The sequence below is a fragment of the Lingula anatina genome, chromosome 7 (assembly GCF_051362555.1).
Source record: "Lingula anatina isolate TDL-2025a chromosome 7, LinAna3.0, whole genome shotgun sequence".
Lineage (NCBI taxonomy): Eukaryota > Metazoa > Brachiopoda > Lingulata > Lingulida > Lingulidae > Lingula > Lingula anatina.
Window position 1 is genome coordinate 23,130,802 of NC_141773.1, and position 102,148 is coordinate 23,232,949.

Consider the following 102,148-nt stretch of genomic DNA (forward strand, 5'->3'; position numbering starts at 1 on the left):
TCTTAACACACACATATCACATATTATTTTAAAAAATAATAAAATTAATGCCACACATGTGCCAACATTTTTATATCGGAAATGTTCAGCTTTGCTCTCGTCAGTTTTCTGAGGTATTACCTTTTATTGAGGCTAGTAGATTTTTACATCGTAATGCCATGGTATTTTAATTTATTTGCCTAGTTAAATTGTCTGGTTATTATCGCTGTATTATCTCTTCCATAATTTTTTGCCAAACGGCTAGCAGAATATTTCCCCATCTTGCAACTTTTGCCTGGTTTGCGCTGCTTCCAACCACCTCCCCCCCTCCCCCCTCTCCCCACATCCTGTACCCACTCCCGAAATTTGAAACCCCCAGGGTCCAGGCCGTATGTTCACTCTCGTGTCCCTGGTTCTCCCCACCGGTCACTGCTGGTCATTGTGTCCACTGCGTTGGCCGTTTGTCCACTGTGAGCGAGGCTACACATATTTATTTATAAACAAACTGGTGAAACACACGGTCCAGGGCCTGGTATCATAACAACAGCACGGGAAAACATGGATACCGGACGGGGTCTGCTTGATAGACCCAAACAGGGCTGAATTGGTATACAACAATGGGCCAAGTCATGTATAATCAATGGCGCAGGGAATATGCCGCGTAGGGCTGTATGCAAACGAAGGGATATTTACAAAGCCATTGGAGCGACACAATAAGACCTCAAAGAAGGAGTTCAAAGCTACCGTTACCCAGCCCTGTCAATACACCTTCGATTTTCCCCAGTCGTGCTGGTCCATTTGCTTTGTAGTACATAGTCGCTTACTAATTGACTTCATTGGGTAAAGAAAGCACTACTAGCAGTGGGACTGATTGTTTTTTATTCGTGGCTGACATCGGGATGATTTGCGAGCATTAAAACAAGGTAAGAGAGATTAATTTAACGCATTGAGCATCTTTTTTAAAGGGACGCTGTATGTTATGTATAGGCCCCTATAGGAGACGTGGACCTTGCGGACTTGTTGCATAGAAGTACCTACAGTTAGCGGTGTGTATGTAAAGCAACGGCAGAGCCAGCCTGGGAGGTAGAGTAACACTACGTCTGGACATGGGGGCCGATAGGGTCCAATAACTCACCCCAGGCTACTGATACTACCCAATACAATCTAGACTGAAAGTTAATGCCCAATCGACACGTTAATTGTCAGGTTTGCATGGGACTTCTTAAAGTGTTACCACTGTGACATTTAGATGGAAGTGCTTGAAAGCATAGTTTTATTAAGGTAATTAATTAGCTAGCGACATAATTAGGAGGTGGCAGTCGATGTATATGGTAAAACTGAACTGCATGCTGTCACTGGTAGTAAGACAGATACAAAAACAATGGTTAATCGGTCGGCAGGAGTGCAGGTACTACTCAAGTCTTATTGACAAACTTCTTGTATCAGGCCCGTAGCCAGGGGGTTCGAAAGAACCCCCTTTTTTGCCGGGAAACGGTCCCTCTGAATAAAATTTCATCTAGGTACACGAAGGTTTCATAGTAACATTTCCACGTTTTCAGAAATAGAACCCCCCTTTTGAAATTGCTGGCTACGGGCCTGTGTATACTGGTCAGTCTTATTTCAACTATGACAATCATTAGATACACAGGGTCTCTGGGGTGTGTCTCTTTCCACCGTTTTGCTACAGTAAAGACTCCGTAATCTGGCTAACCCTCATTATCTGAGTAAGATAAGGATAGGAAGACTTAACCTGACTCACACAGGTTTGTTACTTTTGTTTGGAAATAAGGAGTGGACAGTCTAACCAGGAGATATGCTCCTCTCACCCCCCCTCCTCTTGCTCACCCTCCCACCTGCCCTCCTGCCCACCCCATGTCCCATGCACTGGCCATGCCCTAGGTAGAGCCTCGTTTAATGATTTCTAGGTACGTTAATGATTTGATATGCACAGTGGCCGGGATTGATTTTCTATGGAGGCTGCTCCCTGTCCCCTGTTTCATAAAATGGGCTAGGTGAGTGTGGGATGAGGAGAAATCTTCTGTTGTTTGTTAACTGAAATATTGTGTGAGCTTGGTGAATCATATTGAGAGACATGATGCAATGCATTAATATTAGATACTTCATTAATAAAGAAAGTTTAATAAAAGAATTATGCTGTGTTCAGTAATGATTGGAATTATTTTTTCGATACAAATGAGACAATGATGTGGAAAATATCTTAGTGTTTTTCTTGTGTAGTTAATGTTAGAAACAATTTCCTTTTGCCTCCTGGTATTTTTCTGGTGTTGAAAACTTGAAAGACGTAATGTACTCAAACAATTTAAATAGCCCTGGATTTTACGTCATTGTTTTAGTTGTGATTACCAAACTAGTCCCATTTGTTAAGTATCAAACTTCGTGCTTGGCTTCCATTGCAGATATCACCCTTAGAAAAGAACACAAACATAGTAAAATTATTTTCTCAATGATTTTAGACTAAATTGCGATCATAATGTAACTACTTAGATCCTGTTACTCAATATTTAGTAGATTTGCCAGTGGTAATAAATATGCCTGTAACAAACTGTCCTTATTACGACTAAGCTGTCTTACGGCTGTTTTGATTGGCCGATTAGTCGTCACAGAGATTATGCCATATCTGTCCTGCACACAGATTGGTCAGGTCTGGCAATGGCTGGTCAATCCTCGTGCCCTAAAGTCAGGATGAGGCTTAATATTGTAACAAAGCAATAGTCAAGGCTCCTGTAATGCCACAAGAATTTGAAAGATGGATTTGATATTAGGCTTGTTTGTATCTATCCATTTAGTGGATTTCCTTTCCACTGTAATAATTAGGGCTCTGGATCTGAGTAAGGTCAATGCACTTTCAGGTGATATATATATATTTGATCAGGATTTGGTTAGAACATGTCTTAATTTCTTACAGAAGCAGGGATGCAATATTGATAATATAACAGTTTTTTCTCGGTGCCATTCTCATCCTAAAATCAAAAGCGAAATTTAAAAATTGGTGCAGGAAAGAAAAAATGTTTCTGGCATAAAGTGTCAAACGTATGTTCAGTTGGACATTAAGGGAAATGCCCTGGACATTGAATGACCAGTCCAATTTATTAGATTATATAACCATTCTGTTTAACTGTTCTTAGGGATTGTGTTCACCATTGCTCTCTATAGATAAGTCCAGGATTGTTTACAGTGAAAATTGATTGTGGTATTACCCAAGCTGTTTGTACCATAATCTCCATTCTTGCTAAATAGAACTGTTTGATTGGAAAGTGTTACAACCAAATACAAAATATTATGGCAACAATGAAAGTGTTTTGAGGGATTTAGAGTACGGTACTTTTCAGTGCAGATCTTTGTGTGCAAACTACAAATCTTGGCAACTCATTTATTGCTTGACATTGCTCCATCCCAACGTGTTATTTTAATGACGGTTTTTAAGAGGGTACTTGGTGTTAATCGGTTGGATGTGATTGCTAACATTTTGGACACTTAGTTTGCACGAAACATATGATGTAAAATAATAAGATTTAAAGTTAGTCGACATATATTTAGTCAAATGAAGCAACAATAAGGAATAAAGAATTTGATTAGAATCTAAATATTGAAACAAAAGTAAACAGTATTGGTCTAAAGTGCACTACTTTTTTCGGCTTTTTTTTCTTTTTTAATCTTTTTTTGTAAATATTTTTAAGCATAGTGAGAAATTAAGAAATGTCAATAAAGGTAAAGTGCATTTTCAAAAACGTAGCATTACAGGGAGCAAAATGTCCTATTAAAATTAAATTTAAATGGCCGATATGAAACCCATGTAATGGAAATAACATCAGGTACGTGAGCAAAATGTCCTATTAAAATTAAATTTAAATGACCAATGTGGGACCAATGTAATGGGAATAACGTCAGGTATAGTGTGTTGTATTTTTGTAATATTGTTGAATGATAATTTAACTGTTGTCTTTCTGCTTTCAAATCGTCAGCAGACAGTTTAGATTTAATTACAAAGCAGGGGGGCCAAATATCAAACCAGTGAAAGAAGACAGTGTATTATTTTTTGTGCCCAATTTGAAGTCTGAATCATGTGTCGTCTTTGGGCCACAAAAGTAGTTGCGTAAGCTTGTCCAAACACTGCCACCTGATCGCAGACTCGGAGAGAGACGTGAACAACAACTTTGCTATAGTTAGTGTATTTCAAGTTTGGTTATTTATCTAACATTGCCAACTTTTGCACAGGGTAACCTGTTACCTAGTGCTTTACTGTTCTGCCAAAGACGCTGCATCAGCAGCCCGCGTAAGACGTGTTTTGACAAAAAATACTTCCCTGGGGAGTGAAAAGCCTAGCAAGCGTGCCATAGAAACACAGTGGGAAGGCGGTCAATGGACCAATAATGGAGGAAGGGTCCCTTATTTGATAAATAAATAACGCAGGTAAATCACTGTCTTTTCATATTCAGCAGCTGGTGTTATGCCTCCAAATACAAGAGAGTTCCTTTTAATTGGTGAACTAACCCCACACCTGAGGGTAGCCGATTTGGGGGGAGGAGGAAGATAATTATCTGATTAAGATCTTTATTGATTGTTATCAGATTTTAATTTGTTTGTTGGTGGTTTGTTTTTTTCTGTGAAAGGCAGGCTGTGCAAAGCTGATTTAGAATGGCTAAATCGTGTACATATTTGTTTGATTTTGAATGTAAAACAGTTATAAAAAGTTAGAAAAATGTACATAAATTATAATATTTTATTGTTTTTTAAATATGGCATTTTTTACCATTTCCAATTAATGTCCTTTGTTTCGGAATGTTTAGATGAAAAAGTGTGTTTTGACATATGTATTGCCAATAACATAAAACTAAAACTGTAAGACTAGAAAAATGAATTTATCCAGGGATAAATTTTGTAATTAATAGATACAGCAATCTCAGTATTTAAACGTCTTTTCTTTATCATTCCAATTGAATTATTATATCTTTTAAGTAATATCTCATTATCCTCAACGTAATTGATAAAATCAGGTAGCTTACATGGCGTCTTATTCCCGGCCCCACTCCCTCTGACCACGAGACGCAAACACAACCGTTATTTACCTAGTAAACTTTGTTCTTGCTATTTTGATAATATATTCATGGCAGGTAATGTTAGTCATATGGTCTGAACTTTCCTGTAGTGTCTACCGTTATGACTTTGACATGGCTGACCTAGGTGAAATAGGCTGATAGTACGTGTTAATCACTTCGCAGCATGTCCAATTAAACCAGCTAATACAGGTGTGCGACTTTTTACTGAAGATTTTACCGTTAAGTGGATTACATTATATTACAGTTGAAAGAACTTGGATTTTTTTGCAGACGTTTCAAGGTAGGTTGATGGTGTTGGTGATGGGATGATCAAGTCTACGATCAGCTTCTATACACTAAGCAGTTTAAGGACCATATTCATATTAATACTTGGTAATGAGGGTTAATGCTTTATCATTGCTATCTCCTAAATTAAATGGATTTGCTGATGAATTAGGATATATAAGACTTCATTATGTCAGCTTGTTTGCACATGTAATTTTGAAGCTAAAATAGGACTCAGGCCCGTAGCCAGCAATTTCAAAAGGGGGGTTCTTTTTCTGAAAAAGTGGACCTTTTCCCATGAAAACTTCATGTACCTAGATCAAATTTTACCCAGAGTGGACCTTTTCCCAGCAAAAGGGGCGGTTCTTTCGAACCCCCCGAACCCCCCCTGGCTACGGGCCTGGTCCGACTGAAGATTTGACCAAACGAAGTTGGTTGATGAGATTCTGACTGTTCTTCTGCATGTGTTGTAACATTGCACTCCAACTATGTACAGAAATGTCTGGGTGAGTTTCAGCAGTAGTTTGCAAATATTTAACTATATATGTGATTATTTTAATAAGTAAGATGGGGTACATGTGCACATTTACAGTTACAAATGTATATGCTTTCTGAGATCAGCGTGGTTTACAAATGAATGATTTTAGATACTTTTAAGGATTTCATGCATTTACTCTGGATAAATTAGCCATTATAGGTGGGGTTGAATTGGATAAACAGTTCACCAAATTCTTATGATAAACAATGTAAGGAGTTACTAATTGTGATGCTGCAACACTCTTCTAATCAATGTGTTTTCATATATAAGCCTTCTTACCAAGTGCTTTCAATTACATTTGATTATCTAAAAATACAGGAGTTCAGCAAACAACAGCATGCTTGATTACAGACATTAGTTTCCTTGAAAACATGGAGCATGGAGTGACGTTTAGGTTATAAAAATAATATGAATGAATATTAACGGAGTAAGCCAGGAAATGAAGCCTGTGTAAAATCTATACAGTCTACAGTGGCCACAATAGAAACATGTTGCTGGGTTTTCAACAGTGATCACAAGCACCTGATTTATAATAACTAAATGAAGCCTTGATGTAGGTATCTTACAATGGTGGAGTATCGATATACATTCACCACCAAGCTGCCATTTTCCTAAGTCTGCTTAAGTGCATTATTGAAGAGACTTTTAGAAAACTTGCAGTTGATATTCAATTTTGTATTGAAGAGTGATGTAGGAGAAAATTGCTCCTTTGATTCCACACTGCACTCGGCTGGCTGCAATACTAGAAGTTTTGATTGAATTGCACAGGAGAGAACAATACACCTGGCAGTGTGTTGACAAACTCTAAACGACCTTCTATTATGAATGCATTCACCAGTTGAACGTAACCGCCATGTTTGATTTCACTCATGCTTTTGTTTTGTTGAGTTTTGTTTCTCATTGGAAGCGGTCCTAAAGTTGCTTGCAATTACGTACCTTTGTAGGGGATTATTTTGGTGAAGCGATGCATTCGGGGCTTTCGCACTGGGGTCACTAGGGCTTACTATTATATTTTATTTTAAAGGCTGTTTTCAAAATACAGTTGCTGTTAGGGCTTTGGGGTAACCAGACTGAATAGCTAGTGTTTGGTATTGTTTTACAGTAAACTTTAATAATCCACAACAGGTGTTGTTCACACTGCACAAAAAGCAAAACATGTGGTGTAAAAATGACAAAAGGCAGGTAAAAGGTTTTTCAAATTTGTAAGTCTAAAAGATCCTGGTGGTGAAATTTGAGCTTTTTAAAAAGCAGTTGAATTGGTGTCTGCTGCCCCCTTTTTGGTGGAGTGTTAAGTCGATATTTTGAAAACTACAGATTTTAATTTAGTTTTTACCACATACTGAACATAGGGTTACAATATTGTCTGAAGAAAAAAACATGTGCCTTTTCAATAAACTTTGAAGAGATCTTTATCTTAATTTTGATATTGTTGATGTAGGATTGGCACTTAGGATTAAATTGTATGATATTGATAAACAGCTATACCCAAGTTAATTTGGGTGTCATATCATCAAATTGAGAAATAAAAAAATCTCTCTAGAAAATTACGACCATTTTCAAGAAAATCCGGGTGGCCTTCATTAAAAGGGGCAGTTTTCAATCATCCATTTAAAGTTTAAATTAAATTATTCATTTCTCTTTATGAATATATACCCCTTAATCCTTAGGCAAATTCTGTCAAAAAAGTCTTTAAATGTATTTTAAAATTTAGAACTTTGAAACTCAATATAATGATAGAGAACTACAGGACAAAAAACCTTAAAAACTACCTAAGAATTTCATTAGTACTTCCAAAATTTTCAGGTGCCAGCTTTAAACCCAAAATGCATACAAATGAGTGCTCCAGTCTGCTGTGTGTAAACCCTCCTCTTGTGCCCCAGGTTTCAGTTCTGGTGCTCCAGTATGCTCTGTGTAAACCTTCCTATTGTACCACAATGTGGATGTACAGATCTCCATTACATCCAGTGTCTGCATTAGGAGAGAGCACCTTCAACACACCTGTGGGGAGTGGGTCAATATTTTCACGGGATATTTAGTTAACACGGCCATCAAACATACATGAGGTTTAGGGACAGGAGTCAGGAAATATTGACTCACATATAATGGTTGAGTGAGGCTTTGGCTTAGAGGATCGACTTATACTGATTTAGGAAAAATGCATTACTGGTACAGTAGAATTAGAAGTGAATTGCAGTGAAATGAAAATTAAAAGAAGCTGACATTAAAGAGTGCTTTTTTGTGGATGATTGGTATGTGCAATTACTTTAGAAATGGTGAAAAATTGATTAAAAGTTTGGTTTAATTTTTTCTGAGCATTTACAGTCTTTTACAAAATAAAAGTTGAGGATAAATTTTTTCATGTTATGGTTTAGAGGATAATAACTAGAATTCATTTTGGTAATGTATTACTTCTTATCCTCATTTTAAAATGGTCTAAGATATTCCATCACTGCAATAGAGAAGTTATATTGTTAGTCTAAGTGCAGTTATCATGTATTATCTGTAATGGAGTACATTGTAATCATTTCTGGTAATTTTTTTTCACGCTAACAGGAAAAAATCTTTTGTAAATATGCATAAATGTATCATAGGATATCAAATATTCATCATTGAATGGATGTATCGATTTATAAAACTGGCATGATGGATATGTTGTTTGATGAAGTTCATTTTCATTTCCTGTGTCAGTAGGAAAATAACATAATTTGTCAGCATCAGAACTTTAAAGTCATTGTCATTTCCTCGCTAACATGAGATGTGTTCACTTCAAGACAAGCTTAGACCCGAAGCCTTCCCGATGTTTTCTCTGTTAAACTTTTTTTGAAAGACTGGAACAGTATGGCTTCCTCTTATTCTAATCTTATGATGTACTTGTAAATTATAAGTCTGTTTTTTAGTTGACATTACTTCTGATATGAATGGCAAATACCTGTATATATCTATTGAGTACAGACACATAAAAGATAATTCTTTTCATACTCATTTTTTAGCTTTGGATTCTCTTGCGTCACTTCAGACTTTGGTAGGTCAACAGAAGTTATAGGGGCCTACTTGTACTAGTTCTGGAGAAAGGGAACAGAGTGATCTAATATTTGCCATGAAATATAAGACCTGGATTTATTGATTTGTGAAATAAAAGGGAATAATGGGTGGACATGTTATGCTACACCATTTTTCAGCTAAGTAGGATTGACAGTCAGAAGTGGATATTGTTTAGCTGGCTCAGACGATGTTGAAAACTGCCTGAGATATCAAATATTTCAAGTTTGTGTCTGGATGACTGTTCTTATACTTTCTCTGTTATTGAAGAAGTGGGACTTATTTCTGCGTGATTTCTTTGGTAAAGACAAGGTAACTGCACTCTCTCCTTCTCTCTCTCTCAACCATTTTCTCTCTCATAGACACTCTAGATCTCTCTCTCTCACTCTTTTTGATGTTAAGTTCAGGAAAACCGGTGTAATACCTTGTATGTACCCAGTGCTTTACTGTTGTTTGCATGCAGTTTAAAACCGTCTCAAATAGCTCTAACCAGATCACAATCCAAATTTAGTCTCATAAATCCTTACTGTTCACCAACAGTACCTCCAAATACCTTTCAAATCAAACCAGATCATTGAGTGATAAAACCTTTTTTGAAATTTAAATCAGGCAAAAAATTCAGATATTCTTGTACTTATGAATGTTCAGTATGTACTAGGAAAATACCCCTCAAAATTTTTATAATCAGTTTTCATTTACCCTGGCCACATTCTACATGGTGGCTTATCCTCAGCCTCAGTTTCAGAGATTAAAACAACCCTTCCCTCTCAGCATACAATGTACCTCTTCTGTTTCCGCTTGCTGATTGTGAAAGTTATTTCTATTACTCTTATGAATTCAAGGTGATCCATTTGATATTTCTAAATAAGTAACCTGTGTGAACATACGGTGCCCCAACATCTCTGGAGTTTTTTTTTTTTGTGTCAGTGGGCAATCTTTATGGGATGTGGCAACATCATTAAATCACCAAGCTATTTCAGTTTATCTCATACAGTTGGTGATCTCCTTGTGTTTGTAGTGCTAACACTGTGACCTCTCCCCTTTAAACATTACGTAATTTTAGCAGGTGTTAAATACAAACGGTTCTATCTTATCTGTAAACAGTAGCTTGAGCAGCAAAGTGCAATACAGATGCTTTTGGTGCTGTCTTAGAACTTGAATAGTTTGTGATCTGTTATTCATGAAAGAGGGGAATGCTAACAGTAAGTATAAGTGGCTCATCACTGTAGGTAAAAAGAACTTCGATTGTTTCAGTTCTGTATATCTATTTGTATGATATTATATAAGTTGCACATGAATTGAATTTTATTTTATCAATATATTTCGAATTTTGGTATGCTGATAAAAGACAAAAAAAAAAAAAAAAAAAAAAAGAATGTGAAAAAATGTGCATTCCAATGTAATCAGTTCAATCGGTTGCAGTAAAGTATGTCTCTCTTTGCTTTCCTTTCACAGCTCTTTCATCTCAGTCTTTCACATAACCATTAATAACAGTAAAAAGTGATAGGTAACAGAAATTCTCATCTTATTGATAAAGATTTAATTATGTTCAATGGCATAGTTCCATTTACCAGTATCAACAAAATCTTGACCTGCCTTATCTCGAGTTGAGACCCATGTTTGAGTTGACCAAGTTTAACGAGTTTTACGAACAAACAAGCACCTGCCCCTATACACTGTACAGCTTAGGAAGACATCAACATATGTAGGCACTGAGGATGTTTAGTTGTAGAGTTTGGATTAGAATACTTCAGGATGTGAGTTTGGTGACACCAGTGAACATACAATTTATTCAACAACTGATTTTTGCAAAGAAAGGCAAGCATATTTTAAAGTTCTAAATGTATAAAGTGGGTAGTGTAAATCAACTTGGTTATCTTATAAATCTGCTGTTTGGTTCAAGTTGGATTGCTTCATGAGTGCAGTCTCAATCATTTAAAGTTTGTCTATTTTTTTGTGTTTGTATCTTCTAATAGCAATATTTGAGTGGAAGCATGTCATTCAATCTTTTTTTTTATTTCTAGGTGTGTGGCTACAGAGTGGATATAGATCTGTTACATACCTGGTAAGTTGTTTGTAACATTTATTTCTGAGTTTGAATGGTTAAAAAATTAGAAACCCTCATGGTATTTGTCAGCAGAATAATTTGATGTTTTGTAGGTTTATAGAGGGTGGAAATAGGAATTTTGTGTGTGGAAATCCTCAGATTAAGTTTTTAACATTCACAAAGAACTTCAATTCAGAATAAACCTCTAGTCATTTAAAACATGAATTGGTTTAAATCAATAGCCAGTACAATCCTTATATGAAACTGGTACAATTACTACATTTACTATTGATCATTTCTAAAATAATAGATAAAGATAATATTTGATAATGAATAACATGAAATAAAATGAATAGATTAAACAAAGTGAATAAACAAATCAATACAATTTTTTCATGAAGAAGAAAAGAGCCTAGTATATATGACATGGGTAGTGACTGATGAATGTGGAAACATTAGGATATGTTACAAAAAAAAATTCTAATTCAAGTTTACCCTTTGTCTGGGCATAAAATTGTATTATTAAATACCCTTCTGATTTTGTAATGTAATTGTATTAAGTAAAAGTAAATCTAAAAAAAAAAAAACTTCTAATTTTAAATATCTCATATTTAAGACAGGAATGTCATGCAGAGGAAGAGCTTCCTGTAAAAAAGTGGAGATTCGCCCTGCTAAACGGAACTTAGTTTGCAATATTTAGTCCCTGATTTTCATTGTTTTGCAGGAATAGGCTTGGTCCAGGCCACTTGTAGACTGAGGCATGCCTAATTACTGCACTTTTATTTCCTCTGGTTTGTTTTAGAAAACAATCTCTTTTTGTTTCTTAATTGCTGGCTGACACACAGCACATTCTTTGTCTTTTTAAGTTTCCTTGTTGACAAAATGGAGTGACGTTTTTCAAATCTAAAGGACCATTATTAACTATGTTCACATAATCCTTTTTCTTGACTTTTATTTACATGTAAAAGCATGTGTATAAGACATCACTGTTCACACATAAAAGATGTATTTAGAAGCGAGGATGTAGAAGAACTGAAACCTTCTTTAACAACCTTTTGTATATATCGGTGGCTCTGTGGAATATTTTGAAGTCATTCAAAGTTTAATTTAGGTAAAGTGTCATTAAAAAGAAAACTTAGAACTCCCAAAAGAGCTGAAATTTATTCTCTCTAGGGTGTACTTTGGTAAGAACTTGAAACTAATTGAATTTTGTTTGGATTCTAAAGGTGAAATTATGTGAAAACAAAACTCGGTACTGTAGTATATTTGGTCGAGTTTGAAATGGTTAGTGAAAAATATCATGGTGTTCCTTAAAAATAATGATGATAGATAAGAAATTTGCAGGAAAAAAGAAGCTTCTCTCACAAAGGAAATTTGTTTGTCTTTTCTTTAAACAGAAAAGAAATAAAGGGTCTATTGAATAGGAACATGATATTCTTGGTTATTTTTCATTGCTAAATGTTTGAATTGGTGGAAAAAAAGTTGCCAATATTTTCTCTGTAAAGCTGAAAACTTAGCGCAATTTTTTCCCTTTTAAAAGCATTTTGTTTAGCCAAAATTAACCAAACTGAGACGGATCAATTTTTCAGCAGAGCCACCATGTTTATCCCTGGTTATATTTCATTACCTGTCAAAACATAGTAATATACAGTATCTTCTCTAAAATGTTGAGGATGTAAACAAGTATTTTAAAAGCACCTTGTTTAACCCTAACTTACTTAAGTGAGACCAATGGTTTCCATGTGAGGTAAATAGTTTGAGAGTGAAAGAACATGGCAGCCTACATGCTCTCTAACTAGGGGATTGGATCTTTCATCAGTGGTGTAAAAGTAGCCAGACTGTAAGCTTGGGTGGTGGGTAAAACACAGCATTGGTTACAGGGCAGAGGAAGCTGTGCATGGAAGCTGTGCAGGAGGTTTGGAACACGGGGTCAGACGACTGCTATTGCAAAGGGGTGGGTTTCTTTCTTTTCCTTTTTTTTTGAAAAAAAAAAATGGAGTTCTTGTGCAAAATATTGGCGTTCTTAGAACTCAGATCATTTTTTCATTCAGAGTAAATTTTTTTTCTGACCAAAAAGGATGGTTTGTTTGAACACATCCCTTCACAGAATGCCCCTCTCCAAGCTTGGACGCCATAGTGGAAAAATTACTTTACTGCTTGTTTTAAGGGAACTCTAGAGATAATTTCGTTATTGTTAAAAGGTTTCAAATGAAGATCACCAATATGCAAGACTGCAGTGCTTTTCTTATTGCAAAATTAATTTGTGATGTTTTAAATTATAAAAAGAGGTCTTATAATTATAAAAGGAAAACACCACTTCTTAGAGATATGCGTAAAATCCCAAATGGTCAAGAGAGTGAACCAGAGGACATTGTGACACAGACGTACAATTTACAACTGTTCAACAATTCTCACATTGTTCCCTAAAAATCTACAAATATTGGTTTAAGTTCTAATAAAACGCATGTTAAAATGTCGTGGAAAGGCTGCTGAAAGGAGGGGTTGAAGTTGTGTATTTTTTAGATCCCCAGACAGTGAAGGGGTTTAATTTAGAAAGTAATTCAATATAACTGGCTCCACAAAGAGGATCTAGTTATGTTTATTTGGAAAATCCATACTTGAAGGAGAAAGGTACTTGTTATGGAAAAGAGAAGGGGGGGGGGGGGGCACACAAAAATCTTTGCACAATGTAAATGGATCAATTTACAAGCTAGGCACCTGCCCTCAGTGACGTTAAAACAACAAAAAATTCACTGAATGACAAAAGTCAATATGTGATTGCATGTAGAAGAAATACAGTTTTTTTTTTGTGGTTAACACTGTTAGATATAACTTCACTGCATGAACCCGCCCTAGTTAAAACTACCAATAATGGTAATTCACATTCTGCCAAATTAGAGCACGAAGGACATTGAAAGTGTACACTGTCTACACTATAATATGGCATAAAATTTATCTAAGAAAAAACTGCCATTTTTGTGTTAGTTGGGGCATTGAAAAGTTTCTTTGTCCGTAATTAGATATAGTTAACCAGTAATGTATATGTACTGTATACATATGGAAAAAAGAATTAGAACAACAGTACAGCGCCCCTCCCCCTCAGCCTCTGCCCACCATCCCCAACCACCCCCCCCCCCCTGACCCTGTATTTCCCCCCCCCCCCCCCCCCCCCCCACAGCTATGCAGGTAATGTACAGAGTAACATAACAGAGATAACATTAATGAAGTTGTCAAATTTCTAAAAGACTACAAAGGATTCCTGCTGGTCAGTTCATATTCTGGTGGTCACAGCAGCTGACCAGGGATGTCCAGTTGTGTCCAGATGATTGACCACAACACTCTCTGACCATTGCAGACCACGTGGAATTGATATCAACTTGAAAAGCAAAGCTATCTCAGAAAGCCGTGGTATTTTTTCCCTTCCATTTGAAGTTCATAGCCTTTGACCATTCACACTTTTTCTTCGCTCTGAATGTAATTGGTTGGATGGACAAAGGTGTGAAGTGAGAAGTGCATTAGTTTAAGTATTAATTCCATAAAAGAGGAATTAAGCCCTGGAAGTTTGGGTACAGAATTTTTTTAGATGTAAGAAAAAAAGAATGGATTGAGAAAGACTCACAGACTAAAAAAAAAAAAAATCAATTAAAATGTTTAGCAGGTGCAATTGAATTGCTAATTTGAGGTAAAATATAAAATTAAATTGTACAATAAGTATTTCTAAATAATAAATTTTTCACATGTTCAGAAAAGTGCACATAAATATGCACTCAGTTGCATTCACACATGCAGTTTACCATATGTAGATACTGGAAGATGATAGTCTTAATATAGATTTAATTTTTGGCATGATTTTATTCCGAAGAAGATCTAACCCTGACAGCTGAATGCCCCATCTTAATTAAACCCACATTTCTCAAAGGTGAAAATTCTAGCACCTTTCTTTAATCTTGATTTGAAAGACTTGCTTGAAGACATTATTTTGTATGATGAACAAATTTGAGTCTAGTGTATGCTGCTTTTATGGACGCAGTAAAAATTTTTCTCCAGAAAAAAAAGCCAAATAATATAGAAGAAATGTGGTCATTAACTTGAATATGAAAATGAAAAACAAAAATGTAGAAAGTGAAAATAGAACTAAATCTTACTTCCGTGATTTGGGGGACAGAGGCTTATGTTTGTACACTGATGAGTATGACTTTCATGATTTGAAAAGATTTTATTTCCTTCTCAGTTAAAGATAAGAGAAGTTATCTTGGAAGTTTAAATTCTGCTTGTTCAATTTTTCTTATTACTATAATCCGACTTGCAAATAAAAAAAAAAAGGTTAAGCAGGAGAAATCATACATGTAAACTTTTTTTTGAAAAAACAAAAATTCTAAACTGCACATTTCAGAGTTTTATGGCAATAAGCTTCCCAAATTGAATCAGCCTAAACACCTGCACCCCCTTCTATAGCAATGCACTAGTCCAGGAACACCCCAACTAAAAATCACTTGCTGAAATTCTGATTGATCTTCACAGTCAGCGGCTGGGGACAGACCAGGGACGGCCATTGAGAAGGTGTTTTGATCAGACATTCTGGACCCATGGTTTATCCATTAACATGGCAGCAATTTAGAGACACTATCATGTGGAAAGTTTGCTTTTAAATCAGCTGCCTCAGTCGAAAGTTTCAGAGTGCAGAAAAATTGGTGGAAAAATTGAAATTAATTGGGCAGCCCAAAGTGTGCAGTTAGTTGTGAAAATTGCCGAATGATGATAAATAGCTTGGGGAGGGTTTTGATTAGTCTGGTCAAAGATGAGTTGATGAAGTATGGGGTCTGGGATGGTGAAATGAAGCTTTGGGACCAAAACTGGGAAGGGATTCAATTTAGCAAGTGTTAAGAATTAGCACTGAACCATACTATTTGGTGTACCAGTCGGATATCTGTGTGCAGAAGTAGTCAGTTTGGCCAGCAACTTTGCCAACTACTGTAGGCTCTGGTACAAATGCACTGGTTCTGAAGTTTTACGTTTCTTGTTGTTTCAGAGTCATTCAGGAGTGGACATCACTGGTCATCCCAGCTGGCAGTCAGTTTATGTCCAGTATTGGTGAGTTGTGACTACTGTTATTACTATTGTTACTGCTGCTGTCTGTTGTATATGTTCACTGAAATTGCTTTCTTTTCATGGATCCATGATTAAAGAATCCTAAGACTTTCTACAGAATTTGAAAAAAATTGGATAAAGAAGATCAGCAACTTTTTATACAAAAATAGAATGCAAAAGATCAGCAAAGTATAAACTACTGAAAAAATAGAAAATACAGGTTTAGAAGCGAAGATATTTCAGGTAAAAAAAAATCAGTAAGACCATAATCCCTAGAGCACACTGTAGGTATATACAATTTAGTACTTGCATTAGCTGAAGAGTACTTAGTAAAGTGGCATGGGAAAGAGGAAGAGGAAAAAGTGACTAAATCCCAGGATTATTAAGATGGATTATTACAGCTTTTCAGTTAAGATGCCTTTTCGGGGTTGTACCTGAGATGATCCTCCCACCATGAAAAAAAATCACCCTAAATCCTGGTAAATCCATAGAAGATGGCATCTACAGTTTTTTCATCCTTCATCCTTCTTCTGTAAATAGCTTAGCTGAAAGCAAAATTCGCTCACATTAAAAAAATTATTTTGCACATTAAGATATTTTAGACTTGGAGAGACATTTTGGAGGGCAGTTAATTATGTAGGGGAAGAGTTTGCAAGTAAAAATATGTATGTAGTTGTAGTTTCTGTCAAAGGAAAGGAGAAAAGGAAGCTTCGGTGGTTTTTACTGTGTGCCAAAATGAATCAAATTAGTTGAAACTGGAATAATAAAAATTGTATAAGGTAGTGTTTTTTGTTTTAAAAAAAGATATGGTTCACAAATATTGAACAGATGATTGGATATTCTACTAATTATGCCAAACAGATTTTTGTATCAGAAATGATAGACAAGTTGGAAAGTTCAAGGTATTTTTTTCCAAACATGTGTTTCTACTGAAGGTAATTGCTCCCGGGCTTTAGATTCTGTATGAGGAAATTAAAACAAATTTTCCAGTCTGATGGCTTAGGACACAGTATGGAGTGAATCTGGAAGAATTCAGTGTTTATTGATAGACCATGCTTGGAACTGATTTGTGGTGGTGGATGGAGAGTGTGTGTATGTGTGTGTGTGTGTGGGGGGGGGGGGGGGGGGGGGGAGGCGGAGGGGAGGCGGGGGGAGGGGGGCTGACTAGCTGTAAAGTCAAGTGTACTAACAACAGGAATCTGATATTGAATATGAAAAACTGTTGACATTTTTTTGGTTCAAATAGCTGAAAGAATTTGTGTTGTCTATGGATGCAGTGAGACTGATGAAAGTTTATCTTGAATTCCAATACATTGCACATGGCAGTGAAATACAAGAGGAGCACTATTTGGGCTATATCTTAAATGACGTGAAACAGTTTGCAAAAATGTCAATATTTTTTACCAGTTTTTTTTTATCTCGCCTTTTTTTACCATTTTTTCTCATCTTTTTAAGAAAAAAAAACAGTAATTTATCATGTTAAATAACTTTAGCCATATATAAGCATTTTGACATATTAAATATATTTCGCTGAGCCAAAGTTTAATTTGAAATAGTGAAAACTTAGCAGAGTATATAAAAATGGTAGTGGAGTTGGGTAACTGGTAGTGAAAGAACCTGGACCTAAGCTAAGGAACCTCTCTAATGTTTTTAGATAGGAAAAGAAAGATATTAGAATACCCTGATGTTTGCATTCCTGTGTTAAGTGTTTATTTTCATGTCAGTGGGTCTCCCTATAGTACTGGGAGTTCAAGTTAGAGCAGGTACATGTACATGGTTAAATCACTTCTCTGACCTCACTTGTAGCCAACATGGACTTCTGTTTTTAGTGTGTTCACTGTCAGTAATAGTATTTAACACATTTGTACTCAAGAGGTACTGTACGTGTTGTACATTCTTATGCCAAGTAGGTTATTTCAGTGTGACACTAGAGAAATCTTTAGTGCTAGTTACAAATGACACTTTCTCTACACAGATTTAACTGTTGTTGAAACAAAAAACAGTAAATGATAGATTTTTAGTGGATACAATGAATATAAATATGATCTATTAAACTTTATTACTGCAATTGATATAAATAGATAAGATATCATCACAAATGATATGAAGTAGATAAAATGTTTGTCAACAGAATCAGTAGATGAGGTAGCATGAGCATACATGTTAATAAAGTCGTCTTATAAAGCAAACAGATCTCCCCTGCTCTATCTCAGGACTTGGGTTTTACCAACAGAAATCTCAGAAGCTGATCCCAACAGGACATTACTGATTATTGCATCACAATTAGGAGGCGATTAAGCTGTTTGATTGACACCACCATTGTTGATTAAATGAAGTCAAACACCTGAGGATGATTAAGCCCAGTGCTGCATGCAAAGGTTCTCAAACAAACCTGGTGTGCCATGTTTAGATCTAAAAAAGATTAAATAAGAAATGGAAGGACATTTAAGATTTTTCGCTCAAAATGCACAATCCATTCCTGTAACTATTAGAGATAATAAGATTTCGCCCTGTGTTAAGTCAGAAGTGTCTAAATACACCCAACCTTGGAGCGAGCTTAGATCAAGGTTGATCCAGTTATTCTGTGTGAACTCTCCTAATTTTGACTGGCCATTTCTCTGGGAACTGCTCTCTGGAAATTACAGCTGGTTACATCACAGCGGTGGCTGCTGAGATAATCCAGTTTTGATTGACACCTTAGCTGAAGATAATTAAATTAGCTCTGGTGGATTAAGAGAGGTCATGTGGTCTGTGGGGTTCTAGGTGCAGACTGGATTCTGGAAGGAAATATTACTGAGAAAACATTTGTTGGTATTTGAAAATATCCAGGAGAGAATACAGGAGAGCAGAGGATTGCAGAGTTTAGGCTGTAGTTCAAATTGATTGTAAGTGCAGCTTAGATTTTAGTAGACACATGAGCACATACGCATGCACTTTTTTATGTTTTAGATATATTTCATATTTTTAAGATACTCGTTTTTGTTTTCACAGTGTTTTTCCATTGAATTATTTTGGCTTTATTTCTCAAAATTCCTTTTCCACTTCACACTTTCATATAATGAACACCAGAGCAAATTGTCTTTTTTATCACAAAGAGAAGTAGATGAATTTAAAGTTCACTTTTACCTTGTAAACGTATTGATCGACTTAATTTTTTGCAAATTTTTTAAAATTATACAATGTATCTGTCATCAAGCTGTATACTGTATATAGTCTCCCCTGGACAGGAAGTTGGTTAATACTGACCGCTATGACCAGGTGGACAGACAGAGAGAAGGGTGGACTGATGATAGATACTGCCAGGAAGATATGGCAGAAATTAGTCCAATTAGTCTGTAGATGGTAGGTTGAATGGTTGAAGAACTCTAAGTGACATTTTCAAGATGTGTCAGCTAAGGAAGTCATATAGTAAAGTCCACTTCTGCAGAAAAATGACCCTTTGAAATTACTGGCTACAGGTCTGAACCATCTGATACAAAATAGAAAACTAAAATCAGGAATAACCTGCAGCCATCATTAAGGAAGTTATGGAATCTCTGATATCAACAGTGCCGGTGTCTTAATTAGAGCTGAGGCAGGCCTCCACCTGTTTAATTGAATTAGTTAGAGGTGGTGAGTGTTGTCTGCTTCAGGTGGGCAGTTTGGAATGGGAAAAGCGGGGGATATTTTTTTCCTCTTAAGAATAGTAATAATAAAATTTGAAAAAGAGAAAAAGAATCATTGTTTGGAAAATTTCTTTAAAAAGTGATGGACTGTGTGCACTGTGCAACCAAAAGAATACAGTTTTGTTGGTAAATGTATGAAAAATATGAAACTGTTGCAGATGTGAACTTGAAGGAAAAAAGCATTAAAAATCCTTGCGAAATTATATTAACTTACAAACCATGGAATTTTGATAACTTGTTTTAATTGCAAATTATATGACATTGTCTCACAATACACAATTTTTTTTTTTTTTTTTATATCCAACCTGGATATGCAAGAATACATCTCCATTCTTTTGTTTATTATTTGTGTTTTAACACCAGTTCTGGTCTGTTACCTTCTTGTCACCCATTTTAACCTAGAAAGATTCATGTCCCATGGTTCCTGGCAATGGCAATAACAAAGTACAAACTTTCAAGACTTGTTTTCAGCAAAGATGCCAAACTAGAAGATTTGTGAGAGAATGTGGTGATTAATTTAGATTCTTCCATACAAATTTAACACTTGAATCTACATAGATTTCGTATGATACAGAAAAGGTTTCAGATGAAATGCATATTTTTGTATAGCAGGATGTGGATGAAGAAACTTCATGGATTCTGAGCATTTGCATTAAATCTTGTGGCAGAATCAAACAAATTACCATTTTGAATAAAATCCATTCGATTTTCATTAAACCCACCAAGTTAAATTAATGAAGTGTGTAATCAAGATTATAGATTAAAGTTTTATCAAACAAGTACACGTTTAATCGGAATTAAGATTTTCCTTCAGATCTTACATATTAGCCATCAAAACAAGAACATAAAGCAGAGTACCTCAAGGTGACAGGATCATTTGTCAAATCTTTCCTCTCAGACGGCAGTGTTAGGGTCCATTGCTTCTACCCTGGTCTCTGGGGGTATATCACCAAGATTCTGTCTAGAAGGAGAAGACAGAACAAGACTGGGTTTATAAGGACGCAATGAAAAGATATTTTGAAAAGAAGAAAAAAAAAGGACAGTGGGACTTAAGAGTGGAATTATGTAAAAGTGCAAAAAAAAAAAAAAAAAAAAAAAAAAAAAAAATATATATATATATATATATATATATATATATATATATATATATATATATATATATATATATAAAATAATAATAATTATAATAAAAGTAAAATAATAATAATAATAAATAAATACAAAAAATAAAAAGAATAATCCTTTGTTATTTTTAGGATAAGTTGAAACTGTTTAGTGAAAGAAAGAATGGTATATTTGCAGGAGAAATTGTTTTAAAGTTTTTTTTACATTGCTGTACTTAAAACTGCTTAAACAAGGTTTAAAAGCAAAAAGGTAGATTTGGTAACACTTAAACTGTCAAACAAGGAAAATCTATTGTAATATTATTTGACAATAGAACCTAAGTTTTCAACAAAGAAAAGACCCAAGTATATTGTGTAATATTTAACGTGTTCAACAAATTACCATTATTGAGATGAGGAGCACTGCAAGCATCCTAATAGGATCCATTACTTTGAGAGGAAAAATAGACGGGGGTAATTTTGATCATTGAAAAAGCGCAGCAGGTAAATTCAAATTTAACTCAGCCCCTTGAGAAAGAAAAGTCTTTTCATTGAACTCCCTAGGTGCACCCTTTGGTGTCCTATGTTGCTGATAATTTCCCTGTCCTTTGGGGGCAATGAAAGAAAAACGGTCCTCTGCTACTAATCAACACAAATTGGTATAAATTGGTTGTCAACAGAGCCACTGGACACGATGATTGCTCTGTATGCTGTCACAGGGTGAATTATGGCACTAGACTTTACTATCTAAGTGGGGATTAAGTGGACCAAAGTGGGAGTAATAATAGCTTGGACAACAGATGGGCTTGTCTTGAGTAATTGGTTTTGATTGAGCTATGGTCAATACATAACATGGGTGATAGCATCCCCCTCCCCCTTTCTGGAGTCTGTCTCTCTCTCTCTCTCTCTCTCTGTTATTTGCTTCCTTTATTTCTTTCGCGCATTTAAATTTTTCAGTTATTATATATATATATATAGAGAGAGAGAGTTGAACAATTGAATATTTAATCAAATATTTTTTGTTTGGTTATGGAAATGTGTGTAGTCTCCGTTGATAAAATTGTTTTGAATTCTTGGCACTCGGCACATGGTCAGTAGAGAACAAGATCGACCTGATTTATCAGATGTTTAGATATATATAGTATGTCCATTTAATGCCCAGTGTGCCCCCCTCCTGCCCTGTCCTGTCCTGGAGGGAGGTTCTCACCTGACATTACTTAATGGACAGGTCATTAAGTCACTGACTGACCAACCACACTAACTGCCCTGGGGTCACTACTGGGATTTATGACATTGTATTAGCAGGGAGAGGGTAGGACAGGGGGGAGTTTGATAAAAACAGCAAAGTTTTTTTCCATTTGTTATGTTTCAATGGTTTAGTATTTACTCTTATGTTAACAGATTTTTTTAAAGAAAATATAAATTAGATGTTTTTAACCTGTATTTTTTACTTTTCATAAATTATCCTTTGGAATTTCTTTTTTTTTTATTATAAATGATCAAACTTCTGCACTGAATACTGAGTTATGATAGAAATCATCTACATTTGAAATGAAGTTTTTTTTCGTTGATGATTAAAAAGTCAAACAGTGGTGTTTATGTCTTAGATAGCCCCTGTGCTATTCTAGTTGTAGACAGCTATCACCCCTTCACAACAGGACTGATGTTAACTGGGCCTTGTAGTGATGTAACTGACTCACTAATGGGTTGTTCCTATTGTCATTATTGTTGATGTTATGATGTGATAACAATGTGGAATAATGTTATTGTTATATACTGTATGGAGAGTTGACAGCGATACATGTACAGTGAATGGATTGCAAGGAAGATTTGTTGAATTGTGAATATGGCTATAAGCAGCATGCAGTGGAAGTGGAGATATTGTACCTGAAGGAAACAGTATTATTATGCTGACAATTCCACTGTTATTTTCAACAATATTGAACCAAGGGATGTTAATTCATGTACTTGAAGAAAATGTAAGTAGTGCTTACTAGAAAACAACAAAAAGAAATGTTCTTAAATCTACTGTCTTGGGAGCTAATAGCATGCATATATGTTTTTTCTTGTCAGACAATCGTAATGATGGTGTCACGATGATCACGCATGTACATGTACAGCTTTAAGAGTTCAATCAGAGACCCAGATTAATATGAAGCACTGTTTACATGCCCATCATATTAACAACCCCTCAGACATTATTGACATCCGACCAAGAATGTCACTCCCAGAGCTAAATCCCTGGTTGAGGTGGCACACACCGCGGTGGTCTGCCATCTTGTTCCATGTCCCTCCTGGCCACTATGAGTCCTGTCAGTGTATGTGTGAGTCTGGTCACTCTTTTCCCTGTGGCCTTCCCATCCTATTGTCTGTGAGTGTCTGTACCAGTCAGCAAAGCCTTGCCACTGAATATACATCCCCTCTAGAGTAGGCACTGAGGAAGTTTAATTAGCATTGTATTAATGATCACATTGCTAATAGGCTGTTTTGTTATCATGAAGATAATTTCTTTACCTTCACTTTTGTGAGTTGTAATTGAATCCCCAATCCCATTGTGAGTTAATGAAGACAATATTAAGAAGAGGTATTGGTTTGGAGTATTGATGAATTGTGTTGCGCGGGGTTGAAAAGCTGAAAGCGTTGGCAGATTAGCTGTTGCTTTTCTCTCTTTCTGCCTCGATGAATAATATTTGACTTATTACTGATGTCAGGGAGTATGTTATTGATTCTCTGTTAACTCTCTGCATCTACAAGTATATCTCTTTTTACCTGTACTTGTGCCTGTCAGCATGCTGACTTCTTACATATCAGTAAAAATGTGTTTGCATGTGCATGTTCATGCGTGCAATAGGCATTCTTGTGCACGATCACTCTTTTATTTGCGTGTGTGATGCACGTGTTGGAACGAGTGATAAAGTCATGAGCACGTAGTGTATTGGTGACCAATAACACCTTTACAGATCTTTACAAGTGGTCAGTGAAGAGATTTGACCTGTGGTTAGTGGATATTGATGTCCAATGTTCACCCACTTCAGGTTCCTGTGTCCTGTTCCTCCCTCAGATGACTTAATAGCCATTGACGGGCATTGATTTCCTGATTGCCTTTGCAGACAAAGTGCTACACTTTGTGTCACACGTCCTGTGCCTTTTGTTTTTATTAATATAATGACCGCGTCGTAAATGTAGCACATTGCTGAGCTGGCTTTTATCAATTTGCTCTAATTTGTTTCTTTAAACTAGACTATTTTTAGTTGTGCACATTAAGAAATATACTGGAATCAAACTTTAAAGTGAATTTTAAGTTAAAAAATAAATAAATATTAATCTATGTTTGTACTAGAAAAATAGTCAATGCTAAATAGTAGACTTAAAAATCATATAATAAAAATAGTTACAGGAGTATGTGACTGAACATATCCCTGCCTGTAACTGTGTGTAACACAACATTGTATTACATTGTGAAACAATATAACATTGTATAACAAGGAGTCACAATGAGTCGTAATGAAGTGAGATTATCAGCTTATTGTATTGAGTTCTAGTAATAGCAGGATTGATTGCAGCAGAATTGGGATATGTACCAGTGGGAAATAGATTGTTCTGCTCCGTGGGAATTGATTTAAGACTTTCTGTACAACAGTGATGAATACTTCATGAATGGACTGGCAGTTGTAGTATCTGTGTTTGCATGTTTGTAATAAGTGTTACACATTGCTAGGAAAGATGTTCTTGTCAATGTAGATTATTGCTTTTATTTCTTCTTCAAATATGATACACCAGAATGAGGAAAGGTATACATATTGCATATAATAAAAAATTAAATAATAAATATTGATATGTGTGAAAATCCTGATAATACTTTGTATTTATATAACCTTTAGCAACTGACTTAAACATATATTTGATATTAATTATGTATTCCTGTATAATGGCAGTAACTTGTTGACTCTGACTTTGACTCTGTAGCAACTTTATTTGACCAAAGTGCCACAGCCTCTGTCTGTTACACTTTAGTTCAGTTTTACTCAGCTAAGTATAACTACAGTGCCTCACTCCATTAAACATTATAATTAATCTCATCCTCATCAGGGGCAGTATTGATTGTTCATATACCCACAGTTATGGACAAGAAATATTTCCTGATTAAGTCCTGCACTTGGCTGTTATCCATGTTACAGGGCCCAAGTATCAGGCAGTTTGTCCCAGGAACATGGATGAGTCTGAAATTTCATTAACTTTCCTGTTTTACCTGCTTCATTGATTTGACATTAAAGCCCTGAAAGATGAAGATCAATTCCTGTTGCATGGCGTAAGGTAAATTATGTCTGTTTACACTGCCAGGGGCTCCAGTTTCACACCAATATATGAATTAATAAGGGTTATTTTGCAAGTCATCCACTGTAAAATTAATAGTGAAAATTATTCTTTAAATTTATTCGTAAGACTGCCTCTTTGTCTCGAAAAATTAATCACCAAATCTAAGGACTTCAAAGTTTTTTGTGTAATGAATTGAAAATGGGCAAGGAATAGAAGTGATATAGAAAATGAAAAGAGACAGCGCATTTTTTTTTAAATCTTCAGTAACTTGTGAGAAGTGATACATCTTCAGTTTAACAAGGTAATTAATCATACATTATTGCAATTGGAACAGCAAAAAATATACAATAATTATTTGTTTGAGGAGATAATAGTTATTCCCTGTTCCCTGCCAGAACCTCCTGACTGAGTGAAATAGAGCTGAAATGCAGAAAAGAAGAATATTGATTATTTTTCACAAGGAAATTGACACAGCTGAGATTATGTAGATTTCCACAGGTGAAAACAATGCAGCGGCTTTAACAATCCATATGTATTGGAAACATGCTACTACCTATGGGCCCTTATAATGGATAACAAATAAGTTGTGGTAATTATACATTTTCCTGACCTAAACTGTTCATGTTGTATGCAGGAAAGGAGGATTGCAGACTCAAAAGAACATCAAACAGCCAGTTGAAAAGGTGAAAACAAAATGGAGACTGAAGCCGTCTGTCAGTTTTTTAAAGGGGACCCAATCAGACGGATATGGATTAGAGGGCAGATGAGTTTTTGATATTTGATTACGCGCGGAGAGTCATTGTGGACGTAACTTTGAGTTATTGTAGGTAGAGAATTGACTGAAACTAATGAAGCAAGCATCGTGGATTATGACGGCTGACATGCAGTCATGGAACTTCATGTAAGAAAACCATTAGCATGGGCAGGAAAAGATGAAGCCTGAAGTCTGCTTCTTACATTTGTGAATGATTTTAGGAATAAATCAGGCAGGTGAATTACTTCATTTTACTTGGGTGATCATTATCAAGTAGATTGAACCTTGGCAGCTATGAGTGAATACAACTATTTTAAATGAATATATTGGATAGACTGATTATCTAGATAGACTGTTATTATACGTACATACTCTGTACAATAGGCAGATTCTGAGAAATGAAGAATAATTTTAGTCACTCTGGAAAATTACTACAAGCTATTTGGGCAAAGATTTTGTCATGAACTGAGCTATATATAGGATGAGGTTATTGTGGTAAATAGCATAGTTTGTGGTTTAATGTCAGACCTGTAAAACAAACAGCCTCATCAGTTTGATAAGATGTTGCAATTTGGTCATTACTAGCTTTCTTATTGAATCTTCTTATTCAATCGCCGTGATTCTTATACATGAAAAGTGTCCATTAGGAGGAAGGAACCAAGAGATAAAAGTTGACATCAGATATTAAATATGTGACAGCATTTACAAACTGATTTATTTAGCAATAGCCAGAAACTGTGGCATGATGTTACAATTAAGCACGGCAATATCTAATAATAGTTCGTGTGACATTATAAAAGATTCTGGCTCACAAAATTAAAAAATATATATTACATATAAATAGACACCTTAATGGAAAAACAACAAGATCATCAATCGATAGCCACAGTTTAATAAAGGAGGAGGTGACAGGAAGAAGGGGAATGAGACGGTGTGTGTGTGAGTCGAGGAGAACCTGTGCGAGCTGAGGACGTGATCCAACGTTGCCATAATGGCCTCACTTAAGCTTATGATGGATGTTTACACAATGCTGTTCTGTCGTTCACACGCCAGAAGCTGGTAAGGTGTCATTTTTAGTGATTAGACATCTGCTAACTGATCACAATGCTGCTCATATCTTTTAATATTTACAATGGATCTGTTTTGGCATAATGGATATCTGCTGCATCTATAATGGCAAGATAATGGTAGCTGATGCTTTAGGGGAATATCTGGGATAAGCGCTTGCTGATGGATTTTTTGTTTCTGGTGACAATGACAATTCTGGATGTAACGGATGGATTTAATGTCAGATAATGTGTGCTTGATGTCACCAAGTGGGTGCTAGACTGGAGAATATATGACAGTCCAGGTTCTTTCTGTTGGATCTAGAGTGATTTTCAAGGTGATAAAAGCTACATTGTCAGGTGGCTGGTGTTGTTGATGTTGTTTTATCGAATTCTAGGCAATTTGTCTGGGTAGTTTATTATAAAATGGCAAGCTGTCTGCACCAGCACTTACATATACTGGTATAGTACATGTATGTTTTTTGTCAATTATTCTAAATGTAGGTAATATGTCCCAGCATGGTGATGCTGTTATTTCATATCCAGGTAATGTAGCCTAAACAGGTTGAAATCAATATAATATAATATAGGTACGGGTATAAGATATGATATGGTTTCTGTGTTTTGACACAGAATATCAGTACATCATTAAGTGGAATGATTGTATACAATTTTTTAGGCAAATAGTCCTTTATTGAGTTAAAAGAGAATCTGTGCTCTAATTGCAAGTGAATAAATCTGATGAACAATATGTGAAATAAAGCTGGCAGGTAAAATTTATGTAACATACTATAGTGGGCTTAACAGTGCATATGTGATATAAATTTATGATGTGGTGTAAGCTTTTTGTACTTCCTAAATTCTAATATAAGAAACTGCAGTGCATGTTCTCCAGGAAATCAGCCTCGGATATATTTTTAGATTTATCCTGATTGATCTGAGGATTTACAGCTCTACATAGACATGGCTTACGTCTTATAGTTGACATGGAGTCAATGTGATAGATTTACCAGAGATTACCACAGAATGCCTAATTGAGCACTTAATTGGTTTAAGAATATTTTATATACCATGCTGATTTTTTTACAGTTTCGTTAGTATAAGCATTTAGTTGAATTAAACCTAGTAAGTAAGGCTGCATTTATGTTGGCCAAATTTTGCTTTATCACATTAAATGTTGAAACAAGCTCATTTTACAAAGTGATTATATTGTACTCGATACCCTTGATCTAGAAGCAATTTGAACCAGAAGAACAGGCAGCAATGATATATTGTTCCTATGCCCTAATGAAATGAAAAGGATGCTCTGAGATCTAATTAGGTGATGGCTTTATAACTGTCTTCATCAGATAGCACTGGTATTAAATTAATAGCAACAATAATTTCTATTCATCATTGGCATTAAGGCTGAATTCTGTTGTGTCAGTGATAATACTGTGATATGAATATTTCACAGCTCTGTTTGATTTTATATTCTCTTTGTTTTTCATTTCAGAAAATTACAATTGTTGAAAGAAGACACAGTGACTTATTCTACAGGTAAGAGAAAATCTGTATTTCCTGCAAAACTGGGAGTGCAAATGATCTCAAATTAGATAGACATTGTTTGTTATGTACAGTCCTTGGATTATTTGTTTAGCATTGCTGTATGCTGTGCATGACAAACAAATGACAGCAGATAATTGAAAAATAACCTTACAAAGTAAAAGTTTGTTACCCTCAATTTCACCTTATAGTTATGCCAGTTTATACCATCAAATACCTAAACTGACACATGTATAACAGTGTTGTTTTACAAGATTTTTTTCTAGACCCCTCGTTCTGGCCAAACAATTAGGCTTCTTTGCTGAGGTCTCCCCCCCCCACCTCCCCTGCCATCAAAGCTACCCCTGCATTAATTAATCAATATCAAAAACTGAGGTAATATTAACAGTGTTGGCTTCCATCACTTGGGAACAATAGTATGCCAGGCGCGATAAGTGAATCTTACCTGCGACCTTCATAAAGCTATGGCAGAGGAGTTCAGCTTGTCATGCAATGCTGTAATTGAGGGTCTTCTCCCCAGGGGGAGCTGTAGTTAGGGCGATGTGAACTATTGGATTTTTGTGTGCGGCAAGAAGATGATGTTGTTGTGTCAGTCTGGAAGAATATGCAGTTGATTATGTGATATGATTTTTTATATGATTGTGTTTTATGGATACAGGTTGATTGACTGTCAGTTGTCTTCAGAAAATAAAATTGTCAGTCCTCTGTTATCAAATTAATTCATTAGAAGTCCAGCAAAAGTTGAATAGCATTTTACATGCACCAGGTATGAAACCAATGTTTGGCAAATTATTTTTATTACCTGGGATGCAAGTATGAATCAGTTATCATGATAATAATATAAGTGTCTCAAAAGTGAAGTATTTGTGTATTTCACTCTTTATTTGGCACGTGGCAGTGAGATGAATACTGCAGTTTAAGACTGTTAGCATTTGAATCGGCAAACCATAGGCGACAGTTAGTATGCTTATCAGCAGAACAAATGGGAATTAATGGTGTTTTTATGGGCAAATTACCATTTGTGTGTAAAGTGAAGTGTCCAATTTGATTCCAGGTCTGAAATATAAACACATGCTTGTATAATTTCCCCACTTGTCACCAGACTTGGTTGTCATGGCAGAAAGACATACAAATGCAGTATTTGGGATTATATCGTCTCAGTTTGAACATTCTGTAGCCAATAGTGTTCTGTGAGTACAAACAGGTTTGGACAGCCTAATAGTAAAGAAATAGCCTCAAATTGTACCTTTCATTTTGGTTTTTATTTATGGTTGGGATATGATATGGTATTGTTAACTGTTGTAATAACCATAATATAACCTGAAAAGTTGCATTATGGCTTCAGGGTATAATTTTGTGCAGATGTTTTTTTTTAAATAAGGATATCTCTGTTGCCTCAAGTGGTTTTAGATTAGGGAAATTATAGAAGTAATGGGAAAAAATGAGCCTCACATCTTTTATTGACAGCTGACTTACTGAACTTTGCCTTTTTATGTAGAATTTGTTTTTATGATGTATTTTTATGAGACCAGTTTAAGTGGCTTTGAAAAGCAAAGTTGAAACATAGATGCCAAAGAGGACAGCCAAGTATATAATCAAAATATTATTTATTTATTTATTTTTACCAGTCATTTTATACCCACATTGTTTTAACTGCTTTCCAAGTGCTCTGTTATGGCATTAATTTTTAATCTTTAATTTCTTCATTCTTTTTCTCTCTCTCATATCCACAACATAGTAACTCGTCCACCCAGACCCAGTAGACAAACCCAGCTCATTGATCTGCTCCATAAACTCAATACACAAAGTCTGTAACTTTGCCTTAAGTGACTACCATTGATCCACTGACCTCCGACAAAGGCGGGGTCGCTAGTGTGGGGGGTGGGGGACGGAGGGATGTGGGCCGTGACATTGTTCTTGGACACTTATTTCTTTAAGGTTCTCAACATTGAAAGAATATTGCGATAAACAGTCTAATAGGTTAGTTGATAGAGTCTGATTCTTGTTATTATGAAAGGGATTGCCTTTATAGATTTGGCCCTCCTGTATTAATTTATATGATAGTTCTTGACTGTAGATTGTGCTATGACACATATTGGCATGTTCAAAAGGCATTGGTGATACTGAAAGAGTGTGTTAGTCTGGTGATATATGTCTGTGAGTATACCATTCATAGCCCATTGGTCAATTAGTGACTTTTGAATTATGTAGCTTTGGAACCAAAGGTTTCTCCTGTTACTTAGTGAAGAATAAAAGGCATCTTTTTTGGTCATGGTCAGGGTTTGCTGTCATAATTCATTTGTGATTTAAAAGTATACTAATTTGAAAGAAAAATTTGAAAATGATACCAATATTTCTAATATTTCTGTCTTAAAAAGTTTTAATTTGACTTGGATATATTTGTCTTCTTTAAATCTAAGTGAAATAAGTTGCCATTGGCTTGTAAAGAACTAAACCAAATTTAGGATGGAAACTTGTAAATGAAGCCCAAATTTATCCATGTGATGAAAATAAATACAGTAAAATCAGACAGGGATTTTTCAAGACTGTCTGACTTCTTTAGACCCACATTCTTCCTGCTCTTGTGTTCAGACTATTTCACTATTCTTTTCCGTCTCCTGTTGCACATATAATGATGTTCCTGTATAAAAGCACCCCGTGTGCTCTGACCTGTCTCTGTGCGTTTCATTATGCATGGGTAATAGTAATGACCTGATGAATGCGGGGTACCAGAGAAAGCAGATGCAAGCCACGCGGGTCGTCGTTTCTGGACAGCCACCGTTGCAAGATTTGCCATTTAAATTTTAAATGCCCAGATAGAAACTGTTTTCTTGTTACTTATACATGAAAAGGGCTTACTTGGGTGATTCGAAAAAAAAAAAATAAAAAATACAGCAGTGGCTGTTTGCCAAGAAAATTTAAATGCCCAAGTAAAAATAGCAACCAAATTATTTATACATGGATAGGGCTGTCCCAGGTGAGTTTTAAAGTTTGTCATTTATGTGTAAGATGCCCAGGTGGAAAGGAAGCTGGTAAAAAATAGTCTTAAATATCTGTGAGCTATCCCATTGTTAACCTTTGTCTGAATTTTCATCTATTTTCATGAGATATTTTCATTTCACAAGCAAGAACCTTTACTCTAGTTTTGCTAAAGTGTCTGTATTTTCAGGCACAGAAATAAATAAATTATGAATAGTTATTCAGTAAATAAATGAAAACCCTGCTGTGGGAAATAAAAATGGTTATCAGAGGCATCCCAGCTAGTTCTCCCATCATGATGAATTCACAGCAATCATTGGTCACAGAGTTGGCCAGCTTATAATTAACTTTTACCTTATTAATGGAATAGCAGTATATAACAGTATGTATGATAGACTTAGATACAGCTCCTGTTATTAAAACTACTTTGGTATGTGTGAAATTGGTGGAGACTGATATTATTATTAATACAGATACAGGGCACCAGGAGTGTTATTGCCATGCCCCATTACTGCATGGTATCAACCCTTCTTCATAGTTATATTTGTTATCCATGTTTGTGTTGTAATGATTTATTTGATACTGCTGAACTATGGATAAATATGGCATGCCATATCAGCTAGTGGTGGTAGGGACATATAAGCTGACAGAGCTTATCGCACACCAAATCTGAATTTATTTCACCCCAGTTATCGCACATTGGGGGAAATGGCATGAATGGAGAGATTAATTCACAGTTGTTGAACAGTCAATTCTGTGGCTTTGTGAATTAATTTTGGCATCGTATCTATTATCAGTCATCTGAAATATCAGGACCCTTCTTTCCTTCTTCCGGTCCACAATGTGTTGTGCTGGAACCTATAACAGACAAGAAAAACATTTATTCGGATGAGTAAAGCATGTGGGATGTGATTGTCCACTGCGTGCTAATAGTAATTAGTTTGTAGATTCCATAAAGAGGGGATGCTTGGTGACAGTAGGCTGTGGTATTGACATAATCAGAGACAAAACCTCAGTAAAAACTTTGTTGCTTTCGTTTGATACAAAGTAAACACCTGTCTTTTGAGCACAGTCAGGACGAGGGACATCCCTCTTTGTCATTGCTACTTGGTGTGACATTTTTGTACATTTTGGTATTTGATGTTAAAGTGTCACATTTGGGTGGTCTTAGATGTTTTATAAAGGAAGAAGCAAAGTGAATATAAAATGGTTTGATATTAATAGACATTTATTATCAGTAGGTGTAATGGTATGATATATTTTTGTAACTTCCTCTTCTGAGTTTGTCTTACCAGGCTGCATTTTTCAGCAACATTTCAACATCAACGTAAATTATGAAAGAAATAGACCTTTCATTATAAAAAAGCTATGTCATATAGATTTTAAAAGTTAAAAACCTCTATGTAAGGTTATTAAAGACAATTACAATTTGACACAAAACACCTAGAAACATTGACATTGATCCATTTCCCCTCCCCCTCTCCCTTAGATCTCTATGGGACCTGTTGTGCCTCATTTCTGTGGTGTGGGGACTGTCTTTACCCCCTGATTCTCAGATGCATACTAATGATAACAGGCTGCCTTTGCTGAGTATAGTGGGGACGAGTGAGTGAACGAGCAGCAAGCAGTAGTAATTCACCGCCTGACGCGTCCTTGTAAATAGGTTGACAGGTAGATCAGGGAAGGTCACTTTAAGCTGTGTGGTTTCTACAACAGGTGAGTTTTAATGGCAGGATTCTGTCGACTTTGGGTAAAATCACCCGAAATGTGCATTTTAGGTAATGATGGATGTTTGTGATGTTGTCCATATTGTCGGAATGTCCACTGGGTAATGCAAGGTGAACGACCATCAGTTGTTGACATTCCGAGCTGTACTATAGTCCTAAGGCTAAAAAAATCAATGGCTGATTTCAGTCAAGTTAAATAGATGCACAGACAATATATATTGATTCTTATTACTGCAAACTTATGGTTAGATGATGACACTTAGAATAATTGTCAATTGAAATACAGGGATGTTTGATAAAGTTAAATAGATACACTGACAATATGTATTGATTCCCATTATTGTCAACTGTTGTTGAATGATGGTAAGATGATGACATTTGAAATAATTGTCAGTTGAAAGGCAGGGAAGTTTTAATTGAAAAGACAAATATTATATTCATAATTGGTATATTGCAATTACTTATAAAATGCTATGAGGTTGGATTTGAATTGGATAACTGCTGTAAACAGTGCTTTCAAAAACAATTACATTTAGAATGGCTAGATTCACTCCATTGTAGTATAGAAGATAGTATTGTTGTGTGATAAGATATATTACTGATCCCAAACTGAGCCAGGCACATTGCATGATGATGCCAATTAAAGAAACAAATTAACAATAGAGACAATTGAGGACGCCGCTTGAGAAGAATGTTTTTCACATAATTAGATAGACATTACAAAAAAAAGAAAATGTTTGGACGCTTTTCAATGAAAGACACTTCTATGCTTCTATTAACCAACTTATTTACAAAATAAGTCAGTTCAAATTAAAAGGTTGTGGCTCGTTTACTGAGGTAAAAAAATGTTCAAAATAATCAGGTACAGAAATCTTCAAGTTAGCAATTTAAAATAGCAAGTTCTGTTGTAACTCCACATAAAGCAATATGAAACCAAGAGAACCTGGGAGAAGAGAGAAACCATACACCTGTATAGGTCATATCTAGTCAGTGATTTTCAACTAACAGTAGAATGGATGTTTACAAAATAACACATTGTGTGGGTTCTTTCATCAAATACATTGTAGTGGTAGAGCTAAGCGGCCTGCAAACTTTGATACCGGAGCCGAGGCATTGACTGTATTAGTTTCAATATGACACAAGGAGGATTGTGCACCTTTTCAGCGTGGTTGAGAACTTAGCCATTTTTTTCTTGAAGTGTCTTGCATGTTTTTGAGTTAAAATGTCATATAAAATACAGGTGCATCGAGTTTTATTCGTACATAACTGAGCAGAGATGTTATGGTCTGTATTAATTCTCTTTATCAGATTTATATGGGAAATATGAAAATAGAATTTATGCCTGCTATTTGAGTTTGTAGTCATAAGAAAAAATACAACAAAGAGGGATTTGGGGTCTTTTGTCTAAGTTGATGAAGGTTACTGGTTACCAGCTGCCCTAGAAGACTCGCTGAGCAACAATTAAGTACCGACATGTTAAGACAAAGAAGTGTCATTGTCATAAAACATCTCTTAAAAGTCATGGAGGGAATTAAAGTTGAATTTGAATACAGTCAAAGTCACCTCGTATACGGCACCAAATTGTTTTAAGTTTAGACCAAACAGCTTCATGCCAGTTTTATGACCATATTTTTACCATGGTATTGTACCATAAAACAAAGAGGAATTAAATTCTCCATGCCGTAACTGTCTTTTCTCCAAGGGAGGGACGTGGAGTTGTTTGCCCAGCGTTTAACCCCTACTTGACAACACTTGTCCCTGTTCATGTTAATTGGTCTTATCAGCTGATTGGCCACGGTGAAGTGCCGTAATGGCGCAATCACTGGTAGTATACTGGAGGCAAAAACAAACAGTGTGTCACGCCAGAGAGGCTCGGGTCTAATCCAGCTTTATGATAGAATAGGTATATGGCATAAATTTGAAGATTTCATAGCAACCTATCTGAAACATACATTGAAGAATAGGATGACTAAGTATGATTAATACGCAAGAATATCTTGTATATAATAAACAACTTTACTTATAAAAGCATATACATATTTATATTAAAAGAAGTATGCAAAATATTTATGAGAAGCTTAAAATATTAGTTTTAGCTAATTTTGATCTAAAATCATGTAGAAAAGAAAATATATGGATAAACCTGTGGGTGATTTCCATGGAGTTTGAATCAAATACCTGTAAAATATTATCATAAATATTGCTTATTATAATATGTGCACAAAGAAGAGATGAAACCATCTTTCCATTGTTTTGTCTGTCTTTATCAGTGCCATAGGTAAGCTAGGGGAGGGTAATGTCAACCTTACTAGCTATATCCTTCTAGCTTTATCTCAGGAAGATGTTTACTTCCATGAATTTAATGGACCAATGATATTAGAGCAGCCATTGAAGTTCCTCGGCACACGTATTGCCGATAAGTCGCTTTGATAGCGTGACCTATCTACACACATTTAGGTAAAGACACAGAGGTTGTAGTAATAGTGTTACACGTACAAGACAAAGGTTGCGACTTTTTTGTTGGTGTTGACACTTTTATTTGGATATTTGTACTGAGGAAGCGTTTTTTTCAAAAGAAATGAATTGACTTATAGGAAAGTAGTAGGGGCTGATTTCTTTTTTAAGGAGATTCAGTTAAAGAGAAGCTACAGACTTGTTCAGGTGAGCAGAAAGGTGTTCTAATATTGGGTTAGGGGTATTGGATTGACTTAGATTGCTTGATTTGCATATATGTGAATGTACACTGTATGGAAAGCTACTTTTAATGCCCAGAATATAAAGAAATGATTGGAGCTAAAGGTGGGATTTGTGACACAGAAATTATTGCTTGATAAACATATAGAGGTGAATGTTACAAACAATGTATGAGTATATAACTTATGTCAATGAGGTGAATGCTATTTATACTTCATACAGTAGTGTAAAAAGGGTGCCTGTGCCATTTGATTGCTTTGTTTTTCTGTAATTTGTCTATAATGCCTTTTCACCCGCTAGATAAAAAGATTAATCTAAAAAGCAATAGCAAGTGTGCTCTCCAATGTGTTTCCTTATCTTTCCCATTTCGACTATTTTTAGATATGTCATCTGATTCATAAGTATACATAACTGAATCACACACTCATTGCTCAATTTTTTTATTCAGTTTCCTTATTGGTGTCAAAAACTTTATAACACTGTACAAATACCTGTTTCACTTGTGACACGTGATAAAAAAGTGGGTCTTACTCATTGTATTCCTAACAGCTGGTCGACACCTCTACCTATCTTGTTGAAAAACAAACAGAAACATGGAGATAGCACAAGGGAATTATCAGCCAAGAGTCAAGTACATAGGGTAAAACCTGATTACATGAAGCTACTTCACCCTCCTTGAAGGATAACAGTGTGTTTTGCCCTTGTTTCTGCTCTGTCTTATAGTTTTATAAAATCTGGGCTTAGATTAGCATATGTATGGGAGATATATGATAACAGCTATAAATTAATTGATTTTCAATTTAGAAATGATAAACCATAAAAAAGAAACTTTTTGTTAGATATTTTGACTTAATTCGGCATAAATAAAACAGTAATAAAACTATTTAACTAGACCAAAAATATACCCGTGCTCACTCTTTTAATTTCACTTCCTAGGATCTCTAAGCCTTGTAGCTCAGTGCCATTAATGCAGAAATTAATCAAAAGGTATAAAGATAAAAGCAAAGGCACTTCAAACTATGGACTGCTAAATAAATAGCATTGTTTTTTCCTTTATCTTAAAAATCTAAAATCAATTTCCCGTTAATGCACAGTTAAGGAGTTGCCTTAATGGCTACTCTGCCATGTGGTTAACATGCTTAGGGTGATATGGGCTGGTCAAATTGGCCTTGTCAAGTTCCAAGTGACCAAATAGTTGACACGAGATCATGATTTGGTATGATACAAATTTACTGTCTTTGTTAAAAGGCCATCTTTGAAGGCTGTAATAATGTGTTGCATGCTGGCAAATCTTCAGTTTTGACTTCAAAGAAATAAGATGAAAGTTAAATGGCTCTGTATTCTGTGTTTGGCACATAGAAATTTAACATGTGGCAGTCTATTAGAAAGTTTAGTATATATAAATATGGCAGATGGGTAAATTTCAAGACAACTGTTCTAAGATATCTGTGTCACAGAGAAGTAAAACCAAATCAATTAAGGTACAGTTATCAGAAAGACCCCCTCCTTGTAATTATATTACCTCATCTTGGCTAGCCGTTAAGTGGACAAAGGTGACCATTTCTGACCTCCCTCACTTTGATAATGACCATGGTGTTAAATAACTGGAACAGGTGCCCTCAGGGATGAAAAGTTGAGTGAACATAACTGTCTTCTGGAATTATAGTTTGTTATTATATGGTGTTAATATACGTGCAGAATTCTCTTAAATGAGACTTAATCGAGGAATTTTAAAGGTCCTCACACATATACAAAATTACAATATGCTAAATATATTGTTAGTATCAAAACATTTACAACATCAACTAATGCTGATTTTTTTCCTCCTAAAAAGCTTCAACAAAAGGGACGGAGTTTTAGGACATCTATATCCAAGGTACCCTACATTCAGTAGTCCTCGTCTCATTGTCCTGATTATGAATTGAAAACACGGATCTCTTCGGGTGATAGAGTTGCATTTTAATGTCCTGTTGCACCCCAAGAAATGCACAAACTACTGCAGCGTGAGCTGGGTCTGAATTGTTTGATGTCTGGACTGATACACCATTAGGGTCCAGTGCATTTGTCAGTGTCCAGCATTGCTTGGACAGATAAAGTGACCACTAAAGCCCTCGGTGGCCAGTGGACAGTTAAGTTATTGTCCAGGGTATTGATAGAGATAAAGATAGAGATGGTATCTATAGTTGGGATCGTTACTAGAGAGCAGTGCTATTGAAGGTGTTGTGACTGGTGAAGAATTGGCTTGATTTTGATACCTCCCAAGCTGACGTTATCAGATAAACTCAGTGCAGGGTGTGAGCATGGCTACGCGTGCACGGCATGTACGTATGCATGCATCTACCTGCGTGCGCATAGTCTTGTTTTTGATTCATGATCTGGTGTTATTCATTCCTTGCATGGTTGTATTCAGAAAGTTACACTCTACCTGACAGATGAAAACACAAATATGCAAAACATTGTGATCCATAAAAGTCGTGCATTATTCAGTGCCTGCTCATGTATTTCTCTTCTTTGTCACCTCGGTTATATTTCTCCACACTGCAGCATCTCCTGCTTGTTGATTTATAGGCACAAGACACACAATTTACACTGTTTGCAAGATTTGCCTTCAAGGCATTACAAGCAATTCTAAAGATAAATTGTATCATTTTTTTGTAGTAATCATGGGATTTACAGATAATAAGGCACCATAGTACATGTGCCTGCTGCTTTTCATATTTTTCTTCTTTTTTTTTAAATAGAAGGTCATAGATTAGTATATGCATCTATTGCCTTGTTAAATGTTTTTTGTGACTAAAATTGTATCATATTAAATATTAGGTTTGTTAAAACTGTCCACATGTCCAGTTCATACAAGGCTTTTAGGCCTTCTTCATTAATTTGATGGTCCTTGACACCAGCACAAATTTTTATAAGTATCCTTCAAACAACTCATGGACTTAGTGCCTGCCTTGTTCTACAGTGTCACCATTCACTTTCATTATTGTCATCTTGTCATCTTGTCACCCTGTGGACAGCTTCATAGCGGGCTATCTCCGTGGTGACAAAGGAAAATGTCATCTCCAGCCAGACGCGTGCAGGGCTTGTGCTGTTGCCATGGTAACTGGAGACCTGGGTTGAATTACTGGCTGGAAACATGGGGCGCTTCTTTTTGTCTGTAATGGTGAGAGAGAGAGAGAGAGAGAGAGAGAGAGAGAGAGAGAGAGAGAGAGTCCTTCATCGTCCTTTCCACCTTTATTTGTTTAAACTGATTTATGCTCAGTATCACAGACTTGCACAAAATACCAAATATTTTGGAGTTCATCGTTAAATGATTAATAGTACCATCAGATTTCACATTATAGCTCTTCCATATTAATGTATTTCTGCCATATGAGAGCTGAATTGGAGCTGCATGCAGAAATATCAGTTTATAATTTTGGTGTAATTTTCCTTGGTGGATGCCACACTTTCTATATCCAACTGGGACATGTATGATAGCGTTATATATGATTTGATAATAGCATGGTTTAAGATTACTGAGGTATTATATGTAGAGACAAGAAATTTGACGCGAAAATTGACTTAACTCGTGATCAAGTCACATGTAGAGGTGGTTTTCACTTAATGTTTTTACAATAAAGAAAAAAAAGCAAGTTGGGGGGAAAGTAAATTTCAAATTAATTAAATCAAGCAAAATACATGTGGAATAGTATTCATTTGGATATCATTGCTATAATAATATGTTACGTGGAGCCTTTGTTTTATGAATTTACTAAGTGGAAAAGTCATAGAGTTTTTGGACAAGGGTAGAAATAATGTCATAAAGTGACCCATATATAACCTGTACTTTTTTTTTTAAACAAAACACCAAAGCACGTGCATCTTCCTAGTATAGACAACAAAATAATCAACCCAAATACACCCAGCTTAGCTTGACTTCCAATGCAGGCTAAGCCTGATTTTATTAAAGACTCCACCAACAAAGAACTCGGCTTCATTTTTCACCACCTGTGTATTGTAGCGGTGCTATAAGCTGGGAGCACCATTAACAAAGGTAGCAACTCCCATCTTCACTGGCGCTGCATCCCTGACTTGTTGTTAAGCTATCTTGTGACATGTCCATCTTCCATAAGTCGTTTATTATGTTTTTGTCCTGACAAACCACTGATCACAGAGTAGCAGCTCTGGCTAAACCTTCTATTAGTGGCCTGTGTCCAGTGGTAATGAAGAATACAATGGTAATAGGGATTTTATGAAGGTTGTTGTGTAATGCTGTTTTAGTTATTGAATTGGAGCCCTATCGCAGTGCCTTGGTGTCTTTGCTGCACAGATCATATGTCTTCTATTACTGGTCAACCTGCAAAGTGGACAGAACCGATTCTGCAGTATTCAAGAGTCGAACGTGGTGAATCCGGGTTTTTTTAGATGGGCATTTATTATTTTTCATTAGGCAATGGCCTATTGACATTTTTTGTGCAGATCTTTTTGTCCATGGACTACCTTAGTAACCATTAACACTTGAATTTCAGTATTTTTTGTAGTTGCATAATTTATCAGAACTATACCTTTGTAATAGCACTTTCTCCCTTTTGTGAAACTTTATAAAATGGATATAACATTATTGTTACAAACCACCTTACTTATATGTCCATGCTTTAAAAAAAAAAAAAAAAGAACAAATGTCTTTCACTGATTTCATATTTGAAATGGTGTGCTGCATCCCCTTTCTCCATCCCTGTCATCCTTCAGTTGTACTTAGAACCACTTTGATATTCAGAAGAAAATAGGATCCCCATCTAGGTTTCCACTTTTGATAGATGTAGTATTTTTGTGGTGTCCATTCTCTGAATGACCACCTGATGGAGTGTAGTGATTTAGGCAGGTGTACGAGATCGCGTTTCGCTTCTAAATATCTTGTGTTTACTGAAGAAGATAAACGCTAGGCACAATAGCCTGGGGGAAATTAGGTGTCTTTGACAGTTTCCTTTCTCAGCTTTTCTTTATTTTTCCTTTGATAGATAAGAGGTTATGGATACTTGAACTCCTGACAAAGTTTTGGTCATCTCATAGTGGCTCAGAGAGGAGGACGCTACTTGCTATAGTTTAATATTTAACAAACTACTTAGACAGGAGTTGGTATATATAAAAAGAATTTAAAAAAAGTTTAATAAGTGGCGTTCTTTAAGATTTGGATGTCTGGATGTTCTTTAAGATTTGTCTTCAAAGTGGCGTTCTTTAAGATTTGGATGTCTTTTGCAGTCTTAAATTTGATATTCTGTTTTATTGAAAGTGTTAGTAGACTATAATATCTCATTTCTTCAAAAATAATTGTGTTATTAATGCTTATGTAGGCAGGTGTGGTAAATAAAGTGCCAGGATCTTTTTTAAAATTTAATTTGACATTGAAGTAACAACACATTTTTATTCTCACATTTCTGTCTTATTTCCCTAATGATATCTTCACTTGTGATTTTTGATATCTTAATGTGTAAAAATACATAACTGTCCATTTTGTATCTAAATTACAATAATTTTGGTGCCTGAAAACATGCAAATTACAGGCTTTAAATTGCTTGCAATTAATATGGCAGAATTGGAGGAAAGGGTATCATTATTATTTTATCTGCACTATTGGAAATGATAATGGGTAGAGAGGAGCTGTTAGCAATGAAACAAATGAGGAATGAAATTGGTCTAGGATTAAGGTTCAGAACCTTGGTTTATTTGAGATTTTTACTCATTTAATTATTTGTTTTAGTTTTATTATAGCTTAGATTTAAAGAAAGATTGAAAACTAATTTTTAAAATCAACGTTAATTAATTAATTAATTAATTAATTAATTAATTTTTGCAAATGAAAAAAAGAAAAAAAAATAACTTGTGAGTTGAAAGATGGATCTTACTGCATGTATCACCTCTTGTGGACCCCCTTTTTACCCCTGCCCCCCAACATAGGCCCCCTAATCCCCAGCCCAGGCCCCTTAACAGTCAAAAATATTAAGTGCAGAAAACATGATAGCGTAGGCAGAACTATCAAGTTGACATCTATAATGAGTTAGATATGTAAATCAGTTGATGTGGGGTACGAGGATTCTGATGGCTGAGAATAGAGACAAAGGCATGTATGACATTGGGGGTGGATGCTAGCGAAGGTTAAACTGTTCACTTTTATTCGCTGGGGTATCAGGTAGTTCTTTGTATGTGCATTTTTTTCCTTTGCATTTTTCCAGCATTGATTATCATTGTTTTTGTGCTTTGGAATGTTAAACACTATATGGTACATATTGTGAGTGTTGTAATATTCATAAATTAAACTGAGTTTGTGAGTGTTTTGAAGAAGTGACTGCACTTTCTGTGATGTATTTTCAATTTGGAGAGGAATTTTATGGTTTTATGTTCAGCTATCAGTCTAGGTAATTTCTTCTGTTTTTTTTTGTGTGTCAAGGTTAATACAACTATTTGTGACTATGTTTTGTATAAAGATGATTCAAATGATTTTTTATTATTTACAGGTATCTCTCATGGAATTCTGAAGATCTGTTTGTCAAGAAAGGTAAGGGACTTCAGTATTATGTGTGTCTGAGAGAGAGAGAGAGAGAGAGGGAGAGAGAGAGAGAGAGAGTTGGGACTCAGATTCATGAAACGACTCCAATACATGATGGTGTCAGACATTTGACAGTAGCTGACCATTGTTGTCATATACATGTAGTATCAATGTCTAGTGTAGCATTAAAACTAGACTGTCTCTTGTCCAGTGCCAAGAATGAGTACAGTCCATGTCTTTAGCGACAGGAAGAAGAGGGGGTTTTGCTGTTAATTCAATAAAGGTCGTGTGGGCAGAGAGTAGTTTGTGGGGTATACACATTCAAAACACGGAGAAGGAACAAGAAGGCGTAGCGATTGAAAAGATATGTAAATGAGCCTACCATATCTAAAAGCTGGCTTGTCGCTATAATTTATGGTTATTACTGGGGGAAGGAGAGCGCCTAGACCCACCAGCGTCCTAATACGATGTGACTGTGGTCATAGCATAGCAGTATATGAATAAAAGTGACAGAATAAAAAATATGTTAAAGGAAGTGGAGAAGGAAAGAGGGAAAAAGAGACTTAGAAGTCTAATATGAAATTAAGGCAGAGATGTAAACATTGAAAAAAAAATTATGAGGATAGGGCATGTAACAATATAATGAGAACTTGTAAGAGAAAAGACACATTTCACAATTATAGAATAATTACAGTCTATTATCACTGGCAGTGCAAACGCACAGAATGCATGCTACATATTGAAAACAGTTTATGATAATTTTGAAAACACAATCGCAATCCTCAACATCTTTATTTGATTATTTTCTTGAAACAGAAAGTAAATCAATTAAGATCTCACTCAGTGCCCACACATGATGTAACTGTAAGTCACAGTAGAGCAGCTTCTGGGTCAATTAACTGTCAGCCTGCTACTTCATGTACTGCTGCTGTCTTGATGCCAGCTCCAGGGAATTGGAAAGTGATATATTGGAGAATTACTAAGTGACCACTTCAGCTAAGGTGGTTCTTAATTATCATTAGCCTTGCATGAGGGTTACAACAGGTGCTGCTTCAGGCCTATGAATTATCATAAAAAAATTATGTATTAGAAATATCAAGGACGTTTTTTTTGGCTTCCTCAAGCATTATCTTTTCTTTTCTCTTGGGGAAACCTTATTGTTTTCACTTTTTAAAAATCCCCACATGAACAAAGACATCCTGATTGAAAGCGTTATCTATGGTTTTTATTAATTAGATGAGAGTTCAGACCATGCTTAGTCTATCATTTCCTATAATAAGTGAGCTATCATATTTAATTACATTTAAATTGAAGAGACTGTTAAATCTTTCAGACTGTCATATTAACTCATTGGGCAGGTGGTTCAACAAAAAAGAGACAATGACATACAGTGATTTAGATATGAAATGAAAAAACGAACAATACCGCACCGTTTAGCTCATAATTGGTTAGTGGCGTTAAATGCACTAACTGCATTTTATTTATGTGCTCCGTTGAGTACATAATGAGTGAATAATTCTGATGTTTTTCACCCTGTAGGGCAAAAGTGAGTCTGAGAATTCTGTCTGGTGATTATAGGTTAAGAACAAGGTATTTTACAGCAAAACTTATAGTATTAGGGAAAATATTGTTTTTTTTTTTCAATTTCAAGTTTATCATCGAGTTATGAGGGTGGTGAAATTGTCATTTTTGGCAAACATTTTGTTGTAATTGGCATACAATTGTAAAAAGCTTTAATGAGAATATTATCCAATAATAACATTAAAAGAGGATAACAGACATATAAATGTTTTCTTATTCTTGTCTTTCATATTCTTATGATTACCAAAACTCGGTACTATATCATTTAAGACAGAAAACAATATTTATTAACTAGGAGTTTTTAAAACAAAGCCAAAATAACCACCCATTTTTGATAAGTCCCAGAAGCTGTTGGCCTTATATCTATGGAGTGGACAATATATGTAGATGCCTTTGAATACAGTCAGCTCAACTTTGGATGTCCTTGGGTGATTTTATTATGTAGGAACAAGTACACCGTGCCATATTTTGAAATGGGGTCGTGATTCCATATTTCATATCTGTCCTCATCTTTTGATGTCTTCTTCCATGTGTCACAAATTGGTTGGTTACGTAGAAAGCAAAGATCAAGAGGGCATCAGAAGTTTCTGATAGCATCTTTAATAGGCAGGGAAAGTGCATTCATGGATTTATATCGGTAGAAAGGGAGAAAGTAAACAGGCAAATAGATCTTATCTTTTATTGCAAGAGTACAATAGAAAAATGATATAACTATAAAATAAATGTCAAAATAGGTTAAAAACTGATAAATTGGATATAAACAGGTCTGGTTAGTTTAATGAGACAGTTTTGAATGATAGGTAATTTTGCAACTTTGATGTCAATAACTATTAGTTTCCTAATTCTCAGTCTACACAATAAGTAAACAGCAACAACAACATGAAATTTGGTAGTGAATATGAAAACCATGCTGATTCTTAGACTGGTTTGTGTATTTTTTGTTCCAAATTGCAAAAAATAAGACACCTAGACATTTTTCAAGGTGACAGTACTGTATATAGTTGATAAGATGTGACCAGGGTCTGTTACAATACAACTACCTGGCAGTTATGTCATTAAGGCATGTAGTGATGCTGTAAACCTCCCGGGGCACCTTTATGCAAAATACCTCATGAATCCTGTTTTTGTTTTATGCACAACCTAACGCCCATCAAGTGATCCAAGTATGCATTGAAGATAAATGTTGCTTTGTGTCGCTTCTTGTTTTTCTGGAGTTTAAGAAGAAAAATTGGTGTAATTTATAGCAAATCAGGTTAATGTGGCAAGAAATGGCACATTGTGCTTTTTAAACCATTGTATGGTAATGCAGTTTATTTTTATATGGAGGTAAGGTGTTTTCTTCTGTGGTTTATCTTTCCAGTGAAATTGAAAGAGATGACAAAATGTTTGCAGCTTTCAAAATTTTTTAGATTGGAACTTGGGAGAATAAGAAGCATTTTTTTAAAGGTACGACAAAGAACAAAGGTAAAAGTGGTCACATAGTGCTGTCTCTCCCCTTTGTGTTGTCTGAAATTTGATCATGTGTGCTGGACCCAAACCTCTGACTAAACGTTAATAGAAGGATAAAAAAAAAAAGATTTTTTAGAGCTTGACATCCAGATAATGGAAGATTAGGACTTAGCTTTTAGCTTGATGATATTTTGAAAGAGACTTGAATTAGATCGGGCATTTAAGGACTTACACAGAGCAGCAGTAAAATGATTTAAATTTGCACTTGTTAGTTTTTGGTTTATAATGAGTGAATTTATGGTGAAGAGGGAATACAAATTTATGTGATTTTCCCTGTTCCTAGTTCTTCTTCATTTTTAGTTTGTAATTGGAAAGTGCCCTTTAAATATATATGCTTGTTTTGGCATGGACATTTATACACCATGTACTTTTTTCCATAAAACATACCCTTTGAAAACTTGTCATAGTAGTACAGTGTATAATATAGTCAAATAAATTCCTGAAAATAATTAATCTAAATCCTAAACAATAAGAGAGTAATAAGTACACTATTCTGACTAACCCCTCTCCATTGGTCCTCACTGCCTTTGCTAGTGGGTTACTCACTCTCTCTTTCTCTCTCTCTCTTGTGTACGAGGTATTACATTTCTTTATTTGGAAACCACAGCTATTTTTAATCAATTGCACTTCTTTGGCTGTCGATTGATTTCTAATTTTCAATAAACTGCATGTTTATTACAGTTTCAATGAAATCATAGAATGTTGCAGTACCGGGTTATGTTATGTGTTTTGTTTTGTGGCTTTCGCTTGTTGGTTCAGATGTTTGTTGAGCAAATTCTCTGCATTTTATCATGCTTTTGATCTTGTTTGGGGAATAGTAAGGTAGCGTAATGTACCTGAAGTGGAGCAAAAAGGACAAGTTATAATCCTTTCTGCTTCCCTTGCCACTACCTCTCTCTCTCTCTCTCTCTTTCTCTCTCTCTCTCTCTCTGGTGTCGCTCCCTCTCTCTAGAAAACTCCTGCTTGCACTTAAATATGTATTTAATCTAAAAAATTGGTACCTTTAAATTTTTTCTGACAAAACCTAGAGACAGCAACTGTCACATTTGGCCTCTTTATACTATGTATATGACAAAGGTTGTGGTCATCAGAAGATTAATTGTCAAACTTTCAATTATTAGCACCATTTCTAGTGTTATGCCCAGTGAATAAGATTTCCTTTTTAGTCTCAACAGGGGAGTGATTTCAATTTAGGCTTTGTAAAGAATTTTATCTGCCTTAATCAAAGGTTCATCACCTCTATTGGGGAACTTAAAGCTACTCCAGTTTCATAACTGGAGGCTAGAACTTGTTGTTATGTTTGGCATCACCTGGTGTCCCTTGATTATTTTTGCGGGGCAGGAATGAACTCAAAAGTCTGTTTAGACTGCTAGCAACTTTGGTTGTAAATTCCATAAGAGCTGGATTAACGTGTGGACTAAGTTAAAGAAGTAATAAGATTGTCCAATGAATTTTTACATTGCTTGGTAGTTAACAAAAAATAACAAAATAAAAATAACCCACAGGTGAGTTTTAAGAAAGTTGATATAGGTATGCAGGTAGATAGGAAACGGGCTGAATTTTAGAGTCCCATTATTTGGTTTTCAAAAATAAAAAAAGAACTTTGGTAGGTCAGGTGATATGCTGATTTTCACCATTATAGTTAATACTACCAGCACATACAGCACATATCCCTGGTGTGTTTGTTGTATACAGAAAACAGCATGAAAGGTGTTAGTAGAAAAAAGATTTTCTCTCCTTGGTGATTATTTTATGTTGCACTTCATACAGGTATTTATAACAGGGTGAAGCTAGAATAGAAAGAGTTTAAATTGGTAAAAGTTTTGTGATAAGGAGGTCAGAAGATGTATTTGATATCAGTGTCACTGTGACAGTGGTTTCTGTTATTTCCCATTGACTTATTTATTCATTTAATTCTGTTTGTTTATTTGTTTGCCCTCCTTTTAGTGAATGTATCAAAGTTAAATCTTTTTATAAAAAGACTTACAGACCAGTCTATCAATTCTTACTGTGGGATGTCAATTGACTGGCCCCAAGTCAGAGGCAGTAAGTGACCAGATCATTGTCAATGTTTGCTGTCTCCTGTCCTAACAATCTAATATATAAAGAACTGACAATGAAGGGACATCATTCACCCATTGTTGTTACTGATACATAATCCTTCCAATCCCTTCTATCAGTGTCCTACTATATCACTGTTATTCCACTAAAATATATATCTGGCAGACAATCTATGTCATATATTTTAGAGCTGACTATTGCTGTCACTTATGTGAATCAAGCACTGAGTATTGGCCATGGACTCGAGCTTTTTATTAAAGTATTATTTACTTTTATCATATTGAGTTTCTACAATATGAGTAATTCTAACTTTACTTTTACTATAGGTCTATCATTATCTAAAGGAAACTTTTGTTTATTTGAAACTCTGGATTTTTTTAATGAAACACTCACTACTTAAAGAATTCTTTTTTGAATTGGACAGGTTTGGGGATGTCGTGATTTGGGTTGCCATGAGGAAACCAATCCAAGTTTCCAAAGCTACAAACAGATTGAAATCTGAGTGCCATTGACTTTCATGCACATTTTCAGCTTGTCTGTCATATTTTAAACATTATCCTACTAAATATTGATAATATATAGTGGCTGTATGAAACAAACAGATCAAGGTCATAAAAATAAAAAACCTTAAAATTTGACTTTAAAATTATTATTTATTTATGTTAGGGACATGAGTCATATGATTCTGCCATGCAGAACCACATAGCAATAATTAATGAGGATGACATTGCAGGGATTGTCTTGTTTTAATATTAATAGCAGTGTGACATGCATTTAGCCACAAATAGGAAACAGAGCCTGGTAGTAGCATAGGCACAGTACATGGACAGAGAATATGACCACAGCATTTATGCATGAGAGGTAGAAATTATTGTGATAATAATCTGATTGTCTCATCTTGGAATGTGCGCAGGGTTGGATCTTTATAAAAATTATTTTCCGGGACTTGTCGCCACCTCTGCATCAATGGCCATCTTCCGCTGTTGATTTATGTAATTAATTGCTGTAAGTCCTTTGAGATAAGAATGTCATTTTTATTTTTGACGATATTTAATGTCTGTCACCTGTCACCATGATGTGATGAAAGTGCCGCATCTCAGTGGCAGCACTTTGCAAATTGGACTCATGATGTAAGACGAGAGATTAATATTTTGGTATTCCTTTGAGAGTCGTCTTAATATAAGGAACGCCATAGAGATCAGTTGTGAAGAACATTTTGCTCACTGACATTGAACTGATCTTGTTTTTTATTTCACAAACTTGTCTCACCTGATTTATCATACTTTCAGCAAAATCTCTTTGTTAAACAACAAAGTATAAAGTAAAGAACCGGTTATAACCACAGATATACAGGTGACATTGTCTTCCTATATTTCCACACAAATCCTCCCATCCTAGCTGTCATCAACTTATATAACTAACTGCCAAGATAGGTGTTTCTTCATTTTCTGAAATAAAACAGGAGAAAAACTTGTTAAAGTCTTGGAACAGTAATCAGGCACAGAAACAGAGGTGATATTTTTTGTCTAGTCCTAAATATTTTCCCATACATATGGGGACATCTTGCCATCAAATTAACTACCTGTGTGATGTGCTACCCCCAGTTTGTATATATATGAACAAAGGAGAACAAAATGAACTTGTCTGAGTTTACAAGACCATTGAAGAAGGTGCTAAGATAATAGGATGGTCTAGTCTGTCCAGAGGAGCCAGAACTACACTGTATCACAATGAAGACAATTAAAACTGTCTGTCTAGTCCTGAACATCTCATAACAATAAACTTATGACCATTTAAAAAATAATTTGTCTGGTTCCACTTCTCCATGTTGGCACCCCAGAGACTGGTCTAATTGATGTCCTAAACCATTAAGTGAATACCCCAACATATATGTGTGTGATGCCATCTTGTTATTAGGATGTTGGCCCATCCTTAATTAATAGCCCGGAATTGGTTGAGTGGACCAGTGGTGGATTGTGACCATCTTCTGATATATCTGAAAGCGTCCCTGGTATCTGATGATGATTAAGAGGATATTAAGATATTGGTGATGGGTCATTTTCATTAGGGGATTTTTTTCTTGTGTGAAGCAGGAAGCCAAAGGGAGAGGCAGAAAAAGAGGTTGAATTTCTTTAAGATTATTGAGGTATGTTTAATTTTCAACCACTTATCTTTCTTTTTCTCTCAGTTGTTTTTGTGCAGTGGCAAAATGTATAAAATTGTTTTTATGTGTTATACAGATGGTAACGAATATGCATGTATTTGGGATAATTTTTGTCTTTGTTAATCATGGACATAATGGATAGAATTTGGTACCATATGCAATATGGTATATTTGAATAAGATGAGGATTAGGATAAGATTTTTATAAATATTTAAATGAAAAAAGGTTTTAGGAAGCATACATTTACAAAATGTTATAATAAAGAAAATACACAGAAAGAAATTGATATTTTATTACACTTTAAACTTTGCAGATGATTTAAAATAATTAAAATTATTATAATAGTACTTATAAATGAAGGAACTGTGATTTAAAATATAATTGGGAAAATGTTGCATATTTATAACATCAGTGACTTGAGGATGCATACACTTATACATGTATATACTGCATGCTACAGATTTGTGGCTCTAATATGCTTAATTGAATAAACAAACTGCCCTTAATTGATGTCTTAACCGACAGTTTGGACCATTTGCCTGTTTACTGAGTAAATTAAAGACACACTTCAGATTGACACAATTTTATTATATTGAACATACCTGTCTCTGGGCCCCTTTTCAGGAAATGTAGACCTTTGAAATGAATTTCTAATATTTCATTATAGTTATAATTTTTGGCCAGATAAAAGTTGTGGTCTGGGGGCTTTTATTATTACTGTTATTTTGTATTAATTATATGTCATAGTATAATTACCCTTTATCAATCCACCAGCAGCTCTTCAATGTTCCCCAAACCCCCGTAGCTCCAGTAGCGGAGGCACGAAGTCAGGCACACGCACTGATTACAATACGTCTCCTCTGAAGGAATAATTAATATATGGGGCACAGGTAATATTGGATAATTATCTGGTCAAGATGGGAGGATAATAAGGCACCGTAGCCTACCTAGCTCCCTCTGGGATGCATGTTAATGGTGGCACTAGACCGAATAATAGTTTGAATAGGAACTGTTAGGTAGTGTTAGAGGATGGGCAGATTTTATTAAGGGAGAGACAATGGGAATTATAACTTAAACTCTTCAAATGCCTCACTTCCATCATTTAATTGAATTAAAGAATAAATTAATTTTTTTCCTTGAAAAATTTACATCAGATGTGCATGTAATGAGAAAAAAAGTCAGTTTGAATTCAAATTTAAGTGATATATTCTTCTCTCCTATTCCTCTCCCCAAAAGGGATATGGCCCCATTTCTGCTCAGGTAAGCCTATTCTATTGTAAAGCAGCTAGGTGTGTATAGCCGGTGGGTATTTAGGTGGAACATGTGGCCGGGACGCATGGGGGCGACAACAGAAATGATCCTAGGACAAAAACTCAGCACCATGGCGTTTTAAGAAACTCGTTGACATTGTGTGTAGTGTTAGAGTAGTGTAGATAGCAGGCAGCGTGGTGTCTACGGTGTGAACAAGCTGGGAGAGGTCAGTAACGACAGCATAACCCGATAAAAAATTATGGTGGAAGTTTCATTAACTTGAGATACAATTGTAGGTAGGTAGGTGGAGAATGTTTACAGAGAAACTGATTCATGGAACAGTGTGGTAGATCTGCTACTTATTATTCATACATGCCATAGTAATATGTAAACAGTTTAAAACATACTGTGAAAAAATAACATAAGAGCAGTCTCTTTAAATTCGGCATTTTAAATAGATAACATAAGTTATAGGTGCGCAAACAGGTTATTTATTGGTTTGAGTTAATTCAATTGTGGTATAGCGGAACTGAATCACTGTCAATCCTTACTACGTGTTCATAGATACTACCTGTATTTTACCAGTATATTTATTATATGGATATGTATATATACATAGACATTAAATTAAGGGCAGTGGAATTCAGCCTTAAATGAATGAGGCTAGAGGTAAGTGAGGCCACCTTATTTAGCTACAAGGGCAAAGTAAACAAAGGAAAGGCATGATTGTTTACTTTCATTTAAATAGGTGTGATTCTTTTGAAAGGGTAATATGATGTTAATGTTTTCAACTGTGCTCTGTTTGGTCTCAGTGCAGGTCTCTATTGAAAGTTCAGTTAAATGCACTGACATGTAGATTACTCAAGTGAAAGCTTTAGTTTTTATCAGTACAACAGTAGTCGACCTGATGCCTTACATGCAACATGCGGGTTTGAAATTGGATTAATTTATGAGGATATACAAGTGAACAGTAAAGAGGGAAAGAATATAAAACTGCTAGTGCACTCATTTATTTTTCGAATAGACCATTTCAGATTGAATGTCATTCAAAATCTCTGTCACGTACCCCCCATAGACCAGTTTTCTTTTTGAAATTTGAAAAAAAAGTAATGAATAATTTATACGTTAGCGAGCACCTTGCATAGTGATTGTTGTAGTCCTGGAGTTGACAGCCTACTTTGCCATAATCAATGAGAAAAAAAATATGAATACAAACATTTGAAAGAATCTGTGAAATTAATTTTGAAATAGACTGTTTTCTTCTGGATAAATCAGCTGTACAATTTAAAAGGCCTGTGTATGTATCAGACAGGTGTCGGGTTGGAAGTGTTGGAGGGTTTCCTCTCTCTCTCTCACCAGCTGCCTTTGCCTGCAGGGCTGAAACAGCCAGTATTAAACATCGGGATTTCAGGCATCATATTCAAGCACACTTACTAATTAATACTTCTAGTTTACATTAAGGGTTAGCAACATTAGAGGAACACTGCCACAGAAAGGGATTTGCTATCACAATATTATATGACAAGGGTTGGAGAAGTCTGAGTTGTTGGCTATAATAGAAAACTGGAGTGAAAAGGTAGAAAAGATTAATGAAGGGGTCTCTTACTCTAATCTTTACACTTAATCCTACCCCTGGGGATACTGCTGGAGACTTAGGGGGTGGTGTTGGATTTGCTGGAAGAAAGGACACAGAGCAGGCTGAAGATGTTGCCATAGGTACAGAGTAGAAATAGGGGCATCCCTGGGATTTTTCTTTGTGATTTACCTCACTTTTGAACACTGAACTAAAAAGTATACCTATCACTTGTTTTAATTTAAGTTTTGCAACAAAACATTTTAACATGTGAATGCCAAAAAAATAATTTTGTGAAGACTTATGTATGGTAAAACCTGATTAAAGATTAAGAAAAATGAACGACCCCCCCCCTTTGAGCCTCCCCTTTACCAACCCTGCCATTGCTTCGACCCCTTCCCCCCAGCTGTGAGGTACTGTTAACCCTGAATAGAGGAGCTCTTACCTGTGATAATGAATCCTCTCTTAAGAAGAACTCCAACATGTAGGCACAAACACTCCTGATTTCAATACAAAATGGTTTAAGACTCTCTCCAATAATTGAAAAAAAGTAGTTTTGAATTGCAGAGTAATGTTACAGGAAATACAACTTGTTATATCTTGGGCAAGCATTCTGCTTATTGATCAGGTAAAATATGAGCTGTAGTCTTAATTCCATGTTGGCTGTAACAGGTAAGCTGAAGTTCTCTCACAATGTTAATTTGATTATAATTTTAATTATTGAAATAATATTATGCATCTAAATGAATAAGTAATATAGGAACTAGTTATGTATAATATCAAAACAGTTATCAAAATAGTTATGATCAACAACTTGGTGACCAAAACAAATCATTAAACGCATTAGACCTGATAATTGTGATGGAAAGAGGCACACAATTATTTTTGTTTAAACACCTGTTAATAAAACTGTTAATTCTGTGATAATGCAACAAGTTTACTGCCCACCCAAGACATCACACCTCATAATTGACCACCTCAGCCAGATGACCAGAAATGACCAAATGTTTGTCTCCATAGAGCAGGTAGTGGTTCACACCTAGGACAGGTGAAGTGGACTTAGAGTGGACATTAGTGGACATGAAGTAGTTTGACCAACACTTATATTATGCAGTGCAGCAGTGCACAGATTAAGGCACTCGTCTCACAGTGTGAAATGAAAAACTTTGCAGAACAAGTGTAAGGCACAGGACGGTAACATCTGTAGATGGAATAGAGATAGGCCAGGTAAATAAAGAGCACCCCTTCAGGGGTGGATTTAGGCTGTCTTCTGGGTCTTCCAGAACACAGTCAGATTTTTAAGTTTACATTGATGGATATGTAATTTTTTTCTGTGGGAATTAGGATGGATCAACAAAGATAATTTGGAAGACTGTCAGAAAATATATCTGGATCCACACTTGCCCTTCGTAACTCCCCATGTCTCTCATCACAATGGTTACAACCCTCTCTATACCTCTACCTGCAATTAACAGTACTTACCCATTATCACCAGGGCTCTAACGGGACGCAGATTACAGGTGACTTTTAGGGAGCTCCGGCGTCCCTTCCCCAGTCACATTTGTTCTCAGGTAATTAAGTGAATTAACACAGAGTTTGCTTGGAAATTGGTCTTGTTTCCCACTCCAGGAAGTATTCAGAACACTTGCGTCTCTGTTGACCATTTGTTCTGTTACACCTGGATTACCTGTGGTTTCCTTATTCTCAGGTTAAGGCTATTTGTCTCACCTGTAGTAATTAGCAATCTGTTTCTGTGGCTGAGGGCAGATTAACTGAGCAGTAATAGAATTATTTGATTTTTTCCATATAATAATGAATGAAATACTTGTGTCTCTACTGGGTATATTAAATTATGATACTTAAAAAAAAGAAAAAAATTATCAGCCTTGTATCCTTGTCATGGATATTGATGATAAATACTGAAAAAAGAAAAATAACAATATTATTGAACCAACTAAATGTCAAGGCAGACAAATACATGCAAAAAAGGAATCTTTCAATTTGATTTGTTTCTCTATGAGCAAATAATCAATAAAAAAACTGAATGCACCATTGGGGTTTCCCAATTTTTTTTGCACCATTATGAGCACACGTCATAGTTGATATTGCTATTCACCTTTTTCCTGACTTTACTGTTGGACATATTGTATGAAGTTGGACTGAGAAAGGCCTCTAAATGGTAAAAGACCAGGGGTCAGTTATTATAGAGACACTGGGGTGACCAAGGGACAGTGATTACAAGAGGAGTGACCACTCCCCACAGTTGGAGTGGTTTGATCCCACTGAGCAGAAAACTGCCTGATGTTGTAACGCAACTGCTTCCTAATACGCTAATGGCATGCTTAACTCGGGGATGTTGTTTTGGAGTCTTATCAGACTAAAATATAACATTTCCACCAATAACAATCCAGCACTGTTTTTGCTCTTGACGTAATTACTCTAATTTTGGCTTGCGAAGTGTAATCAAGTCAAGAGTTTTTGCATTTAAGGGTTTAAAATGGCAGAAGAACTTGCTCTATATATGAGAGTTTGTGTAACAACATCTCGAGGAATTAACGCCACAATTAAATCAGTGAATCCGTTGAGCGGCCATTGTCCACCAGCGTAGGTGGTAGCTCTGAAGCCTGGCAGGTAGTCACTTTCACAATAACCTTAACAACCCATGGCACAGGGCCCTAACTGAATTATATCAAGGCTAGGTTATGGAGCCGAAGAAGCCATTTGCAATATCCATGTTCAGTGTCCCATGCAATTCACATAGAGACTAAGGAGAGGATAATCTGAAGGTTTCTAAACATTCATTAAGAAAGGATTAGGCCCACTGCTAGCCTGCTTGGGTGATTTTCAAAGCCAAAGGGAACATAACGGTGCTGACTTTTGTACCAAGAAGAGCAAGAAAAGTCAGCCCTTTTCAGTATTGATGGTTTTATCATAAAGAAAGGCACAATACTTGGGGCTTTTATATGTGCTATTGCTGTTTGCCATATGTGATATGTGGAGAGAGGATGGCCACCAAAGGCAGGTGGTAGAGACACAGAGAGACAACGAAAGAGACGAGAAAGCATCTTCTGTTACTGGATGGTGAGACCACTGCTGTAGTTTTTACTGTGAGATTTGCTAGAAGTTTGTTGAGAATACTTTATGTGCTTAGCAGTGAAACAAACATCAGTCAGAAGGGAGACAACACGTATATAATGCTAGGCCCAGGTTTTTGATTTTGGCTATTACAGTATTGGTGAGTACACTTTTTTGAAGCTAGTTTGAAGTTATTCAAAGATGCAGTTGATTGTTTTTGACAGCATATTTAATCCTGCTGCAAAGGCCAGAAGCTCATAGCAATTGTAAGGAATGCAATATTTATATTCACATGTCCATTTCACCATATGTTCAAAGGGAAAAATTAGCTTTATTTTCAGGCTTTTTCCAATGAAAAATGCATCAGATATTTCCTTTTTGGATAGTAAAATAGCAGAATGCATCAATCCAGGTAGTTTAATATTGAAAACTTTGGTTTACATCATTCAATGAACTGGTACTATCAATATAAGATGAAAGATGGAGGAGAGTATGTAAGCTATGCTACTATGGTATCCCTGTAGTAAGATAGATGTAGGGGTGTGTGCTGATTTGATTTGAATATGTCTTTAGGTAGACTGGGAATACTACAGTAGTGAAATCGTTGTGCTCAATTGTTGGTGAATCAAGTAACATTCTCAGCTGATATTTATTGTTAGTTGTGAATATAAGTAAAATTTGCAAGACATTTGCCGGTTTAATAATTGTAAGTTTGCGAAAGATACTAGAGGAGAAACAGTACTGAGCTTAGAAACCAAAGTTTGTGTTGATAAATATTGGTAATAAGGTAAAATACCTGGGGTCTTGGCAGTATGGGATAAGGATGGACTGAAAAGTCACCTTATATAAGAACCCTTATAGAAAAGAAAATGCATTCTTATTATCAGTTTTTTCTCTGACCATCACACAATGAATGCAGAGCACTGGCTACAAGAAAGTCATGACTCTGGTTAATTGTGGCACAGTTTTCATTAACTCAGTGTTTGTGTTTATAGTAAACATACATCTGTGCACTGAATTACTTGGAAACAGTCATCTTATCCAAATATACAGAAGACCCACGCTATGGAATTGTCTATGGCATTTTAAAGGAAGCATGTGCTGAAATTTATTTTATGAAAACAATAGAAAATCGTGACATTAGCAAGGGTCAGATGTGACGTCTCTGTTTACATATTATTATCTTGTCATTAATGTAGTCATATTGACACAGTCAGATTTGTAAAGATGTGCTTTTTTCTAAAGATGGAGGAGGAAGGGTAAAGAGTTTGTGTAAATGACTCTCACAGCCAGCACAAGTCATGTTCAACGTGTTCGTCTCAATGCATCACATGCAAATGAAATATAGCCTAGACAGTGTGCTAAATTATTCATTTTTTGTCCTTCCATTGTCCTGTCTGACTGAGAATGATTTAGAATACTTTTCATGTATCATGTTTTTTTAATAATACACTTTTCCTCGTACTTTGCATTTTAGTACTGATTCCTGGCATTTTGACATGTTCTGATTTTAATAACATATTAAACAAAAGAACTACGCAGTTTGCCTAGAGCTGTTGCCAACCGTGTTTTGGAGCAATGATGTTTAATTCAGTGAACATGAGTCTGTACAATTTATTCCATTGATAAGTTGAATATGACATTGTTGAGAATACTTATTCAGGTCCGTGTTCTGTTTGATTTTCCTGGAGTTGTCTCAAAAATAGTTTTTAAACCTGCTTAACCTTGTGATAAAGTAAAATAATTAATTTACTGGAAAATAAAAAACAAAATGTTAATAAAAAAACCTCTGTGTACGTATCAGTGTCAGATCATAAGAAAATGTTTCCTGTCTTCATTATGATATTGTTATTTTACCTTTGGGGTTATCTATTTCACTCAGGGTAATTGCTCTGCACTCATTGTTCTGTATTTATTATATAATCTCCACATTTTCATCATGAGCTAGGACATTATCATTAAACCTCACTAATCAGAATGTTCCATGTTAGGTAATGGCACAATTGAATTAACTTATATCTCTAAGAATACATCTCATTCTAGTTTGGTCTTATCATTGCTAAAATGCAAATTAAATATCTCCCATTCTCAGAAAGGGAAAAATTCTTCCATGCCATTTTAAAACTTCTTCCTTATCTCCTAAGTCAATGATAGTATGATAAGGTAGATATTGCCCACAGAAAAGTGCAAGGCTTAATCACAGTATGTTAATTTATCAGGGTTTATCAGCAAGGCAGTGGACCCACAGGTCTGTTCTAGAAGAAAACACAGTGAGATCATTTCCACTGATGTAGATCTAGGTGTGCTGATGTGTATGTGATTCTGTCTCAATCAGATCAGATCCAGGGCAGAGACATCCTGACTTTACTGTTACTATCTACACAGGGGTTTATCTGAGTGGACAGAACAACACAGGCGTGACTCCCCCCCTGATTGTCCAGTCTGGAGATAACGTCTCCTTCTCCCCCAGACCATTGTCCACTGTGAAGTCACAGGAGGGATGCGGAATCCCTATTATACTGATTAAACCAGTGGTCAGTTATTATCCCCCCCTCCTCCATCCTCTGTCCAGGTATATCAGGTATGACCATCTCTGTGAGTGCAGCCTTAATGACTGGCCAGCACAAGCTGGATAGTAGCAAATATTTGATTGGCTGATTGGGATGTAGTAGCTTTACATTATCCAATAAGAAAATTAGGGATGCTTTTGGGTGACCAATCATGTGAGAGCTGTGTTTCTTAATACATTACTATTACGCTTTGGAAAGTGGTCATTTCTTGAAGGGGAGAAGCTGGAGAGGCTGGTTTAAATCAGATAGTAAGTACTTAAATATATATGCTTAAATCAACATAGAAAATATTTCAGTGGAATATATTAAAAATTAAAAAACAAAATTATTTTCATCAAATTACAATGGTCTAGTGGCTATCAGCTTGTTTAATATATCTCCCAAGGTAGTGTAAAAGATTATTAATATTCCTCTCGGCTTCTCATGTTACCTTGTCCCCACCTTCTCTGGTTTTAATAGGGGGGCTTGTGGTGCGTTATGTCACATTTGTCTTCCTTAATAGTGACATTAGCCTGGCAAGATATGTGATTAAATACGGCAAAATAGTTCCACCATGTGCAAGGGAATAGTGAGTAGAGAAAGGTGCACTGCAGAGCTGACCTGGGGTTGGGTAAGATTTTTTTTGTCGAAATTTCAAGAGGATATGGTTTTAAACAAAATAACTAAAATCCAAGTTTGGTCTGCAATTAAAGACAAAGATATCTGGTATGTTTCAGTTGAGGATAGATCTCAAAAGTTTTAAATATTGGGTGCTTTATTGCATCTCAGAAAACAAGACTTATGTATTCTTGAAATGAACTACTACTGATTAGCTGTAGTCAACCAGAAATTTAAGTTTAAATCATGAAAATCTTTTGATGGAAGTGCTGATGTGATATTTGTTGATGTGTATCAAGACTTGAGCTTAGTTATTTCAGCAGTGTGGGTAACCACAGCTGTAATTATGACCATTTAGATGTTGATATTTTGGTGAAAAGGTTCCCCCTTGTAGAATTGAAAATATAGATACCCAGGACAAGTTAAAATTAGTCAGTTTAAGAATATAATATTTGCAAAAAATAGTTGTAATTGAAAGATGTTAGTATTTATTTTCGATAATCATTTTCTTTGATAGAAAAGGATTTCCATATCTAAGTCCTTAAAATTGTTTTGGGAAAAACTCTTACTTAACTCCAGATTCTGTTTATTTTCTACCCCACAAAGAGCCACTTTGTCCTGATGTTATAAAGTTGCACAACTGTAAAATGTTACTGGCAGCGCGAGCCAGTTACTTATAGTAACTTATTGTAACTGGCTCGCGCTGCCAGTAATTACGCGGCGGGATATTCAGGGCACAGACCGTGATCATAAGACATACCGCGAATAGAAAATAGAATTTAGAAAATAGACATTGCATGTGAACGAAGCCTAAGTCTTTTCAATTGTTTTGGAAAAACTCCTACTTCACCCCAAATTCTGTTTATTTTCAACCCCACAAAGAGCCACTTTGTCCTGATGTTATAAAGTTGCACAACTGTAAAATATTGTATTTGGTGAGGAGCATAGGTTATCTGCAATAAGACAAGTCAGCTGAACCAATTGTTGAGATTATGTTTGTAAAAAGAGAGCGAGAAAAAAGAAACCCATTGTGCTATCTCTAAAACAACAAGATGTGAACAGAAGAGCAAAAACAGCCGAGGAAAGATTTGATGGAAAACAGACATATCATGAGGCTTACTTGCTATTTCTCCTTGATTGCATATTTTGATATCAAAAACACGACAAAAATTTTATTATGATGTTATGTGTTATGTGTAACAATATCTGTCATATTTCACCTAAAACTTGTTATTGATAATAACTTCTAGATGCTAGCAATCCTAGGCAGTTCTTCCCATGTTGTTTGTTAGGGGAATGAAAAACCACATTTATTAAGAGAAGAGTATTTAATAAACACCAGCCTCTGTACTGGTAAATTGTTATGGTTTGAATTAGTCTCACCCTTTTCAGGGATTGAAAACAATTGGATTTGTTGGAGCAACATCACTTTGGGAGAGGGAGAGTGTGAGAGAGTGGCCTTTTCGGTCTTTTCAATAAAAAAAAGGCCTGGCGTCAGTGTGTGTGTATGAGTGTGAAAGAGCAGATATGAAATTAAAAATTATTGTCAAGAGGTGTTCAGTGATGTAAAAGAAACATATTATGGACGTTTCCTCGCAGGTAAAATGTCAATCTCTGGAGAGAAGTGTTAAAACAAGGCCTCATTACAATTCCTGTATGTATAGATTGGTATCTGGAAGCTATCTATCTTTATGCATTTATTCATACATACAAAATGCATAATTAATAGATCATTTATTGTGTGAAAACTGCCTGATGTATAGTACAAAGTACATAAGGAAATAAAACTCCTCATTTAATATTTTTACATCAAAGCTCTGTAAATATCATGTCATTTGTTCTAATGTTATATATTCTGAAAGCTAAGATATGTAAGAAATTATCCAAGCTGACAGATCAGTCGTAATGGTCTTTAAGGTTTTCCTAATTTACTCTGTCTTTTCAGATCACTTTGTAAGCATGGCAACCCAGTGAACGGAATAAGCCATTAAGAATTACCGTTTCCATGACAACCCAGAACACAGGATAAGAAAAAAGCAAGTAAGCTACAGAAAGGTGAATTGCACACGGGAGTGAGTGGGAAATTGGAGTCGACACTAACAGGGGATAACTGCAGTGTTCCGAACCTGAGCTATTTTTATTTCTGATCCCTGGGATTTACTACTACATCAACAACAACGCGTAACTTGGCCCTGTGGTTAAGAAGCAGTGAAACCAAAGAAACGACCGTTTGTATTTTATTACCTGAAAACTTCACCTTTTCTTCATAACTGCCAGTTTTCTGATGAACTCTGATTGGTCTGGCAATAATTTACGCCCGTCTGACAGGTTTCGGAGTGAAATATATGCAGATTGGATTAAATCGAGCAGGGAGGAAGCCAAATTCTGACAGCAGCCAAAATAAAGTTGTTCAATTAGTGGAGAAAAAGTTGTACATACAAAAATAGTGGCTAATTTTACAAGGAGGCTGTGTCTAGGTGACCCAGTTGAAAGATTAAAGATAGATTTTTGAAATCTGAAGAGAGCCAGATAAAGGGACTTTACAGCTGATAAGGTAACAGTTGGGTCAGTCTATATGTACGGCCGTATATATTAATAATTTGGATAAGAGAAGTGACAGAAGTTTAGTTTTGTCCTTGGAGTAGTAGAAGTCACTTTTATCAATACAACCATAGCATATGAGGAAATGTGTAATGTAATGTTTAATGCAAGTCCAACAAACAGGAAATGTTAGTATAAAAGGTGGGCTTTATAACTTATATATTTTAGGTAGTATATTAAGTGGGTAGCCTCATCTTTCAGGGATCTAAAAGCTAAGTTTAGGTAACAGTCAGGTTTATCACAGTACACTATAGACTCCCTATCTAAATCTTCATAACACATAGTACATAGTGTGTATTGAAGGCTAAACTGATGCAAGCAAACACACAGTTGTTATCAAAGAAAATCTGGGAGCTCTTTCAAACCTTTGAGGCTTGATTTAATTAGGACTGCATGTCATTCTACAGTACATATTCAGAAGTATCTTATTATAAATGAGGTTTTCAGTAAAATTTTAAGAATTTTTTTGGGAAAAAGTGCAAGAGGGTAAGAAAAAGAGATCTTGTTAAATAGAATAAATATATCAGGTTCACCAGAACCACGAGTGAATTTGGTTGGAAAGCTCCGACCACACTTTTTAGCTGCAGGAAGTCAAATTATTTATTGAGTTTCAAGAAGGGAAGGAAGATCATATAAGATAGTGTTACAAATTTATTGTTATGTTATACTGGGCAGACAACAAACGGTGGGTACAGCACGTGTTAAGGAAGAGCTTTAATGTCAAAAGTTCTCTGCGCAGCCTTTTTATGATCTCATAAAATATAGCAAACCAGTTTAAAACTAACTAACTGTGCCTCATTAGGTTTTGATGGTGCTATCCTGCTGCCAGGAGGCCTGAAACATTGCTTCTGGGTCCTGTTCCCTGTGGGGATCTCCTATTCCCTGTGGCAACTCTCAGTCTGTGTGAATACTGTACGATGTCATCACTGTATTGTACCTGTAAGCTTGATCTATGTACAAATTAACCCACCTTCAGGCACGGCTGAATATTAAGCAGTAACAGGATCATATTTTCATAACCTCGGCGTATGAAATTGGTGCCAGATTTGAAACTGTACTCTTTATTGTTACAGGTAACTCGGACCGTCGCTGGGAGTGCTGAGAGGAGCCAGCATTGCCGTGGCAACCACTTTGAGGGAAAAATTAAATTCAGGACCCGCTAATTTGAAAAGTTGCAAGCACAAACATTGGCAGGCTGTTGTTGCCTGTGTCCAAGGCAAGGAGTGAAGGAGCGTAGTGTGCTCTGTTATAGCAGATCTGTGGGAACTCTTCTGTTTGGTACCAGACAGAGAAGCCAGTTTCAGGACTGAAAATGGGAGACAGGAAAATTGCTCAAATTTTAAGGAGAACTTTACGCAAGAACATGGCAGGATGGATGTATGCTGTCATTGTTACGACGCTTTTCATGTGCGTGCATGCACAAGATACAACGGCATCATGGAAGCAGATGCCAACGGCTCAAGCAGTGAACAAGGGGGGAGATGTGACATTATCGTGTGAAATAAACAACCCGGGACAGTTTCAGATCAACGTAATCTGGTCATTTAATGGCAAATCTATCACATTTAACAGGAATCCTTTCAGTCCCTCCACAAGTGATCCAAGGAGGTCAATCGTAGGTGCTAACGTAGAAACAGACTTCAATCTGAGGATTACAAACTTGAGTTTAGTAGATAATGGCGTATACTCATGTCAAGTGCAGGGGACAGACCTGACAGCTGATGCCATGCTCACGGTTGTAGGTAAGTAAATGGTTTTATCTCTGTTTGTTTGTTAGTTTGTTGGCCCTGTGTCTGTCAGAAAGCATGTCTGTCTGTTCGTCTGTCCAACTGACCGTCTGTCTGACAGTTCATTTCTCTATACCTGTCTTTGTCTTCATCCAGGTTTCTCTATACACATTTTAAATCTCAGCAGGTGTACTATTTATGTTCGTAATAAGGGAACCATGAGTTGACTGCTGTACCTCGTGCAGAAACCTGTTAAAAATACACAACAGACACTGTCATTTACAACTGGGCCAAAACAACCACAATACATCCTTTGTTTGTTTGTTGAAAAGTACAAAAAAAGACAAGAAATGTTTTACGACATGTCTTACGATATTGCGTGTGTACCGCACATTCAACAACACCTAGCATGGTAGAAATTGATATCATCAAATTCCCATAAACCTGTATATGGGATGTCACAGTCCCCGTGTCTGTGTTGTCACCACAGCATACACAGGGAGGACTTGATGTACTGGGACATGGAGATATATCATCACTAGGCTGGGAAAATACAAAACCTTATACTGCTTGAGTGAGGAGACCTTTGGGAGTTAAAGGTTGAATAATGATGTTGAGATACACAAATCAGAGTGTTTTTGCTTAGGCTTCGTTCACATGCAATGTCTATTTTCTAAATTCTATTTTCTATTCACGCTATCTTATGATCACGGTCTGTGCCCTGAATATCCCGCCGCGTAATTACTGGCAGCGCGAGCCAGTTACTTATAGTAACTTATAGTAACTGGCTCGCGCTGCCAGTAATTACGCCGCGGGATATTCAGGGCACAGACCGTGATCATAAGACATACTGCGAATAGAAAATAGAATTTAGAAAATAGACATTGCATGTGAATGAAGCCTTAGATTCATTGTGCTGCAGTTTTAGAAAGATGTAGAAAATTTCAAGGGCATTTATTCAAAATACTCAAATCTGAATGTTGGTTTATAAAGATTAAAAAAAAAATGCAATTAAAATTTGCAGACATATTTATTTCCTTTAAATAGTTCTTCACTTGCACTGAGTTACATATCAGCATTTATCACTCTTCTTTCATAAACAAAATTTTCAAAGAAAATAACTCTGACAGTCTCTTCGCACAGTCATATTTCACCGCAGGGAGCACCAAAAGCTTCAGCCATTAAAAAACATGCTGTAGCCAGCAAGCCAATAAATGACATGGGACCACTTCTACCTGAAGATATAACACTTGGATATGCTTAGTCAGGGCCATAGTATAAAACAGATAGCCACAAAACAGAATAATAAGGATACTGTGTTTATTACACAGGTAAAAGGCTCATATTTGCTTTTTAAATGGGGCCCTTGATATGAATTTTTAGTGCACCAGCTGTGGAACACCTGCAGCAGAATATGTCTGAATACACAACTAAACTTTTCCATTTAACCTGGAACACAAATGTCACCGAGATTTGTCAGAGAGAGATCCGTGCTAGGTGCTAGATAGAGGTGGAGGGAGAATTCTATCTCCAAGCCAGAAGACCTGGTGTAAAGTAGATGATGGCATATCACTTCAGGATGTAATAAAAGGAAATGAATTCATTTAAGATAGGAGCAATTAATGCTTGCTCTGATATCTTATGATACCTTTGTTGTCTATTAAAGTTTCATTTGTTTTTTTTTTTTTCAAAATAAAAAGGAAATCTATTTTTCAAAATATTATTTTGGGATTTAGGTAATAATTACAATACTGGAATTGTCTCCGTATTTTTTTCCGTCAACAAGGCAGTAAGCCAGATTTGAAAATAGCTGTTCAGCCAAAACTTGAAAATATGTTGGACTTAGAAAAGTTCAAATTCCCATAAAAATATACCAAATCAAGGGGACAAAGTATCATATCATTAAAATGAGGAGTGAATTATTTCATGTAATTTAAACCCACTGCTAAAATGATATTGGGCATTTTGTGTATAGCAAGTGTGAGAAATTGATAATGTAAGATATGTCCAAGAGTATCAACAATTTTCAAAATAACATGGCTAATTTATTGTGTGAGATTGAAATTCTGTACATGAAGAAAACATGCACTTTAACTGCTAAAATCTACAAATACTGGTCCCTACAGTGTTGATGTCAACTGTTAGAAGTTGAGGCTGGAAGGAAGGTGAGTAAAGAGCGATTGTTCAAGATTTAATGAGGAGAGCATCTGTTTTTGGCATTTATTACATCATTTGAATGTCTGGCAGTTAGGTCATATTACTTGAATGTGAACCAAAGCCCTCTTGTCTCTACTGCAAAAAATGCAAAAGCAGCTTGACTCTGATGCTAACAGTTACTACACATTACAAGTATACATAACAACAGTAAAAAGCACTTCATGAAATAATATCATTTTCCATCAATTGTTTCTTGTTTTAACTTACACTTATTTGAGGAAATTTAGAGTTTATAAACAGTTCAAAATATTGACTCATTTGAAATCAAAATGGACCATTTTTCAAGAATACCATATTCTTAATGGCCCGACTCCCATTAAATTTACTCCATAAAATTGAGGTAAAAAACAGTATAGCTGTTTTGTTGCAAGGGGATTATTTTGATCAGAAATTGGTACCCAAGCATTGTTTCAGATTATCCCTGGATATGGAAAACAATTGGCTTCTTGATCAGAAGCAGATCCAGGGAGCCAAACCCAAGCTCAGCCATCTTCTCATTTTAATGTGTTAAAATACCCACAAGCTGGATCTACATCTTTTATGTTTGCAATAAAAAATGGCGTCAGCCATACACGGGGCACTGTTTTCCAACATTTTATGTTCGGGTCTGTTTTCTGTTTCCTACTGGTTGTACACAAGCTAGGACCTGTGTGGACGGCCGCTGTCCACTGTTGACCATAGCTGAGGCCAGCGGTCAGCATTTTCAAAGAAAATACAACTTCTTAGAGAATTGTTTTTACTGCTAAGTTGTAGCACACTTGTATCCGTTCTAATTAATTTCATGTGCTGGAAGTGCATTTTTGTGGAGAGGCATAAAATTTGAAAGTCAGCCCTGGTTAGGTTTTATTTCTTTTATGCAGAATGTAAAAGCAGTTGACAGCTTCCATGTTTTTCTGGGATAAAAGTGGCAAGGAGCCTTCACTTTCATTTCTGGCATTTTGTTTTGTCACTCTGAATAATGGGGTGGATGTTTAAAAAGGTTAAAGAGATGCGATTGGTTGAGGCTAAAAGAATTTGCTATGCATCATCTAAATACATTGAGTATAACATATCTGTTATCTTTAATTTTTGAAAAATAAAGATTAATTTTTAATACTTTCTTTCCTATTTTTTGACAATTTTTGATGAGAGGGAACTACTAGTAATCATTAAAAATTTATATAAGTGACAGCTCTGAAAACATAGCTACAGAAAACCCTGCACACATAGCAAAAAAGCTGAGCATTTTGGCTGTAATAACTATAATACACAAACCAAGGACCTTATTGTTGCACCTGTCTAGGCAGCTTCACAGAACATTAACAAGTAACAACAACACACACTTGAGCAACAACAGAGGCAAGAGACCTACCCTGCAGAGATAGTACCACTATGGAGACAGGATCAAAGCTCCTTCATACAGAATTACTTGAAAACTCCTCAATGGGTTTCTTTAGATCTCAAGGAGACACAAGTATGCAGGGTTTAATATAAAGGGTTGGTAACATCAAAAAAGAACCCACTTTATCTCTGAACAAGTAGGGATGTGAAAAAAGGACAAAATAAGAGAGGGATTATGTTACCTGTGGTGGCCCTGGGGCATGGATTACAACAGGAAAGGTGGGGGAATATCTGATGTAGAATTTTTGGATGAAAATTAATATGAAAGAGGAAATGATGTGAAAAGGTTATATATTTGAAGTCTGCCTGGTCAAACATGAAAATATAACAATGATGAAGTGAGCCAAAAGTTCATAGAGGTTTTCATATCTGTGCCTAATGGACTGGTAGGTTACGTAAGAAGTCATTCCCTTTTTGGTACAAAGAAAAGCTCATAGATTTTAAAACCACAAAGAGAGTGATTGAAATCAGATAATTTATTGATGAAAAGTCACAAAGAGATCACACCCCAAACAAATGTGAAAATTGAAAAAATAGAAACAAATTGAGCATGCTCATCAACATTACATCTTGTGGCACAGAAAAGCTGTCAAGTCATTGTAAAGTCAATGAAGTAAGTTAAAGATCAAACATAGAAAAGTTCACCACATAAACGTAAGCGTGTCTTTCCTTTACAGCGACCAGCGTCAAGGTGTTCACTATATTTAGGATATCAAACAAAACTTCAAAGGCATAGGGAAGTGCACATGAAAGCCTGCATTGACCTGGTCTGCATATTAAAACAGATTTTAATATACCAGAGCGTGATTTTGATTATGGGACATGATGTCAATATGTGCCTAGAAACACACATTGATGTTTGTGTCATAGCCATAGTTCACTTTGAGGTATGCTGAGATCAATTGAAAAGGTGTTTTATGTGTTGGGTGAATAATAAAATACATGTTTGTTGCATCTGTGTTATATTTTTTACGGGCATCTGATTAAATGATCAAGGGGTTGTTTTTCTTTACTTTCCCCATTTTATGTTTGTTTTTGTTATCCATTTCATATATAAATTCATCCATTCATTCATTTATTTTTTTGTGTAAAATGGGGGTGGGAGATCGATCATTCTGGAGAATTTAATACATTACATTTCATACTTGTTTTTTAAGTAAAAAGACCAAGAAAATGTCCAAAGCCCCTCCTTCTTCATTACATCAACAATCTGCGGCAGTGGAAAGTGACACTCAATGAAGGTTTATAAAACATGCAGTGTTTAACTTTCTTGTCATCAAACTCAAGTATTACCAGCAGCCATTTAAATATTGTATTTCTTCTCCATATTTTTATGTGGTTTATCTGTGATGACAGAAGTCTTATGGATTGTTACATTGCAATGGAGTATAAAACGAAAGACCTGCCTTCTATGTAATTTTTATGTTCTTCACTTTTCTATTTTTGCTTTCATGTGCAATTGTTAAATGTCTGAAAGAATTTTAATGTCTGTCTTGTTTTTTAAGGCTTTCTTCCTGATTCTCCTGAAACCTGCAGGTTCTGCTATCACAGTTCAATCTATTTTAGTATTTGTGTCATCAAATCTTAAATTAGTAAAAAAAAAAGAGTAAAAAATAGTACAAAATTTATAGGTCTGCAGTGGTATTAAAGTATACACTCAAAACTAAATTTTTGTGGGCATAAAAATTACACCTCTAAGTAGGGTGAAGTTATCTTGGTCCACACCCAAGGGTACATCAAAGCCAATTTCTAATTAAGTTACGCGGTTCTCACAGCACTGTGCGACATAGGTTGGTCACACTGCTGGACATACTGAAGTAATCTCTGTTACTTTTCTTCTGCTACTTCTGCTACAATGGGATAACTACAAATATTGGATGAAGTGTTTTCTATTACTGGAGGGTTGTCATTGCAGGAGGCCATGCTTTAAAAAAGAAGACATTTTGGACCTTTAATTTCATAGCCCCTTATAAGAAAGTTGTGAATTAGGAAAAAAATAACTCTAAAAGCCCAGTCTCAATAGATATTCTTGCATTTCCAAGTTAACTCTCTGATAATTTGAAATTATGTAAAAAAAAACCCTTATTGTAATTAAAATAGTTGGGAAATTGGAAAAGGATATATCTAAAACCCAATCTCGTGCATTTCCAAGTTGAAGTCTTTGATAATTTGAAATCCTGCAGACAGCCCTCCTCATCAATGTTCTGTGTGTCCTTACACCTCTTGGCTGCCCTGTCTGACCCCCAGAACTGGGAAATCAATGCAGCAGCCACTTTGATCTCTAGTCATGAACCAGCCCAGTGTTATAACCAGAGAGAGTGGTGTGTGTATTGGACTGGGGACTAATTGGAGTTTGGTTTCTCTAGAGTACATGTGCACTGGAAGATGTGATTTTCTGAGCAGGCAAAGCAGTATTCCTGAAAATCATTAAATTTTAAGGTGGTTTATTTCTGCACTCTACAGTGTCAACAGGCAGTGATAATTCCAACTTCTCTAGCAGCTCTTCAACTCAATTAACGTCTGTGTAGTAACATTTATCATGTTATATTATATAATATATTATATAATATATTATATAATTGCTGCATCGAAATAATTTTTTTTTTTAGCTGAGATTTTCACCATTCTTCTCTCCTCTCTTTCCAGTCGTCCCTGGCACTGCTGTGATAACAACCAACAACTCTGGAACATCAAAAGAGGGTGACACCGTCTTCTTCAACTGCAGCTCCTTTGGTGGCAATCCTCCACCTACGATATCATGGTTCAGAGACAATGAACCAATCCAACCGTCCAGCGATATCCAGTATTCTCCGGCTGCTGAGCTCGGTGGCTCTACTTCCAGTAAACTGTCATGGCGGCTTCGCAGGGCGGATAATGGGAAAGAGTTTGCATGCCGTGTGTCCAACCAAGCGAATCCATCCACACCCCGAACTGCAAATAAAGCTGCCAATGTGCAATGTGAGTAATTAAAACTTACAAAATATATGATATTTTTAGAATTAACTTAAAGAAAAGTAGCCACTTCTCGAAAGTGCAGTTAATTGCCTGAGAAAAATCCAAGTAAATACAAGTGCCACTTAGATGTTTAAGCAATTTTAAAGCTTAACAAAAAGTTTTAATGCTTTTAAGAAGGTTGTATTTTTAGGAGAGTATAGAGAGGAAAAAGCTAAAAGGGAGGGTAAGAAAAACATAATAAAGATACAATAACAGTCAGATGTATGAAATAATACTTCAAAGTAGAGACAGCATTAATAGAACATAACCTATAAGCACAAATATAATTTGTTAAATTTTCATTTTCTAGTTGCCCCTGTTGTTAACTTTGGCCCCTACAATCCTCTGATCCTTCGAGAGGGCGCGACAGAACAAGTGGCGTGCACAGTGGAGGCGAACCCTGAGGTGACATCTGTAGAGTGGCTGATCAATGGAGTCAGCATAGGGAGTAAGTTATCATGATATCCTGATATAATGTCCTGATATGATGTTCTTATGTGATATTCTAAGACACTGCTGTTAGAATGTTATAGCAGCAACATAAGATGATATCCTAATACACGGCTGTCACTATGTCATAGTAGCAGTAATAGATGATGATGTATAAAATTAACACTGTATTTTGACATTGATATATGAAGTAGAAAAGAACCTGTTAAGTATTTGATGATTTACTTAGGTGTGTTTTACTATTATGAAAAAGCAAAAATGCACAACAGCAATATTACCATGATTTTACAACATGCATGCTATTATGGAAGTCTTCTGCAAACCACTGTGTTAGTTGAGATACTGGTTGTGTTTGGAGGAGAAAGAACACAATTGTTGTTCAGTATCATCACAGTTGTCATTGTGTTGTTCTAGATACCAGACCAGTCAGACTCCTGGACCCAGTCAGGTTGACAGATAGAGGGCAGCACACGTGCATCGCCAGAAATATCATAGGCTCAAGCAATGCTACGTTAACTCTTGATGTTCAATGTGAGTAGATGTTAAGAATGTTGTTATGGGTTATTTATGTGTTTGGGGGGTTTCTCAGAATATTAATGCTATTTTTGACATTGATTGATATTCAGGACTTACACAAACATCAAATAGATAAGGATAATAGTAACACATTGGGATATTTCAAATGGTATTTCTATCTGTAATTTGTTATGTAACACATTTTGAAAATTATTTATAAAAAATATATATTTGTTATTTTCAGACCCTCCAAAAATAGAGATTATTAATATCCAAGAAGGCAACCGGCTCACAGTAAATGAAAGTTCTCGTGTCAACTTAACGTGTAGCGTCAGAGCCAACCCTCCGGCAACAGAGATCGTCTGGAGGAAGAACGGGACCCTCCAGGTGGCGCAACCTGCTCTTGTATTCCAGACCGTGACTCGCAACAGGGCTGGCATGTACAGGTGCACTGCAAAGAACACGCTGACATTATCTAAGCGATCTCCAGAGGTCCAAGAGAGCAGTAAACCCGCGGAACTGGTAGTGCAATGTAAGTGTAGGGTCTTCTGATAGTGGGTGGTGGGTAAAGAAACAATGAGGTTACCGTCGGGGTTGATTAATATATGGCATTAGCTTGGTGCATGAGACGAAAAAATATCTGATAGATATAAAAAATAATTAACTTTGTAATAAAAGGATAATGCCTATATTTGTGGATAGTGAGTGAGACAGGAAAAAAAGATAGAGAGAGAAAGAGAGAGAGAGAAAATAAAGTGAGAAAAGGGTCAATTACTTAATAAGCACTTCTTCCTACCTATCAGATCGTCCTGGCCGTGCAGTAATCAACGCCCATCCTGAGGTGGTCATAGGCGACCCCATCAACCTGAAGTGCACTGTGGGAGACAAGGGTATTCCAGAGGCACAGTTGTTTTGGGAGAGGGTAGGGAGCACCACACAGTACAGCCCAGGCGAGGACCTCAACATTCCACGGGCAGCACTGGATGATAATGGCAGCTACAGGTGTACACCTAAAAACAAGCTCGGCAGAGGGCCACATGGAGAGATCAGTGTGGGAGTCAATGGTGAGTTATATTGTTGAGATATATATTATTTATATTTTTGAGAGACATTTTAATTACGTTTTTTATTATTGGCCATTAAGAAGATACAAACTGTTTAATTCTTGAGAAACAATTTGTTCTTTTTACTAATAATTTAACTATTAGGATTATATTAAGTTCTTTAATTTTTCAGAAATTCCCACCTGGCTGCAGCAGAACTCCATCTTCCCCGCGCGATCTGTGAGTGTGGGAGACGTGGGGATCAGGTTGGCATGTCGTGCTAGAGGGAAACCTGCTCCCAACATAGAGTGGCTGAAGAATGGCGTCCCCATAGTTAACAACGGGGAACTGTTCACTATCAGGACAGAAGAGAAGATTATTGACACCTACAGTTATAATGTCACTGGATATTTGGAGTTTAGAGGTAGGGTTGTTATTTTGTGGGAATATACATTAGGCAATGTCTCTTTTGTGTTAATCTTAGTTTTATTGTGTTGGATGTGACATTAGATTCAGATTCAGTTGTGAGAAGTTTTGTTTCAATTTTTGCTTTAAATACTTAAAAACACATAATAAATTTCAATGACTGTTAATTTAGTAGACTCATCATTTACTGTAAGGAATATTTATTTGAGGATAAGCTTTGACAGATAACATTATACAATATCGATACATTTATTGTTCCCATTTCCTATGTCCAGGTACTCAACGTCTGACAGGTATCCAGGTAGATGACACAGCTAACTACACCTGTCTGGGCTCCAACCACCTGTCAGAGAGCAGAGGAGGCGGCAAACTCTCCAGCTCTGTAGAACTGCTTGTTAGATGTAAGTAACCTGAACTAAGAAAATCAGAAGGTGAAACATTCCTAATTGGTTGTGGATTTGTTTCTCATGTTTTTTCTTCAAAAATTCGAATGTCAGAACAAGTGAACATGTTTAAATTTGAGTACCTTAGAAGTTCATTAAATAGGACTGAAATAATATTGCATTATAATGATAATAAGTTTTAAGTTATTCTTCAGCAGACTTTCATGTTGCTGTAATCTGAGGTCTCATATACTTCACAGACTTTGTCTCTCAATGTCCTGTTTTTACTTTCTACAGATGCCCCAATGCTGGACAGAACCCAGGACAAAGTGGCAGTGGACATGAACCAGACTGCCTCCCTGGTCTGTCAGTCTCAGGCGTATCCCGCGGTAACCTTCCGTTGGATACATGCAGGACAGCCAATCACAGCAGATGGTAGGCGGAGCTTCAGTGAGAGTTCTGGGGCAGGTCTTCAGACGAGCACCCTGACTATCACCAGGGTTTCCCAGGGTGACTTGGGGAATTACTCCTGCATAGCTACGAACCCTGTGGGAGAGACTACTGTCAACATAGACCTCACTGTGAGAAGTAAGTTATGTGTTATCTATTTACCTGTTTATTTATTTCCTTTGTATCTGTTTAGCAGTTTGATTGGAAATATATTTATTTATGCAATTCTTGGCAACATGTTACTTTCATAGAAAATTTTGTAACAATCCACAAGATACGTTTGTCATTATTTTTCATATTTTTATCCCAATTTGTCTTCAATGACCCTGGCACTTTCACTTTCCTCTACCAGGACAACCAGATGCTCCTACCAACCTGAGAGTACGAGAGAACACCTGGGACTCTGTGCTACTGGAGTGGACGCCTGGGTTTAATGGCGGCTACGACCAGACTTTTGTCATCGTGAAGACCAACAGCAGTGGGAAGGAAGAGATACAGGTCGGGTTTGTCATGCAGTACAATATAACAGGTAAGTTAGCCAAGTAAGTTAATCAAGTTTAAATCATGTGATTATCTCATAAAGTTGCTATTAATATAAAAATGTTGTTTTAGTAGTAGAACATAAAAGAACTCATTTTATGAAAATTTAAATGGAAATAGTAGTTTATACATTTTTATGTGCAATAATTATTATTCCAAAAAAAAATCTTTGCAGCCTTTAATATGCTTTCCTTCAAAATCTTAATTTGTATTCAGATGTGTGATAATATATATTAAATTCCATTTTCCAGGTTTATTTCCTGACACCTCCTACACATTCCAAGTGTATGGTAAGAATGCACTGAAGGCTGGGGATTACTCTCAAGGAGTTCCTGTGAGGACGGCAGGTGAGAACTGTACCACTGGTATACTGTATAACAGTACTGTACATAAAAAAGGAAAATAACTGGAAGCAATATTTATTTTTATTTGCATGATAACTCAAGCATTTGGTCACTCTATCAATGGAAGTAAGGGTATTTTAACAATAATTTTTAAAATGCTGGTATGTTGCCTGATGACATATTTACAATATTTATCAATTTTAGCTTTGTATGAAAATCATCCTAGGTTAATAGCAGTGCTTCACTAATTCATATCTAAGCATCTCTTTTATAATTTCTTTCAGCATTATACGTCCCACCAGCCAGTGATGCTACATTCAATGGTGAGACGGGAACCCTGCAGTTTAAGTCCCAGTATGACCAGTACTGCATACGTGTGGAGATTGAGAAGAAGAACGCAGAGGGTGTCTTGGAATGGCAGGAGGCAACACCATGTGCGCCACCTACAGTTGGGGACAATTCTATCAAAATCCAAGACAATACTGTGTCATCACTTCGAGTTGCGCTGTGCCTGACCAGTCGGCCTGAAGTCTGCGGAGCTTTCAGTGTCGTCAATGCTACAAGAGGTGAGTAGTTTTGTTTATCAACTTGTAATGAAAAACTTGTAAAATGGAAATCTTAGACTAGATGCAGTGCCTTTAGAGACCTTGAAGTAAATAACAGCTTCTTGATAGTTGATTCAAAATCTTTGGGCTATGTACACAGACAGTTTGACAATTAAAATTGGTATGATTATTAACATAATGATCTTTTAATCAGGATTATTTTAGGCAATAACTAACATGAAAATATGCTTCTCTGGGACTGCTTTTAAATGCACCAGCTTTTAAAATGAGCACTGTAAAATTGTTGGTCGTCTTAAATTGAATCATGAAACGAGAAAGTAATTTGTATACAAGCTGAGAATTGTAGCATATTTGTTCTGTCTGTTGCATAAACCCCTTACAGCTTTAATCTACTGCTACCACCAGATACTTTGCGTTGCACCCTTTTTATCTCGTCTCTGTTTTTGTGTCTGTTTGTAGTTCTCACACCCCCACCTTCAGGTAAGAGGAGCTTACTGTACTTCTTTTAATGGGACTTTGGGTTGTGTTGACTGTAATTGTGTACATTGTGTTAGCTGTGCATTCTGGGTGTGCTGTGATTGTGCTGGAGGAACAACTAGCGCAATGGTGTGAAGTGATGTTGTGATTGTGATTTTGTGGTCTGTTAAAGTTTAGCTGTATACATATTTATATTTATAATAAATTATGGAAAATTCATTGGTGAAGGATGTGAATATATTTTATGTAACCATGCATGTTGACGTGGGCTATTGGATAAATTGTGAATATATGGTGATAGTTCCCCTTGCCCCAAACATGTAATCTATAAACCTCTCCAAGCCAGCTGATATTACTCATGATTTGTCTTACCCACATAACAATATTTTGATTTTACTTTTTATTTCAACATATTTTGTATTATTTGTATATGTTACCTGTGACTGTTATGTTGTTATTTATTGATATATACACTATTTTACAATTAAGTGTGTACCTTAGAAAAGGGTTATTTTGCATGGGGTTTCAACAAACCTGTTTTAACAATGTCATTTATATTACTGTATTAGATGTGATTTATATGTTTTTTATTTATTTATTCATTATTTTGAGGGTGGGTATGAAAAAGAACAATGATATCTGCTCAGGTAAAATTAAATTGATTATCGGACCAGACTTAATATACAGCTATATTGACTAGTAATACTAGGGTTGGACAATATTAGGGCTTAATACTGTGACTATTGTTGTTTAATGAATTGTGCTTTGTTTATTATTCTGCAGTAAAAATCCATTAATCTGCAGCTAATCCATGGCATAAAGGCCAGAATGGGGGGCACTATTAACTTTTGATCTCAATTGAACAATGCTTATGAAAACAAAGAGATATCCCCCCTTTACAATTCATTGTGCTGTTCACTGGTGAGGCTTGTAATTATATTGATGATTATAGGCGAGTTTGTACATAGGGCAGGTTGATTTCCAATGTGATTGAGGTGTATAAAGAACACCTGGTGAGACCCTGGGGCTGTGACAGCTTTAACAGGGTATTACATCCAGAGTAATTATATCAGCTAGGACTTATTAACCATTTTAGTGGCTTCTGTTCCTGAAGTGAGTATTCTTGGTGTTCTGTTAATTCTGAAAAAAAAATGAGGTAAGCGGGAGTTTCATGTATTAGGAAAAATGGTTAGCAATTTGGGATTTGTTAAATTATGTGAGACCTAGAAATTTTACTGAAATTTGTCAGGGATTTGTTTAGGACCTTTCTTGGTGAAATTGTGATAATGCTCATTCTTGTAACTTACAGGCGGAATGTACATGTCCTATAAAAGAGTGCTTATAATAACTAAAACACACAGTGAGACCATTTCAGTAAAAAAAAATGTGAAAGTCACAGTTAAATTAGATTTATATCACTTGCTAACGAGAATTGTCTGGAACCTATGGCTGTTTCTCAGTGACAATTATTTATACCAGTGTTCAGAGTCAGATTTCTATCTATACTTCACAGCAACAGGATATCCTCCTACATGTCATAGTCAACACTTTAATATATACATCAAACCTGGAAAAAAGCTCTTCGTTGCTACACACAAAAAATACTTAAGAAAAAGGAGGACAAAAAAGTTGTTTTGGCATGCCATTCTTCTTTGGCTTCTAACTCGACAGGGATGTGTCTATATTTTGAGAGATCTTATAATTCAACTCAGCAGGTAGTTTTTAAGTGAAGTATACAGGAGAGTGCAGGATACTGTGGTTACCAGGCTTTCTCTACATGATATCCATGATATTGCTTTTACTGCAAATTCTTTGTGCTCAATGTAAAATAATAGTTACATGAAGACCTATGATTTTTTTGCAAAGAAAGATGACTTAAAATCTAGCCATATATATTTTATGGTTACTTTATGGAATTATAGTCTGACATTGAAAACATAGGTTGGAGCACATTTCTATTCATTAATTTTTTACATCGTCATTTGTTAGGTGCTGTTTTGCTCGTGAAGACATATAAAAATTGATATGAATATTTTATATCTCATTCTGAGCACCATACTGATCACTAGAATCATTAACAAAGATGTGGATCACCATATCACACTCTTTCCTGATATATGACATCCCACAATGGCAGGTGACGTTGGAGAACACTATGTTACTATAGCAACAGGTCTAGGTGATGGGCATAGAACAAGGTGTAATTGTCTCTGAGCTAGTCTTCCTCAACCTGTCGTGCTGGTACTAATGAGAGTCTGTATTGTCACCAGGTGATTATTTGGTAATGATCCACAAGGTGGTCGATATGTATTATGTAAGAAAATGTCTTTCTAGACTGAAAGGACGATGTGACATACAGGCGTACATGTTTGAGCTCAGTTAAGATGAGATAAGAGTTTATTTAGCCAGTTATAAAAAACGAAAATCATTTTCCTTTTGGAGCAAGTTTGATCAAATACAGAGTAAAATTAATACAATAGATAAATAAAGAGCTTGGTTTAGAGATCAAATTAAAATGCATCACTTTAAGTTGCACATGCACCACTATCAGTCATGTGAAGTGAAATCAACACAAAGTGAAATGTACGTGCTGTGAAATCTACAAGGAAATTGACGTGGAGTTATGGTGTGAAATATGCAGTTATGGCAAATGGCAGCTAGTTTATGCACTCACAGCAAATAACGGAATGAAATAGATGCTAATATTCTAGGGTGACATGTGAGGTATTACATGAACCCTGGACTCAGGTGGGGAACAAATTACAGCAAATTAGTTCTCACGAATCTGTAGCCAAATACATGGGAGAAAGAAATCAGAGATGTATCTGAGTATCCTTCATTGCGTATCCACAGAAATCTCTTAGTTCAACAACATTCCTTTTTGACAAACAGACCTCAGATTCCACTGTAGTGTAAACAGTCTTTCAAATTATACCAAAACACATGGGCCATCAGGTAGACACTAGATGAAGTGATCTATTAGGAAAGTTTTCTCTCTGTTCTTTTGTTGAGTAAAGGTAGTGAAAAATGCTTCCAAGAAAACTTATTTAGATTCTTGTTTATAAGATGAGAAAAAAAAACTGATTGAGAATGCTATCTAATGAGAACAGTGTTATAAGATGCAAGGGAAATCAAATATATTGTTGATTGATTAGCAAATAAAAATTCTGGACAACAATGAAGGTAGGCAAACAAAAGAAAAAAATTATTTGTCTTTGTCAAGAAGACAAACTTAACCACAATATATGTCAAGGATTTAATTGTAAGGGAAAACATTAATAATTTACAGTAGATCTCATATTTGACAAGCCTGTGTACATTGCTGAACTTTGATTGACAGTGGGAAATAATGATTAGAGTTTGACAGAGCAAATTGACAGATGATAGATTTGAGAGGCACTTGTGTGACTATGTACTGGTTGATTGATCCAGAGAAGGACTGCTGTGTATCACAGCTAGCTTTATATTGAGCTGGATTAGGGCTCAAGAAGATCAATTTTCTGAAAATTGGTCAAAAATTTCCTTTAAATATTGACTTTTAAGTCACATTTTAAGTATCAATATCCACATAAGAGGCATTCATCAAAGTAGCAATTACACTTAATTAAAAGTCGTTGGCATGTGAATGGTCTCTGGATAAAAATTGACTTTCTCACAGAAGGTCACTCCCTCTGTGGAGCCCTGTTTATGACACACCTGGAAGGTAATGGTAAAGCTGTCCTCATCATAGAAAAGTCTGGCACAGTCGGCCGTAGAACACTTACAGGTTTCAAGAGGAGAGAGAGAGAAAACACGATACTTTTTAGGGCTTGAAGATAGAGGTGGAATGTAACACCCACAGCTTAAGGGTTTAGGGAAGGAAGACAAGACACATTTAAGAGTCAGATAGACAAAACAGGAGAGTAAAACACTGTCAAACTGTTGATGCCAGCTGCTGATAACGAGAATTGTTCCAAGGACACCATCTTGATATATACAGTTACCTTCATTGAGAGAAATGTTAACCTAAGGTGACAGTTAAAAGGTAGATGATTGCACTGGCCACTTGAATATATCCACAGGGTCTGGACACTAGTTTTGGACAGTGTCCACTGGTCCTAGACAGTCTCCAGCAGACAATATAAAAGACATACTCACAGCCAGGTTGTGGAATTGAGGGCCTGCTGTAGGAAGTGTCCAGAAGAGATATGTGCAGTGTGGGATATATCTTTATTAACAGCCTTGAAAATTGGTGGTTTTGAAAAAATACATGGAAAATACAGGAATTCACTGATAAACTCATCTTCAAACCAGCGATTCAAGGACGATTCCTTTAGTGTACAAAGTTGTTGTCATTTAAGTCTGCAGCACATCCAGGTGCTCACACAGTCTCCACTGGTGTGCGTGAGGAGCTGATGTCACGGACAGAGGCTGCCCCATCTGTCTGAGTGTCGTTAAGTGACTGTCCCCTCTCTCACCTGTACCACTACACCTGGTGTCACCAGCTGTGGCACGTGTCACAACCTGTGTGGTGCATGACAATCCACAGCCAAGCTCTTAACAGGGACTTCTTCATAGTAACACCAGCTGGATTGAAGAAGAGTTTCGTTTTTGTCTTTAATGATTTTTCTCTCCAGTTTTGTAGAAGACAGTTTGAAACATCTCTGCTTGTATTTTAGAGATAGGTTGTTTTTTTTTGTTGGTGGAGAAATTACATTTGTTCCATTCATCCTGGAAGAATTACAAAACAGATAGGATATTAGTTTTCACTTGCTTCTTGGAAAATTCACTTAGCATAATAACGGAAACACCAGATAGAACTAGATAGACTAGAAGAAAGAGGAGGTTTAGAGAATAACACCATTTCAGCAGTTAATTAAAATTTGAAACACAATCAGGAGTTTCATTTGGAAACTTCAACGAACAGCGACTTTGTAATTGGAGAACAAAGAAAGAAAATGTTTGGTACTGGATGCAGCTAAAATTAATTTTACGGCTGAGAGAAAGTGTCTCAGGGAACTAAATCTTGTAAAGTAGAAGAGCAATATTTTAGGACATTTTTGTCACAAGTGAGAGCAAGTAGACTTTGAACAGTGGATGATAAAAAAGCCAGTAGCTGACTTTACTGGGCGGCAGTTGCGTGTGTAAAAGGTCAGTTTATTTGACCTTCAAACTTGTCTAGTTCACTGATAATATCCAGAATTCATCCAGGACGAGACTCCCATCTTGAACTGAACAGCACTCCTCCCTTCACTGAGGAGAGAGAGAGAGAGAGAGAGAGAGAGAGAGAGAGAGAGACCATTTACCCAACAACCTGAAAACATCCTATTCCCTCCTCAAATATTTGAGATTTCTCAAGTTTCAGTTTTAACTAAAGGCGGCACTGGATACTGAGTGAGAAGAAGTCTACAGTGTGATTTGCTGGTGGATACATTGTGCAGATAAAGCTGTCAGGATCTACTCCACAGCTAAGATACAGGGTTCATCACATCATTTAGATAAGATTCCTCAACAGAGACAGTTTGGGGATCAGAAGATTAACTCCTGTATTATCAGCTAGGAGAACTAACTTAGTCTTATAATATTACCAGTGAAGTTGGTTATCCTAGTGGAGACATTTGAAATCTTCGTATTTTTAGCGGGTATTTCTTTCATTAAAAGGAAAGGTAGAATGGAAACAACAGAGACTGTGAATACTACATCAGGGAGTGAAGGTAAGATCATAAGTATCTGATATATCTAGCCTGTTTTATAAGGTAAACATCTGTAACATGTTTCTATTGATACTGGGTTTCAGACTTTTACATTCTGGAGATATGGTCTTGAGTATGAATTATTAGCATGGTATTTATTCTAAGTCAGTCAATATTGCAAACTGGAATTATAAGATATCAAGCATCAAAGTGTTAAACTCTTGTTTAGTGTGTTTTTTATTCTCTCTCTCTCTGAATCTGACAGATCTGACAGAAAGGTTACACTATAGTCCATTATTGAATCTGCCATTATTACAGCAGCATAGTTGATTAAGTAATGTATTTAAAGCGAGGCAAGTCGTCAATCCTTACGTTAAATATACTAAAGTGCTGGAACAACACCTGATTTAAGACACCCTAGCCGTTGAAACTGAGGAGTAAACAAATACAGTTTACTCCGCTTAACAAATAAGGGCTAGATTTAATGGACGGAGAATGAGGTAAGGGGTACAGAGGTAGAAATAGAAAAGGGATTGAGATATTTGAACAAGATGACTTGTTATGCTGACAGAATTATGGCAGTGCTTAAAGCAACAAGCTGATGACAGCCCTTTAAAAGTGGCTTTGAGTGAGCTTTTTCTTTTCAAGTTTATGAAAATTAATTCATTATACGCTTGGCGCAATAAGAAGGAAACTGCAAAATGTTTACTTTCAAAGTTAAAAAAGGATTTAGGTCAAGTGTATTTTCTGTTTGAAAACAAAAATTTCAAGATTCTGGAATTATGACTTGCACATTTTACCTTTTCTTTGTTACCCCCATCTAAAACTAGGAAGCTCTTTTATGAATTACTTCAATTACTCCATTAAATCTAATTCCATGTCAGCATTATGTCTGTAACAAAGGCCAAGTTGCACATAATATATCAGTAACTGTCCAGATGTACAATAATCATGACTAGTCCTGACTCTAGTTCACCAGATTGCCTTTAATTTCATCCTTAAATTGCTCCTTATGATAGATGAGGTTAGAGATCTTAGTCGCAGATAATGAAAGGTGTCTGGTTCCACAACCCCTGGTTGCAATTTGGGGGTTATTGCAGGCACAATTTTCAATTTTGATTTTCCGCTAATCTTTTTCACCTGGCCACTTAGTATGAGCATGTAATGAAACATGATGAGGAAGTCATGATACTAGGGTTCTGGTGAAGTGGATTAAAGTAATGTTAACTTGGGTAATGTGTAAATAGGCTCCTGGGAGAAGATATAGGAAATAATTAGTTTTTCTGATTGCAACTGATAATCTCTCTCTCTCTCTCTCTCTCTCTCTCTCTCTCTCTCAGTCATGCTTCATATACCTTTCCTTATAATTATTATATCATGTTTCTATTAGTCATTGAAATTAAATGCCTTTGAAGCTTTTTCATCATCTCAATATCCCCATTATGTCAACCATTGGTATCAGATTCTCTATTCCCTTCATCATTAGAGCACATTACAAACTCATCATTGGTTTCTTGTCCCCATCAAATGTCATTATCTCCCAGCTTTCATATAGTTCATAAAGGTGTGCTAGAGCACAAATCACCTTCAGTTCCATTATGTGGATTTAAGTTGCAGGTTTTGGTAGGGAGATTGCCATCTTTAATTTAGCCAGGCTAAGATAAGAGAACTGAATCATGACATTAGCTTAAAACTAGTTGAAAGTTTGAAATATGCCCACTGTTTTTAATAAAGTTGATATGGATATGAGGAGCGTTGAAGTCAACATTTAATCTTCAACAATAACTGGCAGAGGTAATTTTACAGTGAGCATATATTTAAAGATACAGTTGAAGTTCTTAAACAAATTTATATTTATCTGCCTGTATAACATGTCAAAAGTAATCATAACTGATATGAAAATGTTGCGGATAAATGTATTTTTACAACAGACAATGAGATGTGGAAATAGAATGGATATAAATCAGAGAAGACATGCAATATAATACAGCTTTGTCATATTGCACAATAGAACTGCTATGCTGTTAGTTTTCATTGTACTTGAAGCTAGTTTTATTCCGTGAATTTTTTTCGTCTATGGATTCAGCTGAAAAGCATGAGCGTTTAGCATTTGGATTTTTTTATTAGTATTTGATTTTTAAACATATTTGCAATGACTTCTTCCTCAAATCGGTATTTATACAGTACATATGACTGTTCAGAAAATATGCTTTCTTAAAAGATGTCAATATTTATCCATCATAGTCAAGGGCCAAAAACTCACTTGTGGTGAATAATAACAACCTGAAATCAGACAGAAGAAATACAGGGCATGATTGATGGCCAATACAAGCAGTATATTTACTTTAATTTCATTAAAACTGCCAATTATTTTTATCATCATTCTAGTGCTCCCAGTGGGGGCAGTACCTGTCCCCTCCCCACATGAGTTATTGCTGTGAGACAGGGAGGGTCATGTGATCAGGAAACCCTCAGGGAGAATTGGGCTCGAAGAGAGGGGGCTCCGATGAAGCCATTGTGAATTTTCAAAAGGCTTTATGATTCATGTATAATTTACCTGACTTGGGGTGGGTCTCTTTAGAAATAGGTGACCCTGTGGGAGTGGGGTTCTTTTCTGAAGCCGTAAATGGAAGAAAATGGGGATAATTTTGTGGAAATTATGTGTCATTGGTAGAAAATCTGTCTGCCAAGAAAGAAAGTGAAATGAGTTAATGTTGGAATGTAAGCATTATGTTTTTCTTTCAAATAAAGTAATGGGATGAAGGGGGGTATTTTTGCAAAGTTCAGGAGCACAGAAATAGCCCTTAATTACTGTAATTAAATTTCCTACTTAATATATCTCATATCAGCATATTTTTAGATGAAAATTTACTTCATAATTTGTGAATAGCTGTGCTTTAAGCAATAAGTCACACTTTCCCCAGTACGGCCACTCCCTGTTGTACCCCTGTAAGGTCTTACCCCATCTCCCACCATTATCTCCACCTCTCCTCTGAGTCATTATATTACTACCAAGAGAGGCAGACCTCACTGCACACCTCTCCATACCACCACACACTCACCGAGGAGATGTTTGTATTTTGAAAGCCCAGTGAATAGGAAGCCATTGTGTGGTGTGTTCGGGTGAGCGGGCTGTCATTGAAAGGGATTCAGCACCACACACAATAGAGGAGGCAACACACTGATGGAGAGATTGGGTGACACACTTTAAATAAGAGGTCTCGAGGTGCTCTATCACCGGTCAGTTAAGCCTGGACACTGTAGCGAGTGGACTTTATTAGATAGAGTTGTTGTTAGTACAGCTTGACCCCGAGGGTAGGGCTCAGGATAGAAGGTTGTTGTATGATATATATTTCCCGCTGAGTGACACAGACAGGAGGCGTGTACGCTACAGAGACACAATATAGACACAGATCTGGATGTATTTATATTGAAAGATAGTCATCAGTATAATATTATCAACATACTGCCAGGTGATAGAGCTTTGGATTATTTCTTTAACAGACCCCAGTGGACTGTTTTATTCAGTGGGAATAGAAAGGATCCAAAAGTAAGTACTTTTACTATTTTTATCTGTTAAATCACAACAGGGAAGTACCAACAGGCAGGTTTGAAGGTCTCCCTAGTCTCTATATATGTACAGCCATATTGCCAACATATGGAACATCACAAAAATGTAAAGAGTCGATCTGATATTTTATCACAAAAATTACTAAGTTATTTATATTAGTACACTCTGAGATTATGATACTCAAAATTATTTAGTGTCTCATTGTCAGGAAATGTCAGGTATTTTTCTGTATATAGACACACTTCAATATAACCCAATCAGTGGCATCATTAGCAGGTTTATCATCAGCAGATTAGTATATTATCAGTGGATGTAGAGAGGATTTCATATCAGGAGCTGAATGTTACAAACTGACTACTGTGATAGGTTAAATCAACAGTAATCACTCACATCTTGCCCATGGGGTCTTATAAAGGTAGTGTTACCTGTTACTTAGACATAAATTTTAATTAATGTATACCTGGCTAACATTGATGGGTTTTACATGACAAGGTAGGGATATTGGAGGAGAAAGCAAGCAAATGATAATGTAATCAAGTCTCTTTACGATCCTCAAGTCCTTCATATGTTTTTAGATTTTTCTATAACTACTAATTTGACAAGCACAATGACAGTATGTGAAAGCTGATGAATTTTGGAGTAAAGGACTCCATTTAGACCAAAAATAGTATTTCAGAACACTCATACCCTGTTAAAGACGTACTCAATATACCACACGAACTCATCAGAAGCCCATCTCCCTCCTCAGCTAGAACAACATGGGTGCTAAATGTTTGCATACCTCTGTAGTCTGTTGGCCAGGAATGTTGTGGCTTGGCTGGAGAGCTGTTTGAACCCTGAGGATCACAGGTTGTTTCTTGGGTATTCCTTGATTGAACAGTATAGAAAACTAACCTACATGACAGGGTACTTAATATATGATATATGCAAGCAGAAGCTTGTAGCTATTTTCCAGCTTTTTGTTTTAGCTGGTTACAAGAAGTAGAGCAGGTGTTGTTTCTTGCAAAAATTCTGAAAAATGTTTCTTGACAGTTAGCACCTTTTATGTTTTTGGCCCCAAGCATTGAATATTAGATTTGACGCATGTACTAAAATTCCCGACCCTTTGGTGCAATTTGCAAAATGGGACCTTGGTTTCCTTCCCAATTTTAAACAAGTTAAATACACAGGGAAATAATGTGAGAAACATAAAACACTTAAAAAAGCTAGAAAATTTTAGCTGGCTTCAACAAGTAAAATTGTATCCTCTATTTTAGGGTAAATTGAATAGCACTTATCTAATACTATATAGTTGTGTGTGTTTAAGTTGTTACCCTTGTATATATAGTAGTATATTGTAGACTTTAAAACATACCAGCATACACTTAGTAGTAACTGGTGCATTCGCTACAATGTAAAACCCACTGATTGAAATCAACGGACAGTGACGTTGAGCTTTGTGGTGGTGTTTCAGAACCCCTGAACCCATAAGAACAGAGTATTCTCAGGGAATTTGTATGTGAAAGAAAAGATGTATTAGATGGTCTGTGTTGCCTCCATTGTGTGGTGTACTAGTGAATCTCTTGCTTTCAAAAAGAAGTGAACAGCTCATGTGATGAGATGGTCTATACATTGTATGTTCAATCTTGGATTAAACATCAGTGGAAGCATACTTAAATATTTTACATTCTGCAAACTCTGCGAAACTGGTGACATTTTGATTTTTCAACATAAATACCTTTAACACCTGCTGCAAGTCAGTGATGAAACTGTTTCCTTAATCTTTCACCTTTGATTAACAAAACGTAGCTTGTTCCAATGATTAATTTACAAATTGTACAGGTTTTCAAAGTTTGGTATTGCTCTCAACATGTGACATGGCATTTACTAAGATGTTTTAAAGATGAGTTAGTTTTTCTAAAAGAGGACAAGGAGAAATTTGACTCATAGACAAGATAAAAAATTATTCATGGTAATGTCATATCAGAAGAAGGTCAGACAAAGGACTCCATTGGGCACATTTATACTTAGAAGAAGATGAAAAGAAATTTATTTAAAACCTCACACCCCTCCCTTTCTATATTTAATGTTAAAACCCTGAGTTGTTTGTGTTGAACAGTAACATGTAAGTTGAGGCAGCAGATGCTGTGTGACTGTTGCCAATGTTTAGCTTATATATACATAAGAGATCTGGCTAAGATCAGCTTGGAGAGATTGGGTAACTGTCTCTTCAAGTAATATAAACCTGCTGGGCAGACATGCAATAGTTAATAGAGTGGATATCCTCTTACACAGGTAGCTGCTTTGCTGATTTTATCTTCTTTTTGTGGGATTTTCTTAATATAATTGTTCCCAACACATCTGGGTTTCAAACATTTAAAATTGATGAAAATAAAACTTTCCAAATTTAAAAAATAAAGGAATGTGGAAATTATAGAAGGAAAATTGAGGTTAGCATGTGTGGAATGAGCAGTATTTAGTCAGTAAGCTGAGTGTGAACAAAAATCTGGAGAGACAACAATTCTAATAGTGCTGTAAAAAGAGCAAAAACAGAGTTCAAAGCATCATGAGATTTGAACACTATTCCAAAGCCTCCAGGCAGAAAATTGAATCCAACTCAAGTGTACAGTGTGTAACAGAGCTGAACAGGAGAGAGAGAATGAGAGAGAGAGAGAGAGAAAGAATGAGAGAGGGGGGAACTGAGGGAGGTTAGAAAGAGGAAAGGGGGGGGGGCGCTTTGGAGGATGGGTCCACTGATACCCCTCTATGTCACTACCATATTACCTAACATGTACCCTGAACATCACAGAGTGGTTTTGATCTCAGACCTCAATCTCAAGTATCTCAAACCCTCTAGTATTTGTCTGATCTGCAGGGGGATGGACTTGATATGAAGTGCCAGGTGAGAACTCTTATCCCGACAATTACTGTATAGGCTCCCAAACTGAATGTCTTGTGATTTCAGATTCAGCCATTCTTGTACCCTGTACAGATGTTTTCAGGAGAATCAACTTTGATTACTCATAAAATTAATTTTCTTGTATAAAGTAAGTAGTTAGAGAGTTTACTATACATCTGTGTGCAGCAGGTAAAGCCTAGTTGTCTGTTTCATGGAAATGAGAGTGTGGCTGTAGTAGGGAAATCTTTGTGACTGATCTCTCTATACCCAGGATGCTGGGGACAAAGAAAAACTTATACCATTGTATTCTGTAACTGAACTCTTCAGTTGAAGTTTTTTTTTTGTTTAATTTTTTTTACCTCAAATGACAGGTCATGTGGCATACGTGCCTGTTCTGCTTGTCAAAAAGACAAAGGAAAATTTAAGTGATGATTTTATACTGTATACTACTTCCATATACTCTTTTTTTTACATCACATTCTCAAGGAATCTTAATAATGGCAATGTGATCAGATTGTTGATGCTTGAAGGAAAATCTTTTGTTCTTTTAAGGAAAATTTATTTGTTAAACCATATGGTTAATAATATCTTAAATTTTGAGAAAAGGGTTTTTCAAGGAAAAAAAAAAAAGACCAGAGGTATAGTAATAAGAAAATTAATTTATTCATAAGACATCCTGCTACGAGATACCTCCCCACACTGTGGTCACACCTGTCTTCAGAGGCCAGGACTGAGTCCCCAGTTCTAATTAGTAGGTATAACCAGCAGGGATTATATGTCGCACACTGCTGGCCCTGCTTCGGTGTTGTGGTAGCCACCATTGTTGTACTTGTGTCCAACAGAGAGCGGTGGCACAACAATATTATGGACTTTCCCCATAACGCTGTCATATTTTATTACTACACTTCTCCCCAACTGAGGGGCCTTGTACTGGAAGACTCATTTTATTTTATTGAAATCAGCTGACTTGATCTGCCCTGTTGTGATGATATTTCAAAAGCTTTGTTCCCAGTGTCACGGCTGATGGCGTTGTCTCATTTGTTTCCATGCTAAAAAGATTCTGAGGTCGTGTTGCTTTTACAAAAACAGTAAAAAATTTCCTCGGAGGGAAAATGGCCAATTCAGTGCACAGATGGTTAGATCTAAGCTTGTGTTTGTAGAAAACCTAGGGCTATAGTGCTGTGGCCCTTGATATTTATGTGGCTACGGATCTTGATATCTCCGGCTTTTCTTCAGATCTCTTAAGTCCGTTGAGTGGCTTGTCTCCGTCTTTGTCCCATAAGACCTCAGGGTTCCCACTAAGAAGGAACAATGTCAACAAATATAGATACATTGTCAATATATGTAGATACAATGTCAATAAATGTATATACATTGTATCTAAGTACCACAGAGACCACACACTTGTGGCTGTGGCTGGGATTTGTAAGAAAGAGTGTGTGAGCCAGTCTGGGATTTTCCACCTGAACAAAGCTCTGTATTTACATAACAAACCAGTGTCTAGTATGTAAATTATCACCTTATTAAAATATCTCAAGTTCTCCCTGTCAGCTCAGGTGTCCCGTGGACTGGGGGCACCCAGGGAGCAGGCATTGTTATCACATGAGTAGAGGGAGAGGTAATTAAGCTACTTAAGAGGACATTGGATTGAGTGTTGTAAGCAGTGTGAAGGGTGGTGGTCCCCATATTATCAATCTTCGTGAGAAGTTATAAAACTATATATTGTGTTGATAGTTGAAGGGTCTGGATAGGCGAAGTAATATCCAGAAACTAGTATGTATATGTTATGAGTACTTATTATTTTATTTATGACTGTGCTTGGTGTTGATTTGTTGTGTTATGGTTTGTGTGATTCTAGTTATATTTAATCTTACTTCCTGTAACTAATCACAATCACTGCATTGATATTAAAGTTTGCCTGCTTTAATCTGACTTACTGAACAGTATAACACATGGTTGTCTCTACTCAGGCACCAATGCTACTTTAATATTACATTTTCTATTAATAAAAGGCAAATTTGGGACAACAATATTCAAGCAGCACTTTTCTTCCTTTATTTTATTTTATGTCATTCAGATGTTATTTATTCATATTCAAATTAAAAAAAAGATATGAAAACTCAGCATAATTGTCTCTTCTTCTTCCAGTGGACACGACCAAGTCAGACATCCCCATAGAGGTGGTTGGGATCATAGCAGGAGTGTGTGGAGGCGTCCTGTTAATTCTGGTCATCATTCTGATTGTGTGTTGCTGCAGAAAGAAGAAGGCAGGAGGTGAGTAGCTTCATGTGAAAAAGAATTATATATGCCTGTGTGTGTGTGTGTGTGTGTGTGTGTGTGTGTGATTGCGTGTAAAAATATTGTCTAACTTGAAACAGGAGTAGAACATGAATCTCATCTTACTGATGAAACGACTGCACTTTCAGTCCAACGTCTGAAATGTCATCCTGAGGCTGTGAAACAATGTGGCTATTTATTAGACATCTCTCTACATACAAGTACCATGTGAAACATAAGGCATATGAAAGTCTGTAGTATGGGATTAAAGCATTGATCTGCATGTACCAGTGCTGTAGTGCATTTACTGTTTTAGACTTTGGCTTTGCCACAGGACTATCTTTGAAAAACATGCATCTTAAAACATAGTACACTAAATACTTTAGCTATCAGTAACACATTTATAAACCTTGAACACACACACTTTCTAAACAGTATACCATAGTTTATCTTTCTCAACCAGACAACAAAACTCAACAAACACAAGCAATGAACAGCTTAGTGAACATGTTACACTGTTGCCAGGCAACTGCAGATCACCAAGACAACAGAAACATGTTCCCATCATCTACCAAGAGAAGGCTTAATTTGATATTAGTGATAGAAACCCTTAAGGCCTCTCAACAATATACAGGAGTGTGTCTCTTTGCTATTAGGGGCATTGCGTGTTACTGAAGACGTATGTTCGTTTTCATTTCCGCACATGATATTTCTTTCCTCTTAGACAAAATTACCTGGAGATTTTTATGGCAGGTGTATTGATTAAATGTTTATTCTATCTGAATTTTCATTATGAGGGATAAGAGAAGAATTGCTTGCCTGTATCAGTTTAAAATGCAATGTTGAGAAAAAATATTAACTGATGAATTATGGTTGAAAGTTGTTTCTGTTTCTATCATTTGATCTTGTAGTTGGACAGCTTTTTGAGTTATGAATTGACTCATTGCATTTCCATGAATATGAATAACAGGCAATCTTTATATCCAAGTATTTTTACACAGCATAACACTCTAATGTTTTGTTCACAGTGTATTGAGTCATTTGATCTTGATTAGAATATAACACAGTGTACATATTGTAAAGAAAATTGACATTATGAAAGTATGCTCAACATCACCACAGAGTCAACAGTCAGGCTGGATTAAATACAAAACCAAACATTGATCAAATTATCTCATTAATTGTAAGGTGAAACCCATTTAATCTCATGGTGAATAAAAAAGGACAGCCAATCACTGTACAATGTCTGATTCACAGCTATCCTAATTGAAGCAAGATGTGAACAAGCTACACATTTCAGTTTGTAAATAGTCACAGGCTCAACGTACAAGTAAAATTTATTAACAACATAGAAAAACCCCTATTTGAAACATTCCAGCCAAAACAATTTAGCTTATCTCAAAATATTTAGGCCTATTTTAAAAAAAAGAGTTATTTTCCCACTCCCATAGTTATTTGATTTTTGTGCCCAATGAAACCAGACAACTTTGGCTGCAACAATCATTTCACACATCGTACCTGTCACTTGAAATAAGTTGAAGTATTCATCATTATACATACGGGTGCTGTTTTAATCAAAATGTTAATGGCAAGTGATTGATCAGAAGAAACGACTGCTATTTCACACAAGGTTGCTGGAGTGATACGCTTGTAATCAGACATAAACTTTATCCACAGAACATGGAATTCCACGTTTTTTTAACTCAATTCTAAGGTGCCTCCCCCCCCCCCCAGGCGGTTAGGTGTTGATAAATGTTCAGAGTTTTTTTTTTTAAACCTGGGCTCATGTCTGTGTACAATATGTGCACTTTGTACCATGAGCCTTTTCCAGTCTAAATAACTCAAAGCAGTTATTTGAGAATGAAATATAAGACACGTATTTGAATTTGAAGAAAACATCCGCCTGTAAAGATACATGAAAACACAGGAGCATATATAGTGTGTCATATTACAACAAAATCCACATAATTCGCAATAATGTATGGAAACGAGTGACTTATGTGTCCTTTGTGTCCAGTATTAAGAGTGGAGGTTGGTCAGTAACGACCACAGTCACCTGGGGCACAAGACACACCTCTGTCTGTCACCTTTGGAATGGCTACCTTTAAGGGTTGAATTATTTATACCATGAATGTCTTGAGAATGGTGCCACCCATGTGATGATGCTCTGATGACTTTTCCTTCAAATAGAATAAAATACCAGTTATCATAAGCAGTGCATTTGGATAATTAAGGTATTTCTTTAGGTTTGAGTTCTTTCACGTCCTATGCCATTTTGAAAAATTGGCGAGATGAAACTGTCTTTCCTTTGCAGCAATTATATTATCCCTCTTTAAAAGGAAGGTTAAGGATGATGTAGAAAAGATAGTGTACCGCCAAGGGCAACATGTTTTCTGATATAATTACACAGAGAGATGGTAGTGTGCAGCCACTTTGACTGAGTTTTATTTTCATGCCAACACTGAACTCTAAAAATTAGATGCAACTATCTGTCACACCCGAAGGGCAAGAAAAAACTTCAAAAGATCCTTTCCATACATTCACCCTGAATTAGCTCGCGCACCAGTAATTTTAGTGCACATGTTGTATTAAAACAAGGTTCGTTTTCTGTGTCTGTACCTGAATTAGAACTTTCCCCTATAATTATGATAAAACCTGTTTTGGATATAAGCTCAGGTGAAAAAGTAAAGGAAATACCAGCACATAATCATGTAGAAACACTTTCCAATTAACTTATGTTTACTCTTCAACAAACAAAGGTAATGGCTGCCGTGATGTAGAGGCACCTGGATAAACACCTGTGAAAGTTAATGTGGTGGGGGTTCAACAATGGAATACAATAGAAAGGTGTGACAAGATTGAACCCTGATTCCCTCAACACATACCAAGTCATTTCCAAAATATGTCATTATAATATGTTAATTACCGTGGCACAGGTTCAGTTATTTAAACAAAATAAATGGCTTAAAAGCATTTTGTTGAACACAAAATCAAGACAAACTTGTTGAAAACCATGGGACAGGAAGTGCTAGTAGTAGAGGTCACTGAAACCAGAATGGCATTATTTAATGACTTACAGAAATAATAAAAATATAAAAAGAATATGAATGAAGCAGGCAACTTGGTTGACAATCTGTGATTAGTCACACTGATATCACAGGCAATATGTCATGTATAAATACCGATTGTGACAACAGTGGAGGAAAAATGAGTGTATCATGTATGTTGTTAGTCATAGCCTTTTGTTCAGTGTTACCACTGTAATCAGTGATGTGTGAAATTATTATTTATTATAATAGCCATATCACCCTCTGAGGAAATGATTGTGGTTAGACAGTGAAATATGCGGATGATTGGGATTTGAGTTAGATTGTGAATTTTGTAAAAAAAAATAGAACAATAAATAAAAAGTAGTTTTTAAAGAAAAGAGGTGCAAATATTTTTAACAAATGATGATAAAGTGACCTATTTGAATTATTATGACCTTGAAATTGTGATTTAATTAGTTTTATTATTATTTTACAGAAAAGGGACCTTTGGAGAATGAAAAGTAAGTACTTTTCCCTCATGACAATATCTAACATAAAAAGTCTAATATAAGAGAAGACAACATCAATGATTTAAATTGAGTATGCACAATTCCATATACAACTTTGAATTCTAAAATGAATATTTAATAGTAAGTTACTATTGTTTCAAACTTTTACTTTAACATTACATGACTTAAATGCATGGAATCTATTAAATTGGCATCAAATACACCATTAACTTAACATTCCTGTTCTGAATAAGTATATTTACCTAATTTCTTTTTATTCACAGCCGTGGACCTAGGCCTCAGTTTGATCACCATCCACCATCTTATGTCAGTGGTGGAGGCTTTGATAACCCTGCTGTTGACCGTTCTCTGGACGTAGTGGACTTTGATGACCCAGCCTCCACTGGTGTCTTTGCCACTCACACCTCTGGGATGAATGGAAGTAAGTGGAGCAGGATTGTGTTTGCTGAGATTGTGTCTGGTTGAGACATGTCTTAGTGCAATATGTACTGGCACTGACTAATAATTTATATTGGTTATAGCTAGATGACTTTCTCTTTGCCCGGTGTTGATTTCTTATACCAAAACCAATAAACAGTTTGGAAACAAAGAAATATTATGATTAAGTTGAATCTCATGTGTTAATAAAGTATTAAATATTTAAAAAGACATTCTGCAAAGTATGTGAAAGATTTTTGGTCATTTTACACCTGAGCGACCTTGCACTAACCCCATGTCCTCGTTTCAGACGTCCAGTATGGGTCGCTAGATAGAAACAAAATGAGGCCAGCTAACGGACACGTGAACCATGGCAACCACTCTCCAGACTGGCAGAAGCCGCCCCCGTATACCCCCGACACCTCCTATGAAGTACAGAATGCTTTTAATAATGGCTTGGATGAACATGAGATGAACAGGAGAAATATGGAAAGATCAGGTATGTGATTATAACTGGCTAATTGTCTTTTAAAAAATAAAACATTCACTTGTAGGTAGTGCTGTCAAGTGAAAAGATAGGTCCTCATATTAAATTACATAAGATTGGCCATATATAAAGTGATGTATTTCCAATGTAAAAAACATTTTGTAGAGTAAAATGTGTATTGATTGTATCCTATTTACTTTCAGTACCAATTACTTCATAGTTAAACCAGAGGCATATATGATGATACATATTATAATATCTGTATTGTTCTTTTGGCAGGTCATCCATATTACAACATGCAGAACATGCCAAACAAGTCCCCTCTCATCCATCCGGGCATGAATGGCATACAGAAGCCGGACGGCATGTCTGTGAGGAGCGGCCATGAAAGTGGATATTCAACGCCAGATCCAAATAAACCTAAAAAGGTCATATATGAAGTCATTGTATAACGTCCACACTGCTGTTGTTGTCAACCTCATCATCTTCATTAAGTGCCATCTACCATTGTGGTTATTGTTATCCACTTCATTGCCATGGTAACTGTATCATATCACCATGGTGACCGTTGTCGTGACTTTTGTTGCCTCGGCAATTGTTATTGTTACTACAGTGAATACTGTAAAATCTGATGACCAAGAGATCTTGAGATCTCTACAATCTCAGTGCCTGAAAGTTGTATGAAATGTGTCATACCTTTTCTGTATTCTTTCTACATACTACAGTCAGTTCAGTGTTGCATACAAGCTCATTGTGGTTACTATGGCTACTGTAACCAAAGACAACCAGCATGTCTGTGTATTCTTCACACTGTTGCATGTTGATGTTGTAAACAAAATGATTTTTTTTTCTGGAAAAATTCCAGATGTTTTTTTGCCACTGAATATTTGACTGCTATTTTGACAGTTCCAAACTCTGACATTGTCAGATATTTTACTGTATATTCTCATCAAAAGGACAATTATTAAGAATAGTAACTGTATTAAGAAAGAAAATATGTACTATGACACATCAGTACAGATGGCTCAAGATGTACTGGAGTAAAAGCGTGCCACAGAATTCAGCACATATTTTTTTCTTCACAAATGAAAGTGATGGTCAACAGAGAGAGCTGAAAAATTAAAGGAACATTATGTCCAGTTGAGGAGAGAGAGAGTTAAGGAAAACATATGATCAGTGACAAGTTAAAGTATTCCTGACTGACAGTTATATTCAACATTCTATATTTGAAACTCAACTATGTATTATAATGGCCTTAAAGGTGTACATGTTTGTACTATTAATGTTACTGCCAATATGATTTTGTAAGTGTATATAAATGTATATTTTGTTTGTATATTCTTATCATTGAAGGAGAGTAGGATATATATTATAAGTTTTTAGTGTAGATTATTATTTGTGGTTTTACATTGCACATATTTTGAACTGAATGGTTGCTGTCACTATTTACTTGAAGGATTGTCTTCCAATTTCCTGCTTAAGCAGGATCGCTTTTTTTAAATGAATTACCTGGCCAATGTTTAATATGATGAAAATTATTTAACTTCAGAATAGTGGTATATTATGACTTGTGGAAGCTGAGACTCTGAGTTTATACCAAGTGAAAATGTCTCTTATAGGTTTGACTTGAAATGATGGTGCTTTATATAGTGTCACTTACTTCCCCAAGGTTTTAAACCTGAGAATTTTTACTTGTTTATCATCAGTCCTTAGAGCTCTAGAGAAGATAGGACCAAATCATCCTGATATTTCTGACTGAAAAGTTGGCATTTGCTAGTGGCTTGACATAGATAAATGAACTTATGGTGCTATGAGGACTATTAAATGAGAAATTAAACCTAATTCATAGATATATTGCTTGGTCCTGAAAGATTTGACTTCTGTTCTTATTTGCTATTGTGACACAACCACAAAACAAAGTGTCTGGCTCGAAAAATTATTTGTTTTTATAAATTATGTGGCAGGCAGTGTTTTTAATGATCTCAATTCATTGTGAAGTCAGAAGTCACTGAGCACCATTTAAGACGGTCCCTCCTATAACTAACTGTAGAAACAAAACGAAGTCCCTTTACTGTTTGAGATTATAGTAGGTTAAAGGTAATGTTTTAGTGTTATCTTACCATATCTGACTTTTATACAATTGTATGGCTTGCAGCAAGCACTATTTTCGTAAATTTAGGTATGAGCCTATGATATATCTAATAACATTATTTTAGATGCTAAGTAACGATAAGGTTAATGGTGTCGTTTTATAAATGACAAAGTAACGATAAGGTTAAAGGTGTCGTTTTATAAGTGACAAAGGAGAACACTGTTGACCTTGGTGTAAGACGAAGGAAGACATTCCAATAATGTGACAGTAATGATCTGTCACTGAAGAAATGATTTGTTTTACAACAAGTCTAATGCTGCTGTAGAAGTAGAATATTTTGCTAGTTTAGAGCCGGCCATGACGTCACCTACCCCACCACGTGCACTCGTCTATATAGTTGTGAAGTGTTTAATACATCTTGTGTCAAGTCACCACGCGTTTGTATGAACAGAAAGTTTTATAAATAAACAAAGTGTTGTTATTATATGTACAGAAAAGTCTTCTGTGTTTCAGTTGATATGAATGAAAAATTGTCATGAATATTAAATGATCCACGCGGCGTTGGCTAGAATTTGAAAACGCAAAACAAAAATATCTGAAAATTTATTATGGAAAGCTTCGTGGATGATGACATTTTTGTCATACCTCGACTATCCTAACTATATTCTCATTTTTGAAAGTGATTTTTTGCACCATAGCTGGAGTTTAATAGCATAACGCTAGTTTTATCCGAAAAATTCCACCAGAGATTCTCAACGATCACTACAGTATGGGAAGGGGGTGACAATTATTATTATTTTTTATACAGCACGTGATAGTCTCAAACAAAAAAATAGAGATAAATGTTTTTACTTTCTCTCGCGCTCATATTTCTAAATATGGGACAAGATTCCACAAACATTAGTATTACTTAGAGTCCAGAAGTCAAGTTGACATTTGAGTTGGAAGTATTTCAAGCCAAAACGACGACCAAAGATAACTGATAAAATTGAAATTACAATCCTCCAAACATGTAACTTGGTATTTACGCAAACCAGCTGTAGTAAAGCAACGAAGGAGAGAAGCTGACACACCAAACCGAAGCCGTGTTTCCTCCTTGATCATGAATTCCGACTGTCTCACAGCAACTCCTGATGGATTTGAAACCATAGGAGGATGGTGCTTCATTTATCATACCATGGTGTATAATCCACCTCTGAAATGCACCCTTCCTTTTGAAACTAGATATAGTTGTTTTAATCGTCTCTCTTTGTGTTAGTCTTTTAGTCCTTATATTATGTTAATATTATTCTTTTTTCTGCTAGATTGTGTTATTATTTTGATGCATGGAATAAGCAGCTTGCCGTTAGATAGCCAAGAAAAATCAGTCGTTGTTCATATAAAAAGTAAAACATCAGCTGTCCACTTTTGTCCCATGTCTTGTGGTGCTCTGAGTTTGTATGTTGTATTTAAGCCTTATTTTCATATTCAACTTTCAAAGAAACTTCACGCAGATTTTTCTTGGCTTCAATATTGTTATGGTCTCTCTTCCACGCATGCTCCAATGTGATGTCACTGCCGTGAAAGTGTATTGGTAAGTAGAACGGTAAATTTTGAAGATGATATTTCGTTTTTTTATGATAAAAATCATTCATTTAAATCATGGCACACTAAGTTAAATCAAAGTACAGTTTTGTACATGAAATGAAACAAAGTACGTCTCCGCAGTAATCATAAGGCAAGGAAAATTACGCATGAAAACATAAAATAAAATGTGCTTAAAGTAAGGTTACAATAGTAACATTAATTATAAATGTTTTTTCTTTTCTTTTCCTCCAGGCGGCGACACTCCCACTCCATTACGACCAATCAAAACCAGGTAGAAACACCGCGTCTCCGCTAAAACAAGAAATACCTTTTGTTCCGAATAAGTCGACCACACTTCCAGCAAAACTTCACAAGCACAAGGTCTCGACATTGCCAAAGAAGGACCTGGCACATTTAAAGACGATGGGGCACGTGTACTGCGATGATTTCGCGCCATTTGCCCACAGCCCGCCTGGACACACGTGTGGCCTCCCCTGTTGCCGCGAGGAGATGAGGGTTCGTATAAAGAAGGACCCAAGAGGCATGCCGAAATGTTTTTCTGCTCCAATAACCAAGGACATACCCGAGCAGAACTTCACCCTGACGCGCCGTTTGAAACAAATCAAGAGTATGAATGGAAACTTTATCAAATTGCCTGGACCGACGGATGCCCGTCCTGGTCCCTCATTGCCCCCCACGAATTTGAACATAAATGACCCCAGTTCAAGCAGTGGACATCGCCATCATCCGAGTGGACAAGGTATTTCTAAGATAATCATTAAGCTTGACCACCCAACTGATGAAGGTGAAACGTCTGACTTTGAAGAGGACAAGACAAAGGAAAGGAGAACTCGGAGACACGTGTCCTTTGCCAACGAGTTGGAGGTCCACCTCAGACCCAGTAGCCTTTCCTTCCAGCCGGCTCACTACGGCAGCTTTGGGTCCCTGCCCTCAAAGTATCAGGCCAGAATGCGCACCGGCCTCCCACTCGCCTTTAGACAGAAAGAACACATCTCTCAGTATGAAGAAAACGAAGATGTTTACGACATTGAACGTTTCCATAGTGACTGGAATATAAACAGTCCAGCAGATATGTGGTCGAAGGAGGCGAGCGCCGTGGAGGCGTGGGAGGTGGACAGGAATGAGCTCCTCAGGGACACACAGATCAGCCGAACTGCCAGTTTCCGCCGTGAGCTGCGCCAGGTCAACTCGTCTAACCGTCCCCTCCACCTACAGCAGTCCAGAATGAGTGGCCGAACCAAGGTGCAAGAGGTACATCCCATGAAGAAGGCAAGGGTTGTTCCCTTTGAGAAGCCAAATAACGGGGCAGCTGCTCCACCGAATGAGCAAAACGCGACTCCCTCTAAATTCTTTAGCAAAGGAAAGGGAGGCCTTTTTTCTAAAATTCCAATCAAAAAGAGGGAGCCATCGGGTCAATCAGCATGTCAAAATGAAGCAGAGGATAGCGCGAAATCCAACGTGCCGCACAGGAATACCAAAACGCAAAGCGAAGTGGAGGTGACATTGAGAGAAGAGAGCAAGAACACCATTAGTGCTGAAAAGGGAGCGTGTGTTGAAGATGAGCAGTGCTCTGGGGTTTATGAAAATGAAACCAACAAGTCACACAGTTTACCAGTCAGTGTTTTGAGACACGCTGTCAATGCCACCTATGGCGTCCAGCCTCCTCAAGATGATGACGTCATCCCATCCAAACCAGTCAATGTGGTAAGACCGAAGCATCTCCCAGTTGCTTCTACCGTGAAATGTCTGTCAGATACAGCGCCGGAGGTCCAGACTTCAGTTCAAGATGGCGGACACGTACCACGTTTACCAGCTGGAGCAACACCCACGCCCTTTCTGTTCAAACCAGCTCGTGCACAGCTCCCTATCGACCCATCAAGGAAGAGCTTGCAAACACACGAGGAGCAAAAGTCGCAGCAATCAATAGATCTGATCCATGAAGAAGAAAACAACAGTTCCATGGTGCCCGCTTTTCTACCACAGCAAACTTCCAAAGGTGAACAAGAAACGGGAAGACTGGCCCAAGATCAACTAGTGAGGAATAACCTCATTAAATCAGGCATTAAAACAGACATGGAATTGTCAGCCCCCAAACCTGAAAGCTCTGTGTATGAAAATTTTGGGATTGATCATTTGAATATCCATCAACAAACAGCCGAGAATGGATCTAAACGCTTATTAGCAGGTGCTCAACCAACGCCCATTTTAATGGAGGTGCCCCATAAAAGAGAACACGAACTTGTAGCAGCAGGTGCCCACGATTCAATTGCTCCTTTGCCTGATCTACCTTCACCCCCATCGCCCCCTCTCAGCCCTCCCACTTCACCTATCCTTAACCTACCTCTACCCCCTCCACCTCCAGGATTTTGTGACGTCATCCCCCCCTCACCCCCACCACGGCCTCCAATGCCACTCCAGCCAGTGTGTACACCACAACCAGCACCTCCTCCTCCTCCTCCTCTCCCTCCACCCCCACCTCCATTAGTCCCCGTGTTTAATTCATTTAATCGAAAACCTCCCGCTCAAGGCGAGGGTGCCCAGAGACAGAAGTCGCCCACACTGCTAAAAGGCCTCAGGCGACCAGCAGATGCCACGCTTCACGACCAACTTCTCGTGGAACTTAAATCGTTTAAATCTCTGAGAAGAATCAGTCAATCAGCCACGACGGACAGTGAGGAAGGCGGTGACAAGAAACGAGAGTACAATGTAACACGTGACAGACCCGGGGCGGCACGTACAGCTCATGGTGCTGTCAATCATGCAGATTTCCCTCCCCCACCTCCTCCTCTAAGTGAAAGACCTACTACAGACGAACATTTGCAAAGAGATACGAGTCCAGACAACCTCTACTCCGACATTGACGACTACATGTACCACGTACACAGTGGGATATCTGGAAGTACAACTAACGTGGCAAGCTCAACAGAGACACCAGATGATATATACGACCATCTTGAAGATATGGATTCAAGCAACGTGTACGGCATGTCTCAGGCTGCAAATGCATCTCAAGCAAAAGATAATAATGTCACAGAGTTTAGCACACATGACTCAACAAAGAGTGGACTTCACAACGGCTTTGATGGAAAAGAAAACACAGACATGGATGCAACAACTAGAATTTTGCACAACATGGGGCTGCTTCACTCTAAGGAAAATAACTTTCAGTTTGAGGATTTTGAAAACGAAAGTAAAACCAAGTCTGAGCGCCGAGGTAGCAGTCATTTTCCAGTCGAAGCTAACGTTCGTATACAAAGTGACTTTACTTCACCCAGCAAAGGGCAGCTTGTGGCACCAATACAGGAAGGTAGACATGGTGCTAACAAGGATGACAGGGAGCCACACGTAAGTGGCGCCCCTGGTGGTGATGGTCAGAACAAACCTGTTAATCACAGCGCTCCTGCTACAATGGCCACGCCCACTGATTCTCAACATTATTACTGTGCCTTGGATTTCGAGAGACAGAGCAGTAAAGAAGAGCCGATAATGGTGTAGAGAAGTTAGATAATTTGAAGATACTCTGGTGTCGTTTTATTTATACGGATATTGCAATTATGCTGTTTGTAAAACGATTTTGTTACACGTATATACAATCACCAGTTATCATGTTGATGTTGTTTAATAGTAGTAATAATCTGGTTTTAAAAGCTGTTTCAATCTGTAATTCACAAGAAACACACAAGAAAACCAACACGTACACATATATAGGTGCATGTAGAGTGTAGCACATTTATGATTATCGGTGAAACGAATAAACTGAAGGACCGTGTAACAGAAAGACCACCCCCAATTTAGTTGCAATGGTTGGGGTTAGCCTGACCTAAGTGGGTCAAAATCTAGATCGATGCTTACCTGTGCCAATGGATATGAAGGGGGACTCTCTTTCATGTTACACCGGCACTTTTTTTTACATTAATGTACCTTTATGACAAATATCCAAAATAATTAGGCCTACATTCTTGCCTTTCAAATGCGGTATCTATATTATATTATATAATTGTTAAATTGATAAAATAATGAGGAGCAAGAAAAAGCCAATTGTGTTCTAACATCGTTATTTGCCCTGTGTCTTTTATACACGTTACTTGCACATAGTTTATACAGATTAAATATTGAATAATAAAAAAAAGAAAAGAAAACAAACCACCGATTGTATAATTTTAGCCCGTTTCTCATTTTTACTTGAAATCATTGGCCACGGGTTCACTTAAGAAACTTTCAGTTAAGAACGAAATAGAGCTTTTTTGTTTTGATAACCTATTTTGGTCTCCAAACATGATGTGTCTGAGTTCCTAGCCCTTTAACAGCTACAGCAAATGGCATTAGTTCATTGATTCCCGAGAACTACAGTTTTATCCGGAGATGACACACGATGTCCCACAATAATGATTTTTAAACAACTTTACAAAGTGGGACCTACTACATGTTATTAGACTTCACATGATACCTAAGCTAGTTGCATAATTTTTGGAACAAATTCGTTCCCTCTGCTTTATCCCACTTCAAACTATTTGTTATTTTTTCATCGCCATTGTTATCGCCTTTATAGTAGACATTCGGTAAAATGGAGTTCGAAATATCTACAGTCCATTGGCAAATTCCACTTTTCTGATAGAGCCATTAAATTTCCTTTTGAATCCCAGAGTTTAAACACCGTAAGTTGGTATTTGCTTTTATTTCAAATTGATGCCTATGTACCGTTTTCTTTCGGATGCATTTTTTTT

At 36.3% G+C, this 102,148-nt stretch overlaps 2 protein-coding genes and 1 long non-coding RNA gene across 28 annotated transcripts; 2 read left to right on the forward strand and 1 right to left on the reverse strand.

The window, feature by feature from the left end:
• The first annotated feature begins 730 nt into the window (after positions 1–730).
• LOC106154221 (contactin-1a) lies at positions 731–96,334 on the forward strand. Of its 26 annotated transcripts, XM_087018663.1 has the most exons (24): positions 731–902; positions 10,923–10,963; positions 15,975–16,036; positions 28,414–28,457; positions 42,358–42,398; positions 60,716–61,324; positions 62,445–63,113; positions 69,342–69,653; positions 70,000–70,137; positions 70,554–70,670; positions 70,900–71,187; positions 71,459–71,719; positions 71,892–72,122; positions 72,400–72,525; positions 72,805–73,095; positions 73,310–73,486; positions 73,749–73,844; positions 74,126–74,407; positions 74,867–74,887; positions 89,154–89,279; positions 92,808–92,832; positions 93,105–93,262; positions 93,569–93,757; positions 94,025–96,334. In XM_087018663.1, the coding sequence occupies exons 7-24, from the start codon at positions 62,684–62,686 to the stop codon at positions 94,195–94,197; spliced, it is 3,441 nt and encodes a 1,146-aa protein (XP_086874789.1). In that variant the 5' UTR covers positions 731–902; positions 10,923–10,963; positions 15,975–16,036; positions 28,414–28,457; positions 42,358–42,398; positions 60,716–61,324; positions 62,445–62,683; the 3' UTR covers positions 94,198–96,334. The 26 variants fall into 26 exon arrangements, 25 of the variants coding, with proteins under 25 accessions (XP_086874789.1, XP_013383947.2, XP_013383951.2 ...); XM_013528493.3 differs by lacking the exons at positions 731–902; positions 10,923–10,963; positions 15,975–16,036; positions 28,414–28,457 and adding an exon at positions 33,019–33,158; XM_013528497.3 differs by lacking the exons at positions 731–902; positions 10,923–10,963; positions 15,975–16,036; positions 28,414–28,457 and adding an exon at positions 33,019–33,158 and having other exon boundaries at positions 60,716–60,825.
• LOC147760917 (uncharacterized) lies at positions 48,174–50,831 on the reverse strand. Its single transcript, XR_015335625.1, has 2 exons — positions 50,461–50,831; positions 48,174–48,988 (listed from the first exon to the last, which is right to left on the reverse strand). It is a non-coding gene; the product is annotated as an uncharacterized LOC147760917 (long non-coding RNA).
• Positions 96,335–96,504: 170 nt separating the features above from the next.
• On the forward strand, positions 96,505–101,574 carry LOC106154216 (uncharacterized). The gene is made up of 2 exons (XM_087018680.1): positions 96,505–97,410; positions 97,656–101,574. The coding sequence occupies exon 2, from the start codon at positions 97,827–97,829 to the stop codon at positions 100,917–100,919; it is 3,093 nt and encodes a 1,030-aa protein (XP_086874806.1). The 5' UTR covers positions 96,505–97,410; positions 97,656–97,826; the 3' UTR covers positions 100,920–101,574.
• Positions 101,575–102,148: the final 574 nt, after the last annotated feature.

What these genes read in the sequence shown, in the direction of transcription:
- LOC106154216 (XM_087018680.1), top strand. Translation starts at nt 97,827, where the DNA reads ATGGGGCACGTGTACTGCGATGATTTCGCGCCATTTGCCCACAGCCCG.
- LOC106154221 (XM_087018663.1), top strand. Translation starts at nt 62,684, where the DNA reads ATGGGAGACAGGAAAATTGCTCAAATTTTAAGGAGAACTTTACGCAAG. An exon ending in CAATGGAGTCAGCATAGGGA is followed by an intron (nt 70,138 to 70,553) that starts GTAAGTTATCAT and finishes GTGTTGTTCTAG; the next exon opens with ATACCAGACCAGTCAGACTC. An exon ending in CACCTCTGGGATGAATGGAA is followed by an intron (nt 93,263 to 93,568) that starts GTAAGTGGAGCA and finishes TCCTCGTTTCAG; the next exon opens with ACGTCCAGTATGGGTCGCTA.